Source organism: Cydia fagiglandana, chromosome 4 (assembly GCF_963556715.1).
Source record: "Cydia fagiglandana chromosome 4, ilCydFagi1.1, whole genome shotgun sequence".
Classification (NCBI taxonomy): domain Eukaryota; kingdom Metazoa; phylum Arthropoda; class Insecta; order Lepidoptera; family Tortricidae; genus Cydia; species Cydia fagiglandana.
In genome coordinates this window covers 20,951,841-21,070,932 of record NC_085935.1, presented here as the reverse complement: position 1 = coordinate 21,070,932, position 119,092 = coordinate 20,951,841, and the positions used below count along the sequence as shown (strand labels likewise).

The 119,092-nt window shown below is 38.9% G+C and overlaps 7 protein-coding genes and 1 long non-coding RNA gene across 10 annotated transcripts; 5 read left to right on the top strand and 3 right to left on the bottom strand.

The window, feature by feature from the left end:
• Positions 1 to 2,882: 2,882 nt before the first annotated feature.
• LOC134663366 (uncharacterized) lies at positions 2,883 to 15,367 on the top strand. Its single transcript, XM_063519728.1, has 14 exons — positions 2,883 to 2,887; positions 5,703 to 5,957; positions 6,251 to 7,180; positions 7,648 to 7,900; positions 8,285 to 8,532; positions 9,393 to 9,550; positions 9,975 to 10,144; positions 10,830 to 11,036; positions 11,265 to 11,364; positions 11,656 to 11,719; positions 13,917 to 14,061; positions 14,429 to 14,566; positions 14,687 to 14,883; positions 15,178 to 15,367. The coding sequence occupies exons 1-14, from the start codon at positions 2,883 to 2,885 to the stop codon at positions 15,365 to 15,367; spliced, it is 3,060 nt and encodes a 1,019-aa protein (XP_063375798.1).
• Positions 15,368 to 17,566: 2,199 nt separating this feature from the next.
• Positions 17,567 to 33,288, bottom strand: LOC134663365 (signal transducing adapter molecule 1). The gene is made up of 10 exons (XM_063519727.1): positions 33,044 to 33,288; positions 25,779 to 25,930; positions 23,917 to 24,142; positions 22,210 to 22,527; positions 21,868 to 21,975; positions 21,115 to 21,311; positions 20,781 to 20,906; positions 19,771 to 19,945; positions 19,065 to 19,161; positions 17,567 to 18,240 (listed from the first exon to the last, which is right to left on the bottom strand). The coding sequence occupies exons 1-10, from the start codon at positions 33,084 to 33,086 to the stop codon at positions 18,234 to 18,236; spliced, it is 1,449 nt and encodes a 482-aa protein (XP_063375797.1). The 5' UTR covers positions 33,087 to 33,288; the 3' UTR covers positions 17,567 to 18,233.
• LOC134664195 (uncharacterized) lies at positions 28,131 to 28,561 on the bottom strand. The gene is made up of 2 exons (XR_010098224.1): positions 28,252 to 28,561; positions 28,131 to 28,214 (listed from the first exon to the last, which is right to left on the bottom strand). It is a non-coding gene; the product is annotated as an uncharacterized LOC134664195 (long non-coding RNA).
• Positions 33,289 to 34,784: 1,496 nt separating the features above from the next.
• On the top strand, positions 34,785 to 35,762 carry LOC134664194 (uncharacterized). The gene has a single exon (XM_063520782.1). It carries the CDS (start codon positions 34,885 to 34,887, stop codon positions 35,620 to 35,622), a length of 738 nt encoding a protein of 245 aa, XP_063376852.1. The 5' UTR covers positions 34,785 to 34,884; the 3' UTR covers positions 35,623 to 35,762.
• Positions 35,763 to 41,305: 5,543 nt separating this feature from the next.
• LOC134664050 (putative uncharacterized protein DDB_G0271606) lies at positions 41,306 to 85,020 on the top strand. Of its 2 annotated transcripts, none has more exons than XM_063520621.1 (6): positions 41,306 to 41,452; positions 69,768 to 69,891; positions 80,242 to 80,448; positions 80,971 to 81,210; positions 81,676 to 81,885; positions 83,888 to 85,020. In XM_063520621.1, the coding sequence occupies exons 1-6, from the start codon at positions 41,442 to 41,444 to the stop codon at positions 84,041 to 84,043; spliced, it is 948 nt and encodes a 315-aa protein (XP_063376691.1). In that variant the 5' UTR covers positions 41,306 to 41,441; the 3' UTR covers positions 84,044 to 85,020. The 2 variants fall into 2 exon arrangements, with proteins under 2 accessions (XP_063376691.1, XP_063376690.1); XM_063520620.1 differs by having other exon boundaries at positions 83,885 to 85,020.
• A 1,617-nt stretch (positions 85,021 to 86,637) lies between these two features.
• LOC134664193 (uncharacterized) lies at positions 86,638 to 88,178 on the top strand. The gene has a single exon (XM_063520781.1). The coding sequence runs from the start codon at positions 86,785 to 86,787 to the stop codon at positions 88,147 to 88,149; it is 1,365 nt and encodes a 454-aa protein (XP_063376851.1). The 5' UTR covers positions 86,638 to 86,784; the 3' UTR covers positions 88,150 to 88,178.
• A 2,598-nt stretch (positions 88,179 to 90,776) lies between these two features.
• Positions 90,777 to 103,048, bottom strand: LOC134664048 (uncharacterized). Of its 2 annotated transcripts, XR_010098196.1 has the most exons (8): positions 102,907 to 103,048; positions 102,613 to 102,828; positions 101,986 to 102,151; positions 101,357 to 101,487; positions 100,788 to 100,902; positions 100,036 to 100,255; positions 91,384 to 91,719; positions 90,779 to 91,043 (listed from the first exon to the last, which is right to left on the bottom strand). XR_010098196.1 is itself a non-coding variant. In XM_063520618.1 (7 exons), the coding sequence occupies exons 1-7, from the start codon at positions 102,921 to 102,923 to the stop codon at positions 91,541 to 91,543; spliced, it is 1,044 nt and encodes a 347-aa protein (XP_063376688.1). In that variant the 5' UTR covers positions 102,924 to 103,048; the 3' UTR covers positions 90,777 to 91,540. The 2 variants fall into 2 exon arrangements, 1 of the variants encoding a protein (XP_063376688.1); XM_063520618.1 differs by having other exon boundaries at positions 90,777 to 91,719.
• Positions 103,049 to 103,527: 479 nt separating this feature from the next.
• Positions 103,528 to 117,536, top strand: LOC134664054 (uncharacterized). The gene is made up of 4 exons (XM_063520624.1): positions 103,528 to 103,878; positions 112,448 to 112,559; positions 114,484 to 114,662; positions 115,330 to 117,536. Exons 1-4 carry the CDS (start codon positions 103,772 to 103,774, stop codon positions 115,637 to 115,639), a joined length of 708 nt encoding a protein of 235 aa, XP_063376694.1. The 5' UTR covers positions 103,528 to 103,771; the 3' UTR covers positions 115,640 to 117,536.
• Positions 117,537 to 119,092: the final 1,556 nt, after the last annotated feature.

Here is a 119,092-nt window from a genome sequence, read left to right as displayed (position 1 = left end):
AGCCAAGTTCAATACAAAAATTATGCTTGGCTGTGGGGCTCGCCGCAAAAAGAATGGAGATCTAAATGAGTGCCACTGCCAAGTTCTATGCAAAATCCAAATATGTATTTATAGGAACAAAATAACATTATAAACAAGTATTAAACTCTATTTCTTTGCTTTATTGGATACCTATAACAATTGCTGTTATTTAAAAAAATGTGAGATCTTAAAGTAGGTTAGATTTGGCTTGGCCAGATTTTATCAGAATTACAATATATATAAAATGATTGATGTAATGAAAACTGGCCAAGTCAAATCTAACCTACTTTAAGATCTCACATTTTTTTAAATAACAGCAATTGTTATAGGTATCCAATAAAGCAAAGAAATAGAGTTTAATACTTGTTTATAATGTTATTTTGTTCCTATAAATACATATTTGGATTTTGCATAGAACTTGGCAGTGGCACTCATTTAGATCTCCATTCTTTTTGCGGCGAGCCCCACAGCCAAGCATAATTTTTGTATTGAACTTGGCTCTCCTTTTTTACATTTATGTTTTTGGTGGGATACAATAAACCCAACCTAACCGAACAACATAAATTCATCAATGTCTAAATGACAACATCGTTCAGCTCAGCCATCTAGTTAAAGGTTGCTATCAATGACGTGGCTGGTTATTATTCAGCCATTTAATTAGATACCGGCGTTTAATGACCGGGCTAGGTGACTAATTTGCTGGCTAATTTAACCAGTTGGCTGCAATATATATACGTGGTTAAGTTACGTCACTGCTTCAGGTACCTCACATTACATATTTATAGCATCCTTATCAACCTAATGTACTTTAGAGCAATGCAAATGAGTAGCTTAGCGTTTTATGGAATCCCTTCTATGTGTTATAATATAAATATCTTCATGCCTAAACTACTGTGTAGGTACCTATCCTATCCTATTTAGATATTAGCTATAAATATAGTTTGAAATCCGAGAACGACATAGTTATCACGGGGAAGTAACCATTTTATGGCGACGTTTTTTTTCATAAAATCTGATCCATTTTTATTGTGTTAATGGACTAACGGGTAATAACGGGTTTATAAGATTTTATCCTGCATTAGGTAATAATGGCAGGAAGCGATATTGTGTTGAGGAAACATATATGATATTTAAGCTAACTATTGTTAGTTCTAATAAGTGTGGGCGATGGGCCGCGTGCGTGCGTTGTGTTCCTTGTGTGTGTTATGTGCGTTATGGCAGGGCACTGGGAGTGTCGACTATTGCCAAAAACTTAGGGAATCGAAACTTGGTAAGAACTAAAGTCAAAGTGACCTTACTGCTGTAAATTAACTGTAGATTATATCATTAAATTGAAAATGATATAACATTATTGGCTCTGAACGGTCAGCATCAACTGTAACGCATGAAATAACGCGCCAAAAGTAGGTACCTACGGCGCGATTCAAACTTTAAGATATCACGCCGTTAGACATTCACTAGATATGAAATAGTAAAGATATGTGACATTCCACGGCAAAAGGTACCTTATGGCAGCTGGCGGCGCTTACGCTTATTATTAACACCGCTCCAATATTCAGTCGGGGTAATGGTACCTTTCGCCGTGGAACGTCACATATCTTTACTATATCTTATCTAGTGCATCTCTAATTCATTTCCCGAATCGCGCCGCTAGTTTGCCTAAGTGAAACTTCTTCACTGTTATACCTATGTAGAAAGATCATTTTTTTAAGCTGACCGTTTAGGACTATGAGAGCTCATAGTTTTAAACTATACATGATCGTAGCAAGACTACTATTCACACTGAATCATAGATAGACATAGACCAAAAAAAGTCTGCAGCAATTTTGATAGCATACGCAGTGCAAATACATTAATTTCATAGAAGATTTTCGTTTAAAATAACACTTACAATGCGTGTGCTATCAAAATCGTCGCAGACGTGTCTTGGTCTATTTTAAGGGTTCTGCAAGAAATTTTGGCTTTAAGTGACACAAGAAAGACGCATAAAGCTAAGAGAGACCACGCACTAGCGTCTCCCAAACAATGTCTACAGGTCTAGTCAACTCTATGGCTGCTGCTTGACGCAACGCTGGCGCAACTGCGCAGCGACACCATTTTCTAGGTATATCGTTCTAGACGCCGCGCTCGAAAGACGCTAGTATGCGTCTCTTGCTACTAAAAAATTGTTTGACCCATCAGAAACTGGACAAGGCAGCAAGATCCCCGAGCGTGCGTTGACGCTGAACGGCACTTCGCGCAAGCTCCAACTATGCGCTCGCGACTCCGTCCCGACTGCCGCGCGGGCGATTCTGCGCGCGTTGCTAGTGCATGGCCTTCGATATCGCAAGCATGAGATCGTGGAGGGAAAGTGCTCGCTGCTACAGCTGCAACGGCTTGTAGATTCAGACGACAAGTTAGTATTGCTTCATTCTGTACACAACATTGCCAACTGATCATGCTCCTATCGGCAAAGTTTAAACGGTGTAAGAGAGTGGAAGAGGCAGCGAGATTCCCGGGTGCACGTGTCGATGGACGGCAGGCCGCGACATGCCCCAGCCCTAGCCAGCCATGTCTCCGACGGCTCGATTCGGAAAATGAATTAGATTTCTACTAGACTTCAACAAGTTACGATATGGATAATTTAAAGATATTTGTAAGATAGATATGTCAAATTTGCCGTTTCCGCGATTCTGGAGGACCTCTTGAACGATTTCGACAAGTTATGACTTAGATATCCAAGTCACATCTATTCGATATCTAATGTAGATCTAGTTGATCTCTAAATTGTCTCTAAATCTTGTGATTATCTCGAAATCCGAATAGGCCTGCAAGTTAAATAAAAGAACTTCGCTTTTCGCTTGTACTAAAAATTCTTAACTATGGGGTATTATAAATGTACCTACCTAGGTAGTAGGTATTGAATATATAGGTACTCTTTCCGAATCCAATTCAAGTATCAAAAACCTATACCTACCTATTATTACCTATGTACCTACCCATACTACCTAACTTACCTATTATTTATAATTTAGATTACTGAAGTATTTTAACATGTGTATATTTATATGAGTTACTCATTTAATTAAAACCATATGTGACTTTATTTTAATTAATTTAAATGATTTTAATTAAATATGTAACAATCGCGGAAACTAATAATAGAAAACTTGTATGATGATCAGAGGCGTAACTAGGGGGGGGTTGGAGGGGGCACGTGCCCCGGGCGCCGTCCAAGGGGGGGCGCCAAAATGAGCAAAAGACCTGTACCTCTCCGCCTTGCTAAAAGGCAGCAGGGAAACTTTTGGTCAGTCATATTTACCACCACTGTGAAGTGTGAAATGCGGATGGTATTCTGGCCCACAGCGCAAAAGAAAAAGCCGATCTTTTAGGTACTTTTTTTGCCTCGAACTCGACCTTGACAGACGACGGTAGCGCCCTACCGCCCACCATCCCGCAGTGCGAATACTCTATGCAAGAAACTTCCATCAAGGCGGGAGTTGCTATGCTTTCGTTTTATAAGGCGAGCGGGCCGAGTGCTTCAGAGTTGTGTCCCGGGTTAGCGCGTCTTTTCCGTTAGGGGTCTCCTGTCGAAGTTACCATCTTATGGACTCTCCAAGAGACTACCTATGCAAATGGATCGCTAGCCCTAGTCCGGCAGGCGCATATGAGCCGTAGTAGACGGAACCTGGCCGCGTAGCCAAGATGCCAATCTCTTACGCTCTGTAGCGATCGAAACGCAACTGTCACTGTCACACTAATAAGGAAGAGTGATAGAGAGACATAATGCTTTTCGTTGTCGAAGCGATAGCGATTGTAACCTTGGCTAGGCCGGCTGCTTCAATAGCTGCTGCATATCTGTGACATGTTGTCTATCGACGACATTCATCGATATGCGGACGACAGTACTATACAAGGATGGCTAAAAAATAACTAAATTCCCGTTGCCAGGGAGGTTTTGGGCCTGAGCAACTTTTACTACGGGACTAACCCCGAAATCGCGAAAAAAAAGTTTACCCTCCCATAGAAAATGGACCAGCCAAAATGTAGGAAACAGCCAAATTTTTTTTCGCGACTTAGGGGTTGGACTAGTTAATAGTAAAAGTTGTTCAGTATAATCCAAAAACCTGCCTGGCAACGGAAATGCAGTTATTTTTTAGCCACCCTGTATACCTACAGGCTGGTCCAAACCTTGACGCCCATAATTTTTTTTAGAATCCTCGTCGTGGGTTATCAGAATATACCCCATGTACCAGATGTTAGCCGATTTTTCGTAGTTTTCGAGACTTATAACTTTTGTTAAGAAATTCTGGGGTGAAGCTTTGCTTTGCTTTTCTGCCTTCTTATAATTGTTCGTGGTATTTGCACTGATAACTGAACTGGACTGAACTGAAATAGCGATGGGGAAGTGACCCCATAAAATAATAGTAGAAATAATTACTGTGTCAGGTATCGAGGCATTCTATCCAGAGTTTCGGTGTGGGATCAGGACAATTTAATCCGATTCAATCCCACCAAGACTCAAATTTGCGCGTTTACCGCTAAGAAAACCTCATTTTTCAAGGCACAACCCTTCCCATGTCAGGGAGTATTGGGAGTAAGGTTTGCAATCCGGATCCGAAATGTATGAAATTATCCGGATCTGGATCCGGATCCACGGATCTTCTCATACTTTTCAGATCCGTCGTGCAAACCCTAATTGGGAGCCTCGATCGGTGTTGACATCTCCATCAGTGACGTCTAATAATTTCGTAGCCACCTTGCTGGGTAGGCTGCGCTCGTATCAAAAAAAATTCGGTGTGCTCAATAAAGGGAGGCCACCGCCATACTTTACTCTGGGGTAGACTGATCCCATATATTGAGTACTGCTGTCACCTTTGGACAGGAGCACCTGGATGCCACCTTGGGTCCTTCAAATCAGTCCAAAGCCGCGCTGTACCCATGAATAGATCTCCAAAAAAGAAGTTTATAAGTTTTAAAACGGTCGGCAACGCGCATGTAACACCCCTGGAGTGTAGACGTCCATAGGATGCGGTGACCGCTTACCATCAGGTGGGTCGTAAGCTTGTTGGCCACCGATGTACTAAAAAAACATAGGTACCTACACTGTATTTGTCTACATTAAAAGTAAACTTATTAAAGCAAAAAATAACCCTTTCGTTTCGTTAAGCAGGCCACTGACGAGCCTTCCAAATGGATGCCGTTACAATGGATTCATCCAAATGGACGGCATCCTAATATTAAACATTGTACGTTTTTGACATTCACGGACCGATTTTGGATTGCAGCCACGCTATTTGGACTGTTGGAAGGCTTGTCAGTGGCCACCTTACGTTCATTTCGTTTGGGGGGGGGGGGGGGCGCAAATTTGGTGTCTGCCCCGGGCGCCATATCCTCTAGCTACGCCACTGATGATGATAAGTTTGTTTATATATTAATTTGTCCCCATCTGGGGTCATCTGAAATACTCTTAATTTAACTTTTACGTTAATTGCTACTTATTTAAATGAGCACGTGGATGTCGTGAATGACAACGCGCCAAAAGTATCTTTAATAATCTACATATGTTATGAACTTATGAATTATGATGTTCTACATAAGAGAGAGATAGGTAGGTAATATCCCTATTTGTTTTAGAAAATTACGCGTCTAAAGTATTCACACGTCTAGAAAAAAAATTCAAACCTATTTTTCATTGACAGTAAATACTTCGTACTGAGCGTGGCGACAGCATGGCGGAACGAGGGCACCTCAAGAGCTCAGTGCAATGAAGGCGCCTGCGGTCTCGGGGGGTCACGCCTCGAGGTACTCGGCCGCGGCGCGGCGCCCGCCGTCAGGCGCCCACTGGCGCGTTTGGCGCCTGGAGCGCCATTCCATTGTCTACAAGACTGGGACAAGCTACGAGCTCCTGAGTGTGGCTTCATTGATGACTTCATCCCTGATAGAACACCCTGCAGGTTAAGCCCGTTGACAATAACTAATCATACAGGCCGCGTAGCCAAGACGCCCATCGCTTACGCTCCGTAGCGATCGAAACGCAACTGTCACTGTCGCGCTAATAATATGAAAGAGTGATAGAGAGACATACTGCTTTTCGTTGTCGAAGCGATAGCCATTGTAAACTTGGCTAGGCCGCCAGGAGTACCTACTGCATGCCTTCTTTTTGCCTCAATTTTGTTTTGAAATTTTTGTTATAATGACCTAAGAACTTCACGATTTATTTTCTTATAATGGATTTTTTTTCCCGTAGCAAGTGGTCGAAAATCGCGTGTTCCGGCGAATGTGTGACCGTGGCGATAGAGGAGGGCCACTATGAAGAAGACCAATGTGAATTAGCACAAGAACTAGCCGAAGTAACTGAACTACCACTGCGTCTGACTTATTCTTTAAATTATTTAATACCAGAGCGCACAAACAGCTCGTTCCTCTTATTTGACTTCGCTATTTTGACGGACAGTAATGAGCGAATATGGCCTGCGCCATCTCACCCTAACTTCACCTTGCTGGATGCCGTTTCCTTGTCATTAGGAGATGTTCGCAAACTACTGTGGTTTGCTCCTCAAGTTCTGAACCTCGCATATCGCTTCCAGCCAACAGCCTCGATGCTGCGTCGTGTTCTAGCCAATAGCATAAAACTTGGATTTGAGAGGGCGGCGTGTGAAGCTATCGTCGCATCTAACAAGACTCGTGACCTCGCCCGGTCCTGGCTCACATGCAACGACAACTTCTGCAACGTGAAACCCAAATTGATCATCTACGTGTGTGAAGCGGCAGAAAATGAGGACAAGCGCTATCAAACTATCATAAGAATAGCACGATACCACTGGGTCAACACGAGTAATCGAACTAGGTTTGGTTTGGAATACATCGAGATAAACTGTTCGACAACCGATGAAGTCAAATACGATTTGGAGAATTTGATGACAAACTACGAGTTTGTAAACTTGCGTGGTGTGGTAGCCATGGGATCGGGGGGAGCGTCGCCGTTGCCTGAGTTCGCCAGGGACAAGGTGATGGTGCCGCTGCTGCTGGTAGCGCCGCCGCCGAGCGGCGCGGAGCTGGCTAGCGCGCGCAGCACCGCGCCGTCTGCGCCGGCACTGGCGTCGGCGGTACGCGCGCTGTTGAGCGCCTGCGGCTGGCGGCGCGTGGCACTTCTAAGGGAAGAGGGTCGCTGCGATGTGTCAGTATAAAGCTTATCTACTTATGTAGTCGTTAAACCTGAAGACAAAGAAGTCATAGTTTATTCAATTTTTATTCAGGGTACATAATTCAACTGGGTGATCTTGGCCGCCTTGTTGTTGCCACTGTCAGTAGATACCGTCCATATTTCCATTTCCATCTCAAAGATTACCTAATTAGAATTAGACCTTGTCAAGTCAACACCCCCTGAATAAAAACACAGAATCGATACCTAACCCTTTTCTGTTGATGTTCGCTTTGTACATGATATTGACCATACCACCTTGGCGGGTATAGAAAACATTTGTGAACTGACAGTTGACATTTCTAAAGTAGTATGAAACTTGTCCAACTTTTCCCACGCAGTGCATGAGTGCATTGTCATCGCTTATAGTTTTGTATCCCGTCACTTTGTATTTAACCAACAGTGCTCTTTTAAACATTCTAAAGTCCATTTATTTGGCATAGATGGAAGCGGTCACTGGGAGTGGCAGAGTTGTTAAGCGAGCACGACCTCATAGTATATCCGGCAATCGTGCAAGCGAACAACGCGACGGGCGCGCTTGACGCGCTGCAAGCGCACGACGCTCGCGTGGTCGTGATAGATGCTAGTGCAGGCACGGCGAACAACGTTCTGGCAACAGCGGAAAAACGGGGACACACGATGAAAGCTGGCTATGTATGGATCGTCGTCGGCGCGGCGGGAAACTCCTACGATTCAGTACGATCTTTCTAATTATTAAAGTGTTTACTGCTAATAATTATCTCATTCCAAGTTTCTACTTCAGTTTTGAACTATGGTAGGAGGCTGTACAGGAATTTAATGTAATTCAATAACGTTCCTTCATGGATCGTAGTGTAGGTAATCACTCTCACACAAACATTTATATCAAAGATTATAAATTTTAAATATATGGTACGGAAAAATGTGTCGCTTAACTTCAAACTCGGGTAAATCCATTGGACCCTCTCAGCAAATATCTACCCTATTACGTTTTCTTAATACCAAAATCGCATAATCTGACAGATGGATTTACCCGAGTTTGAAGTTAAGTGACTCAAATAAGGTAAATACCCCGTTTTTTAACAATCGGACCTTTTCCAGGACTGGCTGCCAACGAATTCTGACTTCTCGTACTTGACCGTAAGCGGGGACTGGCGCGGCGGCAAAACGCCAAATGGACTGCTTGGCTCCTCGACACTACGCGACACTTTGGACAAGGCCTTCCCAAGATGGCCGCCACATACTTCCGCGCTCGTCGACGCTATTCTGCTGATACTTGAAGGCACCGCGCGATTGGAAGAGTGGTATCCGGAGCACAGAGATGATCCGCATCGCCCCGACGTAGCCCGGTAGAGCTTAAACTCAAATTCCTCAAATCCGTACTAAGCAGCTCTCTAATCTCGCAACGCCGTTTTTAGAGTTCCGTGCCCAAAGGGTAATAACGGAACCCTATTACTAAGACTCCACTGTCCGTCTGTCTCCACCACGTCACCAGTGGCCTATTTTATAAAGCTACAAGTTACAATTTACAAGCGGAAGTCTCTTTCTCACCCTATGTATTAGAACGAGACTTCCGCTTGTAAATTGTAAGTTGTAGCTTTATAAAATAGGCCACAGGCTGTAGTTATCATAAACCGTAACAGAAAGAGAGTTGAAATTTTCACAAATGATGTACCTACTTATTTCTGTTACGACTATAACAAGAAAATTAAAAAGTACGGAACTCTCGGTGGGTGAGTGCGCCCGCTCTTGTCCGTTTTTTTAGGGTTCCGTACCCAAAGGGTAAAACGGGACCCTATTACTAAGACTTCGCTGTCCGTCCGTCCGTCCGTCCGTCCGTCCTTCCGTCCTTCCGTCCTTCCGTCCGTCCGTCCGTCCGTCCGTCCGTCTGTCACCAGGCTGTATCTCACGAACCGTGATAGCTAGACAGTTGAAATTTTCACAGATTATGTATTTCTGTTGCCGCTATAACAACAAATACTAAAAACAGAATAAAATAAAGATTTAAATGGGGCTCCCATACAACAAACGTGATTTTTGACCAAAGTTAAGCAACGTCGGGAGGGGTCAGTACTTGGATGGGTGACCGTTTTCTTTTTGCTTTTTTTTGTTTTTTTTTTTGCATTATGGTACGGAACCCTTCGTGCGCGAGTCCGACTCGCACTTGCCCGGTTTTTTGACATAGTCTGATAGAATTATTCTGTTTCAGGAAATTCTTAGAGATTCTCGACAGCATTACAGTGGCGGGCGTGACTCGCGACATACACGCGAATTCAACTCCGCTCGTCTTCGCTCACCGCTGGACGTCAAAAGGTGTACAGTTGGTCGCTGCGTGGGATGGTGTGAAGAATATACATAGCGATAAAGGTAATCTCGACATCACACCATGTGAGGCGTGTACAATTTCCTTTCCTTGTCATGAATGGATTGTGATAGTGACCTATATGCTGTGCACAGTTGCCATTAATTATAATCTAACAGTAAATCACTTACACCTAATATGTAACATCCCACGGGCAAAGGTACCTTATGGCGGTTGGCGCTTACGCTATTACCTATTAACGCTGCTCCAATATTATTGCGGCGCTATGCGACGTAAGCGCCAGCCGCCATAAGGTACTTTTTGCCGTGGCACGTCACATATGCACACTACCTTACTACACGCAATACCTAACTACACTTTTAAAACTAATCAAATCCTCCATATTTCCTAATTAATTCTGAATTTTATTAAAAACATCTGAAGCCAAAACCAACTCTAAGGAAACTTCAACGTCATTTCCCCCACCAGAGCAGCTGTGTGGCGCCGTGCCCGACGGTCCCGGCTGCTACACCACCCGCTCCGGAGACTACTTCACCCCCCACTGCCACGACTTCGCATGGGCTATCCTAGCCTGTGCGCTGGCGTTCGGCCTCCCGTCTCTCTACGCCGCCCACGTCGCACGCCGTCGCCGTCTTCAGGTAAAGGGGCCTACTGATTAACAGTCCGCCGGACTGCGCCGGACGGTATCGGTCTGTCAGTTGTTAGGAACTGTGAAATTTTTGTTCTAACTGACAGGCCGATAAGTATCGTCCGACGGCCTGCTAGTCAGTGCTCGGCTTAACATTCCTTCGGACTGGGTATTTGATTGCGGTGCAGTACTGCTGCAATCTGCATCGCTGCAGGAAATATCAAAAATTCGAGTATTGAGATTGCCATTTAGGTACTACAGCAATGTAGCCATCAGCTTTGCTACACCACAATACAAAAAAAAAAAAACTAACTGCAGACTGAAATACTAACGCAAACCTCGATATTCTAAAAGCACAATAGTGCCAAATCTACAAGGAAAATTAGAATATCTTGAATGACAATTTGTAGCGAACTAAATAGTCTATCGATAAATGTTCGCAATAATTTATTTTCATTGAAAATTTCCGAGATATGACCGCTCGAAAAAAGGGTGGTTATTAACAACTCACCCTAAGTGCGGTGCTGACAGTTTCAGAGGAATTTCCTCCCGCGGACGCTAAGGCTATGCAATGAGCTCCCTGCCGAAGTGTTCTGGAGGCACTACAGTTTTATGTTGATACCCGGATTAATAATTTGCTAATCTGCAACGCAACACTGCAGCAGTAACGTACAATCTAAATCCGAACATTTCAGCGCCGAGACCGCGCCGTAGAAGAGCGCGTTTTGCTCCGAGGCGGCCACTCCGCCGCCGAAGCCGCCGCCGGCGCCGCTTTAGCTGAACACGCCGTCCCGCGTGATGCCTTGCAGTTGCTGGATGAGTTGGGCACTGGGCATTATGGGGTTGTACATCAAGCGGTATTGCGCTGCCCTGCAAGAGCTGCGCTTGGGGTTGCTGTCAAGGTATCCTTTTGCATTAATGTTATACACTAAAAATATTTTTAAGGAGATAAATTACTAATTCTTGCGCTCGCTAGTTTTTATTTATTAAAGCTATGAACTTTGTAGGTATTATAAATGAATACAACCTGTTGATTTAAATGCTTCCTCGTTCATACGCATCAGACTTCAAATACAACTCTGAATTATTGATAAAATGTTGATAGGTAAACATTGCTGTTTTTTTCAAAGGCGCCACGAGCAGATGCGCCAGCTGGGGCGGCCACTGAACTTCTTCGCGAGGCAGCACTTCTTGCGACATTGAAACACGACCACGTAGTGCGTTTCACAGGTAATGCACCGATAATTACCTAATGTCGTTCACGAGTGAATGATTTATATGAACTATTTTCATTGAACTCGCTCACTCTTCAACTCAGTGATGACTTAACTCGTTCAGCCGCTCATCTATCTCAGTGTTCTGACCGAAGTGAGCGAAATGAGTCATATCTTATATCACCGCAAGCGAAAGATATGAATCAATCTTTTCAACTCAGTGAAGCGTTTTGCGCATCTCTAATAGATACGTACCTACCATAGCGTGCAAACTAAAATTGTTTTTTATACAGAATCGCTTTCTCAGGTGTGTGCTGGGAGGGCGGCCCGCTAGTTCTGATGGAGCACGCGTTTTACGGCGACCTGCGGCGGTAATTCATATTAACTAGATTTTGCCCTGTGCGCGGGGCCCGAGGGCCCCGCGGTACGCGTGTTGTTTGCTGTTGGTGCTGCTGTTGGTGCTGTTGTTGTTGGTAATGTTGTTGTTGCTGTTGTAATTGTGTAGTAGTTTGTTTTCCAGAGGGAAAATTAAATGAATTTCTACTTTTGCTAAGACGAAAAGATCCGCGTGAGAGCACTTCATTCCCGCAGCTCGGCCTTCGGCCTCGCGTGCTTGGGAAATCGAAAGGGACGCTCCGGGCCTTCGGCCCTACGCGGAGCTCGGCCTTCGGCCTTCGCTGGGTTTCGAAGCTCAGCGTCGGGCCTTCGGCCCGCCGCTTCGCTTATTAAAACACTTGGAGGGTTGGTTTTGCTTTGGGGCGTAAGCGGGAAGTTGGAGCTTAAACACGACCCAATAGTAAAAGTGTCTTGACAAGCTCACGTCGGGCCTACGGCCTTCGGCCTTCGGCCCGCCGTTTCGCTTGTCTAAGACACTTTTCCTATTGGGTCGTGTTTAAGCTCCAACTTCCCCCTCTCGTGTGACGCTTCGGGCCTTCGGCCCTACGCGGAGCTCGGCCTTCGGCCTTCGCGAGCCTCGACGCTCCGCCGTCGGGCCTTCGGCCCGCCGGCTTCGCTTATCAAGACAGTTGACTTTGTAGAACGCTTGCAGGAACTGCATTCACGCAGCTCGGCCTTCGGCCTCGCGTTTTGGGAGTCGGGGTGGAGGCTCCGGGCCTTCGGCCCTCCGCCGGGGTCGGCCTTCGGCCTCCCGGCCTGAAGCTCGCCCTTCGGGCTCGCTTAACACACTTTTTGTATAGGATTTTGCTTTGTTCGTCATTCCCGCAGCTCGGCCTTCGGCCTCGCCCAAAATTACTGGGGGTGGCGCACGCTTGGACATTCGGGGTCAAGCTCCGGGCCTGACGGCCCTCCGCGAGGTCGGCCTTCGGCCTCCCAGCCTGAAGCTCGCCCTTCGGGCTCGCTTAACCTACTTGGAAATTTGACTTTGGCCCGTGTCCGCCGCCATTTTGGATTTTTCCAAAAAATTTTTTTCACATGGTAATCTTGGGCCCCTAAGCTCGCCGCATGCCAAATCTCAGCGCACTCGGACCAACTTGAAAAAATTAAAAAAAAAAAGTCGGCCATTTTGAAAATTTTTAAATGCAGTTTGTTTTGTCTCGGGGCCCTCTATGACATTTGGTCGAGCACCCCCCGCCCATCTCGCACCGTTTAAAAGTTTCCATACAAAATTAAAATGCCCATTATTTCCGCCATCTTGGATTTTTTCCAAAAATTTTTTTATTCGTAGGTATCTAGAGGCCTCTATCTCTCGCCATGCCAAATCTCAGCGCGCTCGGACCAACTTGAAAAAATTAAAAAAAAAAAGTCGGCCATTTTGAATTTTTTTTAATGCAGTTTCTTTTGCCTCGGGGCCCTCTATGACATTTGGTCGAGCACCCCCCACCTATCTCGCACCGTTTAAAAGTTGCCATACAAAACAAAAGTGGCCAGTTTTCCAACAATTAGAGCATTTTTCCAAAAATTTTTATTTCGTAGGAATCTAGGGGACTCCGAGATTCCGTGACCAAAATTTCAGCGCGCTAGGACAAACTTGAAAAAATTAAAAAAAAAAAGTCGGCCATTTTGAAAAAAAAATGGTGGCTTCAATAACTGCCAGGGTCCCTCTATGACATTTGGTCGAGCACCCCCCACCTACCTCCCACCGTTTGGCCGGGCCGTCGTACATTTTTCTGACCGGAAGCGGTAGACCAAAAGTCGGATTTTTCTGGATGTCACCAGACCGCCCTCTATACGACCGTACCAAACTCGAATACCCCACGAACCTCCTTCTGGGAGAACAATCATGTCAATCAATCAGTCGGGTTGCGGCTTTATATAATATAGACTAGTTGCCTATATTTGCTTTTATCAATTATGTTCTCTACAACGCTACAAGAGCATTGCTTGAAAAAAAATACACAAAGTCCATTTAAGCTAACTCTGCACTGACTTTAACAAGACAACAGTTGTGACTCTAACTTATAAAAAATCTTGTTCATCGTCATCATCTCAGCCATAAGACGTCCATTGCTGAACATAGGCCTCCCCCTGCCAAAATTATTGTTGTAAAGCAGAAAAAAATTATATAATTTCACTACATCCTCTATTAATCATAAATATACATGTTTAAAGGTACCTCCGCGCCCGGCGCACGCTAGCTGAGCGCGCTCGCGACGGTCTCCCTGAGCCGGAGGCGGCGCACGTAGCGGCGGCGGCGCTCACGAGACTAGCCCGTGAAGCGGCGGCGGCGTTAGGGTATCTAGCGCATCAGCGGCTGGTATGTATATTGTATACTATGAATTAGTATATATTCTTAAGAAAGAGGACATCGTTTGTATAGAAAATACTATAAGCCTATAACACACTTTTACATTTAAGAATGACTCACGCTAGTACGGTCCGGGTCCGGGTCCGGGTCGAAGCGCCCGACGCTACGTTTTTTATTGAAAGCATAAATTGATCACCGAGGTGATCAATTTATCACTTCACTTCTGAGCCGAGGCTCTATAAGAAAAAAATATTTCTATAAGAAAACGAAGTGTCGGACGCCTCGGCCCAGTCTAGAATGGGTCATCCTTTATGTTTGTCACTGCGAATTATCAACAGTTAGTTTTTAGATTCTAGCAAATTTATGTATATTGCAGGTCCATCGAGACGTTCGCGCCGCCAACTGCTTAGTGGACGTCCGTCGGTCTCTCAAGTTGGCCGATTTTGGGATGGCGCGGCGGTTAGATAAACCAGGGAAGAGAGAATATTTGTGCAAGCGACGTGCCATGTTTCCGGTGAGCACAGAAAATATTAATATAATTTTATCCCAGAATCTTGTCAGGGAGAATATGGACTCCGCCTGAGTCAAATTGGGTCAGGTCATGAGTCCTATATAATTATGTATTTTCGTTTAGGTGTTATGGATGGCGCCAGAATCCCTTTCCCGCGGCGTTTTCTCAGCGGCCAGCGATGTCTGGGCACTAGGCGTATTGTTACTAGAACTAGCCACGCTGGGCGAGCGGCCGTACGGCGCGTGGACCACGCCTCGCGTTCTACGCCATGTGCGTGAGGGCGGCGCGCCGCCGCTGCCAAAAGACGCCGCGCCTAGCACGTAAGTATCCAAGTAAAAAAAAAGACGTAATTTATGTATGTTTTGCCATTTTGTTTCGGTTTTTTTGCCACGGAACCCTAAAAAGTCGCAATATCAAAATTTCTATAAATGATGATACGTATTTCAAAAGAAGCGGCATCCGCTGGCTTTATATACTATCAAACTCAAGAGCAATGAAAATAGGGCACTTTAAAGTCAATTCCATACAACAATCAATAGGTTCTGAAAATAATCGACTTACCATTGGTTGCCTATTGAGAGTAACTTACAAGTAAACTTTACGTCATGTTTCAGCCGCGGCATAACAGCGGCCTGCTGGCACCGTTCGCCCGAGGAACGACCGACAGCAGCCGAACTAGTCGCGTACCTCGCCGATCATCCCCGCGCCATACAGCCAGCGTTAGAACCATACGCCGACGCCGATACAAACGCCGACGCCGCCCCGGATACCGATGTGTACATCGAAGAGTGGACTGTTAACTAATATACAAAGAATGTTTTGGTTATGTGCGAAGTGCGTAGTGGAGGAGATATATGCGACGATAACGCATGTGAGAAAAGTGTGAATTTTCATGGGACAACATTTGGACTACTCCGATTGGACTGTTCACTGATATACAACTAACAGCGGTTGGGCTTGTCCCTTACCTCGCTCAGCATTCGTACGGTTAACATCAAAAGTAGCGGATGGAACAACGCGCCAAAAGTATCTGGCACCCACCCTGCAATAGTTTTACAGAGATATATATCTCTACACTATGAATGGTATTTTGACTCATCCACTTGATCCACTACTATTGATGCAGATTTCTGATCGATATTTTGCCCCCGACGCCGTCTCGGATACAAACTACATCCACGTGTTGACTGTGAACTATGTTTATGTACCTACTTAATTAATTATGTAATTTTTCATAATTATCATCTACAATAATCATACAATTAGGCGGCGTAGAAGTATCTACTTTATGATGTTTATTTAAGATTGAAAATGTACTTAATGTATTTTAAGGATAATTTTATCATGCTTGTATTATTACTTGATGTTTTTGTTCAAATAATTTATAATCAAATGTATAAGTAAAACTAAAAATCTGTAACTTCGACTGACACGTTGTCTTGATTAATTTAGTCAACTATAATCATTATATTTATTAGTGAGAACCAACAATTCAGTGTTATAAATTTATATTAGTTATTTATTACCTTCGAGCAACACGGAAGGGAGGCGGCATTCGCACTATTTCCCCTCTGCCGAGGTACAAGATTAGCGCGTCAATCTAATCTAGCGCGGGTAATAAAACTAGTTGCACTTGGATTTTTCACTAGACCGAGTCCAGACGCGCGCGTGAACACTGCTGCACAAAAATGCCTGTTTGCTCGGTTTTTTATTATAAAAAGAGGTCGGGGACATCAAATTTACAAAAAGAAAGTGTTACATTTCACATGTAATATTTTTTTTTACATATACATTTAAATACAATTATTATATTTTAGTCTCAAGTAATTGTTGGATTTATCGATTTTGCTCGCTCAGTACAAATTGCGGATCGGTCGAGCGACAAATCCGACTTCTCATCTCTCAGAATACAATGACATACTTCAACGAAAATGTGTTAGTGTGCGTGTTGTGACACTAGTCACTCGTCCGTACACAAAAAGAGATCGAGGTTTGCAAGATTTGTCTTTGACGTGTGTCATTTTCTATGTATTTGTGTCGTCATTACAGATTGGATTTTGTATGTAAATGTGTGAGAAATGCGACTGTGTTCACCTTTCCCTACAACGAAAGTATACAACTTACTAACATGTTAGAACATTAAGTCGATTTTACTAACAAATAATATAGATCTGGAACCCACAGGCCTGACCAGGGACGACGGCAAAAGGCCCGACGGGATGACTTTGGATCCCTGGAAACTGGGCCGGCCCCTAGTGTGGGACGCCACGTGCGTCGACACACTGGCGCAGTCCCACCTCCCGGGAACCTCGACCAAGGCCGGGACGGCCGCCGCAACGGCCGAGCACCTCAAACGGCGCAAATATGCAGCCATTGATTCTGGTTGCATGTTTGAGCCGTTTGGGGTGGAAACCCTCGGGCCTTGGGGACCCGGGGCACACCAAATATTTAGGGAGCTGGCGAAGCGTCTTAATGATGCTACAGGTGACCAGAGGGCTGGGTACTTCCTTGCCCAGCGAATTGGCATTGCCATTCAGCGCGGCAATGCCACCAGCCTTCTGGGCACCCTACCATCCGGCGCCGAGCTAGCTCCCATTTTTTATCTGTAAATATTTGTATATAGTTGTTAGAGTTTAGTTTTAGTTTTAATTTTAATGTTTAGTTTAATTATTTTGTTAATACTTTTATTTTATGAGTTATTTAGCACTATATTCATGAAAATAAAGTATCATAAATGACATCGAAAATTTTACGAGATAAATAAGTATTTTTAATATATTTAGATCTCGATATTTTAAGTATTTGAACACCAAGAGTTGCAAAAAACTCCTATTGACGGTATAGCAGTCCAATGATGTTGGCGTATGCATGAAATATTAGATATTATTATAAATTATGTCAAATGGCGTCCATATAATTATATGACACGAAACAATAAGTTACCTGTTTTTCTCGTTGGGTGCTAGATTATACTTTTTTTATAATAAGATAAATAAAATAATATTATAATGATTAGTCTTTTATTGCATGTCCATTATTATACACAAACTTGCTTACAGACAAATTTCGATTAAAATATTTCCATCAACAACTCCCACAATTTAAATAACTCTTTAATATTTCTTACACGGGAATAAAACAGCCCTATTCGAAAGTATTTATTGATAGTTCGTGACTTCGTTTTTGTTAGGTATCTAAATGTAAAATTTCAATTCCGACTGCAAGCGACCGCAGACCGTTTCGTGTTACAATTTAGAATGCTTCGCAACGTACCGCTGCAGCAGCAGTTTGAATTGAAATCATACATTAAAATGCATAGCATATTTCCTCAACTTAAGGTGACATTCTGATAACAATTGCAACAACGTTACTACTGCAAAGCTGCTGTAGACGCCATTAGAATGTTACCTTAAGATTTGTCTAAAATTTGCTTAATATGTAGACGTTCATATAGCCGCCATACTCCAAAATCAACGATATCAAGATCCCTCATAAATAAATTCAAATAATCTCAGATAATTTTACACTAACCTAACCCTTTAAGGTTCAAACAGTGCGCAGAGGCACGGAATGCGATTTTGCGACTAACGTGCTTGGAAATAAATACGGGTACAGGATTAACAATAAGTCGGTAATAAAATAAAATCGTATTAACAACGCGGCCGCGGTCTCAGCACCTGAAAGCAACGTTAAAATAAGTATTTTAAACAGACTTTAAAGTTTCGAAGGAGCAGATTCTAAATTCGTTGGGATATTTTTATTTTTATTTCGGGAATATATTTATACTAATATGGTTGAACCGATTTCTTGTAATCTCCAATTTTTTTAACCCGAATGTGGGCGGTCGATTGGCCAACATTACCAAAACGTGTTATCTCCGAATAAACTGTTACATGAATTTGAACCATTTAAGTAAATAGAACTGTAAAATTGATTTAAAAAAAACTCGTTTTTTTTACTTATGAGGGATTCGGTAGCTAGCCGCACTGCATAAAATAAACAATGCCTATTGTTCAACAGATTAAGATTCCAGCCGAAAAATCACTTCAGAAAATGTCGACTATAGCACAGAATAAATAATCGTACTAGGCAAAGAAGACTCACTCTAACAAAACGCGTCTGTTACGATTAGGACATATATGGCCGCTAGGTGGCGCAAGCGCCCCACGCGGCTTATGGTCACCAAAATCAGGGTTTCCGCGATCGAGTTTTTCACTAGATGACATCACCATGGCGAGAGGTCTAACTGTCATAATCCACCAATCATGTTTAACAAAACATGCTTGTTTTCTTTTATTGGTGAATTTTGACAGCAGCTGTCAAAAATACCTCTCGTCACGGTGCTGCCATCTAGTGAAAATCTCAATCGCGGAAACCCTCATTGGTGTGGGACGGATGTACTTGTAGCTACTTGTTGCGACGCGACGAAATCGTGGAGTGAGCCGCGCCTGACTACAGCTGATATTATATCAATGATAGCTGATATTGTATCAATACGTACCTAGGTTGCGGCGGTTGTCCGGGAGGATGCTGCGGGCCGGGCGGCGGGAAGTAGTGCAGCTGCTGCAGGTGCGGCGGCAGCGCCGGCCCCGGCACACCTAGTAATGATATATAGATTATTTAGTCATGCATTTATTTATAGATAATACAATCAAATATTCTATTGCACACCTCATATAGTTTACAATTACGTATACAGAAATAATTAAAGCGAGCACCGCGGGATGCCACGGTGAGCCGAGCCCGTATGGCAGCCTACTAGGTCTGCGAAGCATTTGCGAAGCGCGTCGCGTAGATATCAATCCGAGGTCGCATAAAGAGTTCCGTAGCCTCAATTAGGAAACGGAGCGGATTAATCACCCGGTACACCAGAAGGAGGCACTACGACTATGTAGGGTTGAGAAATACCGTAGGATCTCGCGGAGAGCTGTACTTATACTGTACCTAGAAGGACGCATCCCGGGTGTGTGAGGTTGAGGAATGCCGGAGGTTTTGAGGGGTAGAGATTGAGCGCCTCAACCTAGTTCGCTGCGTGAGGCGTACTATGTTTATTACCTGGCGCACCAGCAGGCACCCCGGGTATGGGGGGGGGGGGGCTGCGGCATGTTGTAAGGCTTGAGGGGCTCGCGCATGAGGTGGTGGTAGAGGTTGAGCGCGTCGACGAGCTCGGCGGAGAGCTGCGTGAGGCGTACTATAATGTTTATTACCTGGCACACCAGGAGGCACCCCGGGTATATGTGGCTGCGGCATGTTGTAAGGCTTGAGGGGCTCGCGCATGAGGTGGTGGTAGAGGTTGAGCGCGTCGACGAGCTCGGCGGAGAGCTGCGTGAGGCGCGCGTGGCGGGCGTCTGCGCGCTGCAGCGCCGCGTCCACCACGCCCGCCTGCCGCAGCGCGCGAGCCTGGTAGTTGAACAAAAGCCAAAAAATATTACAAAAGAGATATTTAGTTCGAGTATGCTTCTTCTTCGTCGTTCCCTCATGACTGAGGATATTGACCAACAACTATATCCCTCCATTTATCGCGAACAAGGGCTATGTGGGCTGCCCTCTGCATGGAACCACATGCTTGTTTAATGGAATCCGACCATCTTGCAGGGGCTCTTCCTCTAGCGCGCTTGCCTTCAACTTGCCCCAGTATGATGTCACGTTCGAGGCTGTGGTGTGGCTTCGAGTATGCAATGGGTTCAAATTCACTGATGTTGAACTCAATCCTTTAGACTTCAAATCAGGGCTAACTTCGGCAGTAGAAAAGGAGGAAAATTTAAAAAACCTAGCATCGAAGGTCTATGGATCGTTTCGTAGCATTACATAACCTGCCCCAAATAATAATGCCATACCTTATCCTAACCATGGTGGCATAGTAGGGTAAGCACCTTCAACCGTAGTAGATTTCTAACAGAAATAAGTGTCAATAACTAGTTTAAGTGCCTATAATTGGATTTACCTGTGCTGCTTCATCTATTTCCGGCTCTTCATCTTCAATAGGACCGAAGAAGGCCGCGTATCAAACGCTTATTCTCGTCTGAAGGACTCTTTATAATGCATTGCTTTTGCAGTAATAAATCTCTAAGTATTTACAATATCTTTAGTTACCCCAAAGTATAACGCCTTATCTCAACATGAGGCATACGTAACCATGGTAGCATAGTAGGGCTGGAGCCTTCAACCATGATGTTTTAAACAGAAATAAGTGTCAATAACTAGTTTAAGTGCCAACCATTGGATTTACCTCATGCCTAGCGAGATCCTCTTCCCCTGGGGCGGGTGCTTCGGGGCTAGCCTCATGTAACGCGAGCAACGCCGCGTCTAACGCCGCTTTATCTATCTCTGGTTTTTCCTCTTCCTCTTAAATAGCACCGAAGGAAACCGCGAATTGGACGCTTATTGCCGTCTAAACAACTCTTTCTAACGCATCGCTTTTGGAGTAATATATCTCAACATAAGTTACCCCAAAGTATAATGCCTTAACATGAAGCATACGTAACCATGGTAACATAGTAGGGCTGGAGCCTTCAACCATGACGTTTTTAACAGAGATAAGTGTCAATAACTAGTTTAAGTGGATTTACCTCATGCCTAGCGAGATCCTCTTCCCCTGGGGCGGGTGCTTCGGGGCTAGCCTCATGTAACGCGAGCAACGCCGCGTCTAACGCCGCTTCATCTATTTCCGGTTCCTCCTCTTCTTCTTGAATAGGGCCGGAGGAGGCCGCGAATTGGACGCTCTTGCCGCCTGAACGCGACTCGATCTCTGTGGATAAGCCATTTAGATAAGGGTGGTGTTTAATATCTTGGTCCAATGTGTATTTGCGTCTCACATTTAGACCGGGCAAAGTGGAGAAGACTGAGCAGGAAAGCGGACCTTGGCGCTAAGCCGGGAAAACGCTAGGTTGAAGAAGAAGAGAGAGTGAGACGCAATGCACATTGAATAAAGAAATTGGACAGGAGGAATACCATCTTTAGTTCTGACTCATGGCATTAAGGTAACAGCCAATGCATACAGTATGAAATTGAGACGCGTTGCGGTTACCGCAAGTATGTACATATTTACTAAAAATCTTGCCTTTTGACCAGTTTGTTTCTAGGGAGTTGCCTAGGAAGCGTTTCATCTTTAGTTTGTAATGTAGGTGATTGAAGCGTTTTCAAATAGTTTATTAGACAGATGAACCGAGTAATTCCGCCGAATATTCCTTTCGGTAAGATCTGAACCGAACATTTGGCCGAATATTCGTATTCGGCAAACTATACCATATACGGCCCATTTACGATAGGTATGCAGTGCTCTAGGTGTCTTAGAATATACTAACTCGGGGCAGGCTCGAGATCGGCGCTGACAAAGTTGGCAGGGAAGAGCCCCTCGCCGCGCTCGTTGCTCCCTTTCCACCAGTTGGGGTCGCTCGCGTCCGTCACCCACACTAAAACAAATTTATAGTTACATTAGGTACTTATAATTTTAGAATATATTTTTAGAAAGCAAAATTATTCAATCACATTCTGGCCTCCGGATGTGTGGACGAAAATTAAGTTTTAAAATGCGGCCCGGAAAGTAGATCGGACAGAAAAGCTTTTTTTCGCCCCATCCGAAACGGAGACGCCTCGCTCGCGTTTCGCGCTCGCTCGGTTAATAAAGCTATAGGAACGGTACTGACGTATCTCTCCGGCCAAAAACGTCAGCTCATTATCCTCGGCGGCCTCGAAGTCGTAGAGCGCGCGCACTTTCCTGGGCGCGGGCACGGCGGGCGCGGGCGCCGGCGCGGGCGCGGCGTCCTCCACGCGCGGGTACAGCGCGCCGCCGCCGGCGCCGCCGGTGCCGCCGCCGCCGGGGACGCCGCCGCCCGCGCCGGCGCCGCTCTCGCGGAGGGACAGCTCGATGGCGCGCGCGAGGTCGTCGTGCTCGCGCGCCGCGGCGGCGGACGTGGCCGCCTGGGCGGGGGCGGCGGTGGGCTCGTTGGTTTCGAAGTCGTGGCCTATAATGGAAAAACGACTTTTAAACGATCTCAATTCTTAATAGTTATTTGTTTTACGAGGGGGCGAAGTTGTTGTTTAACCGCTCGTGCTAATATCGATACCCGAGCGAGCGAAAGATTCCAAAATTGAACCGCGAGCGGGGCGAGTAGAAAGAAAAATGGAATCTTGAGCGTTGCGAGGGTTTCAAAGCACGAGGGTTAAACAAAATTTGCCCCCGAGTGAAACACAAAATTTTTCACCACACCGACCCGAGGCAAATATTAAATGTCAAATACCAAACAAAATCGAACCAGATCCGATCCAAATGAATGTTATTAAATATTTATCATCCATAATCATCATTTAAAAGTCAATTCTACCAGAAAACAACTCAAAATTTGCATTTGATTATTTTGCCTTGCATGTGAATAAAATGCAACTTTGCTATCAGTTCTTGAAGTGCAAAGTAAGCCTTTCCGAGCTGGTGTAGTGAAATAGTACATTATTGTCGAGGCTCGGAAGTAGCTACTTGCAGGCTGAGGATTCGTTTTAAACGGACGACCTTGGGAGTCCGTTTAATTGAATCCGAAGCCAGCAAGTAGCCTTCCAGCCGAGTCATATATAGTGCTTTTCTCAAAAATGGTGCAAGAAATATAAATATCATAGAAATATTTTACAAAAGCAAAGTTGTTACGTATATATTTTCACAAAAGAAAGCCCTTGCCGCCTTTTATTTTTTTTAATAAAAAAATAGAAGTGTATTTTTCTGCCGAAAATACGCCAATCTATTTGAGACAACTAAATAGTCGCGGTACTAATCATCTGTTTGGCTGTTTAATGGGCCTGTGCCTTCAATTGATATGGCCATTTCAACTTTTAAAAAGTTTGGAACTCGACAAATAATGGAATTTGTATGCAACATTGCAGTCCCAAAATCGAGACTGCAATGTTTTTAACTTTTTAATTTTTGACTGACCATAAACTACGCGCTTCGCGACCTATTTTTTAGACGGCAAAGCCGACTTTGCCGTCCATTTTTGAGAAAATGATATTGTACTATACCCAGCTGCATAAGGGCATGGCCACTTTAAGAACTTCATAGACACATTATGAAATTCTTAAAGTAGCCTCGCGCTTATGCAGCTGGGTATACTGCAATAATCATTACCATATATACATTTAAGGTATCAAGTCGAGCTAAAATCGCCTATAAACTCATTCTCCGCCCATTTTTAAAGAAATGCCCCTAGACACCAGCTGCAAGTGCAGACTTATGAAATACATTTTCTTAAGGTATAATAGATTAATTTGGTCCATTATCACTTTCAGTACCAAGCGCCCCATTTTAATACAAAATGAATACACCTAGCGTGTTCTTAGCAGTGAATGTGAATCATTGAATCATTTACCTTCAACGCGTAACTTCAAATACAGCGAAGGCACCAAATCGAGTTGCGGATCGCCTTTGAACTCATTTTCCGCCCATTTCTTTAACAAGCCTCGCAGTCGGCGCGCCACAGGGGGCTGAGCTCGCGCAAGCAGACGGCGGAACTCGTGAAGAAAGTCGCGAGAGGCGACCTCTAGGAGGAAGTTGCGGCCGCAGTTGGAGACGCAGGCGTCAAGGAGAGTTGCGGCCTGGAAGGAATATATGTCACTGTAAAAGCCCGAAGTACGGCAAAACCTAGGATTAACGGTAAAACCTAGGTTTTACCGATGCCGATCGGTAAAAGCCCGAAGCGAAGCGAAGCGCTGGTGGCCTAGCGGTGAGAGCGTGCGACTTGCAATCTGGAGGTCGCGGGTTCAAACCCCGGCTCATACCAATGAGTTTTTCGGAACTTATGTACGAAATATCATTTGATATTTACCAGTCGCTTTTCGGTGAAGGAAAACATCGTGAGGAAACCGGACTAATCCCAATAAGGCCTAGTTTACCCTCTGGGTTGGAAGGTCAGATGGCAGTCGCTTTCGTAAAAACTAGTGCCTACGTCAAATCATGGGATTAGTTGTCAAGCGGACCCCAGGCTCTCATGAGCCGTGGCGAAATGCCGGGATAACGCGAGGAAGAAGAAGATCGGTAAAAGCCCGAAATGTTAAATCTTACTGATATGGTAAATCCTAGGTCTTACCACGGCGACCGGTAAAGTTTGAACGGGTTAACAAAAAATAGTATGAACACCGCTAAATGACGCGGGCGCGTGCGGCCGATTTTACCTACCAATTTCACCCGCGAGCGTGCACCCGCGCCATCTATCGGACGCTCTAATACTTAAAAAAAATTTAAACCTATTATATAATAGTAGCTATAATTATGTGTGTATGATGGGCTTTAGGAGGGTACCCTCAACGTCCCATATGTCCACAGGAGAGATGTTACTATATTTAATGGCCCAAGTGGCCTTACCATACTTTCAGCTGAAGTCCATCCGGAGCCCGCACGGCCGCAGATCTCTAGGATTATGGCCTATTAATATAGCTTCATCGGCTCAACAATGGAAGCATACCTTCAGTTGTACATGAGGGTCGGTGTGGACCAATCGGCGCGTGACGGTGCGCAGGCAGTCCCTCGCCGCGGTCGCCCCGGCGCCCGCGCGGTCACAGATCTCTAGGATTAAGGCCCATAGCTATAGCTTCATCAGCTCAATAATGTAAGCATACCTTCAGTTGTACATGAGGGTCGGTGTGGGTGAATCGACGCGTGACGGCGCGCAGGCAGTCCCTCGCCGCGGTCGCCCCGGCGCCCGCGCGGTCACAGATCTCTAGGATTAAGGCCCATAGCTATAGCTTCATCAGCTCAATAATGGAAGCATACCTTCAGTTGTACATGAGGGTCGGTGTTGGCCAATCGACGCGTGACGGCGCGCAGGCAGTCCCTCGCCGCGGACGCCCCGGCGCCCGCGCGGTCACAGATCTCTAGGATTAAGGCCTATAGCTATAGCTTCATCAGCTCAATAATGGAAGCATACCTTCAGTTGTACATGAGGGTCGGTGTGGGCCAATCGGCGCGTGACGGCGCGCAGGCAGTCCCTCGCCGCGGTCGCCCCAGCGCCCGCGCGGTCACAGATCTCTAGGATTAAGGCCCATAGCTATAGCTTCATCAGCTCAATAATGGAAGCATACCTTCAGTTGTACATGAGGGTCGGTGTGGGCCAATCGGCGCGTGACGGCGCGCAGGCAGTCCCTCGCCGCGGTCGCCCCGGCGCCCGCGCGGTCACAGATCTCTAGGATTAAGGCCCATAGCTATAGCTTCATCAGCTCAATAATGGAAGCATACCTTCAGTTGTACATGAGGGTCGGTGTGGGCCAATCGGCGCGTGACGGCGCGCAGGCAGTCCCTCGCTGCGGTCGCCCCGGCGCCCGCGCGGTCACAGATCTCTAGGATTAAGGCCCAGTCTTCGCTAGAGTTGTTCTCGTTTGTCGCCTTTTCTGTATACATGTATGTAAGACTTTGAGTTTATATCCATACATACTCTATTGTATTGGTCTATCAATACAATACAATGTTATTATAATACTCTTTATTGCAAAACATATTCTCCTACATACACTGTTAACAGGTAGAAGTATACCAGGAACCAATACCTAGGGACTCCGTGCACACTGAAGCAGGCAGTTAGCAACCTGAAAACGCTGCTACAGTTCGTTTTTTTTAGCATTAGAAATAAGGTAAACAATCTTGATGTGTCTTTTAATTGAAAAACACATTTTAAAAATAAGTGACGGCAAATATGTAACAATTATGAATCTAATACAATCATTTATATTCTTCTGCTTTCATAAGTAATAGTTTTTGATTATTAAAAAGTGTAGCCGCCGTGCAGGTCAGGATCTCGACGACTCAAATAAAAAGCTTCGATTTGAAGTAAACTATTATAATTTCAATAGGTACTGGTTTTACAAGGGTTCCTTGACTAAACGGTTAAATGTAAAAGTGGTGTGGTGATTGTATGGAGGCTGATGAAAGAGTGATTTGGCTAATTTTGAAAGTACAAAATGGTGGTTTAGATTTGGGTGCCTCTAATTGGCCGCGATACATAATATGTGGAGCGCTCCTATTGGTGCTTTAGAAAAAGCTTCCAAATACTAGCCGAGCCCGACGGCTGCGTTTAGTTACTGTATTATACAAATAAAGGTTGCGTTCGCAACAAAAAGCGTTTTTCAATTAAAAGACATGTCAAGATCGCTTACCTTCTTGCAAGTTCTTTCTAATGCTAAAAAAAACGAACTATAGGTTTCATGGACGAGCTGGGGTGCCTAGAGTAGTACTACCTCGTCTTTACGCAAAATGTCACGCACAATGGTTGTCGACTTGCGGAAAATGCCCAGTATAATTAATTAATTCTTTATTGCACACCTCATCAGTGATTTATAGATACTGAATATATCTTTCTATGTACCAATATTAAAACCTACTGCATATGGAAATAATTGATTATAAGCTTTTACTTTATGAGTCATCAGTATATCAGTTTCTCTACTACGTAGTAGAGGTGATCCATGTCTACTGCAAGCAGATATGATTCATTATTTAGGTAGGTAACTAAATATTTATGATAAGATAATTCATTTTGATAAGTGCTACTTATATTAGGATATTGAACTTTCCAATTTCAAATAAAACTGTTAATGACACAGTCAAAGGTTCAGCATTTCATCAGGTGACAACAAAAACTCATTAATTACTACCACAAATTTAGAGCCATAGTGAACCCTATTAGTAAGAAAACAAGCTTGATTTTAGTCTAATATCTTTTTTGCAATTTGTGATTTTTGGTTGCCACCTGACAATTTTACCCAAGTGGTTGGTAAAGAATTTGTCTCATAGGTTTAGTTTTGACACAAAATCTAGTTTAAGTATTAAACTTTTACTAACTTAACATATTATAAACAGCAACACTCTTAACTGTCCATCGGTGGACCTTATTACAAAAGGCATAAGGCCCACCAATGGACAGTGAAGATTGCAGTTATGAGAGTGGATGATGGTACCAACCAGCCGCACACAGCCAAGCCTTTAACTAGATTGTAGTTGCCCATAATAACTTTTTACCAAGCAACTTAGGAGTAAGAACCATATTATGGTTGCGGAGGCTAGTATGTCCACTTTTTAAGTCACAAATTGAGCAAACCATTTCCTTTCTTTCATGCAATATTCGTAAGATATAGGTAATTATAGTAGATTTTCTTTTGCAAACCAAAATTATTTAGAAGATATACTGCACATTAAGATACGTCAGAATTCCTTGTTTTGGCAATCATATTTTACCTTTGAAAACTAACTACCTAGGGTAATTCGCCAGTAACTGGCCACCTGTTAGTAACTGGCCACCCTAAACTAAAAATTAATTATATTTTTTTTTTATTGGGAAACAAACAGCTTTCAATCTTACACAATATAAATTAATATTAATAATACACAAGCCAAAACAGTTTCCACTGGTAAATTAAAACAGAAATGCTCAAAGGGAATACCTTAATGAAATACAAAGAATACAAATAAAGAGTATTATCCAAAGCAATCAAGTAAACCGAAAGTTATTGAACTGATTTTTTAGCTGGCTAGTTAATTAGCTACCTACACCCTATACTTATGTAAGTGTGTTCTTATTTAAAAGGTTATAGTTTATTTTTCATTGAGGTGACAAATTTACCCAGCTTCATGTTGAACACATCAAAATTGGAATATTTAGAGTTATACGTAGAGCATGCTCTAACAAGATATGAGTTTTTGAAGTACCTAGTACGACAGAATGGAATGGCAAATAAAGCTTTGGATCTAGTTCGGGAATTAGGACATCTATATGAAATATTGCTAATAAGATATTGCGACTCGATTAGATGGTTTAGTAATTTAAACAGAAAAATTTGATCTTTTTGCTCCCTGCGCAGCTGGAGACTTACCATGTTATCACTATCAAACAATTTGAATCTATATTTCAACCATTTAATAAATTTATTTTGGATTTTTTCAATGGCATTAATATGCACTGCATATTGAGGACTCCAAACGACCGAAGCGAATTCTAAATGCGATCTGACAAAGGCATTATAAAGTAAAATAATGGTTTATACTAAAATTAATTCTGTTTATAGGTGAATAGAATTCACTTTTAGTTTCGGGTGGCCAGTTATTGGCCGGTGGCCAGTTACTGGCGAATTACTCTACTTACAATTTATATAAAATGTTTTACTAAGATTATACAGCTCTCTAGCTGAGTAAAATCATGTAAAAAAGCAATAACAATAGAAGTGTAAAAGAAAATGGAGTTAAGAACATTATGCTAATACCTGCATGAAGTTTAACTGTTATTCATGCCCAAACTAGTCACCACTGTTACTATTCTTTGTTGGTCCTACAGATATCTGTTAATATGTACTTTGTAACCTTTATATGAAATTAGCCCTAATCAACCATAGTTGAGTAGAAAGAGAATGGGCATGTGGAGGAGGTTTGAACTCACAACATTCCACATTTTGTGATCTTTTGAGGGTTAATGTTTTAACATTTATTTAGGCACAACCAATACATACTTGTAGTTCTTACAGCTACTATAATCTAACCCAAATAAAATTCATAAGCCATTACAGTTGCCACCACATAATAGCTCAGATAAGAAAGATGAATAAGGTATGATTAAATACAACAACAGTCATTTTAGGTCAAGAACTTAATTAATAAGTACTTAGCCTTATCTTTATATTGTACACATTAGGCAGTGAATTAATGTGTTATGTTCAAAGAAAATTGAGATTGTTAATTTGTAAAAACGTACTTCAAGCATTTTGATTTATTTTATTTATTTATTTAAGCCTTTATTTTTCCTTTAATAGTATTTGATTATGAATTTTTGTTTATTTTACTATATTAAGGACCCCTTTCGGGTATAGGCCTCCTCCAAATCTTTCCACCTTTTTCTGTCTTTTGCCGTGATCAGCCAATTTTCTCCGGCTGTGGCTATGATGTCCCTGGACCATCTTGTTATGGGTTTTCCCGCCTTCCTTTTGCCATGGGGTCCTGGCCACTTTGTGACTTTGTTGGTCCATCTGTCATCAGTCAATCTTCCTATGTGGCCGGCCCATCTCCATTTCTGTTTCAGCGAAAACTCGAGTGCATCTATGATGTTTGTTTTGGATCGGATGTATTTGCTGTTGATCTTATCCTTTAGTTTTATGCTGAGAATGCTCCTTTCCATTGCTCTCTGGCATGTTCTTATCTTTAATTTGTTCTTGTTTGTGTGCACCCAAGTTTGAGAACCGTACAGTACGTGAGGCATGGTAGGATACATGTGTCCATTACTGTTTTCTTATGTTTGAGACTGTAGTTTCCTTTTAGAAGCTCTTTAAAACTCCAATACTTCCTCCAGCTGATATGGATTCTGCGGTCTTTCTCCTGGCTGTTGCTGTCTGTGTCAAAGGATATTCTCTTGCCTAAGTATATATAGTGATCTACAAATTCGAGTTCTTTGCCTTGTATGTGTATTTTTGTAGGGGGTCTGTTAGTCATAATTTTGGTTTTTGTGTGGTTCATTTCCAAACCGACTTTACAGCTTTCCTCGTTTAGCTCATTAAGCATTATTTGTAGAGTGTTGGAATTTTCTGAAAATATAGCTATGTCGTCCGCGAATCGTAGATGACTTAAGCGTTTATCAAATACTTTAATTCCTTTTGTATCCCAGTCTAGCTGGCAGAATATGTTTTGCAGCACCGCTATGAATAACTTTGGTGACATTGGGTCCCCTTGTCGGACTCCTCTGCCTATTTTGAATTCTTTTCCTCTTGTTTCGAGTTTAACTCTGCTAGTACTGTTTTCATATATATTCCTTAAAGTATTGATGTATTTGGAGTTTATCTTACAGTCATTGAGGGCCTTCCAGATTGCGTTGTGGGAGATGCTGTCGAATGCCTTGGTGTAGTCTATAAAGGCTACATAAAGAGGTTTGTTATATTCCCTGTATCGTTCTATGATTTGTTCCATGGTGTGGATATGGTCTGTTGTTGAGAAGCCTGCCCGGAACCCAGCTTGTTCCACTGGTTGGAGGTTGTCGATTTGTCTTGTTATTTTATTTAAGAGCAGAGACGAGAAAAGCTTGTAGCTGCATGCTAGCAGGCTTATGGGCCGGTAGTTGCTTATATTTTTTGGGTCGCCTTTTTTGTATAGTATTGTGATGTCTGATGTATGCCATTGCTTGGGAGTTTCCTCAGATTGTAAATCATGTTAAACAGTTTGGTCAGTGGTGTTACAAGCAGTTTGGCTCCCATTTTTAGAAGTTCATTGCTGATGCCGTCGGGGCCAGGGCTTTTGTCTTTTTTTAGGTTCTTAATATGTTTTAAGACTTCATTTTTCTCAATTAGTTGTATGGTATTGTTTGCGTTTTCTGATTGGGTTTCTGTATCTTCAGAGTTGATGAACTGGATGATATCATCGTCATTCCTTTTTTTATAAAGGTGTTGGTAGAAATTGGTTGCAGTTTTTAATATATCAGCCCGTGTGACCATTTTCTTATCTTCTTCATTGAGTTGTTGAATCCAGTTTTTCTGTGAGTTAAGTTCTTTTAGACCTTTTTTTATGCTTCTATGCGACTTAATATATTTTTCTATAATTTTCTTTCTATGGTTTTCATAGTCTTTACGGATAGTTTTATTTGTGACTTTAAATAAGCTGCTTAGTTGTGCTTTTTCTTGGCTCGATCTATGTGGTTTTCTTAGTAGTTCCGTTCGTCTCTTGATGAGGTCTCTAGTCTCCATTTGTAATATTGAGTAAGGTTGGATTTTAGTAGGTTCTATTATTGCTGCGTCAATGATGCTTTTTTCCAGTTGGTTGTAGTAGTCTTGAATAGTTTTCGCAGGGTCCTTTGTCACTTGTGATAGGTTTTCATCAAGTTTGAGTAAATAGTTTTTAATGTCCTCTTCGCTTTTAGGTACTCTGGGGAGTGTTTTGAAGTTTTTTCTGGATTTATTGCTGTTTTTGTTTACATATGTTCCTCTTACCATTTTGTGGTCAGATGGGAAGGATGTGTTCAAAAACTCTATGTTTGTGAAATTACTTGGTTTATTTGAGAGTATAAAATCAATCTCGTTTCTTGTTTGTTGGTTGGGTGCAATCCACGTCCATCTCCTATTGTTTTTCATAGTAAACATTGTATTAATTATTTTCATTTGTTGTTCCATAGCGAATTGCATCAGTCGCTCGCCCCTATGGTTTCGATTTCCTGTACCGTATTTTCCAGCAACTAACGTTTCAGTGGGTTTTGGAATGCCGATTTTTGCGTTGAAATCGCCAAGTATGATCTGGGTTTTGTTTGATGTTTCTTGGGCTTCTCTGACTACTTTATAGAAGTCTTCTATTTCACTGTCACTTGATTCTGATGTTGGAGCATGAACTTGTATTATTGATATGTCCTCTTTGTCTAATGTCAAGTTTAGGACTGCAACTCGGTCAGATAAGCCTGTGAATCCAGTTATATGCTTTTTGAGGTATTTTTTCAACAGGAATCCAACTCCCAGGTGTCCTTGTCTTTCTCCGCTCCAGCAAAGAATGTGATCTTCATCTTCTTGTATTGAGCTTCCTTGGCGTCGCACTTCGGCAAGGCCAATAATATCGTACTTAATGGTTTTGAGTGCATGTTTTAAGTCTATTAGTAGACTCTCTTGGCTTGAAAGAGACCTGATGTTATATGTGCAAATGTATAATCCTGTTTTTGACTTTTGGTGGTATACCTTTGGAGGGTTTTGATCTGACATCCCACGGGGATCAGCCGGGTTGGGATCTTTTTTTGGTGTATATGTTTTAGTTTTAGTTGTATGCTTAGTTGGGATCTTCCGGTTCGCAGAGAGTATTTTTAGCATTTTGATTAGGAATCATGAAATACATACATACATATAATCACACCTATTTCCCGGAGGGGTAGGCAGAGACCACGGATTTCCACTTGCTACGATCCTGACATACCTCTTTCGCTTCCTTCACATTCATAACATTCCTCATGAAATACATATATAAACATGAAATATTTACAAAACAAAACAATATTTTTTCATTAATTTATATACGTTATAAATTAATGAAAAAATATTGTTTTGTCAAAAGGTTCAGTCCATTGTGCCAGATTAGAACTCAAAAACACATTGGATTACTTTTAATTCAGTTTCTTATGGTGTCAGTATACAATGTTCATATCAGGATATTAAAGTTGTAATATAATAATTGCATAATAATTTTGATTAGCACTGCAACAGCTCTTGAAGAAACAGTAAGCATTAGCTGAACATGGACTATATTACTAATATCCCAGTCTTAATGTCTACTGGAACAATGTCATGATAAAGTAAATTGAACCTAGACTAGATAGGTACTAACTGCTTCACTTGATTTAAAGGCAGCGATGCAGAAATACGAAGGCCAACTATGCAGTTGCCAGGTCCTGCCTCCCGCTGAGAAACGTAATCTAACCAGCTTGTTGTGCAAGCGGCCACAGCGCCCCGCGTCACGCCGGGCGCCGCCTAGCCAATCTGATTACTGATAATTAACAAAACACGTACCGACATCTTGGTCGAAAGGCGATGAGTTCCCGAATATCCCCATTGCTTTCTTGTTCACTGTCGAGCCACGTTCACATCAAGTCGTGCTTGATCACTCCGCGCGAATCATTTAAATCGAACCAAACTGAATGTAGGACGGCTGATGGTGATCAACAGAATTTAGGAGAAAACAACAAAACAATGAATCGCTTCAGTGACAACACTATTCATTGACATTACTGATAATGACAAACACGTACGACTTTGACAAATGACGTCATTTGCTGGTGTTGCCAGAAGAAATAAATAAGACTGCGTTCAGCGATTTTATTTACCGGAAGCGTTTCAATTTATAATTATAATATATATAGTGCGTCAAGCAAATCTTGTCAGTAGCAATGTAAAGCAAACTAAAGTAGGGCAACACTCAAAGAGTAGTATTGCGCTAAGAAAAGCAGCAATGTACAATGTACATCGAACCAAAACTTCTTTTTCCGCTGAATCCGCTGAGCGCGCTCTGTTACGTAAGTACGTCAATTCAAATTGTCATTCGCTGATTCTCTATAATTGAAAATGTTTGAAATTGTTATTAAATGGTATGGACGGACAATTTAAAAGCGGTGTGTGACGTTGATAAAAATCATTAACTAATTTGAAAATCTCAAAATCAAAATAAGAAGTGGACTATGCCGTTAAACAAGAATGTAATGAATAAAATCATTGCTTCAGCAGGTAGATGTCCTACTGGATTTTAATATTTTATTAGATTTCTCAGTTGGCACTGTAGGCTGCACCTTAGCTTTGATTAAGCACAATCTTATTTAACATATTGGTATTTAATGGTGATACAGCAGAAATATCTCTTTAAATAGAATCGATTCAGATTGTAAACAAAGATGATGGCTGTCATTCGCGATCCACATTCCACAGATAAAACACAGATGACACGCGATTTTCGAATTATTCGAACACAGTGTTGCTAACCCGGGATTTTTAAAATTTGCCGCCGTTTGCTACTGACAAGATTTGCTTGACCCAGTATAGTTAAACAACTTTGTCAGTAGAAGAAAAAGGCACGAAATTAAATTTTTCTATGGGACGCATCTACATTTATTTTAATTTGCCGCTTCTACTGATGGAAATAGCTTGACCGACTACTTTTTAGGGTTCCGTACCTCAAAAGGAAAAAAGCGGAACCCTTATAGGATCACTCGTGCGTCTGTCTGTCTGTCCGTCTGTCACAGCCTATTTTCTCGGAAACTAACTGGACCAACTAAGTTGAAATTTGGTACACATATGTAAATTAATGACCCAAAGATGAACATGTTTTTTTATAATTTTTTAAAATACATAGGTTCGAATTCGAAGTTATTTAAGAAAATACTTATCCAAAAAATGACCATTCCCCCCCATTTATCTCCGAAACTACTGGGTCTAAAATTTGGAAAAAAATACACAAAATAGTTCTTTTCCTATAGACTTAGAGGATATAACCAACGGAGATGACAGGAAAAACCTATTATAAAATGTGCAGTCAAGCGTGAGTCGGACTTATGTACGGAACCCTATAGTTCGTTTTTTTTGGCATTAGAAAGAACTCTACAGAAGCGAGCGTGCAGTTTTAACGCGAGTCCGACTCGCACTTGGCCGGTTTTTTTCGTGTTCATTTCTGCTGTTCCACTTGTGCTCCACACTCGCGCACGAGTGTGGAGAGGGCTTATCACTACGCGGATATCCGTCATGCAGAATGACAGCGCGAAGTACAAACGTCAGCCACCTAGCAAAATTTGACTGTAAAAATTAAAAATATCCACCTATAAATCCTTGTAAAATTGTTCAAAGCTGTTCATTTCATTTTTAATATGGAAATGGAAATAGAAATAGAACCTCAAGATCAAAATATTAGAAAAATCGAAGATGTCATAGACTTGCAGAAAGCTAAAGGAAGTTACAATCCTCGGCAAGTGGCATTTGCTTTACCATCAGAATCAGAGAGCACGGTATCTGCAAATGTAGCGAAGAGTTTAGAAACTGGGCTGTCAGATACGAAGTCTAAAAGTAGCAGTAAGAAGCAATTCAAAAAGGCTACTCGTCAAAAGGGGCAGGTGCCTGATGTAGTGTCTTGGCCTAGTGATTCCGACATAACTGTACTGAGGATGAAGCTCATGGACGCGACCAATTTGAAGAGGAATGTGTCTAATATAGTAACAGGGGATGGTCTCCATCAACCAGATAGCTCCTCAATGGTTAACTTGGCAACACTGATACTTCAATCTCAAACTCCTTCAAAGCACAGCGTCTTGGAAGAGTACTTAGTGCCCCTAACTTCTTGGGAAGAGAAGAATGCTGAAGCTAAAGTCTCCTTCGATGAAAAAGAAACAAATGAAGAAATAACAGTTTTCCGCACTGTTACGCAAGAAGCACTTTCTTTTATGAAAAAGAAGTACCTCTCTTCTGAAGCTCTCAGCTCAAGGGACAGCGCTTATTTCGTGAATAGACCGAAAAAGTGCAGAATCGCTAGATTTTTCCGTCTCTACTTTTGTCCTTGTTGCTCATGCCTTTACGAAATAGAGAGGATGCGGCAATCATCAGAAGCCTGAAGTAAGAAGACATGGTATCTCCTATGGCTCCGCAGCGAACAGTTAGTAAGTTCCTTTTGTACATAATTTTACTGTTGTATATTTTTTTGTTGACTTTACTTTTGTGTTGGCTTCACAAAATGAAACGTATCAAACAAACGCAACAACGTTTTTTTATTACATTCGTTTTCTGAGTAGCTTTCCTTTATGACAGCCAGAAAGACACGGAATTAAAGCTGAATTTATATGCTGGGTCAACTCTACGAGGTGGTTGATGAGACGGTTGTCGGTTAGAGGCAGCAAGCATTATAGCGATATCATTTCACCATCTAGCTCGCAGACTCACCGAAATTTAACTAAAATGTGAATCGGGCTTTACGTTATCGTCTTCAGAGGGCCTACATCGAAAATCACCATCGGAAACCGAAGGCCCTCAGTGTCCACGCTAGCAACAGCTTCGGCCACGTTTTAATGTAGGGTCAAGCCAGTTGAGATGCATATATTCGTGTGTTAATAAGCTCAAGCACCCTCGGCTTGATCTTACTTGGAAATGCACGGTCACAGTAGAACTTCGAGCAACACCGGCTTCCTGCATGTCGAAAGGGATATCTTAAGCCCAAAGCGATATCTTATCGTATAAATAATTCTGCCATTTTTTGCGAGGGGAAACGTGCACGCAGTCGTCCGCCGTCTCCCTTCCCGATGTTGCTCGATGCAGTAGAAACACCACACGAAATGTGGCCAACAAAACATACTTATTTGAACGCCTGTAAGATCACAATAGCAACAAAAATGTATTTGGTCGTATGGCTTTTCTACCGGAACAACTTAGCCTTGAATCTTAACTAATCGTTCTTTTTTAATTTCCGCTTGACTTGATAACATCACCATTTTTATTTTTTCTCTCTTCTTATCGCCAAAGTGCCTACCTATTTAGTTTACGTAAGCTTGAAAGCTTAAGCGCAGTCCATAAGAGTTTTTCGGTCGTTTCACGTGGCTACAGCCCACTACCACCTAAAAATTGAAGTTTCCAAAAACCTGATCCTCATCATTGAGCCAATCCCGGCAAGCTTACAGAAATACGGTACGCAGGAAGTAAGTGTGTGAAAAATTACAATTTACTAATCCTTTAGAGACAAGATAATTTTAGAGCAAGTTTTAAATTGTTTCTCATGATAGCTGGTTAATATGCACCTATATTAGCAGTAGTAACTAATTTGCTGGAATTTTCCTCTCTAAATGTGTTGTTTTTATCCCGTACTTATTTTCAAGATGGTCCATGTGGATGACGTTTAGTGTGGTCAAGGGCGTCAAGGTCGTTAATGTAATCAGTCGCGTTAACTAACACAATCAAGGACCTCGCACGGCTAGACCGGACGCCCTTGTGGGTAGTCTGCATTCTCGTCATTGTTCGTGGGTGATTCATTTCGCCTTAATGGAGGCTGAAATGTTCGTATTGCGATAGTGCATCGTTGCCAATTGATATTAGACCTAGCTTTCTAGGAATAGAGGTATTAAGGTTTAATTTTGAGTTTGTCCGACGAGTTAAATGTTTGAATATCTACAGTCAACTATATATAGAGCTAAATGACCGCCTATTTAACTGAGACCACTTTTTAAGTGAGACGGTGATTGCTGTCCAATTTGTACTTTAAGTGGGACACAAATATACAGTGTATACCTATGTGAGAACTGTCGACAATACGTAACCAGGGTTTGTTTTTTTAGCATTAGAAAGAACTTGGAAGAAGGTAAGCGATCATGACATGTCGTTTAATTGAAAAACGCTTTTTAATATCAATAACTATTACTTATGAAAGCAGAAGAATAAAAATGATCGTATTAGATTCATAATTGTTACATATTTGCCGTAACTTATTTTTAAAATGTGTTTTTCAATTAAAAGACACATCAAAATTGTTTACCTTATTTCTAATGCTAAAAAAAACGAACTTTATAATCGCGAAAGTCGAAGTTCGCGAATTGCGGGCATTTTTCTCTGTCACTCTTATTACGCCTTCATTGGAGTAAAAGAGAAAGATCCCCGCAATTTGCGAATTTCGGTTTTCGCGGTAGCCCCTCAGACACAATCTATTTATATATATGCAATAATTAATTCTGGAATAAACTTTATCCTTTAACCGATTGTGAGTACCTATATAAGTAGGGAGATTTCATTAGAGTGTTTCTTTATATTTGTTAACTCTCCTTCCTTCCGGTTGCTATGAAAGTTGTCAATTATTTTCATTATTAGTTACACTTGTTATGTAATAAGATATTCAAATTAAAAACATCACAATGGTACAATTGATACAATTTTTTCCATTGATTCCATCAAAGCAACAGGCGTAAACCGTTCTTTTATAAAATATTTATCCAAATATAGTAAGTTGAAATTGCTTTTTGATCAAATAAATTGGCCGATCAATTGCCTTATACGCGCACCGTCATGGTATCAATTCGAGGTATTGTGCGCAGGTTACCTAAGTGCCTGACTTAGTGTTAAAAGACTCGAAAAGTTGAGCAAATATTAGCTAATTTTCTTTGAAACTTGGAAGCATTGTAATTTGTCGTATAATTCGATTGTCTGGTTTTCTGGTTTAGGACGTATTTGAGACAGTGTTGGTCCATAGGCGTACGCACAGTGGGGCAAGTGGGGCAACTTGCCCCACCCTGGTCTGTGGTCTGACGAGAAGCTAAAAATTTTTAGGAACAATTAAGGCACGTAACCATAGTAGAGGTGACAAGAATAAAGGTCAGTGTTAACATTTACCAGTTGAAGAATCAAAAGAATTTAGGAAATACCGATGGTAGTCTAATAAAATTTTGATGACAGCAAGACTTATTAGACAGGTCTATTGTGGGGCAGGGCACTAGAGCTTTTTGGAGGTTTTTAAGAAGCAACCATCCGGAGGAAAGAAGGATATTCGTTCTTGTGCCATAACATTAAAAAACCACCATCTGTGCATTGTCAGGTGATCAGCGAGCAGGCGCCCATTTAAGTAGAACTATATCCATATATCCACAGGAATATGTAATATCTTCAGGGAGTTTCAAAACAAGAAAATTAATTCTACGTAAAAATAAATTATCTTATTAAATATTAGGTATACCTACACTACCTATACGTAACTTTGTTCACTCGAGTCATTAACTTTGGACTTATGGATTAAGTCATTTCGATATAATATATGTATAAACTTTTTAAAAGCAGTAATTGTACTAATTACCTGTACCTATCTGCAAGAACTTACGTGTTATACAATGCCAATACTGGGCTACTAACATAGATAACCATTTACCATATTCGGCGACTCAGGACTCGGCAAGCACGGTATGCGACCGATGTGTAACCAGGGCCCAGTTTTATAAAGTTACAAGTTACAAGTTTACAGGCGTTTACTGGCAACACTTGCTCCGTTTTTTACAATTTGCGTTTTATAAAAGTACTGTGTTACAATTTTACAGGTTACAGGTACAAGTGCCTGTAGCTCAACCATAGACGAAAATACGGGAGTTTTATAGTTTTAAACTCATAATCGAACAAGCGTTTTATAAAAATATTGTAAATTACAAGTGTAGATTAGTACACTTGTAACAAAAACTTACATACGTCTTGAGTCCTGTAACAGCACAACAGCAGTTACTTGTAGACTCGTTTTCTGAGAGATTTTAAACTTTACTCTTTATTGTTAAGCACCAACGCCAACGATTGTGCCAGGGCATGCATACTTTTCCATGCACTGACCTTATCAGTTTTTGTTAATGTATCTGAAATATATAGTAAATAGGAAATAAAGTGACAATATGTTTGATATTGATTTTATTGACGATTCGTTTTATTTTATCTATTAGGAAATGGAAAAGGATTATTGCCGATATTTGTCGTTGATTTATTAGCATTCGTCTCTTTATTTAAGTATAGTGCATTCACATTATGGTAAAGTGTACTATTCATAATTTTCGATACACACCGTATTTATCTATTTATCTTTGAGCCGCTACCGAAACGATACATTTTAATGTAAGAATGTGAAAGAGTACTTATTTACATGTTATTTACTTATTACGTAAATATTTCATTAAATCTAACTTAATCTGAATCTGAAAACGGCCCAAAAAGTATATCCTTGGCATGGAACGCCGCTCTCAACCACTCGATTTTTCCTTCATTTCTGGCCATTTTTCCAGTAATTAATATTTTACAGCAAACAAAAACATAATTTAGTAGAGAACCGAGTATCTATGACACACGTATTTTTTTTAAATAGTGATGTCCTTCACACCTGTAGATTTCACATGTAATCGAGATTGACCGTGGTTCTTTACAACTGTAATTATTTATGTGTATTTATAAAACACCTGTAGCCGTTCACAGTGCATTACAGGTGCCTGTAGCCTGTACTCTTGTAACCTGTAACTTGTAACTTTATAAAACTGGGCCCTGGGAGCCTACCGCGAACCACGTTCGACGTGTTGCCTCCCTGTCACACTTACGTACAAATTTACAAGTGTGACAAAGATACAACACTTCGAACGTGGTTCGCGGTAGGCACTCAGATGGCCTACCGCGAACCACGTTCGACATGTTGCCTCTCTATCGCACTTGTAAATAAGTGTGACAGGGAGGCAACACGTCGAACGTGGTTCGCGGTAGGCCCTCTGGTAGGCTTTCCTCGTCACTGAGTTATGCTTAGGGCTAATTTACAGAAGTTGCTTCTAGATAGAGTTAAGTATAGTATAAGTACCTAATATGTATACATAAATATCCGTTTTTGTTTCCACGTTTAAACAACCGTAAAACAAAAATTGAAAATTTTTAAATGAGAATATTGTAGGTACCTAAGTATGCATTTTTTGAGTCTCGTTCCTACACTTCTGTAGGTAATACTTTATGTAATACCTACATACATAATGATAGGGTATTAGAAGTAATGTTGTTTCATAACGTTTTAAATAGGCTTCCTACAGTGGAAACACTGGTAGGTAATCTTGAAATAGGTCAAATGCCAATTGATATTTTCCAGTTGCTTTTCGGTAAAGGAAAACCTATAGAGGAAATCGGACTAAATCAGTGGCGGATGACTTGAATAGAGGGACTCAAATGCTTGTGGGAAAGGGTGAAGGCCCTTTTCCATATGGGTTGGAAGGTTAAATGCTACGTCGTAAAAACACTGACAGATTAGGTCTTTCTTCAAGTTGCAACCGGAAAATCGGTAAGATGAGGATGAGGTTTGAACATCCGTTATCACAACCTTCGGAAGAGCTCTATCCAGGGCCATCATTTGCACAAAAGATCACAAAATTATGGGTTGATAAAAATTTGGTACACAAATGGCTAATAGCAAAGTGAAGCAGGTAAAGTAAATACTTATTGAAAATTATTAAGGCCCACTTGCACCATCCCACTAACCCGGGGTTAAGCGGTTTAACCGTCAACCCAGTGTCAGGTTTAACCGATTAACCCCGGGTTAGTGGAATGGTGCAAGTGGGCCTAACAGTCGTAATGCCTCGTAATAACGTTTTTCGCCCAATCATCTACGTACACAATTGGCGCGAAAACTTTCGTTTTCTAAGTTCAAACCGTCAATCGATTCGCAGGCGAATCAAAGTCATCTGTTGATTTAACTGTTTTATTTGTGTTTTACCGAATTAGTTCGATTCGATCGACTCGCCCCACGTTGAAAATGCACTTATAAAGGCTGGAGAAAGCACTGCGCTCGCAGTCTCCGTCTAACCGCCACGCGTACCGTGTTCCCGCGCTTTTTTGACGTTTATTTTTTTAATTTAGACTTTTTAATCAGTGTTGCAATTCCACGGATTCGTTTCACCACATTAAAATGGATATAAGGTAATATTTAATTCTGATTGTTCTATTTAAGGAGGCGTGTTTTCCGAGGGTACCTACTAATTGTATACATGGGATTTTCTATTGTTGTAAGATGTCAATTTAATTTCACTATATTGAATGAAGAAGTTATGGTTGATGGTGTCAATAAAATCAATAAAAACATTAACACCTAATTAGCTACACCAAGATAATACCTAAATAAATTTTGTGCAGTAATTAACTAAAAAGTTAATTATAGATAAATAGTGTTTATTAAAAATGTCGTACCTACTCAACTTACATGGAAATAATAGGAACTTAAGGATTTAAATCGTATGAATCTGAGTTATTTTATCTGATAAGTAGATATGACAAAATGAAGAAAAACGAATACCTACCTTTCTTTTAGAAGTGGGTTCATATGACCCAGGGCCCCCAACAATAGAAAATAAAACGAAACTCATATCTATTTACCTAATTATATTTAATTTCAATCAAAAGTTTTAATTACCTGTAAAGCTTGTAGGTAACATTTATTTCTCTAAACTTTATTGCACAAAAGAATAAACCTCACAGTGCCTACATAAGGTGGACTTCATACCATAAAGCATTATCTACCAGTGAGCAAAGAGTTTAATACTTAAACATATTAAGAAATTATTAAAAAAAAAAAACATTTATTTACTGAATGTTGATATGAAATTATTTAGTTTTGTGACAGCATATTAAATTTACCTACCATAAAATCAACACGCTAAAGTTACATTAGTTGCATAACACATAATCAGTCATTAATTTACATCTAAATAATCATCGTTTAAATAATCGAGAAAGCGATTGTTAGACTCGTCATCGAGCTTTCAGACTCGTCTTTTGCGATTCCGTTAATATATTAAGTAGGTAATATAATGTAATATGTCGATATATCATTCACTTTCTCTGGTAGCGAGAGTTATGCGATCGCGCGAACCTGTTGTTTTTGCATTCATCATGATGCTTTATTTTTATGCACATTTTTTTCTGATAAAAGTAATAAATCACCACCTTCATTTTTCTGCCGTGTTTCAATTTCGAATGAGGATGTATCTCTGTATATCTTTGGCTTCTTCTATCAAAATATAGGATAGGTGATCTACCTTAATATTGTTTATTGACAGTTTCGTTGTAATTTAAAACGTTTTTCTAAAAAAGCAATGAAAAATCGGGTCACAAAAGTGGTTGGAGGGGAAATACATCCACAGTTCCAATAGGAGTGTGATGTAATTTCAAGTTTCATCCTTTCTGTCGGATAAGACTCATGGAACCATGAATTGATTTATAAACCCGAACTCCACCTATTGAACTTCAGTGACCACTATAGTTCGTTTTTTATAGCATTAGAAAGAACTCCACAGAAGCACGCGTGCAGTTTTCGTCACGCTCTTTAATTGTTAATAATTATTGAATTATCTAATGTAGCATGGTCAATACATATAATTTTGTAACCTGTAAACCTACGAAAATGTACCCGGCTGGTTACATAATACTTAGGGATGTATAAAATAAAGAAAACACAAGAATCCACTTGATAGTCTATTTATTTCTTCTCCTACATACCCTAAAATTACAACTTCTAGGTCAGATTGCTAACGGTAGAGCTGTTGGTTCAATAATATCTGTATTCTTACACTTAGGATAAACCACCAACAAACTAGTTGTTTAATAAAATTTTATTCTGATAATTATAATACGAAAGTTACACCTGAGCATTAAATTTGGCAAGTAACACTGTCCATTAGCTCACAGTAAACCTTGGTTATGATATTAAAGTTATTCATTAAAAATGTGACAAAAGCAAAAGGTTACCGATCTACGACAATAATAAAAATTGGACTTCAAGTAAACTATGAGCGTACTAAGGGCTACCTAAGGGCTACCTAAGGGCCAACACATACCTGCGGCCACAGACGATGTTAATTCCTCAAAGTTAACTCCTCTGCATTCCGCCAGACGAACGAGACTGACGATCTAAAATATAATAAATATCATGAGATTTAGCTTGTGCACAACTGCTGACAGACATCTAAACACTGAACCGAATCGTAACACTTACAGAAAAGTCTGCAGCGGTCAAGAATAGGATTTGGGTCGGAACTTGTGACAATGGCCATGAAAGGCGTCCCGATCTTGAGAAGACCCGTCTCTTACATCAGCTTGCCACGCTCATGGGCACACACCTCTCTCCTCAGCAACATTTGCCTCGATCTATTAAACCCCAGTATCCAATAATATATATCAATATTTATTTCTGGAACTATATACAGCGACAATGGATTTCCACGCTGAGTTTTATATTAATATATTCTAATTTTTGTAACAAACAATATTATGTTCTGACACTAATCAATGCCGTCTTTTCTTCTTATTCTATTTTCCTTCCATTTCAAATTTAGTGCTCTTTACAATACGAACAGCACGTTGCCAGTCATATCGTGCTACCCTTTAAACATGTAGGTTTAATTAACTAACGACACAATATCAAGAAAAAAGGTGAAATACAAATATTTATATTTGTACCTAAACTATAATTAAATTAAATCCTGTTCAATATTTCTAAAAAGAAATTAACACTAACAGAAATAACAAAACAACGAAGTTCCACCTAAACCACTAGCTGGCGCTATGTGACAATTTACTTCAAATTATTACCGCTAAAAGTGCCGGATTTGGAACCACAAGCTTACTTCTGCGAAGTTCTTTCTAATGCTAAAAAAACGGACTATAGTTTTGAGGTGTTTACATTTACGATTAGCATAGTGTACCTAATAGATACCTATTACATAAATGAAGGCTCTACATACAATCTACATATCTTCATAGGTGGATCAGAGAGTCTTTCGCTGTCTTTTTGGAATCTTTTCGCTTCTGATTTGTGTACCTATCTGAATTGCTCCAACTAAATGTAGCGGTAGTTATCTACCTACCTAAAAAATCTATTTAACTATCATAGGATGCAAAGTGGAATTCCAACAGGCGAATTAAAACCAAAATATGGATTTCCGCAAAGTAACGCCTGAATCTATTCACTATTCCGACAGGCGAATTCGAATGTACACTAATATCCGAATGACATCTCTAATGTCATTCAGTAACCGTGCATTTGCTCGAACGTTTCCGTACATATTGGCGCAGGCGAGACGAGACGAATGATAACTAAATGACATGATTCAAATGTCATTCTGATGTCAGTCTACGTTCGAATTGGCCTGTACATCTCGTAACCATAAACTAGCATGCCATCAAAATGGAAAGTGACCTGGCCGGTGAGTCAGCAAAACTTGTGTATACGGTGTAGTGCGGGATAGTTTGTATACACTGTAGTAATTACAGCGATTACTTGCGCAGTTTCCCGCTGCGCCAGAGCATGCTTAAAATATGTATACAATTTTGTACCTTACATCAAAGACATACGCCCCAAAATGTGAATAGATGTACAGGCGTAACTAGGTAATTGAAAAGCTCGGGAAGCGTTATATAATCCGTGATTCTGTTACAATTTGGACTTCCTTCGTTCCTTAATTGAGGATGTCATGGTTAATTGATAAAATTTTCCTCGTTTAGTAGGCTTAGTAGAAGTGTGTCGAATGCCTCTCTATCGCTCTTACAGTATATTTGAGATAGAGTGGGTGATAGCGCAATTCTGATTTTCGTTTTTCACGGTACCTATAGATTACTTTTGACCGAATAAGCAAAATCGTTGTAAACTTTGGCCACGTTGCAGCAACTTGGCAGAAACAATGCAATGACACATACCTATCCCATAAGAGCGCGCCATATTTGACGTAGCACTTGGTATGGAAACAGCGTGGTTGGTTAACGATTTTGTATTACCTGTTCATAATTTCATGCTATTGCATTTAAAACTGAAAACGCAAAGCAATTGTTGAATGTTTCCGGTTCCTGTAATTCAGGATCAATGGATTCTGTAATTCAGGATCCTTGAATTGGTTCAGGATACATTGAAGCTGTCAATAGCGCGGAAACATTATCCGTGTTTCCCTCTTAAAGTTTTCCGGCAATCAAGGATTCCTTGTACCTACCAAGGCTTACGACTATCTTTAACTAATACCTACATACAACTTACGCTAATTGGGTACTTACCTACACTATTTTCTGAAAACTCCCATAAGCTACGTTGCACCGACTTTACTTGAAACTAACTTTACAAGTGAGGTATTGTCATTGTAAACGTATTTTCATAGAATTTTGACATTAATAATGACATTATCACATTTTATCATGGAAAATATCATGCAGGGTTATTATGGTCCACCTCTAGCTCTACTTATGCGTTAGATGTTATCGGACATGGTCGCTACCGTTGATAAATATAAACGTTTTTAATGCACAAAGTAAATAAAATAAACATCGAACTAAAGGCGATTTTATGAGCCAAAAGTATCTGCCATTCTGGAATAATTTTCAAAATAGGGATATACGAGTATCTTCACAGTTCCCTTTCAAAAGTACTTATCTGTGGTATCTGCCACCGTCTAATTGTTCTTCTCTTCATGTAAAAGTCTACTACTTTAAACTGTTTAGGCTGTTCGTTGCCTGCCAACATCTATTTTATATAAATAGATTTCAGACTTCAATTAAAATACAAATTACGAATTCAATTTCATACTTCGATTACATTAATCGCGTTTGTCATTGACCTTGATTAAATTGGAATGTGTGCAATTGTTTTATCAGTTCCCAGCGTGCGCGGATTTGCTTGCGTGTGCGCACGCAACCGGCCGCCATTTTTTTAGGAAACCGCCGTTTTTCGAACGTATGCGGACGTATTTAACTTGGTAATAGGAACTCGTTAATAAATTAACGTTTTAGTTTATATGACAAATTAATAACGCTTTGCTAATTATTGTGTCAGTTTTATTAAAGTTAATTTCTTGTCATCGTAACTCAAAAACTATGACTTTTATTTTATTTGAGTTAAAAAGCTGCGGGCGCAGCACGGTTCCATTTTTATCGACTATCACTATGCGCGTCCCTTTCGCACTTACATACTTGTTAGAACGTGACAGGCATGATGACAAGGGATAAAAACGCGACCGTGCTAGGCCGCCTGGTAATAGATTCAGCATAATCGTGTCTACATAATATTTGCAATATAATCTACCCACAAGTACTTAGACAGACACATAAATTAACATACAATTGTATTAAATTACATGCATGCATACAGATTTGTTACACATAACACTTGTAACAGATATACCCGACGAATAAAACACATATTAGTCTTAATTAACGGCTTTCTCTTAATCTTCCTGCATTATCTTTCATACATAAAGATAATTGTAACAAGTTTATATCGCAATTATCGCATAACATGCTATTAGATTAGACCATCAATATTTAGTTTTGTTTCGACGCCATCGAAAAGGACTAATACCAGTATGATAATTACTAGCGGCTCTGGGAGCTGTAGCCTCGTTGGAAGCTTAAAAAAATTAAAAATTCAGCTGTATCATCCTCGTATGTTAAAAAAAATCGAATATAAATTTCTTACTTCGTTGTTATAAGTCATTATTACAGCCGTCTCACTTAAAATGGTCTTCTTAAGTGCACTGTGGGTCTACACTGTAGTGTAGTGTAGAGTACTGGCGCTTAATTACTTTAAGACATTTTCCGCGTAGGTATAGTTTTTCCAAAGCACGACTCGACAGAAAAATCTTTCTAACTACCGAATCTGAAATAAAACCATTGAAACGGATTATATCGTGTATATTGAGTTCATACTACGTCCCGAAACCACCGACCGAACATACCGAATTTTTACATTTTTACAAACTGTACAAATTAATTTAAGAAAGAGCCAATGGGATCCTCACTCAGCAAGATACAAGTGTAAAATATAATATACCAATCACATTACATAAAATTTATGATTACCATGAAATTAAATCCACATTCAGCAGATTTTATCTGATACTGATAGGTACTTATTACTTATAATCAAGAATAACATTATGTTAAAATCTATTAGGTTAGGTCAGCGGCGTAGCTAGCATGGGTGGCACCCGGTGCGGAAATTGTGGGTGTCACCCCAAAAATCAATCAAAATTGTAAAATATATTTAAAAAGAGTAATTGTAATTTATGTTAAATAGCTTAGTGGCACTACTGTTGTTCACGGTCGGGTGTCACCCCTGAATGGGTGACACCCGGGGCGGCCCCCCCCCGCCGCCCCCCCCCCTAGCTACGCCACTGGGTTAGGTTAAACCACGATACAACGATATATGACTTCCCAAACGGTTAAAGTAGGTAGCCAATTATTAACATACCAAAGGTATTATTTCACATACTCAATGAGGAAAGCCAAAGCCCCAGACGTATTGCACAAGTGCACACACGAAATTATCCTTTATTATTATAGCCGTAAGTGTCATGTGTCGTGTAATTAGGCGAGTTAGCATAGCTAATGGCGGGTCGCACGTGTTGCTGTATTGTTTAAGGAGTTGGTTAATGCTTAAGCTGTTGTTACCTACAGGCTTACAAACATAGTACAGTTTACAGTCAAGTGTAAAATGGGTGCACTCAGTATACTCAAAATATGTCCAGCATATAGGTCAGAGAATTTAGAACTATGGGACATTATTTTTGAATAAGTTTTATGCACCCATATTTTGTACACTTGACTACACTATAATCATAGATAAACCTTCTCATTTACGCTCGCGTGCTTGTAGGTAGGGTGAGAGAGATAGTGATATCAAATGTATGAATAACCCCGGTCGTCAGTTTGCGTCTACTACAGAAGTAGGTAGTCGAAACACCTCAAAGTTTTGGTGTAGATACCTTGTACAGTCGCCATCAAGTATATCGGAGCAGCCGAGGTGCTCACAAATATCTGAACATGCCTCTATTGTCAAGGCGTTAGAGTGCGTGTTCAGATATTATTGAACACCTCGGCCGCTCCGATATATCAGATGGCGCTTGTACTACCTGTACCTGTTACTATGTAAAGACGTACAGATACGTTTATAAAAACTTTTTACAAAAAAAAGAAAACCGACTTCAAAAAGGATGAAATAAAATATTATCCTTTTTAAGTCTATGCGTTACCAACTGATATGTTTGAAGTCGGTGCCAAGCCAACTTTTGAAGCATACCATGATTTTGGTGCGATTCGATAAGGATGTACGTTGGATTGCCTTACACGACGACAATGAACGTACTTTCTGTAGGTACAGTCGACGTTAAAAATATGTTTAGGTACACTTTTCGTCTTATTACAAAGGAGTAAGGTGCAAAAGTGTAAACATATCTTTGACGTCGACTGTACTAAGAACACACCTCAGGACACACGATCAAACCTTCTTGGCACAGTCCGTACCATGTTTGTCGGCACGCAAGCGTGGGATTGGGACTGAGTTATTTCCCGTTCCTTATTCAGAGGACTACATTTCAAAATATAAAACAATTCAAGGAATTTACGTTCTTGCCAAATTTCACCTAAAGCGGTTCAGTTGTTTAGCCATGAAAAGGCGACAAAGAGGCAGACAGAATTACTTACACATTTATAATAGTTATTAGTACAGTTCTAATGGGATTTATAGTCATAAAGCTGATTATTTTTGACGGGTATTGTTACTACTTGGCTTGGCACCGACTTCAAACATATCAGTTGGTAACGCATAGACTTAAAAAGGATAATATTTTATTTCATCCTTTTTGAAGTCGGTTTTCTTTTTTTTGTAAAAAGTTTTTATTTTTCAATTTTTAGTTTTAATGCATTGTTAAGAGCAGGACGCATGAATTAAAAACAACATCATGATTAAAATTAAATGCGGGTACCTACTTTAATAAATATGTAATCAGGAATTTTCTCGAGTCCGTCTGGGAAATTATAATTCCTGTCACTACACTAAATCCATCCTCCGCCCCGTCACTGACCCAATCCCTCAACCCCCCGATCACTCTACCTCACAGCGCATCAACCCCTGATCCATGAACCCCTCGACCCTGAACCAGCAGCCCTTCAACCGCCATTCCCCGACCCCTTAACCCCCGACGCCTTAACTCCTAACCCTAACCCCCGATCAGTAGCCTTACCAGCTTACCAAGAGTTTGACATTGATTTATTCGCTAGCGTGTGTGTAACTTACTTTCTTTGTATCTCGCTCGTACTGGCATATTAGTGCAAGCGAGATGCATAAAAAGTAAGTTACAAAGACGTTAGCGTCGCTAACTTAGCGAATATGTCAATGTCAAACTCGTGGTAGGGCTACACTTGCACTACATCAAATTGGCGGTTTTCGGAAGCAAATGCTCGAGTTACTTTAGAGAACACCGAAATCACTTTACACGTGCCTTTAAAAACTGAGGAGTTCCCTCAATTCCTCATGGATTCCATCATCAGACCAGAACCAAAAATAATTTGGAAACACCTTGGAGGTAACTCCTTCCAAACAAAAAAAGAATTACTCAAATCGGATCACAGGTGCCGGAGTAATCGCTGAACATACATTTCAAAAAATCATCATCATTATCATCAAAACAATCATCATCATCAGGTCTACTTCATCAAAGTGGTGGTTTTCGGGAGAAAATGCTCGAGTTGCTTAAGAAAACACCCAAATCACCATGCATGTGCCTTTAAAAATTGAGGAGTTCCCTCAATTCCTCATGGATTCCATCATCAGAACAGAACCAAATTAAAATGGGACCAACTCGGAGGTAGCTCCTTTCAAACAAAAAAAGAATTACTCAAATCGGACTACGGATGTCGGAGTAATCGGTGAACGTACATAGAAAAAAAAAAAAAAAAATAGCCACAACCGAATACAGAACCTCCTCCTTCTATGAAATGGAAGTCGGTTAAAAATCAGAAATCATTCTCATCTTGAATAAAAATAACGCATTACAATTTTCTCTTTCGATAAAAAAGGAATTGTAACCATCTGTAAACATAACCACCTACAGAAGTGTTATAAAAACATCATATACAAATCATCCGACACCGCCTTTTATTTGGATGACTGGTCAAAAGAATTGAAACGAAATATGCAGAATATTATTCCTTCTGATATTTTTCTTTCCAACCGAGGGCCGATTCTGGTTTTGAAATTTGACATGGGTTAGGTCTCGTTTTGGTACGACCTCGATCGTATTGGTGATAGTTCGTCTAACACACCACTTTCTACATTTCGCATGCACTAATCAGCGTGATAGAGTTGAGAGTGTGCAAAATGTTATTTATTTATACGTCATTATTTCATAGAAGTTTGACGTTTAAAAGAACATTGTCACTGCGTCGGCTATGAAAATCGCTGCAGACTTTCCTTATTTTAACTCAAGCTATGTTCAAGGTGGTATCAAAACGAGATCAAGACCGTAACAAAATGTGAAATCAGAATCAGCCTCCCGAATGTGGGTGGTCTCCAAACTAAGTACAATGAAATGCACTTTATCACGGTGTTTTCAATCTTGTCCTTTTATTCAAAGGTTCAATAACTTAGTACTTATTTTATTTTTCAAAAAACGTCGTGTGTCTGGTGAGGACATTGAACTAAAAAAACCGGGCAAGTGCGAGTCTGACTCGCGCACGAAGGGTTCCGTACCAGAAAAAAAAAAACAAAAAAAAGCAAAAAAAAACGGTCACCCATCCAAGTACTGACCCCTCTCGACGTTGCTTAACTTTGGTCAAAAATCACGTTTGTTGTATGGGAGCCCCATTTAAATCTTTATTTTATTCTGTTTTTAATATTTGTTGTTATAGCGGCAACAGAAATACATCATCTGTGAAAATTTCAACTGTCTAGCTATCACGGTTCGTGAGATACAGCCTGGTGACAGACGGACGGACGGACGGACGGACGGACAGCGAAGTCTTAGTAATAGGGTCCCGTTTTACCCTTTGGGTACGGAACCCTAAAAACTGGTTAAAAATTAAAGTCAGAATCGAGTTACAAAGCGCTGTACTAAGGGGTATTTTTTTTATATTGTACGCTATAATAGACAGGTCATGTAACTGAGAATTATTAAGACCCTGTAGATTAGAGTACGATTGTTACCTACATACATATTTTGTCTACTATACCTACTGTACTGTAACGCACCCGGATTCATTCACTCACCCGGATTAATTCATTCACATCTTTTCGTGTCTAGTGGGACGATGAAATTTTTAACCCAGTTTATTTTATAAATTATGAATTTTTACACAGAATGTGAGTCTAAAGCACCTATTACCAGAGCCCGGCAGGGGTGAGCCATTTTGACGTCACTTATGTCAAGTGTAGATATTAATATAGATACACTTTAGAAACAAATATTAAAATAAAACATTATTAATTATAATTAAACTAAAATGACAATGCCTTATGTACAAATAAAATTTAATAGTAGCATTTGGATGCATATACATATTATTTGAAGAGGTTTACTAAAAAAGCTTGCTGTAAAATTCATTTATTTTAATGGCGATGTAAAGATCGTAGCGGAAAGGCAGCCTAAATAAAATAATTTCTTTAGTTATTAAATTACACCACATATACCATCGAATGAAAAGACATGTCCATGTTGTGCAAACTCTGAAAACAGCTCACCCCTGCCGAGCTCTGCCTATTACACAATAACGTGAATTTAATTAAACAAAAACTGACTCGAAAATCCTGTCGAGAATGTAAAATCAAGATAAGACCTTTTAATTGACGTGATACAATTACTGCACTTGTTTCCCCCGTACATAAGAGCTTACTTAATTTCGGGCAATACCGGTAATGTCATGTCACTCGGAACATGCTCGGAGCACCGGTTATGCGCATGCGTTACGACTGATTAATCATTATGTGTAATCGTTATGCCGTTAGCGCTGCGCATGCGATTAAACCGCCAAATTTACTGTCGAATGTCGCTCAAAAGCATAATGCAGTTATGTAGGTTGGAAAACTGGCGTTTTTACCAAATTGTGAGATAATAATTGCGATTGTTATCGAAGATCGAAGTGCATAACGACATTATGCAGTACTGCAATCGTTTTATTTTCAGGCATGATAACTGAAACCTACTCGAATTTGAACTTCACTAATTCATCTCACTAGAAGTTAAGTCAAAATTAAAGTTGAGTTCGAATACTTAATCTCACAATTTCACATTCACATTCTGTAAAAAACATGTTCAAGTCATACCGTCATCGGCATCTCAAATAATTCTCTTTAAAAAAAACTGTGTAGTCTAAGTAGACGCGAACGTAGGTACATTTAGTTAATTGTTTTGTGACTGAAACTAATTTCTAACTACCAAGAATATCCTTCTGTGAAGGACAGGACAATTCGATCGTTTCCCTGTCGGAAGTCGGAACTGCTCAATGTTGGCGGATAAAACAATGTTGGAAAATCGATATCCATTGTTAATTGTTGTTATCTAACAAAGATATCCGAAACATATTATTATTTCCGATTATCTAACGTCGTTTTTCCTGCAGCAGTTATTGATCCAGGTGGTTCAATAAGCAGCATAATTACATATCTCCTAAATACCTAAGTTACATCTCAAGCCGTTATTAATAGTTTGGCCCTATCATTTGTGATTGGTAGAAAGAGACAAAATTTAACATAAGTTTACTAAGTTTTAGGTATAAATAAGGGGGTAGAGTGAACAATTATAATCACTATTATGATATCATCATCAATAATACCGTTATTTATTAAACACGCCAATAGTGAAGAGCTACTTATGGAACTAGCTGCTTGTAATATTTAAAGGTTTAGCAAAAATATTAAACATAATTAACGTATGAAAATATTTAATTTATCTTCTAGTTAATATATAAATGTTGAGAAAATTTCCAGATAAAATACCGAACAGCCGAACATTTATCAGATTTTTGCAACACAGTCAGAGCCAGGATTTAAGCTTAACTAAATTATGTAAATTTACCTCTCCGTAAATAAAAAAGTCATTGTTGTGCCCCTATGTCTTTATTTAAGCCTCATAGCTTACCTCTGTCCTTGAATTAGAATACTATCCGATATATCTGCCCATTCATTGTATTGCTCACTGATTACTTTTATTCTAATGAATGAAAGCAAACCCGTTCAGTACCCCAAGGTTCATTGCCTAACGTCGATCCAGCTCGTGCGGATCCGAGGTACGGATCTATTGTGAATCAAATTGGATCATTGCAAAACTAGTGTCAAGGTGTCAACTGCTCATTAGCTATTAGATTTGATCTGAGAACGTAGGTCAGGCGTATAAATTAACCCTTTATGCATAATTGACGGATAAAGTGGTCGTAGCTATAGTGTAGTGTTTATTTGAGCCAGTAATACTGATGAGCCGTGAGAAAATTTCGAAGCTTCTCATATTTTTAATTACGATCGAAATATTCCGTTTCCAATATGAAAGTTTTCTTTTCTATGAAATTTCTGAAAACTTTATTAACTTTTTTGAAACTTTACGTAACTTCGACATCTTTTATACAACGGTTACCGTCAGTTTGGCATTGACATACACGCTATCGAGAACGTAATTTACTTTCTATGCATTTCGCTCGTACTGACATATTAGTGCGAAAGAGATATATAGAAAGTAAATTACGTTCAAGATAGCGTTTATGTCAATGCCAAACTGATGGTAGCCGTATAGGTAGAGTCTGTTACCGCACAGACTACATTGCAACTTGCAAGGTCAAACTAAAATATTTCTATTATTTTGACACAAAGGTATCAAACTTAACAACTTGTAAAAGTGTTATATTGCCACGTATAAGCTAAAAATATTTCGCTTCAGTGAGATGATGTCGAAATTTAAAACTGTGCTAAAAGATAAAAAGGATACTGCAAATGTCGCTAAGTAAATCGACCATCATTTACGTAAACAATTGTTTAGATACTTTAGATAGGTACGGTCAAGGAAATCAATTCAGAGGAGCTACCGCGAAAACCCAAATTCACAAATTGCGGGGATCTTTCTCTTTTACGCCAATGAAGGCGTCATAAGAGTGACAGAGAAAGATGCCCGCAATTTGAGAACTTCGATTTTCGCGGTTATAGCCCTGTACCTACCTACCATTTCGTACATTGTCACAGTGACCATAGTATGAGGTCCCTAGCGACTTTCTTATTGATTGTAACTGGGACAAGGTACGAAATGGTATTGAAATTATTATTTTTTGTGTACTTTTAAGTTCCCAAATACCATATTCCTGAAATATTTTATGGTATAATTTTTACCAACTGCCGCAGACAAGTTATTTTACACTTTGAGAGTACCAAAACTTGTTAATATTTACATATGTATTAAAATAATTTATTGTATAAAATTAGTTGCTATTTTAAAATTAAAGTTACAAGAATAGTGTTGAACCTTTATTTATTTATTTATTTAATCTTTATTGCACATAAGAAAACACACTGTACAAAAGGCGAACTTAATGACATAAGGCATTCCCTTCCCTCCCTTTAACCTTTCATCTACTTATAACAAAAGCAAATCGTTATGTACTCAAAGATAAACCTGATTAATTAAAATTATATCTAAATTAAACGATAATCTTAAACTAAATTAGCTCTTAAACCATTAACTAAAGGAACTACTTAAATTAATGAAAATAAATTGTTTTGTGATTCGCTACGCTACCGCTGTGACACAGACAATTTTGTTTCGTGTTGCTCGATTTTAAACCATAAGTATTATTAATAAAGTAGAAATTAAAATGATCGATTATTGGGTTAACATAGACAAGTCTGTTTAGCCAACAAAGGTCGAGATTAGGGTCAACGACCTTTTGACAGCTGAATGCTATATTTATTTATGTACAGACTGTACAGTTATGTAACGTACCTAAAGTAGGTCAATTCGATTTGTTTTAAATGGACGCGTGACATGGCACTTTCTCAAAAAGTGGCAAAGTTAATGACAATCTGACAAGTTATGACATTTGAATAGAATTACTTACGTTGTAAATATGTAAACACCACACCCATAATAACGACGCTTACCTACTCCTCCGTTAGTTTTTAGAGTTCGACCAAGCTAACTCTGCGTGGTATTTGCAATGATAATTTATTAATTGTCATCATAAATTTCAAACGCTAGCCGGTGTGAAGCGTAGACATTCATGCAGAGACCTTTTTGTAACGCATAAAATAATGACACACTACTCATTATATTTATTCGAAATTATTATGTACGTTAGAAATAACTTATCTTTGTTTAAACGCGTTGAGGTATCTGGTATAAACATTAGAACTACAGGGGGCCGATTTTTGAATTTCGATCGTTCGATTTCGCCACTCGAAAATCGGTGGAAAACGGCCAAATGCTAATTTTTGAAATACGAGCGATAGAAATTGGGAATCTAGTGGTATTGACCACTCGTTTTCATTCTATTAATAGAATTTAAATGCATAGTAGTGGAGATATTATTGACCGAAATACTCGAAATCAAGCGGTCGAATTTCAAAAATCGGCCCCCAGGTCGATTACGAACAGTTCCACGTCGCATGGCACTAGCAGCAAAGAACCCGCGTGTTATCGGTCCGACTTATTATGAGCGATTACCTGCAGAAATAAGGACAGAAACATCTGATACAAAATTCAAGCGTCGATTGAGAAACTTTTTACTGGACAACCCATTATATTCAATAAGTGAATTTTTTGACATAACTGTATAATTTATATTCGCATACCTATTCTTGACATTGTCTTTGTTTATTATTGTTATTATTTGACGATCCTTCTCAGGTGAAATTTTTCATATTATGTATTATTAATGAAATTAATTAATTTGGATTATTTTGCTATTATTTAAATTTATTTCTGACGATCACAATACAGATTCTTATAAATTGACATTAATGTAATTTGTACTGTAATCATATGTTGTGAAATAAATAAATCAAATCAAATCAAATCAAAAATCTATGAAAGTATGAAGTTCGTAAAGACACATCCTCACTTTGTTTTGTTCATGTCGATGCACCGTTAACTTAGACGGACTCTATCGCTGTAGTAATGACATCAACGCGCGAGCAAAACTCTTAGAATTAAGTGTAGTTAATAATTAAATATACATACTATGTATTACATAGGTATATTTATGTACTCAATGTAAATGAATATTATATCAAAATGCAATTTGTAAAATTTGTCATAAATATGTTAATATCTTATTATTATTTAATGGTTACTATATTACGATACGCCATTGTGCGGTATTTTGCTTCCGATCCGATAGCACGCAGCAAAGTAGTAATTACATGTAATTACATAATATTTAGATGACTTGTGCAAAAATGTAGGCAACTCTCTAATTATTTGTATACTGTCATGTTTGTCATGTAACATGCATTTTGTATACATAAGTTTAGCGTCATATAACTAGCCGGGCTAGCACATGATTGGCGGGACAGTATCTCGCCGCGAGATAGACTACCCGTCCATCTTTAATTAATACAGTTAGAAAAAGACGGGTAGTCTATCTCGCGGCGAGACACTGTCGCGCCGATCATGTGCTTGGCCTACAGCGAGCGTACAATTTATGCCGATGACAGACAAATAACGTCAAGCTGCATACGACATATTTCAGGTTTTAGGTTTATTTATCGTTACAAAAAATAGGATTAATCATTAATCGCTATTATCTAATCAACCTCTTTTGTTTAAGTAGACATATATTGACACTTAGACATAAGATGGAAAGTAAAAAACATTATTATCTGACATTGTCATACCGTCATTGTCATACCTAGGGAAGACGAAACTGAGTGATAATACTTAATAATTATATTACACAATAATACATTTTGTTTCTAACTCATTAAGTACCTACTTATTTTTTATTTCAGTAACTAATTTAAACACTATTACGTTCGTGACAATGGAACGTTGCTAGACTTTATCTGTCATACGTATTTAAAAACATCCTGTGTGTGTCACCTATGAACCCGTTAGTTTACAATGTAACGTAGGTTAGGTTAGTTTGTAATCTACCGTCAGTTTATAATTCAACTAGCGATATTATAAACTGACGACTTGACGAGTGCTTACAATTTCACGGTGACATATACATCATTATGACGAAACCAGCATGAATGTTCGCTCCCTGCATATAACCACATGTTGTACCTACCAAAACATTATCAAAAGAGGGGACGTTAGACCAGCGGTTGAACAAAAATTGGTTTTTATAACATTCAAGTTTTTTCTTTTTTGATATATATGCTTGCTTAAAAATGTCCCATGCCATAAGCATCACTTTTCCATCTTTAGCATTATCATGTAAGTTTTAGGGCAAAAGTCCGGTCCCACTAACGGTCTACATGGAAATTTACGACGTTTACATACAGTACATTAGTTGATTACATACAGGATGAATTGTATTCAGTGCTCAAATTGAAGTTAGATACTTACCAAGACCATTATAATGTACAAGTTTTTAATCATCAAATTTTGGGTCTCTATTGTTTCCCAAATAGTTTTAAGTCATAATGTATTGTTTGTCCGAATTTTCGTTAGTCATAATTGGTTTTTCTCAGAAACGCGTAACTTTTCAGGATTTCCATAATACAAACCTAACCTAACCTAACCTATCTATAGAATATCCTTACGAAAATCCTGAAAAGTTAACGGCTTCAGTTTTATGACTAACGATAATATGACAAACAATACATTATGACTTAAAACTTTATGGGAAACAAAGGGACCCCTCAAATTTTTAATCATATACCTAACTAGTTAATATGTTAAATATCGACTCAATACCTACATGTTCCGTGAACATATTATGTCTTACCTGCGAGATCAAAACCATATGTGGTCGCCAGTCACTGACCACGTGCATAGGTGTGTCGTGTCGGGTACACACCAACCAGAAGGGCCTAAAAGGTCTAATTTTAATAAAAAATAAGTACAACTAAATAGCAGAGGAACTAAACGACCTGTCAGCGACGCACTCCACCAAGCTACAGAACGGGATGGAGACAACTAGTTGACGGAATCAAACGGAGTTACGATCCTCAGCAATGAGGAACCAAGTGAAGAGAGAGAAGTACAAATAAAACCGTAAAGAAAACTTTTAAGCGTTTTTGCTTTAGTATGGCTGTATTTACTGACGGATGTACTCGTACAATGACCACACGGGATTGTTACGCCGTTTAGGGTTCTTGCTAAATTGGAAATTCTATAGCGTAAGTATTGAACAACCAATTTAGCTAGGACCCTAAATGGCGCAACAGTCGCGGAGCGAGATGGTACAAATAAAAATTAACTACAAACGCACAATTTCGGAGGGAGAACAATTTGGTATCGACACTTGCACCATTCCTCTAATCTGAGGTTAATCGGTTAAAACTTGGAATTACCAGTACAATTTGACACTGGGTTAACGGTTTAACCGCTTAACCCCGGGTTATTAAGATGGTGCAAGTGGGACTTAAAGAGAATCCACACTAACGTCTCCTGCTGAGAGTCCCAAGCGTCGGGCGTCTAGTCGACTCGACGTCAAGGCCCCAGTACTTACACAATGGGCCATCGCCGGCCATTCCAAGGGACGCATTTATGCGTTAGAGGGAGCAAGTGATATTGCTATCTCATTCTACCGCATGGCTGCGTCCCTTGGAGTGGCCGGCAATGGCCCATTGTGTACTGGGGCCTTAACGTTGTCGTTGGCACAACTGTGCAACGAAATCATTTAGCTCAAAAGACGCTGTGTTGGGTTTCTTTTTAACCAACTGGTCGGTACACACCCAGTCATTATCACATGTGGAGCATGTCAAATACCATTAGGCGCATACTTCACGTGGTCAGATACCAACCGGATCCGAGCGTGCCAGATAGCGATACGCAATCAATTTGAGCCGCATTTAGGCGTAATTGCGGGCAGTTTGGTGTGACCTTGGTGTTTTTTCATGTCATGTAATGTGTAATAACTTGTCTCAATTAATAAGTATATCATCAACACACATTAATTACTTATCGTACCGCAGACCGCAGCCCGGGGTTTTAGGTGCGGGAATGATTTCGTGTGTAACTTTATTTATAGGAAGGCCACCCTGTACACAAAATTACTGAACGATCTAAATATTATTACGTATAGCCCTCTATGGATATTAATCTAGACTAACCAAGAAGTGTATGCAAGCTAATTCCGTGCTTAAAACGGCTTTCTAAACTATCTCGATCCCGAATGCGTAAAACACTAAAGTAACCCCGCTCAATGATGGCAATTTACATATACACTGGCGATCAATATTGCATGGACATGTTTCAAGCATAATATTAAGGCATTACGGTCGACATCTATCCAATGCACTCATGAACGCCACTGTACATTTGCACTAATATCTCTGGGAGATAATCGAGAGTGTTACAGTACCTACCATAAAGTTACGTGTAACTTTTATTTTATTGTACTACGTCGGTGGCAAACAGGTATACCCGCCTGATGGTCAACAGTCACTATAGCCTATGGACGCCTGCAACTCTAGGGGAGTTACATGAGCGATACCGACCATTTAAATCGCTTATAGTTTTGTTTGACCAATTCATTTCACAGCGTACTTAATATACGAAACAATTATTGTAAGGTTTACCGCAAAACACAGAATGAAAGAACTTACCTGCCACGTAGTAAACAGTCGTTAGCACCAGCTTGTAGATCCAACGGATTATCGTCTCTATCTCTATTATTTGATTGCAAATCAAATAATAAATAAATAAAGGGCCTTTACTCTGATTTAGAGTAAATATCAGATAGTCGGGTACACGGTACAGGCCACGTAGCCAACATGCCAGTCGCTTAAGTACGCTCCGTAGCGATCGAAACGCAACTGTCACTGTCGCACTAATATGGAAGAGTGATAGAGAGACGACAAATCACAAAGCGTTTCGTTGTCGTAGCGATTGCGATTGTCACCTCAATTGGCTAGGCCTGCTGGTCAGAAGTGGCTAGCAATAAAGATGATTAAACCTCCAAATAACAGTAGCCTCATATTCCACAACAATTACTTGAAAACCTACTGTTCGTACAGTAGTACTGCGGCAAAACCTGTCTCCATAAGCCGCGGTTACACAACCGTCGAAAGTGAAATCTGAGATAATGTCGCGTCCACACGCGAGCTCCTGTTTGCACGTGCACCGTGCGAATGCTCTTATTATTTACATACCGTATGCCGGCCGGGGTTACTTTGATCAAACTCTAAAATTGATCAAAGTAACCCCGGTTCACGGTACGATGGCTCTGTATGGATTAAGCAGGTATTGTAGTTTTCTTTATTTATTATTGAATTAGCGACCCGCCCGGCTTTGCACGGGTTACGTAAAACCTAAACAAAATACACCTAACCCTTCCTCAATAATTACTTTATTGATAGGGGAAAACCGCATGAAAATCCGTTCAGTAGTTTTTGAGTTTATCGCGAAAATAATACAGACAGATAGATGCGGCCGGGGACTTTGTTTTATAAGGTGTAGTAATAGACAAACAAGTTATACAGTCTAAAGCCCCCTCCACACTCGTGCGCGAATCGCGGCGCGAAGCCGCGAACGCGAGTGTGGTGTCGATTTTCGCAGACAGCGAAATCGACTCCACACTCGCGTTCGCGGCTTCCCGCGATTCACGCGCATAGTCTGGAGGGGGCTTAATATACAAGACCCATCGTGGGAAAAACCTTGGAGAGGTTTGTCTGCCGATGGAGAGTTCAAAAATATCCCACCTTCCTTTGTTGACTTTCACCCCGTATATTAGCGTGACCTATGTTTCATCTCCGCGAGGTAAACACATAGATCACACTGAACAACTTGAGTTATAGAAACAACCCAAAGAAATTGCATAGGTACTTACATGAGATCTCGAGCCATTTTTGGGACGGATATTTTTGATTTTGTGATTTCGGGGTTGATCTCGTAGTAAAAATAATTTACTACTTAAACATTTAGTGACAAACATAAGCTTAGTTAAGGGTTAAAAACACCCTTTATTTTGGTTAGAAATTTTTAATCTTAATATCATGGCGGACCGACTCTACACAGGGCCGTCTTAAACTAAGCCGGGGCCCCAGGGCACATAAGAATTTGGGGCCCTTTTGGAAAGTAAAGAAAGCGAATTAAAGTAAAAAAACTACTATGATCCTCTATTCCTGTCGTGCCGTATCAGGTGGCCAACCATCTTGCCCCTTCTGTTAGCTACTGTGTCTAACAGGCATTCTCTTCTCTCCTGCCATGCTCACGACCTGAAACGGCACGGCAAATTCTTTTTAAAGATCCTGGAGGGCAAGATTGAGGGGAAAAGACGCAGAGGAAGGCCCAGGCTCACATATCTCAGCCAAATAAAAGAAAGAGTTTCTGTCGAGTCGTACGAGGGAGTTAAAAGGCTGGCCCAGCAAAAAGAAGAGTGGCGATTACTCTACCGACAAGAGCAGCTCTTAAATACTGATGAATTGATGATGATCCTCTATTTATTACGAGTTATCAAATATACTGTTACTGTTCTGTCCTGTCCTGTGGCACGGGTCCCGAGTGCCCTTATGGTAAAGACGGTACTGACTCTACATTACTCTACAACGTGTCTAGTTATTCAAAGCGATGTGCTCTTGAGCCATTGTATAGGTAACTTAGCTTACAGGTGTAAAGTTGTAAACCTAGTTGCAACACATTCATTGCGGTAGAAGAGATTTTCTCGCAATGCCGACGAACGCGAGACTTGAAACGTAAACTTAGTAGGTACTAGCAATGCACGCACGAGAACTTTCCAAAGTTGCGAAACTTTCCACATGAGAAATTCTCGGTAACTTCTGAGAATGTTCTCGAGAACGAGAAATTATTTATTTATCGTAGTTTATACCATGAATATTCACAAAAGTTTAGGTGTAGTCCTTACCCCCAGAAAATTCCGACTTTTGGTCGTCCGCTTCCGGTCAGAAAAATGTATGACGGCCCGGCCAAACGGTCAGACTTAGGTGGGGGGTGCTCGACCAAATGTCATAGAGGGACCCTGGCAGTTTTTGACGCCGCCATTTTTTTTTCAATATGGCCGACTTTTTTTTAAACTTTTTTAATTTTGTCCTAGCGCGCTGAAATTTTAGTCACGGAATCTCGGGGTCCCCTAGATACCCATTAAAATTTTTTTTTGGAAAAATGCAACAATTGCGGGAAAACTGGCCACTTTTATTTTGTATGGCAACTTTTAAACGGTGCGTGATAGCCACCTATCGATGCTAGACCAAATGTCATAGAGGGCCCCGAGACAAAACAAACTGCATTAAAAAAAATCAAAATAACCTACTTTTTTTTTCAAGTTGGTCCGAGCGCGCTGAGATTTGGCATGGCGGGAGATAGAGGCCTCTAGATTCTAATGAAAAAAAAACATCTTGGAAAAAATTGTCGACAGTCGAAATGTTCTCTGAAATACAGTGAGAATTTAAGCAACTTATTGGTAAACTTATCACATCAACAAAATAGCTAACTGTAATAGACAATAATATATGCATAATAACATTTAGTTTTAAGTTATGCCTATTTAAACTTTATTTCAAGTATATTCTCTTGTTTAAACAATAATTTCCATGTTGCAGGAATGTCCTGAGAACATTCTCGAGAACGTTTCCGCTTTTTGGGAATGTTCTGCAATTTGTACATTGCTAGTAGGTACCTACGTAAATAAACAGTCGACCTGTGGGTATAGATGGGGAAGTTAGAAAATCCTAATTAAATATTATGCATTATTAACACGAGCTAACTTTCTTTTTGGGTACGATATTGCATTTCATATAATTGTCATGTTGAATTATAATTGGAAAGGAGCGTTCATTAATTACCTAGGTGAGGGCTTCAAGCCGAATCGCACCAAATCTCACAAAAATCCTCAAAGCACCTCACGTAATTTATGGGCGCCAAAGCGGCTCTCCATTTGCATTAAAAAACACCCCATCACAAGTATGTACAGTAATCAGTACGGCCGTACGTACTGTACCTATGGCTACCATCATTTGCATTGACATATACGCTATCGTGAACGTAATTTACTTTCTATGCATCTCGCTCGTACTGACATATTAGTGCGAAAGAGATATATAGAAAGTAAATCACGTTCACGATAGCGTTTATGTCAATGCCAAACTGATGGTAGCCATACAGGTGCCGTAGGCCCGTAGACAAGGTGACAAATCTTATATCGGCAAACGCCAGTCGAAAAGCAAAATAATGTTCCTGTATGACAGATGCAATGAAAAGTGACGTGTTCATTCCATATATTATATTGTTTGGCGCATAGACATAATATATATATAGACGGTGTCTCAGCGAGCTGTCACTGTTGCCACTTTTGTTTAGTGTACGATTAACAATGAGGCCCACGTTGCTGTAGCCATGTCGATAAACTATCGACATTTCTTGCAATTTTAATTTTACTTCAAAGGCTTAACGATACCTAAAATGACCAAAAACGCTTTTATTCTTTATTGTGGTTATCAGATCACAATTTTATAGTCACGCCCCAGCAGGGAACCAAGGGAAAGTTCAGATATTTAATTAAAATACATAAATACCTCCTAAAATAGGTGTTCCGCAATAATTGAATTATATTATTATATTAATAATATATTCATTATCCATTAGCATTTCAATTATGTTTATGTTTAACGAAGATATTGAAGCTTCAATTAATCGCTATTTCGTTCCGCTGTGTAGCGTTTATCGATATATAACATGATTAAAATCGACTTTTAACATCCCTAAAAGAGCACACATATACGCTTTTACGCACACATACACAGGCTGGGCGCATCAAGAAAGGCAACACTTGATTTGAAGTCCACCTTGTCAACAGTATGGTTGTCCTTTTTTGACAAATGGCATTTTAAAAGAGCGAGGAGAGAGAAATGATACTAGTTGCTGCGCCGTCAAATAGAACAATAAACGTAGGGGCCTTGGTTTGGCGTTTACGTTTCGGCCACAACATTACGCGACTGGCGAGGGCGGCAGCGACAGCCATATGTGGGAACGAAAGGTCCGATCGCTGTGTCTCGCTCCAACCTAAGGTTACCGCTGCCGCCGTCGCAAGTCGAGCAATGTTGTGGTCGAGCTGTTAGTTTGTTTTGCGTTTCGTTTGGCGTTTTCTACTAACGATTGTCAGCTTGGCTAGGCCAGAAACACCGGCGCGTGACAAGCTGCGCCGGCGCGTCACGCCGACCGTTTCATTGTCAAGAGCCCGGGCAATGTCAGCCAGTAATTAATCGTTGCGAAACTTCGCGCCAGACTGATGAAACGTCCGTCTTTTAGCTTTCGGCTGATACGCACTTTACGATTTTTCAACTAAGCGGATACATTTTTTCGGGTGGCGACCAAGGTGGCCCGCGCTAAAGCCAAGAAAATGAGTGCAATAGGTACCGTAGTTGTTGACAATATTTTGTGATGTGCAGCAAACTGCAATTGAATGGATTTATTCATAAAGTATCATGGATAACTTCATCTCATGATCATCATCATCTGGATGGGTTTCCGGAAATAATATCCGGAGTGATCGTCTGAGCCCGCGACCCGAATCAGTTTGACTCACCCACGAAAAAACCGAATGGGGCAATGAGCACCCGCGGGATATTTTTTTTGTGAACCCTGTTGCCCACAAAGCCAACAAAGGATATACGGCTCGATTCTGAAAATGTATTAGATCTCTACTAGACCTCAACAAGTTACGATATGGATAATTTAAAGATATTTGTAAGATGGATATGTCAAATTTGACGTTTCCGCGATTCTGGAGGTCCTCTTGAACGATTTCGACAAGATAGATATGTCAAATTTGACGTTTCCGCGATTCTGGAGGTCCTCTTGAACGATTTCGACAAGTTATGACTTACAGTTGCCTCCAGAAACTCGCGAACTAAATTGACAGGTCAATGTGCACAAATGATACCACAGTTTGGCCAGTGTTGTTCATATCGATATTTTCAAAAAAGTTTGAATTAGAGAATGTCGGTATTTCCAAAATTGTGCAATTTTATAGAACCTACTAGAGACAAAGATATTGAATAAACATATTGTAATTAAATAAATATTTTATTATATTTATTTTGTTTTATTTGTTAGGAAAACTTACAGCTAGAGTAACAATTAAGTTGTAGGTGATAACATAGAAAAAGTGATTTTGGCTCAAAATACAACAAAGGCCGGCCCAGACGGGGAAATATTTCGTATAATGTGATTAATTTCTCATTTAATTCGAGTGGTGTGGACGCAAAAATTAAATCGCCTCGGTATGGCTTCGATTGTGAAGCCCAGTCCCTAAACTGGACGTTTAAGTTGACAATTAGGTCAAGATCAAGCAAATCTTGTCAGTAGACAAAGGCGCGAAATTCAAATTTACTTTGAGACGATATCCCATCGCGCCTTCATTTTTCAAATTTGCCGCCTTTTTTACTGACAAGATCTGCTTGACCAAGTATAAATAATTATGGATCAATCTTATCTACCGGCCACATGTATAAAAATAAATCACCAATTTTAGATTTTAGAGCGCTGGTGGCCTAGCGGTAAGAGCGTGCGACTTGCAATCCGGAGGTCGCGGGTTCAAACCCCGGCTCGTACCAATGAGTTTTTCGGAACTTATGTACGAAATATCATTTGATATTTACCAGTCGCTTTTCGGTGAAGGAAAACATCGTGAGGAAACCTGCATACATCTGCGAAGAAATTCAAAGGTGTATGTGAAGTCCCCAATCCGCATTGGGCTAGCGTGGGGACTATAGCCCAAGCCCTCTCGCGCTCGAGAGGAGGCCTGTGCCCAGCCGTTGGGACGTATATAGGCTGAGATGATGATGATGATGAATTTTAGATTTATGGCGACAACCGAGCTCTTGAAATAAAGAACGGCAAGTTGTTGCACACTAACATGACACTGAAATTTGTCAGTTTCTCATCCGCACCTCCTGATTTGATTGGTAACGACACAATCTTACAATCGAATTAACCACTTTTCTCGTCACATTCATATTGATCGAAATCGTTTGTGACCCCTTTATAATTATGACATGGGTAGTAAGTGCAATATTTTACTTATCGATATCATTTTATCGACATATACCCGTGGCTATTTTTTCTTTGCTATTCCTGGTATCATTTTATTTGTCAAACTCATGTCAATTTAGTTCGCGAGTTTATGGAGGCGACGATATCCAAGTCACATCTAGTCGATATCTACCTAATGTAAATCTAGTTGATCTCTATATCGTTTCTAGATCTTGTGATTATCTCGTTTCCCGAATACGAATACGAGCTTGTTGAGCAATTTACAACATGGCTAATAGCTAGTCACCTAAGCTAACTCGATGTAGTTTTACTAAGTACGACCAATACGACTTAACTTTTGCTTTTACATTGTACAAAAGATCGTAGGCAGCTCCGTGGGTATTGTGAAGCCTTGGCTCGCCGAAGGATTAAGAAACTAACGGAACAGATTGTTTGCTAATTACATTTTAAATCATGTTAGCGATGCTGTGAACACTTTTTGTGTCATTGCCTCATTATAGGTACTATTATAGGAGCAATGCTTAGACGTTAGGAGTAGGCAAATAAGTTGGATAGGTACTTAAGAGCTTTATGGGGAAAGCCTTGAAATACAAAGAGTAGGTATCTAGGTACCTAGCTACAAAATTAACAAAAGATGGGAAGATACGGAAGAAGATTTGACGACCTGTCTAGCCTAGAGGGTATTGACCCAGCCTATGAAGCCAATGGTCCGGTCTAGGGTTCAAAATTTCAATTCCTGGTAAGTCTCTAACCTACAACACAAGCCATCGCTTATTGAGCTTACAGTGGGATTAAGTCAATTTGTGTGATAATATAATTTAGTATTTATTTATTTAAGATACCTACAAAAGTTGTCAACAGAAAAGAATTAAAAAATCTAAATTCCGACCATTCCATGTCTGGAAAAGATCGCTCTTTGGCTGTAAATCCGTCTATAAATATCAGTTGTTTTGTTATTTGAGCTATGTAGTAAAATTAAGAGTAATGCTTGATTGCACTCACGAATCCACCCGATTGTTCGTATCAAAACAATCTATGAACTATCTACAAGTACATGTTTTCTTCAAACACTTGACATTTACTAATAAACATTGCTTCGACGAAACTGTGTAAAAAACATCGTGTCTGCCGCGAAAATTGTTGTGACATTTGTGACACACCGTCTCGCAATGTTGTCTCTTGTGAAGTTAACCTTTACTTTGTTTTCTATTTTTACCGGTAGCTGTCAGATTTTTAGCTGCCGCCATCAAATAGATCTTTTTATTGAGGAAAATATGCTCTATCCACGGACCTAATGGCTCTGTCTTATATTTTCTTACTCTACAACACCACATATTAGGTACTTAGTTAATATTGTTGGGGAATTCACCTAAATTGGTTGAATTTTGTATGATTTGACACCAATCACTAGGCACTCAGTGAATCACGAATAGGTATACCTATTAAGTACTTAGGTAATACATATTTCATTTCTTATAATTTTATTTGCGTGTAGACTATTGACAATCATCTTAATTGCCTCTATTACAAGCGGTCAATATCTTTCATCATCCTGAAAGAACACAAAATCTACTCTCTGCACAATTTAAGTAAATATTAAGAATCAAATAATGAGCTAGAAAAGTGCGTAAGGTTAACCATAAAATAAATTCACCATGAAGCCTAATTATATAAAACGTAGACGTCATTTTTAGGATAGTTTTTTACCGTAACTATGCTTTAGAATTTAATACAATTCATAATCATAACAAAAGAATTATTGTTTGCTGAACCGTGATGTCTTTAAGTATTCCTTTTGAATCATTTCGCAGGTCGATTTGATAACTCCATTCCATTCATCGATTAAAAATAAACTATATAATATCGAAGTGTGCCAACCAGATTATTTCAATCTTTGGTCACGGGCCAGATATCAGACGATATTACTGTTAAAAACCTGCGCAACGGACAGCCAATACGCAAGTTTCTATTTCACGAGTCAATGGTTTTGACGGAGAAAGCACTAGGTAGAATGTTCACTTTAGAAATTATTTCTACTAGAACACCTATTGAGAGTGTTAGCAAAAAAAGCCAGCTTATGTAAGAAATTGTTATCAATAAATAAACCAATTTGCAGCTTTCTTCGACTTAATTATGACTCTATAAATACTTGTATGCCGCGCCCTGGAGCGTTGGCGCAACGAAGTAACGCCTCACATTGCTTCTATACTGTTCCAAAACAGCACATATCCCTTCGAACACCAAATAAGTAAAAGGCCTTCTTGATACACATGAATTTTGCCGGAGGCACTAGTCCATGCTCTTGGGTAATTGATAAAAACAGGATTTTCGCCTTTAATGGGATACAGATAAAGTTGTCCCCTGATTTTCCCAACGGCAATGGTAATTTGGCAGCTGTCACCTGCTGACCTACAAATTCGTTTCTTCATGTATGGACACCGAGTGCGTAATTCCCTACCGTTGACATTTCGGTTGATTATTTTGTTGTTAAGTAACCGCTTTTTATGAGATCGTAATGGTTGTATTTGGGTATGGTTGTTTAATATACCGGGTCTGTACTGCAAAAGGGCATGGCAGATGACATCATACGTGTTTACGTGTAGGGTGTTTTGGTAAGGACGTAAAGAACTCAAGATCTTCATACAAAGAGGTCATAAACATACTTAAACATTTAATTACCTACTTACTTACAAAAAACTTCAAGTTACATACTTACTTATTTTTTAGGGTGAATTATATTCAATTTACGAATGTATTCAATTTTGGTATCTATCGCGATTTTATACCAAACATTTTATAATATGCTATAACACAACCGAGGCCATTCACAGGGTAAAACGGAATACAAAAATTCTTTCTTCTACCTTTAAAATATTAGGAATCTTAATCCTAATTTCTGGTTGTCACCTATAACGGAAAACACCCGTCCCGGCGTAGTTTTTGCCTGCATTCAAATTTTGGGTAGGTAGGTTTTTCTCTTACAGGGACCTAAAGAATCTGGCCGAGGACCGCGAAAACTGGCCTGTTGCTACCATTATTTACACTGTAAATCTGTTATTGTATTTTTCTTTGTGGTGCAATAAAGAGTATTTACTTTACTTTACTTTACTGGCGCATACGCATAAGAGCCATGCTCTTAAATTATGATGATGATGATTTGTAAATTAAATACAAGTAGTTATCCAGGTTCATTACTTTCGGAAAAAAAGGAATGAAAACTACATCCATCACTCTAGTGCTTAATTTATACATACCCGCCATTTGTGTATAAGTATCCGATGTCCTGAAGTATGTTTGCTGAAAGATAACTTCCTTGGTTGCAGATGGTGTTTATTCCTGGCGCTGGTGGCGCTGGCGGCGCGCGCGCACCCCGCCGAGGAGGAGGATCGCGTGCCCGACATGGGCATTGAGGATGAAGAGGAAGATGAGGTCGCTCTGGACCAGGAGGTATGTTAGTCCTTGGAACGTAATAGTCTTCATAGATTCCGTTGACTTGTTATTGTTAAAGTTATGATAAATATTACAACCCTGAAACGACTGACAGTCATCATCATCATTTCAGCCTATATACGTCCCACTGCTGAGCACAGGCCTCCTCTCATGCGCGAGAGGGCTTGGGCTATAGTCCCCACGCTAGCCCAATGCGGATTGACTGACAGTGCATCTCGCTATTTCTCGCTCTAAAAAGTTCCGTCTAGATATACTCGTATATCCAAATTCCATCATCAAATGGGACTGTTAAGACCCTTAACAATAAAAAAATTTCTAATCCATAACTACGAACCCCCATCAAGAGTGTAAGAAAGAGCGTATTTCCCATCTAAAAAGTCGGCAACGCCCAACCCCTCTGTGACCTTGCGGGTGTCCATAGGCGACGGTAATCGCTTACCATCAGACGATTCAACTGCTGGTTTGCCGCCTATATCATAAAATAATCGGTACAGCCGTCTTTGAGAAATCGGGAAAAAATCCTACTAAAAAACACAAAAAATATTCTCCTTTTCATCGCGTGGCTGAAGCAATCAATGCTTCTGACGAACCTGAATTTTAAGGGTAGACCTAAGTAATTGTATAAAGCAATATCTTTCTGTAAATCGACGTATCATGGAGCTCATTTAGCTTATTATCTCTTCAATGCAACTAATATCCTCAATTAAGTCCAACACGAACACATCCCCTACCGGAAGTCCCGTCACCGTTTCCAGCGTTACATATATAGTGCGTCAAGCAAATCTTGTCAGTAGCAATGTAAAGCAAACTAAAGTAGGGCAACACTCAAAGAGTAGTATTGCGCTAAGAAAAGCAGCAATGTACAATGTACATCGAACCTAAATTTTTTTTTCCGCTGAGCGCGCCTTGTCACGTACGTCAATTCAAATTGTCACTCGCGGATTCTCTATTGAAAATGTTTGAAATTGTTATTAAGGCGCGGTGTGTAGTAAAATGCGCTTTTTTGTAACCATATTTACAGACTTTTACAAGGATTTTAAGCATGATTTTCTAGTATGTATAACTTTAGTCCTTGAACTACGTTATTGCTTGTCAGAAACACAACGGCTCATTATTTTCTCGATAGAATCTTAAGTTGAAAACATGCTTAAAGCTGTCTTTTGATCCATATTTTAGAAGTACTACGACGAAAATGGATATGAAACTTACCTCATTCGATAGCTTTTAAGTAAATCTTCGTTATTACTGGTCCTTTTATCGATACGTTAATCTTTTCATTCATAATTTTATGAATTCAACTTTTGCCTACTAAATTACACCCTACGCGGCAATACCTTGCGCCCATTCCCCGCGCCAGTACGCCCGTGGCCACTGCCAGCGTCGGACCTATGCTAGTTTACTGGACGTTTCATAAAATGGGTAACCACTGTATAAATATGCAAATATGTGTTACACACAATGTTTTTCAACATACTTACGAAGAAAAGCAAAATAATTCTTAATTATTGTGACATTTCAGACATTCGCCCGTCATATTGTCAATTTATAACAAGTTGGGAAGCAAAGGCACACACCCATCTAACCAATCCGGAATTCAGTCACGATTGATAAATTGTGTAAACATATTTTATTAAAGGCTATTAAATTAATCAAATTGAATCATTTTTAAACATATGTGTACGGGATTCAAATACCTATGTGGGAGTGTTTAGTGTATGGTGGTAACCATTTCACCGCTTTTAGTTTCCGAGTTACCTACATGCGTTTTAAGGGAAGTGGTCGACAAATGCCTAAAAAAGGTAGAAGTACTAGTGCTCGACGCTGCACTAGTATTTGACAAGGTATAGTGTGTAGCTTTCAAATAGAGCTCGACGGCTAATCCTATTGTCTATTGTTAAGTAAAACCAACCGCTCGTGCCACGTGCCACAACCACCTGCATAAAAAATACGTACTTCGGTTACTGAGTGCCGGCAAGTCGAACGCTACAGAACCAGTTTAAAATGTGTCATCGAGATGCGTAACAAAGGCGCGTTATCGGAGAGCGCACCTACACTGGTTTTTTGAGCGTTGGCCTAGTCCGCGCTCAGGCACAAAACAGATAGGAACAGAAGTCAATCACATGTATGTACTTTACTTTTCATACCTACGCTCGCTCGGCGGTCGCTCTAGGGTTGCGATTGTTGCGAACTATGACTTATGCACAAAAAACTATTGTGGTAGTGGCATTCGTATCTATCGTATCGTATCTCGTATCTAGTTGTTTGATTTCTTGTTGAGGATGAAACGGGAAGAATGGAAATATAAATTAGTAATAACATTAATAACTCAAATAGGTATTTTAATTTTAATGTCATTGTTATATTACAAACAGAAAATATCCTGCGATGATTTCGAGATAGGCGAAATGCACGATTATTATAATTTAAAGTATAATAAATACGCATTCTCATGTACAATGTAATAAATTCCCATTCGTATTCTCGCTGAAACCACTGGTAGCTTAAAAAACGACACTTCACCGTTTAATGTTGAATTTTAACAACCGTCCACTGTACAGTTATAATAACTTTTTGTTTTCTTTCTCCATTATTGCACAAGAATGTTCACAGACGCGTGTCTCAAGCGGATGGCACTCGCGCTCGCAGTGGTCCCAACCGGTCCGAGATATCGTGTCCGTGAGCAGTGTCTATGTGTGCGTTGCTCGAGCGCGCTTTGTATGTAGATTGATTTCTGTACTATCTGTTTTGTGGCTCAGGTGCCAAATAAAATAATTAAGACCCTTTTTTGCAGGTAAGTAGCACGTGCGGTTTTACTTAGGGGCTATTCATAAATTACGTCATTTCAAATGGACAGCCCCTTAACAATAGACAATAGGATTAGCCGTTGAGCTCTATTTGAAAGCTACACACTATAATTTATGTCAAAGTAATATAGGTTAAATTTGAACGGCGACGATCTTTCTGTAGTCAAATTTAGTTCTTGTCACTTTGACATAAAGTGCCCGTGTCGAATACTAGTGCAGCGTTGAGCACTAGTACTTCTACCTTATTTCCGCCAAGTCCGTACCGTGCGATATGGGAAATTTATTCCAAAAAATACTGTTTTTATATACCACACTGGTGGCAAGCAAGCATACGACCCACATTCACCATAGGCTATGGACGCCTGCAGCTACGGGGATGTGACACATCATGCCAAATGTGGATTGATTTTATATAAAATTAAAGTCCTAATATATAAAATAAGCTTTCATATGTAATAGTTACTGATTTTTAAAAAGCGCTTTTTAATTAAAAGACATGTCAAGATCGGTTACCTTCTTTCAAGTACTTTCTAATGCTTAAAATAAACGAACTACAGTATTCTTCCTTATTTACAATACCTACTTGCCCGAAATTGACTTCTAGAATTAGACCAATTCTGCGACGATTTTGATTGCACACGCAGTGCAAGTGTTAATCATAATTTCATAAAGGTTTGTCGTTCAAAATAACACTTGCACTGCGTGTGCAATCAAAATCCTTGCAGAATTTTCTTGGTCTAACTCTATTATATTTTTAAGGTAAGTAAGTACCAATTTCTGTCTCATAATAATTGGGTGTAATTTGATTAGGTTCTTAGTTTGTCGGGGTATACTCTCATATTGTATATAATTTCATTAAATACTCATTAAAATACGAATTTGTTAATAAACCTTATTCGATATTAATTGCCGGAAAAAATCCCGGAACTGACAAATCAGAATATTCAGAATACCGATGGCGCCAGAATAAGGATGTAGACGTGCTGCGCGGGAATGGTGCGGCGGGGCGCGCGGGGCGCCCGCCCGCCTGTTCTACCACGCGTCTGCTTCACCCCCTCGGAAACGTAAAACTCAACTATAAGAGCGCCTTAATACGTATGGACGGATAATTTAAAAGCGGTGTGTGATGTTGGTAAAAATGATTAACTAATTTGAAGATCTCAAAATAAAATTGTAAGTGGACTATGCCGTTAAACAAGAATGTATGAATAAAATCATTGCTTCAGCAGGTAGATGTCATACTGGATTTTCATATTTTATTAGATTTCTCAGTTGGCACTGTAGGCATTGTAGGCACCTTAGCTTTAATTAAGCACAGTCTTGTTTAATATATTGGTATTTAATGGTGACACAGCAGAAATATCTCTTGAAATAGAATCGATTCAGAATGTAAACATTGTAAACCATTTGTAAACAAACAAGATGATGGCTGTCATTCACGATCCACATTCCACAGATAAAACATAGATGACACGCGATTTTCGAATTATTCGAACACAGTGTTGCTAACCCGCGATTTTTCAAATTTGCCGCCGTTTGCTACTGACAAGATTTGCTTGACCCAGTATAACTCCACAGATAGGATCTGCCACTGTATCCATCACTACACATCTTAGATCTTAAACGTATAAATTGATAAACGTTTGCTTCAGTTTTAAACTCTAACACGATTGAATTTAAGTCCAGAATGGCTGGAACTATCTCGATGGTCTACTCTTTTGTTTTTAAAAAGCAATATATTGCGCCATGGCATGGCGAAGACAGGTGTGTTCAAGCTTTCAGATTTGAACCGATATCGATACAGTTTCGCGAAAATAGTCCTTGTATTATCGATATAAGGATTAATTTTGCCTGATATGTGACAAAGACGGGGTGGGTTTGCTTTCGATTGGTGTTCATCGGATAATACTTATTCGAAACCAATTAAACGCTAATAGGTTGTTTGTTACGTGTATTGGAAGATATGGTAATTTTTGCGATATTTGATAGCACTGAGGTACTTGAGGTAGACTGGGTAGAACACAACTTCAAAATTATCCATGCCCCCAATTGCAAAGAAGATCAAAGTGAGAATACTTACCAATAAAAAACATGACATTAATATCTACATGTCTATGGTTGCAAAACTTGCAATGCGAGATACCAGGATGATAGAGCAACAGCAGTTCTAATCATGCAACTATCTCATCACATGCATTTGATTTGATCTTTACATTTAGTGTGTTTAAAGAATTTGATTTGTGTGCTATTTCGTACCTTGTCGCAGTGACAATAAACACGGGATCCCTAGCGGCTTTCATAGTTGTATTTATTGTGACAAGGTGGTGTACAAATCAAAGTTCTTGACTTTACAGTGAGCAAATTAGCTTGATTGATTGATTTGGTATGAAAGAAAACTTCTATGCAAAGACACCAATACCAAGATTACTTTACTTGCACTCTCCAGTCAGACAAGTTCAAGAAACTCGTGCGGTATCCGTTTACAATTTACATGGACGTGTTCAATGTTTAATACCAGCATTAAAGAAAAGAAAATTATCTGTTTTCCCGGCAAATAGGTAGATCGTGACCAAAAACACCGGTGCAATTTTTTTTTCTTTCGGTGCAACGGCCTGCCACCAGTGAAAGTCGAGAGTTACTCATTATTTTTTAATCATCCTTTTTCAATCGATTTCTGAACGCGAAAGTGACGCCATGTTGACAATTTTTGGCGGGAAAGCGGACATTGTGCGTGCTAGAGCGTAGTGTTATGGGTCGGTAAGCAAAATTTACCATAATAGTGACCACAATGTTTTCTTTTTAAGTTTCTGATACGAAGCAAAGCAATTTGAGAATTAGATGGAAATTGTCCTAACTGAACGCCATTATTATCCTCGAGTTGTGCGAGAAGCAATTGAAATCAAGAAACACCCCAGGGAATTTTAATAGGGAGGATGGTTTCAACTTATCGCAAACTTGGGAACCAGTGATACAGAAGTTAAAACCAAAGGATCTATCTTCGGATGTGTGCGTGGATATTGTGAGTGTTGCGTGTCGGACTATTGGCAATAATTAACATTATGTGTAGCGGGTGGTTGGAAAATGTGATATTAACCCCAAACTTTTCCATACACTTTTCGTCGGGTCGGGTAGTTGCACAAATCTCTGTTTTGACATTTTGCTGGGACATCAGTTAGCCGCGACCACGACCAGTGAAACCTGCCGGCCTAGCCAAGGTGACAATCGCTATCGCTTCGCCATCGAATCGCTTTGTGTCTCTCTATCACTCTTCTATATTAGCGCGACAGTGACAGTTGCGTTTCGATCGATAGGGAGCGTAAGCTATTGGCATGTTGGCTACGCAGCCTGTGTCGAAACGTCGCGTCGGTAAGTAAAGGCAATTTAATAAATTTCGCGTTAGACCCGTCTATATGTAAAGTCTTTATGTAAGTCTATATGTAAGTTAATATGTGTTAAAGGAAATTATTTTGACTTTCTTTAAAAACAGGGCAAATAAATATAGTCCGTTTAAGCTAACTCGGCACCGAGTGGCAACGACTTGGCAAAGGAAAAGTGTGGCGGCATATTTTCTTTAAAAAATCATGTTTGCGATATCTGAGATAACTCACAAATTTAACATAGACATTTTAAACCACCTAGACGGCTTAGATGCTTATATTCTGAATGTTTAGTATCATACCTTAAAACAGGATACGCGCGGCAAGTTAATAAAAGATTTACGCCGGCGTATAGCCCCCTCCACACTCGTGCGCGAATCGCGGCGCGAAGCCGCGAACGCAAGTGTGGCGTCGATTTTCGCAGACAGCGAAATCGACTCCACACTCGCGTTCGCGGCTTCGCCCGCGATTCACGCACATAGTCTGGAGGGGGCTTATGATCCAGTTCTTACATAAGTTTGCGCAAACGCGTGAGAAAAGCGACGCGCCGCTGCGTTTCGTAATATACCCGTTGTTTACTTATGCTTGTAGCAAAATTATTAGGGTTTTACTATATTGACACTTTGTATTAATTGATAAAACTGTTTATTGCAATTTTTATGAGGTGTTTATTGACCTGTCGTCAGTTATTGCCTTGGAGGCTCGGAGTCTCGGAGGGTATAACCCAACCGAGACGCCTTGTCTGTAACTTGACTTTGGCTAACCTGTTCGAGAATAATCATAAACAAACCTCTTTGCAATCTACAACCAATGTGGTCGACTAACCAAATCAAGAAGAAAGAAGAGGAGAAAACAGCCAAAACAAGAGGAGAGAGAAGTTTAATAAATTGTCAATTCAATAGAAGCGTCGTACTATCCAGAACTACTGAACCCTAAAAATGTTATAATGATCATGATCAAACTCCAAAGAAAGATGTGAAAATGATCGAGCTACTCCCTCTTCACTTAGGTAAGGCTATTACGGGTCAAAACTTTCGGGAAATTTTTGACCCGTAATACCCGTACGGGAAAACTCACGTTTTTTTCTGTGGACAATATGAAAGTTTGGGTACATTTTACTGAGGCTTAAGGCTTCATACCCGCTCTTAAGAAGTAGAAGGTTGAAAGATGTCTAGGTGGGTCCGTGTATAAAAGTTTTTGTATAGTATATCGTAATAATAGTGAATTAAGAAGAACGAGGGAGTAGGAAGAGCATCGTAAAAAACGCGAACTTATTAACAACTGGTAGTCGATAAATTGACCTTAATGTAACCGTTACATAACGGAATTTGATTATATTGTTATGCTTAATCAACACTTGATGTATTGAGTATAGATTGTAAAAAGATACTATTACAATTGAGAGCAAATAATGTATGGTGAACCGATACGTTTAAAAAGTGACTTAAACAGAGCAGTTATTTGGGGCACTAAGATGTTATATAAAGCTGTTAATGTTGTAATGAGTTAATAAAATAATGTAACATATCAAATTCCTTATAGGTACAATCGCCCATACTGTTAACTGTACATCGGTGGACCTTATGCCTTTTGTACTAAGGTCCACCGATGTACAGTTAGGAGTGTTGCTGTTTGTACAGTAGGTACAGACCTACGGGTGTATTAAATACCTTCTGTTAGATACCTACTTAATTTCATAAGTTGAGCCAAACAATGTGAGATTCAGTCGTAACTTTCGGGGATTGTTTTTTATACCTATATGTATCGCGTATGATGAAATTCAATCCTGCTTACAATGAATGAGTTATACCAATGTAAGGGTTAGCTAACCACTCTTTTGAAGTAGCTACAATTGTGGCGATGGATGGATTGTGTGAAAGAGGATATGAGAAAGAAAGGAGTGAGTGCTGAGGACACGAAAGACAGAGGAGAATGGAAGAGAAAAACATGTAGTGCCGACCCTACATGACGTGGGATAACACATCCCCACATGGCAGGGGAAAGAAGAAGACAATTGTGGCAGCTTTACTTCTATTTTAGAGCGACAAAATCAACATGCCTGACTCACTGGATGCAAAATAAAGATCTCTATCTCTATTTGCAACCGATGTGTCCTTTACTCCAGTGCTGCTAACTCTTCTGGGCGCCTAGCCAACATGTCGATCGAACATCGACAAACGCCAAACGAAAAGAAAATATATCGCGATGACAGATGCTACGGAAAGTCACGTGACTATTTCCATACATTACTTAAGTTTCATTTGTCGTTTTCTATCAACGATTGGCATATCAACTTATTAAATTAAATTAAAAAAAATTAAAAATATTTTATTTCGGACAAAATATCCATATTCTATACAACATAAATAAATTACAAAAACACAAACAATAGATTTCCAGAATTTCACAATTTCACATTTCACTTATGCTCCCTGAAGAGTTAGCCGACCCCTGTATCAGGGGTGCGAAACTCCTGACTGCCACAAACTCGGCTCCGCTCGGCTCAGCATTGCTCCGAGCAATTATTAGGGTTGACACAACTTGACGTCCTTTTGCGTGAACGACCACAGATAAGATAATGGCTTGAATTTTGACAACCCTAAATAGCCGAAAGGGATAGTGCCATATATTAGAAAGGAACAGCATGATTCGACCCTGAACTGCTGTCAAACTTCGGTTTTGTAGGAAGTTTCCTTTCTGTACGGCAGTACTATTATTCTGTGTCTGTATTAGTTGCCACATTTAGCGTAAGTATGCGTTGGAAGACACGAACATAATTGATGCCTTTGTGGATAGGAAGAGGGAATCACGTGCCGGACGACATATCGCGTTACAAACGACAAACTTGTGATATAATTACGTCGTCTCGCACGACCGCGCACGTATTATGTATCAGCTTGTAACATTGCGGACCTATTACTCATTGGCGGTAATTATTATAGGAATTATATAACACGAGTGTTGCGGAGGTATTGAGGAACCTTTGATTGGAAGTTATGGCTTTACGTGTCATTAAAATTTCATTATATTTCACGATCAAGTTGTGTTAAAAACAATTTTCATTATATTTCGCGATCAAGTTAAAAGCAGAGAAAGGCAGAAGCAGTAGGTAAGTGGGTTTGTAAGTGCAGTTGAGGAACTCTACCAACTTTTAAGGGGCCTCAATTTTGCTAAGTACCTAGTTGCAAATATTAGACTAACTTTTAGACCTGTCTGCACGTAAATTCTGTCTAAGAGTAGTTTTTATTTTCTGACCTTTCTTTTCCTGAACATTAGAGCACATAACCTACTCACAAATTTGAGAACCTAATTTGATATAAGCACCGCATGCAAAATTCCACAAAAGGCACTTCGTTTTTTTACTTACCTGCTTAAAATAAAAATATTAAGATCTGAGCGTAATACAAAAATAACGTAGACCACTTACCTTATAATTGTATGATAACAATCGTAAATGAAAGTTAAAAATTCCTAATATTTAGTCGCCCAGTTTTGTGCAATAGCAGGAAATATATTAGCCATTGGCTCACACGATTACAAGAATTTTAAAATTACCTATAAAAATGCCTTTTAAACGTTTCGAAAGGAATTGCAATTGGTATTAATTCATTTTATTAACGCAATATAAGTACCTATCACGCTTGGCATTTGTAATCGTAACTTAACAATCAATCGCCAAGTTTTTAATTTTTATAGCTTTAATTAAATATTTAGTGCCCATGTCAGTTTCCGACAAGAAATTAAAAAGTAGGTAATGGCAGGCGTGGCTCACTCCGCGATTTTGTCGCTTTGCTAATACAGGTAGCTAAAAGTACACCCGTTCCACACCAATTTTGGGGAAAGCCATAAGCCGCGCGTGGCGCAGTCGCCACCTCGCGGCCATAAGTATCTGTGCTGATCGTAACAGACGCGTTTTGTTAGAGAGTGAGTCTTCTGTACCTAGTACTATTATTTATTCTGTGGTAATGAAGGGCTTTCCACTTATTCAAATCAAAGAATATAATATGATTCAAATATATAGATCATGACGCCTGGCTATTTATGTATATAGCAAATTCCAAGGCACATTTTCTAGTGAAATCTCTATTGCCCTACGCCAGAGTTTATAGATTAAACATAAAACCTAAAAGTACATGTCTATTAACCAACACCTCTGTCCTTTCCAGGAAACACGGAATCTCCGGCCACGAGCCTACTCGCCCGGCGCCTTCTCAAACACCGTTCCTACCGGCTTTAGACCGACGCCGTCTTTAGCTGAACTGGCTGGATACCAGCAGAGACAACAGCCTCAAGAGCAGGAGACGTACATTCTTCAGCGGCAGCAGCAGTATCAGCAGGAGGAAAGGCAGCAAAGGCCCGCGCCTCAGCGAAAGGTAATTTGACTAATGGTTTTCCACGTCAATATAGATTTTCTATCGGAAGACTTGACTTACGCCAGAATCAGGACCCACGCCTTCACTATCTTAGATAGCTGAACACAAGCAAATATATCGTGAGATCCTATATCGTTATTTCTTTACCTAAGTGGACTTTTCCACATTTATTATACAGTATGTGTCTGACCATGGGGCTTTAAATCCAGGGCTTGATTTTACTTGCTAAACTGAGCTACTTTTACTATGGGACCAACCCTAAAATCGGGAAAAAAATTTTGGCTTTTCCATATAAAACGTCGACATCTGATCAGCTAAAATGTATGAAAAAGTAAAAAAAAAATCGTGATTTCGGGGTTGGTGCTATAATAAAAGTAGCTCAGTTTAGCGAGTAGAATCGAGTCCTGGATTTAAAGCCCGATGGTCAGTAACACCCTGTATACGGGACAGCAATATAACGCGTGCGATAGGCGGAATGGCGGGGCATTGTTTGGCTTTTTAACTAATTTTTTTTTTCTCTAGCACCCGCAACAAGAGCAACGGCAGAAGCTCCAGCAGCAGCAAGAAGTAGAAGAGGAACTGGAAGAAGAGAAGGAAGAGCCCGACCGTCTCCAAGGCCTACTCCAGCAATCCAAGTTCGACTGCGGCAACAAGCAGTCCGGGTACTACGCTGATCAGGAGCTCAACTGCGAGGTGTTCCACTACTGCCAGGACTCCGTCAAGCACTCCTGGATCTGCCCTGACGGATTCACCTTCCATCAAGTAAGATATTACATTTATTCCTAGAGGGAATGCCAGGAACTGAAACTCCAAACAACAACAACAACTGAACAAGAACAACAAGAACTCAAGGAAAACCTAAATGGATACGAAACACGACCCAGAGGAAACTGGAAGGAAATCAAATAATTCTGGATTTGCCCTATAGGTTGTCATTTAGGTACAGTCAGCAGCAAAAGTTGCTAAGCGGGCCAAGTGTTCAAAATGATCTTGACGCGACTTTATTGTTAAGAGAATAAGAGCGCGTCGAGGTAATTTTGAACACCTCGCCCGCTTAGCAACTTCTGCTGCTGACTGTACCTATACTAACATCAGCACTCTTGTAGCGTAGCAGCTGACATGGAAACGCGTGGTTTGACTCTAGACAGAGACGACATGAGAAATCTAAGAATTTCAAGTATCCATCCCTTTCTACATCCAAACCCTCTAACCTCACCGTGTTTCCAGGTCCACCTGATCTGCATGCCGCCAACCCACGACAACATCTGCCAGAAGTCAGCCAAGTACCACTTCGTGAACGAGTACCTATATAAGCCCATCAACGAAGAGGAGGTGCAGCGCAAGCCCAACGTGTCCCTGAAGTACTCCGACCGGTATTACCCCGCTGAGGTGTACAGGGACGACCGGTATGAAGGCGAAGAGGAGTCTGAGGAGGAGGTAACATTTTGATCTTTATTATGAGGGCTATCAGAAGGATTTGAGGGTAAATGGTTCTGAATGGATTCAGAGGGCCTGACGCGATCATCGGAAATCGAAATTTTTAACACGTTCGCGGACGCTCAGTCACACCAGTTGGACACCTAAATTTTGTATGGAAATATTGGGACTGTTATAGCATTCCTGTCACTACAAATATATCTTTTAGGTTTGTATATGACGCGTAATGCTATGCAAGGCGAATGCTATGCAATCCGCGTCAATATGAAGTATATTTTTTATACGCTATGTGACAACAAATGCTATACAATTCGGATGCATAAGCATGTCTGTCACATGACGTAGTCAAGATGGGATTTTATATGACATCGCATGTTATAGCATTCATACATCGTGCTCGATGGACTTGATGGCTGAGACTTCTGTCTTCCTAAGGGCGCGATTTTTTCTCTAAAGACTCATTTGCTGACCTCTTCAAACAATTTTCTTCTTCTTTTTTGTTCCCTCTTTGCTTATCATTGTAATATTGAGTCCATCTCATACATGCCCCATGCCAAGCACGTTCGCTGTTCATTCGACCTCAAATTATGTGATACTACCTACAAATTATGCGTTGGAGACCGGCTCTAATCTAAAGGCCCAGCCATGGGTCTCATAGCATGTTGTAGAGAGCCGAGTTGCAATGTTGAGCTCTCTTAAAATGAGAGGTTTGTTCTTCTAGCTGTCCAAGGTATACGCAGCATTTTACGCCAACACTACTTCTCAAAAGTGTCAATATGTACCGCATTACACTTTTTCAGTTCCCTGTAACGCACCGCCGCGGCGTTAAGTTCTGGACGTAAAGCGTCCACCACTTTTCCTGCCAAGCGATGATTCACCCAACTTTATATTCTTTTTCGGATGCATCTGCACCAAATACAAGGCATGAAATATACACAGAATGATACCAAAAATGCGTGTCATAAGGTGCTTACCTTGTGGGAGGTGATCATCGAGCGCCAACAGGCTATAATTCACAATTATATGACCAAAACTATGACTAGTAACGTAATTATTTCAATAATAGGTATACACATTCATGCCTCACTTTTTCACATTAATCATTATCAAAATTTTACTGTAGTGTAATTAACAGCAACTAAACACGTTTGTTTATTAAAACACAATGAAAAACTTAAAGAAATTGTAAGAAAAACATTAATTACGATTTTATAAAAATACGTCAAAATCGCTATCGCGCACGAAATTGACCCAAATTACATGTGTCCACTCCCAGACGCACCTGCCGGGCTACTAAGGGAGCTGCCATACAAAGACGAATGCTATAGCATCCGCGTCACAGAAAGGGGGGCCAATTTGGAGACGTCACAGGATAATTTTTAACTTCGATAAAACTATGTAATATGGCAGTACGCATTATTTGACTCTGGTGACTGGTAGAGAGGAAAAGTTGATGAATAATATTATACTGTGGTTAAGCGGATTGATAAGCATTTCAACGAAGAAATTTAAAAAGAATAACGGATGCAATAGCAGGCGCGTCACCAGGAGGAGTACAAAAACGGATGTTATGCAATCCGCGTCCGCGAACGTGTTAATCTGCCTCTCTATCGTTAGTATATGCAAGAGATAGAGAGGCGCATAAGTAAATTTCGATTTTAGGTTTTCGTGGTAGACCATCAGACCCTGTGCTTGCGGCTCAATTAAGCAATTGAAAATAAGAAGAACCAGAAAAAATATAATTATCTTGATATAACTAAGCGACTTTTTCCTAAATATGTTTTTCTTTCTCTTAACCGCAATCCCTCTCAGTTTACTCACTTATTTACTTAATCCTAATCTGTGATGACTGATGATGCCTTTGTTTTGAGAAAGCGGCGGCTCGAAAATACCATAACTAAGCAACTGTAAAAACGCTCAGAAATAGGAGGAAAAACGACAAGGTCTAATGGCATCAGACTTACCTATCAAGCATTTCATAAGTTCACTGTTGTTTAAGGAGGAGGCCCCCCGCCGCCACGCCCCACAACAGCTGCAGCAGCTGCAAGCGCATCCACAACAGCGGCCGCAGCAGTCCCAAGTGTTCCGGTCCGCTGACGAGGTCAACATCCCGCTAGTCCAGAGGCGCCCGCAGCGCCCCTACGACTTCGACTTCTAAACCGCCTCCTGGCAGAACTTAGCTGTTAAAGTAGGTAAGGATATAAGGCATACGTCTATCCTTTTTCAGGACAGTGATACACAAAGCTACAAAAGTAAATGGCTATCTATTGACTCTGATAAATTCAGATCTTAGAATTTATCAGAGCCGAATAGCCAATACGCCACTATCAAAATTCGATGTGGTTCAATAGGTCATAGGCTTAAACCATCTGACCCATCACACTGTAATGATGCCAAAAGCCAGTTGTTATAGGTACTTGACTGTGCCACTCTCACAGATGAATAAATTTAAGTACCTTAGTACAGAAAACCACAGCAATAATAACACTACTAGTTACTTAGGTATTTACGTAGGTAGGTAGTGTTGTGTTCGTGGGGAGTAGAGTTTCCACAGCTCGTAAAGATGCTCGTGGAAACATAAGTTTTGGTTATCGAGTTGTAAAAAGTTTTAAAATGTCCTTAGCTACTAAAGTTATAGTTTCGTTGGTCAGACTAAATACCTTTTATCGCTGACCAAGCATTCTTCCGTCTCACTCTTACTTTAAATTTTTACGCTTTGCGTCAGCAATAAAGGGTACTTAACTGTAGTATATAGTATAACACTCGCGAACTCCATAGAAAAAAATGCGTTGGAAGGTACAATGTTATGTACTTTCAGTTGTAGAAACTATTATAACCTGATTTCATTGGTTAAGACTGGATTTCACCCAATGGGATGGGAGTATTTTGTGTTCGCAATGTGTATTTAAACTTTAAGTATCGTCTTAGCCACATCATAAATGAATACATACTTCACTCTATCAATGTATCCATCATTTTATACAGCGAAATCGTCAGTTGATATTGATACGTCACTGCTAGGGTTAAATCTTATTTATGTTTCTGTACGATAAAGTATTTGTTCGTAATAAGTTACAAATTAGGTTTAAGCTAGTCTTTATGTAAGGTTTAAAAAAATAAAAACATGTTTTATAATAACGTCTTTTTTATTCCACATCCCCAAGAGTACAAGAGTTCAAAGAGAAGATAAGGTGGTCGCTGTACGTGCTTTAAGGACGCAGCTATAAGTTAAAGCGAGTAAGAGTTATTTTGACCGCACTAAGGTCGCGGTACGGTGCGGTAGTCTATTATTTCTAACTAGAGGCTACCGCGAAAACAGAAATTCGCGAATTGCCGGAATCTTTCTCTTTTACTTCAATGAAGGCGTAATTAGAGTGACAGAGAAAAATGCCCGCAATTTGCGAACTTCGATTTTCGCGGTTAAAGCCTACTTTAAAATCACAAACGTACAGTAAAGGGCCAAAAAGAATGCACATCGAGCTTTAGAAAGAGGCAATCGGCTAATTTCGACTTCGTATAGCGATATCTGTGTCGCACACACCATGACGTTTGTTTTGTCAGTCATGGTTCAAATGCGAGAGAGTGCAGTCGCCTATCTAAGTCAATATATATATAGAGCTGCTAAAACCCCTATAAAATTAAATTTGTACTATGGCATCTATAGGGAAAAAAGGTAAGCCGTTACTCTACCAGTCACGCGAAATTATCCACAATGTTTATAAATATTTTTTATCTGAAGCCAACCAATTTAAAAAACATGAGGATGTTAATGTAAGTAATTATTTAGGTTCAACAGAGATTTGTCATTACAATATTACACTTTTTGTCGATCTTATATAAAATATATATTTATGAAGATTATTTTTCCCTGACAAGAACATAGCAATAATTAAAAAAGTTACATCGTGTTTTACAGCTCTATATATTTCACGTGAAATCAAAACAAAACAACAATAAAGTACTTAGTTCTAAATTCAAATTCTGATAAACGAATAACCTAATAATTGATGTACATGGAAATGAGCATTCGTTTGTATTCGGAAATGCGATGATTGCCGATGTGCATTCTTTTTGGCCCTTTACTGTACATCGACAAACGCCACACAAACGCCAAACGAAAAGAAAAAATGAATCGGAATGATATAGCTCGTCAAGCAGATCTTGTCAGTAAAAAACGCGCGAAATTCAAATTTTCTATGGGACGATATCCTTTCGCACCTACGTTTTTCAAATTTGCCGCCTTTTTCTACTGACAAGATCTGCTTGACCAACTATATATGCTACGCAAAGTCGCATGATCGATAGGCGTTTTCTTTGATATTTGTGTTCTATTAACGACTGTCACCTTGGCTAGGGCTCACTGACTTAATAAACTAAAGTTATTTATTCTATGTCTATGCACAGAATAAAATAATAGTACTACCGTACAGAAAGGAAACTTCCTACAAAACCGAAGTTTGACAGCGGTTCAGGGTCGAATCATGCTATCCCTTTCTAATATATGTCACTATCCCTTTCGGCTATTTAGGGTCGTCAAAATTCAAGTGATTATCTTATCTGTGGTCGTGCACGCAGAAGGAAGTCAAGTGGTGCCAACCCTAATAATTGCTCGGAGCAATGCTGAGCCGAGCGGAGCCGAGTTTGACCGATCTCAGGAGTTTCGCACCCCTGGTCTATGCGTGAAATGGGACGTGTTCGGCTGACGCTGACAGTGACAGCTGACAGATCATTTATCAAAAATGTTTACACGATTTGATTATCTCGATTACCGGCTATTTTATTTAGTTCTATATCATGCTTTCAGTGTATGGTAATGGTAATATTATCCACCGTATCAATAAGACGTGAAATATTCTAATCATATTTACAACAAGACCCATTTAGTGCAAGTTTATTAAAATGGCGCAATTATCCATAAGTGAAGTGGAAAGGTTGAACAATGTTGAATACAAACAATACCACGAGTCGTTTATGCAGAACAATCATGGATCCTCAGCGCTTCATACATGTTTTAGTATATTCTTCACCATCCAGTGCTCTCTATATTGCTGTATTGCACATCGGCGGGCCGGCTGGCAACAATATTTGTTTGAGTTTTCCGTCATAGTTTTACCACTTATCGCTGTACATACTGTACTTGCAGATTATCTCCTACATTTAAACCTTATTGTATTCTTTCTGTTGGTACTTGAATATGTAAAGAACTATTCTAAAATTTATATTGTAAAGTCATTCAGAAAGTTAAATAGTTTTGGTACACAATATTTACATTTAGTGAGTATCATCAGAGCTTTGACATATCTTATAACTGTTTTCTGTATTTTGGCTGTTGATTTTAAGTGTTTCCCTAGATATTTAGCAAAGACTGAGCGCTTTGGTTACAGTTTGATGGATACTGGCGTAGGATTATTTGTGTTAATAAGTGGTATAGTGCATAAAGATTTGAAAAAAGATAATCTAAAAAGTATTGTTTATGGAAATGCTGTTTTAATTTCGGTATTATTATTACTAGGTGTTGTAAGATTTTGGTCGGTAAAACAATTGGATTATCAAGAACATGTGACGGAATATGGAGTCCATTGGAATTTCTTTTTTACTTTAGCCGTTTGTAAATTTCTATCAACATTTCTTTTGTTTTGCTCAAACAGAGCATTACTGTTCAGTGTTCTGACAATATTTGTACATGAAGTATTATTATGGTATAGGTTACAAGATTGGGTGTTTAGTGATGAACCCCGTAGTTCCTTGCTATCTGCCAATCGCGAGGGCATATCATCATGCCTCGGTTATGTCTCAATGTATTTATTCGCTGCACACTTAAAGACTGAGCTTAACAATAAGACTATCACAAGATTAAAGTTACTAATTAAAATGGTTTTAGGGTCTATTTTCCTTTGGGCTATATCCCAAATTATTCATTTATACCGGCCTGCGTCTAGAACTCTAGCAAATGCAGGTTACTGTTTATATCTAGAGGCAGTTTTCTTAAGTATTAGCACTTTTATGTATATAATTGAAGTGTTGTTCCAAGATCCGGAAAATAAAATGTACTTTGATTTGCCGGAGATTTTACGTATTGTAAATTGGAACGGATTGATATATTTTCTTGTAGGTAACTTAGCAACAGGAATAATTAATTTAAGTATGAGAACACTTCTTGTGTCCACAATTAGTGGAATTATTATTTTTGTACTGTATATGGCATTTTCGCTAATAATTACTAGATGTATTCAATCATTATTTAATCAATTGAAGAATTTATGAGGCATAAAATAAATGAAATGTAAATTAAAGTTTTTTTTATTTATCAATAGAAAAATATGGATTTAGCATAATAAAATATTTATATAGATAGACATATACATGATAAAAACTTCTACACACATACCTACTTTATAAAAATATGTTTACCCTAAATGGTTATAAAAAATGTTGTTTACTATTTGACACTGACTGCATCAGGTAGTAGTTCATAAAAATAACTTTAATGAATTCATGAATGCCTGGTTGTCAATATGAATATAATCTTCACATGAAAATATAATATACTTATGTCCTTACTTAAATTATTTCAGACCACACTGGGAATGACATGATGATTGATGATGGGTCATCCATTAATTACGTCACACGAATTTCTAGGTTTTTTGACCCCTCCCCCCCTCCTTGTCACACTTGGCAAACCCCTCCCCCCTAGTGTGACGTCACATTTTTTCTACGAAATCGCCAAATCGAATTAAGTAAGTATTATTAATATTTTATCAAAATATTTTTGACGATATAAATATTAGTAATTTTATAACCCAAAACTGCTTAGGAAAGAAAATTAAACGAATAAAAACGATTATCGTTTTAAAAACTTGTTATTTAAATGTAAGTACAGCGAATAAAATAATTTAAATAAATTTTCGGTTACTGATGAAGTTAAAGTGACGTCACAAAGTTTGTGTCTCCCCCCTCCCCCAGGTCACAATATGTCACATTTTCTTGACCCCCTCCCTCCCCCTAAACGTGTGACGTAATTAATGGATGATCCCCGACTGATGAGTATATCATTGTACTGTACAATATTATGTCTCACCACATTAATAATAAATATAATAATGGTTAAATTTTTGGCCGAATCAGTCTTGAAAATGAATCTATTACATTTGATCAAGATTACAAGACTAAGTTTTGAGGTATACTATACATATGTAGTTGGCTTGAGGAATACAAATGTTCTTCTCTATTCTATACTATGAATTCGGGTAGCGAGCTATTTACAGTTAAACTAAATATAAATCTAGACACGCGGCAGCGTGTCAAGCCAAGTTCAAGCAAAGGAACTGGCTAGCCAGCGCCGAGTGTAATATTACACGAACCACTTGGTGCCACTTTTGACCCTTCTATAACTCAAAACATCTTTGACGTAAACACATAAAACTACGTGTGTTTAATTATATCCATAAGGATATCTAGAAGCCCAAATTTCATGAAGCTAGCTCAAACGGTTATAAAGGTATGAAGGTCAAAAAGTCGTAAATTTTAAGACTGACTTATGACTTATAGTACCTAAACCTAACCTACTTCCAGATGACCTAGAAGGATGAAATTTGGAATCCAGCTTGGTTATTGTGTGTAACCGTAGGAAAAAATCTAAAATTAAAATAAAGTTAAAAAATAGGGGGGGTCCCCATACAAAAAAACCACTTTTTATTGGGACTGACATATAAGTACCTAAACCTAACCTACTTCCAGATGACCTAGAAGGATGAAATTTGGAATCCAGCTCGGTTATTGTGTGTAACCGTAGGAAAAAATCTAAAAATAAAATAAAGTTTAAAAATAGGGGGGGTCCCCATACAAAAAAACCATTTTTTATTGGGACTGATATAAGTACCTAAACCTAACCTACTTCCAGATGACCTAGAAGGATGAAATTTGGAATCCAGCTCGGTTATTGTGTGTAAGCGTAGGAAAAAATCTAAAAATAAAAAAAAGTTAAAAAATAGGGGGGTCCCCATACAAAAAAATATTGTTTTATTGTAGCGTTGGAACCGTTACAAGCAGATATTTGAAACTACCCCAATATATGTATTATTATATTTGCTATATTAAAATAAAGTTTAGTCAAAACATAAGTGGTGGCCCCATACAAAAAACTTTTAATACGCTCTAAACAACCGGCCAACGGTGTGTCGCCGGCGGCGCGCGGTACCACATAATTATACAAAGAACAGAAGTAAAAACCATACAGCGGAAACACGAGAAAAAACATTAAATCTCAATACCTGCCTAGTTTTCTTTACAAAAAGTATTGATATCCCACCAAAAACATAAATGTAAAAAAGGAGAGCCAAGTTCAATACAAAAATTATGCTTGGCTGTGGGGCTCGCCGCAAAAAGAATGGAGATCTAAATGAGTGCCACTGCCAAGTTCTATGCAAAATCCAAATATGTATTTATAGGAACAAAATAACATTATAAACAAGTATTAAACTCTATTTCTTTGCTTTATTGGATACCTATAACAATTGCTGTTATTTAAAAAAATGTGAGATCTTAAAGTAGGTTAGATTTGGCTTGGCCAGGTTTTATCAGAATTACAATATATATAAAATGATTGATATAATGAAAACTGGCCAAGTCAAATCTAACCTACTTTAAGGTCTCACATTTTTTTAAATAACAGCAATTGTTATAGGTATCCAATAAAGCAAAGAAATAGAGTTTAATACTTGTTTATAATGTTATTTTGTTCCTATAAATACATATTTGGATTTTGCATAGAACTTGGCAGTGGCACTCATTTAGATCTCCATTCTTTTTGCGGCGAGCCCCACAGCCAAGCATAATTTTTGTATTGAACTTGGCTCTCCTTTTTTACATTTATGTTTTTGGTGGGATATAATTTATCTTTAACACTACAGTATAACAATAACTATGGATGGGGCAAGCTCTCAATATTAAAATTCGTATTGTCTTAAATAAATTAACACAACAAGTATCATATCTTACTAACGTTGTTCCGGCTTTTTACCACGGCTCACGGAGCCTGGGGTTCGCTTGACAATGAATCCCAAAAGTATAAGAAATTATTAACAATATAAATTATAAAAAAAAACTCTGTCATCTACAATTTTACATGCTCAATTTAATTTCTATCATGTTAGAAACTAAAAAACCGGGCAAGTGCGAATCGGACTCGCGCACGAAGGGTTCCGTACCATAAAGCAAAAAAAAACGGAAAAAAATGCAAAAAGAAAACGGTCACCCATCCAAGCCACGCCCGACGTTGCTTAACTTTGGTCAAAAATCACGTTTGCTGTATGGGAGCCACACTTAAATCTTTATTTTATTCTGTTTTTAGTATTTGTTGTTATAGCGGCAACAGAAATACATCATCTGTGAAAATTTCAACTGTCTAGCTATCACGGTTCGTGAGATACAGCCTGGTGACAGACGGACAGCGAAGTCTTAGTAATAGGGTCCCGTTTTACCCTTTGGGTACGGAACCCTAAAAAAGGTAAATGTGATGCGAATAACAGGTCACACCGGAATTTTGTTACCTTACCCAACTGCGGGAACCTTAATTTTCCATCATATCCTTAATAATTACATATAAGTATATTCGTTTGTCCATGGAGGTAGGTTAACACGGTACATGACACCGCTAAAGCTTGCTATACATGGGTAAACTTATACTCCTACAATACCACTGGCAGAACAGTTTTACTATGCAAGCCGCTGTGTAAGCAATGCCCAGTACCAGGAGAACAAGATATCCGAAGAGGTAGATGAAACGCTGCGGCGACCAGAACACGGTGTAGCGCAAGCGGGTGTTGTTGTAATCTGAAAATGTTACAATTTTTTTATTTATAATTATGTATATTACAATTAGAAACGCTTTGACATTCACTGGGGTAATTCGCCAGTAACTGGCGGCCCTAAACTAAATATGAACTCTATTCGCCTATAAACAGAATTCATTTTAGTTTAAGTTTCAATACCTGGCCACCTTATACTAAAATGAATTATATTTATAGGTGAATAGAATTCATTTTTGGGGTGGCTGCTAACTCGCCGTTAAAGGTACAAAGTTAAGTTAAAACTTATGTTTATATTTAGAGTAGAGTCGCAAAATGTATGGGGCCCAATAGATTCTACGACTCTTCTCTTTCCGCACAGACCCTAGTGACTGTTCAACAACACCTCTCCATTATAGGTAAATTAAAGAGGGTCAAAAAGAGAAAATTAATTAATTGCCTGTTAATTGGTGTAAGCAATTAAGGCGCTCTTATATTCGAGTTTTACGTTTTCAAGGGGGTGAAGCAGACGTAGCGATAGAATAGGCAGGGGGGCACCCCGCGCGCCCCGCCGCACGATTCCCGCACAACACGTCTACTTCCTTATTCTGTCGCCATCCGTATTCTGGTTTGTTAGTTCCGAAATTTTTTCGGAAATTTATGTTGAATAAGGTTTATATATTGACGAAATAAATAAAATTGAGATTGTTTATATGCTAATTCGTATTTTGATGAGTATTTAATGAAATTTACAATGGTGTTAAGTCACAGAATAAGTAATAGTATTATCATACAGAACGGACACGCACCGCCCCGCCCCGACTCGGATTACCTCGCCCCGCGACTGAGTTCTGACGGACTCCTGACGTACGCTCAGTTCGGCTAGCGACGCCGCGACGCGATGACGCAACGTTCAAAATGCCGGTGTATTGTGCGATGTACGGGTAGTACGGATACCTAATTATTGTAGAAATGAATAATAATATAGTTTTCCAAAGAGACGAAATATGTATTAGTAAATAAGGCTATACTTTTGCGTAAAAATAATAATATCATATGAATTAAAACCCGTTCGTTGAATTTGTGAATGTTAAGCCAACATTTAATATTTAAAGTACCTAAGGTAACTATAAATAAATAAATAAATAAAAATATTTTTATTGACAAAAACAAGTTACAGGTAGGTGTTGAAGTCCCTGACTTCTGAGCTAGGTAAAGACCTGTGTTACAGAAGTCAGTGTCCTCTCCCAGACAATAGAGACAGAATGAAGATTATCAAATCTTATTATTAACTACTAAATTTATGTTTTTAATTTTATATTTAAAGAAATTAATTATATTTATTTATAGGGCTTGTTTTGATACCAGAAAACAATGCCATTCTAGTAAGATTACATAGCAATTACATTATATATATATATATATTTATTTATTGTGTGTGTGTGTGTGTGTGTGTGTATGTGTGTGTATATGAGTATATTAATGTAGGATGCTTTCAGTTTGATCATAATCTAATGACAGCAACCAAGACTTAAGTTTTCTCTTACACTCATATTTAGTTAGGGGATAGATATTTAGAGTTTTGTTAATTTTATTATATATAAAGATGCTCATAAAACCCTGTTGCCGTCTGGCAGTAGCCAGTCTGCATTTATATGGCACACATACATTTGTCATTGTTCGCTTACTTGTATTTTTATTTTGATCATAGGGGGTAAGCTTATGCTGTTTTAACGTTAACAGTAATAAATATAGTTGTCTGACAGATAGCAATTGACATTGTTTATATAATAGAGTCGTTGGATATCTATATGGTCTACATGTCATGACCTTCAACAGGGATCTCTGAGCTCTTTCTAATTTTATCATATGGGTTTTACAAGCGCCACCCCATACAACATTGCAATAACCAATGACTGGCTGCGCCAAAGCAACATACACAGTTTTTAATAAATCTAGTTCAGATACAGATCTTAATTTCTTAAAAATATAAACTAGTTTTCTTATTCGTGTTGAGGTTAGTTCTAAATGTGGCTGCCAACTCAGTCTATCATCAAGCAGTACTCCTAGATACTTAATGCAATCAGATTTAGCAATGACAGTACAAGTACAATCAGTTCCTGTCTGAAAACTACATGTGTGAACCTTAAGTTCTCTATTTTGCATAAATGATTTATTTAAAGAAAATTGTAAATATGTGGTCTTACTTAAGTTTAGGGTAAGTAGATTTCTTTGTAACCAGCTACTGATTTTATGGAGTCCTATCTCAGCATTACTATACACTTCCTCCCATGTATCTCCATGGAAAATTATAGAGGTGTCATCAGCATAAGTGAAGATTTTACCTTTTGTAAGCGATAATTGACACAGGTCATTTATGTAAATCAGAAACAAACTGGGTCCCAGTATACTGCCCTGGGGCACACCATAAATGACAGGGGCATCCTTACTAACAGTGTTTCCTATTTTAACTTGTTGTGTACGATTGACCAGGAAGTCACTGAAAATCATGTGAGCCCTTTCCCTTATGCCAATACACTCCAGCTTGCGGATAAGCTCTGGAATCGAGACAGTGTCAAATGCCTTGGCAAGATCAAGGAAAACGCCCAGGCATTTTTTTTTTGTATCTAGTAGGGTAGTAACGTGATCTGTCAAAGCACTGACGGCGTCTTCCGTGCTCTTGCCTGGCCTGAATCCAAATTGACAATTTGCTAAAATTTTGTGGTGTTCCAAGTATTTGACAAGTCGGTTATTTAGAGCTTTTTCAAGGATTTTTGACAATGATGACAAAACTGAGATTGGCCTGTAGTTAGCAACATTGTCTTTGCTTCCTCCTTTATGAACAGGTGTAATTAAGGATCTTTTAAGTGCCACAGGGAAGACCCCCTGTTTAAAACACATTTTAATAAGTTTTGTGAGAGGATTAACAATTACATTTTTTGCAAGTTTAAGCAGTTTTGCTGGTATAAGATCCCAACCAGTAGCACAGTCAGTTTTAAGACTAAGTATTAAGGATTCTATTTCAGCTTCCTCCGGTGGCAATAAAACTATGGATTGTAAAGCTCTTGGCATTGCAACACTGTGTCTAGTTAAATTTGCACTATTATTTGTTATTGCTTCTACTCAGACCTAGCTAACTAGACCTTCTACACAGATATTTTTCGTAAATGTTTTATTTTTAGTTTAACACTCTTTTCACAAAAAAGAACTTGTTGGTCGCGGGACATTCGCGTTTGATTTTTAATTTAATTTTAAGAATTTAAGAAATAATTTACATAATAATTTCTTAAAATGTTATATAAAATAATCAATAGGCATCAACAATAAGGTACATTTAATAATGGCGTGTTGAAAGTCCAAGTACGTGCAGGACTATAAACTGACAAAGCCAATTCAACAATTGGAGCGAAATAAAACATAAACCTATATTTTGTTAAACATAAACCTATATTTTGTTTTTTTACGTACCTATTTCGGTCGAATTATGCAACGCAGCGGGCCGCTCGTCGTGTCCTTCGGCCGGCCTCGGCAAACCTCGGCTTCGCCTTCCCCGCGCGCCGCACGAGTCAGCCCTAAGCCACTTACTCACACAATGACGCGTGTACAGACGTGCCGTGCACACATATAAACGCAAATGATTTTCGATGTATGGCGTGTCCGCCCTGTGGTTAAGTATAGATAATTATATGTAGAGTATTCCACAGTAAAATAATAAAAATCAATCATTTCTAATCACATTTCATTCCACGTTGTTTTATAATTCATGTAGTCTTGTGTGATATAATAAGCTTTAGAAATCGATACTTTTGGGTTCAATTGGCGTAAAGGACATTTTGGCGAAAATGAGTTATATATACAGTTTTATTAAAAATTCCAAGCGCTTTCGTTCTGTATAGTTAAAATTTCAATATATCTTTAAAAGTTGTCAATTTTATACTATGATTTTGGAAAAACACCTTAGCTCAGGGGGCGTAAATGACCAGTTTTAAATTACATAGTATAGTAAAAATAATTGTTATAAATTGTATTGATAGACATAAATAAATATATATAGATGGTAGGACAGCAGTGATTCTGCTGAAGTAATATAAACAAATAAAAAAAATTATTTTGTGGCAAAAATTTTCTGTAAGTACATTACGCCCTTTTTCTAATAAGACAACCATAAAAAAAGAGGCGTAAGGGACGCGCTTCTTAAAAACAGTCGTGTTTTTTGGCGTAACGGACACGCTGTTTTCGTAAATAAGTATTGTATTATAAGTTCAAGCAATCAGTTCAAAAGAACTCAAAAAGTTAAGAATAAGCCATAAATACAGACATCCGTTTATTGAAACAAACAAAAAGGTATGATTTTTTTTTCTCAAAACCAAACCGTTTTTGGCTCTCCTAAAAATCGCGTTTTGTCCGTTAAACCCTTTGAGCCTACAGTAGTCGATGTGTACCGTAGTTGGTAACGAATACACCCTGAATTTAGAATAAAAACGTCTGAGTATGTCACTTACGACCCCCTACCAAACAAGACTCACTAAATTATCAAAAATGTCATGGTCGTAAAGGACATTCATAGTGTTTTTGACCAATTTTAAAGGACATTAACTTCTTTCGTATTGAATTTATAGATATGATCGCTAATTTAGGTTAAAGAGACTAACATTTTGAATACTTTTCCAATACACATAATATTTCAATATTTACAAAAATATAGCTCTATAAATAAAAAAAATATATCAACATTAAACAAAACATCGCAGTTATTCGCGTCTCCTGAAAAGTAGCATTTTGTCCTTTACGCCAATCGAACCCAAAGGTATCTTCAGTCTTGTCTTGACCGGGCGCGTGCAATATTACACTGGACTGCCGAGATAAGCGAGTGTTCAATAACTAATTTGCGTACGATTTCCTATTCCTAAATGATCGATTTAAAAGTAATGTTAAAAATAGGCTCATATTAATTGTTATATTGTTTTATTGTATAGTGGACATAATATTGTCTATCGTTCGGACAATATTTTATTGAACTTGCCGAGTTTTTTAGTATGAATGTACTCGGAGCTATCTATGAATGTTTATGTAACCTGAGAGATTTAACTAGTCTTCAAGCGTGGTTTTATTTAGATAGATTAACCACATTGTAGGACAAAAGTTCGATAGTATCGATACCATTGATAAAATATGCTGCTGTCGATCGTCCTATAAGTTATCAAACACAGTCCTTAATAGGGTTTGCAATCCGGATCCGAAGTGTATGAAATTATCCGGATCTGGATCCGGATCCGCGGATCTTCCCATATATTTCGGATCCGTCGTGCAAACTCTAGTCCTTAATAATCCCCTATCCTCCTAAGGTCCAAGGTCCTACCTATACCATTTATTCAGTTCGATGAAATTTAAATCATAATAATATTCAATTGGAACAGTCGTTCAATTTTTTTTTGTAATAATGGATATTCTTGTATAAGATATATGTGAAAGCTTTTTAGTACTAGAATTTTTAATCAATAGCCTTACCACGACTTTGACACTGACATATTCGCTAACGTCTGCGTAACTTACTTTCTATACATCATCGAGTATCTTCTTTTAAAAGGTTATGAAACAATTAAGTAAACGAATTAATTTAAACCGATTTGGTCATTAAATATTAATTACTTCTTCGTCCAGATACGTTTCAAACTTTTTAAAGTGCTTGAAACGAAGCTTTTTTGTTTTATATCAACGAGTTAGTGTAGTTGAGCTCATGCAATGACAGAAATAATTAAATTACACACAAACAACCACTTCCACTGCTCAGGGACGAATAATAACAGGCATAACATATCCCTGCGCCCGATCAAGCTGCATCTCCGATGAGAATCGGGTAAGCGAGGCGATGGGCAGTCGCTGATACACCTGTCTTGTTCTCTTAATCAACAAAAAATGCGAATCCGAAAGGTACAGAGTGTATTATGTACAGGCCTGTATGTTGTCGCAGGGCTATAAGAGATTCCACTGCGAGTAAAATAACGATAGTTGCTGAAAAAACCTGAGCTGAGGTTTCTAAGCTAAAGGGCAAACATTACATTTTAGTAATAAAGGGCCCATAAAACTATTTAATAATTTGGTATTATAGACCTTTACGCCCTTGAATAAAGATAACTGCGGAAAAACTCTTAGCGTAAATGCTTTCAAATTTAAGGACATTATAGTAATAAAGGTCCCAGGAAACTTTTTATTTGATATTATACACCGCTACGTCCATGCTATTTGTTTTGAATTTAGAGTTCAGAAACTAATTTGTGGTAGTAAAAGACACATTATCAAAACATAATATTAAGACACATTAATATTAGAAAAGTCCTGTACAACCTGGTTCGCTTCATATACTTATGGTAAAATCATTTTTAGGGCGGGTTGTAAATAGGCAAGTAAAATAATATCAATACTAAAATATGTCCTTTATGACCATCTTGACCATACGATATGAAAAATCATCAAGAAAAATGACGGGCTTAAAGGACAACAAAAGACATAATGTGAGTCATTTACAACGATAACATCTATGAACATGTAATTTATAACTGTTCATTTACGGTCCCTGAGCTAAGGTGTTTTTGCAAAATCATAGTAAAAAATTGGGTTGTAAAGGCAACTTTTTAAAATATATCGAAATTTTAACTATGCAGGACGAAAGCGCTTGGAATTCTGAATAAAACTGCATATATAACTAATTTTCGCCAAAATGTCCTTTACGCCAATTGAACCCAAAGGTATCGATAGGTATTATGAATGTCACAAATTTTCCTAAAATTAACAATATTTTTATGTACCTATATACAGAATATTCTGAGGTATAATAATATTATATTATATTATTATACAGAATATTCTAATAAATGTATTGAGAGTACGCTGTTATTATGTAAATTTAATGAAATTTATCTCTAAGTAAGTCTCTATGGTTCATTTTATATATTGCTTGAATAGCCCTCTTCTGCAGAACAAAAATGGTATTTAGAGTTAGACGAAGAAAAGTCTGCAGCGGATTTGATAGCCCACGTATTGTAAGTGTTATTTTAAATGTCAAACTTCTATGAAATTATGAGTGTAAATAATACTTGCACTGCGTGGGCTATCAAAATCGCCTAAAAACTTTTCTTAGTTTAACTCTAGTAACTATTCGGTCGTATCAATGTTACATAGTATCTGAACGGTTGCTCCAAGGTTGCTCCTTCTGTCTTATGATGACATAATGCTATGGCAGTTATGAAAATATATACTGATCGAGTTGTTTACACATAGGTTAGCAAACGTTTTGCTCACTGCAAAAGCTGCAGAACTCAGTATATTTGAAAGAGCAGAAATATGGGGACCCCACTTGAGTTTAGAATCTAGAGTTATACCATGAAAAACTGTAAGTACTATCAACTAATCGTAATATGGAGCGCTTCAAAAATTGGCGAGCGTCCGACCTCCAACGCGTCCCGCTTGGGACTGAGCGGTGAGATGGCAGCGGGGGCGCGAGTAAATAGTGCCGTGATTTCGTAAATTTCGAGTTTAAAGTTATATGTGTTACGAAATTAACAAGATTAAACCCGACGGACATTACATCATTACAGACGTTTATTTTGATGTGATTTTCAATACATAAAGTAGTATAATATTTAAATGAAATGAGTTTTAAGGTGGAAAATAAGGGTATGTTTGGATTTTTTTTCTATCGAGCGAAGTTTGTCCAATTATGTAACGAGTACCCGACGTACTTAGGTAAAGGTCTCAAAAACAACATATATTTTTTTCACGTGTTTAATCTTTGCCGTTTCTTAATAAAATGGCATTAAAATTACGTTTCTAAGAGCTTACCTCGCCTTAAGCGTTTGTCTGTCTTATCCAGGCGCTATACTTAATTTAACTGCTGGAACTAATCCACGCAGACGAATTCGCGGGCAAAAGCTAGTAACTAATAAGAACTCAACTTCTAATACGGGGTCATCCATTAATTACGTCACACGAATTTCTAGGTTTTTTGACCCCTCCCCCCCTCCTTGTCACACTTGGTCACATTTGGCAAACCCCTCCCCCCCTAGTGTGACGTCACATTTTTTCTACGAAATCGTCAAATCGAATTAAGTAAGTACCTAAGTATTATTAATATTTTATCAAAATATTTTTGACGATATAAATATTAGTAATTTTATAACCCAAAACGTTATTTAAATGTACAGCGAATAAAATAATTTAAATAAATTTTCGGTTACTGATGAAGTTAAAGTGACGTCACAAAGTTTGTGTCTCCCCCCTCCCCCATGTCACAATATGTCACATTTTCTTGACCCCCTCCCTCCCCCTAAACGTGTGATGTAATTAATGGATGACCCCTACATACCTAAAACCGCCGCACCATATCCAATCTTGCTCGTCCCCATCCTATACGAACAGGTCGGGACATATATCTCATACACATCCCCCCCAAACCCAATGTCCAGTATTTCGTTTCCGTAGAACTGATGCATCTTGCTTTGTTCGAATCTTTGCGTTTGCGTCGTGTATTTAGATTCGTGGTCGTGTGCGCAGAAGTATACGTCTAAGTGGACGTGCTTGCTTACCTGAGGAAGTGTAAATCATTTTAAACGTAGATATATGTATAAGTATCTCGTATTTTGAAGCGGCTACAGGTAGGTCAGGTTTTTTCGGGAGGCATGATTAGATGTGTGTATTTGTAGTAAAATAAGGAAATTGAGTAATAGGTAAGTTTAATTACTAGCTAATCAATACAGATTGAGTCCCAAATTAAGCAAAATTTTTACTAAAAATTTCCAAAAATGAAGTAGCTCTACTAGCATACAGTAGTCCTTCCTTACTCAGCCCTTAAGCTTTCAAAATATCCAGGACTAGCTGTTTATCAAAATCGGCTCAGTAGTTTAGGGTGGTATTCCACCTGTCCAATTTATTTGTACAATGTGTATTATGCCTCGCAGTTTGCTTATTAAGAGAGTGAGACGCAATGATATCGGACAGATGGAATACCCACCCTTAGCATAAGATTTATTCGGGTAATTCCTACTACTACAGAATGTCGGCTAATTCCAAAAATCACTCATAATTCCATTATTTAGAGTTAATTTTTCGTTAATTTACCTCTGCAATAAAGGCATGCCGTATTAGCAGTGGATAGTGCGAGACAGCTATCTTGAAATTATCGTCTGTCTCGTTCTCGGGCAGTTTGGGGAACGCATGCGTGATGGCGTTTATCCTGCCAATCAAATAATTATTTTAAAAGGCAGAAAGCTCATTACAATGCGTATTGGGCGAACAGCTAACAAATCCAACATACAGAGGAATGGCACAGTTTCCAATTCGCACGTCGCTCTGACGTGCGAGCGGGATATCGCTATACGAGTAATAGGCGCATAGCTTTGCCTCGCTCAAACTTCGGAGCGACGTGCGAATCGGACGCAGTATGCCATGCCCCACAACCATACTCTAGATCAGCGGTCGGCAACCAGCGGGCCGCATGCGGCCCGCGAGCGTCCCTAGCTATTTTGTATGTAGTACTGACGATCGACAATGTCTGCTAAAGTCACAAATATTACCAAAGTGCGGCCCGCGTCATCTTCGTTAACTACTATGTGGGGGGCTGCTAAAAGGTTGCCAACCGCTGCTCTAGATGTAAGAATTTTAAGTTTCAAAATAAATAATCAAAGTACCTGTAGAATGATATGTCTTTAACCGCCACTATAGGTGGCTGAGCAAACACCTTATGGAACAACTTCACCTTATCCCACTTGATCGGCTCATTCTCTCCTCCAATGTCATTGTCTCCTGGTACCCAGATTTGCTGTAAGGAAACAATTTAATTGCTAGGTAATTATTTAATTCTAGTTTTAATATTGTATTATTATGGTTATTCTTTTAAGATTAAGATCAATAAATTATAGACTTACTAAAAAAAAAGTTGCTAGTTTAGAACAGAACATGGTTTCAGTTTAACACTTTCGGTGCCAAGCACCCCATTTCCAATACAAAATGAACATGAATACATGTTCTTGTCAGTTCATATGTTAAGGGTTGAAAACCTGATATACTCCTAATAGTCCTAATAAAATTTCTAAAATGTGAACTCCTTTTTCAATGTATATTTTTAAATATTTCTTTTAAAAGTACTTTGACAAAACCTCAGTTTAGTGAGGTGGGACATAGCTAGAAGGTGCATGACTATACTATTTATTTACTTATATTCTCAAACTTTCATTATTCCAATTTACACTTGTAAAAGCCTGTTGCCTGTGATTTGTCATATTTAAGTATATATTGAAGGTAGAATTTTCAATCTTACATGTACAGGATAAGGTATATTATCAAATATATCAGATAGCCTTTTGATATAGTGCGAATATTGTTCTGTGTCAGCTATGGATCCTTCATCCATAAGGTCTCCGAGATACACCAAAACTTCTGGTTCAAAATGACGGACAACTCTTGAAAATGTCATCTGTACAAATCTGAAACATGATAAGATATTATTAACCTTTTTCTAGGCCACATCGAATTTGAACCTTAAATTGGAATACTAAAGTTGAAATTCTATTGGCGCATATGTGGTTGATAATAAGTCATACTATGCCTGTAAAATGTTATGATATCACTGTATGCACGGAGGAGTTAGTCTCTTAAGATCAAAAGGATCCTGTAGAAAATTGCAGGAATTTTAGACCAGAAATTTTAATAAGCAGAAAGCACAACAGATTGGGAATGGTTGCAGTATAAAGTCACCTCTAAATCGGAAGCTTAGGAGCCTGACATAGCAAAAAGAAGATAGCGCTGGGCCTATAGTCTATTCAAACCATTGGGTTCTTGATTTGCGCTCCATAAGGCAGGAGTGTACGCTTTGGTCACCATATGCAACTTGTACTTATAGGCTAATCCACCTTTAATATTGTTAACTAGTAGATCTACTACTCACCTGTCACTATCCCAGTTAAAAAGGTAGCTCAAAGGCGGCGGCACCGCTAATTCACCCTGTATCTGTGGATCGGCGATGAAAAGTATCTTCGTACAAGTTTTGTCTCCTACTTGGCATTGTAAATTCTGCCATTGGAGTGCTTGGATATAGTACACGATCACTTCACCATATAAAATTGCCCCTAACGCGATCCCCAAGCAGTATTTAACTGCTGTACTGAAATAAAAACAACATACGGTAATTGTTTATCAGTATACTATTTATGGGTAATTTAATTAAAAATAAGTGCCTTACTTTCTTCTAATGTACATTGATTTTGGATTTTAATGTCCGTTTTCTAAAAAATATTTATTAAATGACTCTGTATGTTGATAAATTATAGTATATTCTAATTAATTTTCATACACAAATTACAAATTTGAAGTAATAAAGTAGAGCCAATAACTCCACAGGTTCTAACGTTTCGCTCACATGCTTTGTTTTGTAATGTCAAGTTAATTTGTTTAGGACTTTTTTAAATTAAAATATTAATTATATCCGATAGTATTCACAATTTATTAATAAAATATATTAGTGAGTTAGGTGTTTTTAATTAAAGTTAAAGAAACATATGCTACACTACAAGTAATTGTAATTAATGTTGAATAATCGATTCTGTCGAGTAACAAAACGTAATTTTGACATTTCAGTTTGGTCGCGTTCAATAATAAAATTTAAATTTTAAATCTTGACAAAAATATACATAAAATTTAATTTGTTCAATTAACTTAATCGAATACATCAATTTCCCTTATTTCTCCGCTCCCATGTATAAAGAAATGAATAAACAAATATTGATTAATGCCTTTCCAATTACACATATAGTTTTCTTTGCATTATGTTAATTTTTTTGAATGTACCGACGACAAAAACATTTGAACGCTTCTCTTTGCGGCGAATTGACAGGTCAGCTTCAAGCCACTTTTTAGCTTCTCGAGTAGAGTATTTAGTTTTATTTTGTGTTATCATTTAATTTGATTATTAAAATGTATATGTTTATAGACGCAATAGAGCTATTAGATGAATTATAAGTGCACTTACAGTGTTACATAAACTAGCGCTCGGCGGTCCCGATGCATACAACTACATAATACGTCAGTGAATAAATGGTGGCTAGATAATGGATGTGGATGCGCCGAACATATTGAAGCGGTGCAGCAGCGCACCGTTGATCAATGAGGTGGCATCGACGGCTGCGACATCGCCCACGACAACTACAACGCCTAGGTAAAGCTTCGCCTTCTATAGCGGTATGTGGCGGGCCACTGCCTATTTTTGACAGCTACTGAGGTCGGCCGTGGGTGCCGCGCCGTATCGAGCGCTCGCACGGGCGCGGCGGTGACTGCGTCGTGTTGTTTATATCATTTAGCAAACAGTCATCAGTTTGCAGTATCATATTGCAGCAACATGCATGATGATTGCAGCTAGTTGGCTGTCATTGGGGGCACAGGAAGCATTTATTATTTAGAGGTAAGTGCATTGCTTCAGTATCTTACATGTTTCATGCAGTATTTAGTTAGATTAGCTTTCCATTTTCAAGCTGTAATACTTCTAACCATTACTAATATGCTTTATTGAGTAGAACAAGTGTTAAATAGTAGCCCCACCTATTTTTGTTTTGATACTTTGATGTCAAATTGAAGTGTTATCATACACTCCCTTCAACTCTCTTATCTTGTCATTTATTTCTCTCTATATCACCCTAAAGGTTTTACTAAACAACAAGGTAAATACATATAGGAAGCAGGCATAAACTGTAGGGGGCAGCATAGCAGCCCATTGTTTATAGGCACAAAGTGTGAATGTCAAGTTTAAGTTTCCAATTTAGGCCACAAGATGGGAGAATCTACAATGCATAAGAAAGCATGCATGTACTGTAGGAGGCATCACCTGCTTCGGCATGAGGTGTCAATGTCAAGTTTATGTTTCCAATTTAAGCAATAAGATGGCAGACCATCCAATGTGCTTAGTCCCAATAGTAAATAAAATTGATTGTATTGTTTTATGTAATATGAGTAGCAAGCTGCTATGATAAGCGTGTTGTTAGTAAAAACACTGACCTTACCTTTATGAAAGGAAAAGTAGTTCAATAAAAGTGATAAGAAATTAGTTGTTACCGGTGACTTGTAACTTTAACACTTTCAGAGCCGGGCGGTACAAAATGAACACACATTCTTGGCAATGAATGTGTTAACTAGAATCAACCAATTATGTGTTCCCTGTGTGTGTGACAGTGGCACATCCTGGCTGCTATGGGACACATTATTTATGAATAGTTGACAAATTTCAAATGTATGAAAATTCTACATTATTGTCATGTTTAGTGTGATGCATTTAGATATGACCTGAACAAGTGAACATCCACTCTAGCCTAGTGGGTAGTGACCCTGCCTATGAAGCAGATGGTCCTGGGTTCAAATCCCGGGCATTTATTTGTGTAATGAATGAGCGCAGATTTCCTGAGTCATGGGTGTTTTTAATGTATTTAATTATTATGTACCTATATTGTTGTCTGAGTAGGTACTCACAACACAAGCCTTCTTGAGCTCACTGAGGGGCTTAGTCAATTTTTGTAGGAATTTTAAATATTTAAGGACAGATTTAATATTTATTTATGATTAAACAGTAAGTACAGACTACAGACAGACACATTTTATGTTTGACTCTCGGACAGTAATTTTTTTTTAAATCAATAATTGTGTAGTATATTTTATTTTTGTTTTGAATCAATACAAGTGCTTTTAGTGCTGAATGTATAAAGAAAACATGAAACACATAACTATTGTGTGTGTTCTCTATAAACTTATAAAGAATTTCCTTGCAATGGTACTGCTCATTATCTTAACGAACCCGGTATAAAAACAAGCCCTGATATAATGCAAGTTATCTGCTCCATGAACAGATTACAATGGCATTTGCCTCCTGTCTCAAGTGACAAGCCTGCCAACACAGGATTATTGATATCTTGTATGCAATGTTATCTGATGCCGCTGGTACTGTGAAAAGTTATCCAAATAATGAAGAAACTTTTAAAGTTAATTACAAATAAATAAATAAATTTGCTAAAACAAGAGTTCGTATAATATCCATCATTATTATAATTATAGTATGTATTGTTAGTTTTAATTTAGTATTATTTCTGCTGAGTATAAAGATATTTCGATTGTATAAATATGTGGTAGTTTATATATATTTTATTTATTTATGTAGTTTATATTTATATGTATAGTTTGCTTTTTTTTTAATTTACTCAATAGGTATATTTCTCTCTCTGCACCAATTGTAGATATCTCTGTTTGGCCCTATGGTTGACTGGTAGAGAATGCCATTTGGCATTAAGTCCGCCATTTGTACATTGTTGTATATATTTTGTGCAATAAAGTTTAAATAAATAAATAAATATATGATTTATAAGGTATTGCTTTGAAAGGCCTAGTTTATGACACAGTCCTCAGAATATTAAGGCTATCATTACAATTGGTCATTCTACTAATATGTTATAATTGTCAACATTCGTATGTTTGGGTGTTTCTCCATCTCCAACAATGAAATTTCAACACCAAAAGTTTAAATAAATATATGGATTAGGGTGGAGCGAAATTGTTTTTTTTGGATTTTGGTTTTCTAATAGTGACAAAAAGTTGCCTTTAGGGTTTAAGATAAGAAGTTATTATGACGACTTTACTATCAAAAGGGAGTAAGTGCCTCCGCAAGGTCAATGAACTTTTGTATGAAAAATGTTTGTCCTGTATATAGCACCAATAGTACAGTCATTATAGATTTTGACCCGTGAATAATTAGTTCTTGGATTTTTTTTTCGTAGGTCCCTCGGGGGAGTCACTGGGAGTGTAAATTCAAAAAGTAGGCTTAATCAGGCTCCTGCGTATATTCAAAAAATGTTTTTTTTCCAAAAAAACGGTTTTTCTTCAATAACTCGGCCATTTTTGATTTTACAGTAAAACCGTAAGGACAAAAATTGTAGAAAATTTGATTCTCTACAAGTTAGTTCAGTCATTATATCCAAAAAACCAACCCTTCCTGTGAATAATCAGTTCATGGATTTTTTTTTGTACGTCCATCGGGGGAATCACTGGGAGTGTAAATTCAAAAAGTAGACTGAATCAGGGTCCTGTGTATATTCCAAAAACGGTTTTTCTTGAATAACTCGGTCATTTTTGATTTTACAGTAAAACCGTGAGGACAAAAATTTTAGAAAATTTGATTCTCTACAAGTTTGGTCCTCACAATTTTTCTTCTAGGATCGATAGTTTGGAAATAAAATTTGAAAAAAGCGACAAATTCAAAATATTTTCAACATCTCGTTTATTTTCAACTTTACGACATAAATGAAGAGGACTAAACTTGTAGAGAATCAAATTCTGAACAATTTTGGTTCCCACCTTCTTTCCCCCAAAATCGATATTTTAGAAATTAAACCTGAAAAACGCGACAAATTCAAAATATTATCATTATCTCCTATGTTCCACGCTTTACGGCATAAATGAAGGGAAACAAAGTTGTAGAGAATCAAATTCTGAATAATTTTTGTCCTCACGGTTTTAATGTAAAATAAAAAATGACCGAGTTATTCAAGAAAAACCGTTTTTCGAATATACACAGGACCCTGATTCAGTCTACTTTTTGAATTTACACTCCCAGTGATTCCCCCGAGGGACGTACGAAAAAAAAATCCAAGAACTGATTATTCATGGGAAGCGTCGGTTTTTTGGATATAATGACTGGACTAACTTGTAGAGAATCAAATTTCCTACAGTTTTTGTCCTTACGGTTTTACTGTAAAATCAAAAATGGCCGAGTTATTGAAGAAAACCCGTTTTTTTGGAAAAAAAACCATTTTTTGAATATACGCAGGAGCCTGATTAAGCCTACTTTTTGAATTTACACTCCCAGTGACCCCCCCGAGGGACCTACGAAAAAAAAATCCAAGAACTAATTATTCACGGGTAGGGTCGGTTTTTTGGATATAATGACTGTACTACAACTTTGTTTAAGGATTATTTGGATTTAAAATGACAAATTTAGCTTTTTTACTTATTAATTATTCTTTTTTATTTAAAGTTATTATTTTAGGTGAATAAACAGTTCAATCAGGCATTCACTTCTATAGTAATTATTGATTAAACCAGTAGTCAAATATGGGCAGTATACACTGCATTGACGTTTATTTGAAATATAGTCAAATTGACCCAGTAGAGGTCAAAATGTATGTTTTATGTCTTCATTACATCAGCGATGCAAGTGAATCCATGTTATTGCAAAATATAAATACCAATTTGACGAAACTGCGAATTCCAGTTTTCTATCTGATGATTAAGTGGAGGAGGGATACATATCGCTTTGGCCTTAAATATTGATTATAATATTATAAATACACAATTATATTTTTTTAAATATTATATTTCTGAATTATTTATCAAAGTTGATTATTTATGTTTCAGAAGACACTTAGTTTGTCGTTGTATATACTTTTATTGTAATTAATCACGTTTAATATCTTGTCGTCCTGAAGTGGGTTCAAATATATTGCAGAACTTTTTATAAAGTAAAAATAAAAGAAAAAACTCTTTTAACACCTAAATGTATTCCAATCTACATATTTATCTAAAGTAAGAACCTTTTAAAAACAGAGGAAAACAATATTTAACACATACATATGAAAGTAAAAGTTGTTTGCACTCAGGTAGTGTTGGTAGTTTCTTCTTAGGTATTTGAAACCATTTATTATAGTTTATTTAACTGAAAAATAGATAATATCGAAGAAGGAAAACATATTTTTATGATATAAGGACTGTTCAGTTTACTAAGCGGACACTCTTACACCTCTTTTAATCGGCGAATTTAAAATCAATTGACGTACAGCTCATAACAATATAATTAACAATCCCTTATTTATCAATTGCTACATATTTGTTCCCATAATAGTCAAATATTTTTCCCGAAGGACCGAACAAATTTGGAACATAGCAAGTTAGTTCTGCAATAAGGATGCACAGGCTAGTATTCACTGCGAAAAATCGTAAATATGTACAAATTTTCCAAGTTAAACGTGAATAAAATAATTAAAACATTTGCAGAGCATCATATGCTTGAAGATTTTACAAAATCCCGGCACAGAAGCAGCCCGGCCAATCCAGAAACAAAAGTATTGTCATGCGGCTGTTAAAATCAATAAATTACTTATCGGTTCGCGAAATTCCTAAGACAGCAGGCGTTAGAGTAGGCACAGATTAAAATATAAGAACTATGTACAATAAATGGACCCATAGGAAGAAAAAAATGGACAAAAGAATTACAGAGCAGCGAAAGCAATCGAGAAAAAGAAGCGTCAAACTGTACTACATTTTACATTAAGATAAATTTCGTAGCATTTTAATGGACAACGGAAAATGCGTAAAATGTTGCTGTAGTACGTTACCAATGGCCCTGATGCTACCATACCGTTGTAGAAGATCATATATTCGACGAGGAGAGTAACATCAAAATTGACCAATTCATGAAGAAAGTCCTTGTCTGGCAGGCAATTGGTTCCTGTGGCCTTAAAAAGTTTGTTCTATTTTGCGACATGAACTTTGGTTGCGACATTTACAGAAAATAATGCATCTAATAACGAGTACTTTCCGTCTATCAGACGCATAATGTCACCTCTTCATTTCGGCCTGATTTGGCAAGTGCCCACTATGCTGGTCAGAAAGTGAAGCTACTGAATTTGAAAAACATTGATTTCGTTCAAAAACAAGTCAACTCATCTAATTGCCCGGAGCTCCACTCCATCGAGTGGCACTAGACCAATGTGAAGATGCACTTAAAAAAGGGTAGATGAGAAGCTAAAACATTGAAAGAATTCAAACGAATGTTGTTTACAACTTGTCAAAAAGTGTCAAAAATTGATGTGCAGGCACTTGAACGGCGCAACCGTGTAAAAGTACGAAAATCTTACCGATGTTATTATATTATACTATATTTACATTAAAATGTTTTGCGTTGGTTTCCGTTTTTATTATATTTATCTAAATAAAGCGATTCCAGAATTAGAAAAATGTAATTTATACTTTTTTGTGTGTCCGCTTAATAAAATGAACAGTCCTTACAATAATCAATACATACATATCATGTTTTATTTTTTTATTTCGGTTATTTTCACTTTAGCGATGTTGATGCTGCCCGTAATGGATTTTCAAGGCCCATTTCATCAAGCAATATTTTTTTTTAAATTGATACTTACTTTTTTTTTTTTTATTATGCATGGGTTTACTCATGGCCACAGACTAGCCGAGGCGTAGACGTGGCCTACGATGGAGCGAGCTCGCCCAGAAGGTGCCTGTTCACTCTTGATTTGAAGGTTGCCGGGTTATAAGAGCACGGAAATATAGACGCCGGCAAGGAATTCCACTCCTTGGCAGTGCGCATAAGGAAAGTAGAAGCAAAGCGCTTCGTGCGAATTGGCGGAATATCTACCAAGTAAGGATGGAAACCGGCCGTGCGTCTAAAAGTCCGATGGTAAAATGGGGACGGTGGAATGAACTTATATTTTTATTAAATATTTGTTTACTTAGGTGCTTACAATAACTGTATAATTAAATATTTAGGCAGGAAATAAAGCTTTATATCATTTTTGATGGTTACACACGTGTCATGTTTTTCCACTTCTTTAAATATTTTGAAGGTGATGCGGAGGCACAAGATGACGTCATAAAAAAATATAAAAAATCACACAATATACTCTCACAATAAGACAACTTTTCCGCACTATTAGAATTGAATCTACGAAAAAAAAATTTTTTCCATACAAGCGCGCTCCACCCTAATATGGATGCGGTAAAAAGTGGTTGCAAATTGTTGACATTCCACTTTCAAATAAGGCCTGATTCGAATTCAATCTGCCAAATTGAAAACCCTATTAATGGTACTGAAGCTAGCTGAATCAAGATTTGTTTTTCCATAATTTATTGAAAATTTGTTTAAAAATTGTTATTTATAAGTAAATTCATCATTTTCCATTTCTTCCCGCTCCTGTCGTTAGTTTTGTTGTATGCCCTCCATCATACATCCGACAGTGTTTTTTGACAGTTTCTTAGTTTGAGTCCTATCAAGAACAATGTTTATTTTGAAATATTATATTGCATATAGTTTTTGTTGTTTTAACGAACTAATTCCTTGGACACTCCACTCCATACCGTTCAATAGGTCAATACTGTGGGACTTTGTTGAATCAAGTTTTTTGGTCCGATTTCGAGGGTACTGGCTTAAGCATGCTGATTGCCTCATAAACATCGTGGATCATCTCCAAATATTATCAAAGTAATATTGGAAATCCGCATTATTAAACTAAAGCTGCGAACCGTTTCTTTTAGTGATGTTGGTGTCGATTTCTCTGTCGAAAAGTAACCAATGCCCGGTAACTGACACCACATCGACGAAATTCCTGATACGCCAGATATTTGAAGATATGTCTAGATCCTCATTGTTTCATGGATATTGCAATGAAATTACCTTTCAGTATTGGTATAATATTAGGTAACAGGTTATGTTGGAAATTAGTTATGTGCAAGTTTCTTCCATACTTATCAAGTTTTTGACAGCAATTTGGCGCCTAATTAAAAAGACGGCGGCGTTTATTTGATTTTTTTGATCATCTTAGAATTGATAAAAAAAAAAATTTTTTGGTATAATAATTTTGTGATTCTGATAATTATAATGTCGTAGTGTATATATAAAGTAAGCTAGAAAATATCCAAGAAAAATCACTCTGAATTTGTCAAATTTGTTTCGAATCAGGCCTTAGGATGTCGTGAGTTCAAATCTTGGTTTTTACCAATAACTTTTCCGCATTCGTTATCCTTGTTGAGACGCCTCTTCCTTTTTTCTTAACCCAAGTGTACCTACTACCTATCTATACTGCAATTAACAGTGCAATTTTATACACTTGGCGCCACGCCACGCACGCAACACTTCACTACTAAGCAAAGGTCGAAGTTTACTAGCAAAAACACGGCTGATATGCCATTTTGTATCTATTAATGTTAATCAAACTCGCGAGCTCTTATGGTGATGGCGTAAAGGCTATAATAGCTTGTTTATTTGCATTTAGAATGTCGAAACGTTTTGGTACTTTTATGTGATCAGAATGGATATAAAATGTACGAGATGCGTGGATGCAGTTTTTTATTCTCTTCGACAAGCGTTTTTTTGTGTATTCCGTCACTTAGGACTTTGCTCTGCAGACTTTGGTCGGTAGCGGTATTTGGCAAAAAAGTAAATATTTTTGTTGTAAAACTAAACAATCTTTCTTGTAAAAATCGGCTCAAATCATAACCATTCCTTATTTACCACAACATTGGTAAACAGGCATCTGAAGTGACCATCGCGACTTATGGACGATCACTCTTTTCCAACCCTTCATATAATGGCTATGTGCGAAATGCGTATTGGTAACAATACAAACTACGACAAAATACTGTGGAAAAACTTGTTAGCTAAATAATGTGTTCCATCCTCGCCAGGATGGTGTTACAGTCATGCTCAGAACGCATACAAGGACAAATGCAAGCCCCCTACATTCAACACTAAGGGCCATTCCACACTGCTGTTCGACGCAACGTTGGCGCAATTTCCCATAGCGCTGACTAGATGCCGCCGCTCAATACACTAGTGTGCGGTGGCTCTCAACATCTTTGGAAACTTTTGGCTTGGCCGTGTCAGTCCTACAAAAATTAAGATGGATCTCTCAAAACTATACTTAGTTTTCGTACAACATAGGTGTTGTTATTTTTTTCAGGAGTACGTCGATCTTCAGTAGCTTCAGCATGTTTTCCAACAACAACCTGAATCTGCGCACGCGGCGGCACAGCGGCAGTTTCAGCCCTTTAGCCACGCCACATAGCCCCAATGTAAGTTCATCACCTTACCGTTTCTTCTTTACAATTCTAGAAACTAGAGTCTACAAAAGTGATCGCCATCTGACCTTCCTACCCGACACTCATAAAGTACTCATAGATATAAATGGCTTAGGTGGCCCTACTCGGTATACAGTTGAACGGCAGACATAAGATCATTAGTTATGCTGATGATCTGGGGCTATTGGCTCAAAAAAAGGAAGCTGGAGGCCATGGCTAGAATTGCGGAGCAGGAAGGGGAGAAGATAGGTCTCAGAGAAGAACTCCTTGTCTTTTGCCATGTTTAAATTTCTATGCATATTTAAAACAATGCTTAGGTAGATAGAATAGTAGATAGCAGACAACGCACAGCCTATACCTTTGCGGTAGGGACTTCTAAATATATGTTTCCCAATAATTGTAGTGTCACCAGGAAAAGGAAAGTTTTTTTTTTATTCGACTCCCAAGGATATTAAAATGAAGTTGAAAGTAGGTATTTAATGACTTCTACGAGGACGCCGCGGACAAAGAAGCTAGAAAGGTTTTAGAATTCATACAAATCGTTATAAAATTAAAATAGATCTCTAGTTATTACGAATTCGGTCACTATTATTATTTATAACGTGGTCTCGATACTGACCCAAATTGCCAGTTTCGGAAATAAATGGAGTCGCACAAAACTGTCGTCTGTTGAGCTGACCTGATGACCTCAATTTAACACATGCCTTCTTGGAATTTCGTTAGTTTTATTTTTATTATTCTGTAAAATGTGAATATATGACGAAAGTTTGTATGAATTTGTAATAAATTTGTTTCGAACAGCAATTTAGTTCTGTAATCATAAAACCATCATTAGAATAGAATACTCTTTAATGGCACACCTCAGTAAAAATATATAAAAGAAATAAAAACCGGGCAAGTGCGAGTCGGACTCGCGCACGAAGGGTTCCGTACCATAATGCAAATAAGGCAAAAAAAGAACGGTCACCCATCCAAGTACTAACCCCGCCCGACGTTGCTTAACTTCGGTCAAAAATCACGTTTGTTATATGGGAGCCCCACTTAAATCTTTATTTTATTCTGTTTTTAGTATCTGTTGTTATAGCGGCAACAGAAATACTTACATCATCTGTGAAAATTTCAACTGTCTAGCTATCACGGTTCGTGAGATACAGCCTGGTGACAGACGGACGGACGGACGGACGGACAGCAGAGTCTTAGTAATAGGGTCCCGTTTTACCCTTTGGGTCTCTTCTTCTTAGTCGGTACACTCTTGCCAGAGTGGTCGTGGTCATCATTGTAAATCTCGATGAGTGATGATCTTGCTAATACGGCGCCATTCGTCGCCACCCTTTGGGTACGGAACCCTAAAAACCAACGGATTAAATGTATTACGAGAGGCAGACAACAGACGGTTTTCAATCAATATGGATATTTTTATTAATAAATTAACAGTATTAAGGTCAAAGTGTATAGTATAACGTATGTTTACATTTGGTTAATAGTGCTATGCAAACAGTCGACACAAAAATAGCCATATTGGTAAACTGCAAGTTAATGTTGTTTGCAAAAGTGCACACCTCCATACATTTCATGCATGCATTAATAAAGTCCTGTATAGACCGACCGCCTGCGCGGTACGGGGGCGACGGGGTTGGACGACTAAGGGTGGCGGGGAAGGTGCGAGCGAGTGTACGCCTGCCGCCCGCACCTTCCCCGCCCTATACCTTGCAGTGGCGGCGCGTCCATAAAAGCCGATTCCCACCGGCTTACCTGTTTTTGGACGTTTGAGCAGAGTTGTAAAGGAAATATATGTAAACCAAATTAGCCCTGGCTTGCCTATGGGTATTATGTTTGACGCGCCGCCACTGATACCATGCCTCCCTTGCTTGCCGGCTGCCGCCTTGCGGTCTATAGTAATACTTATATGTTATTTTAGAATTGCTGGGGCCCTCGCGCGCCGCGCGTCAACCAACTACGCCTTGAGGAGTGCGCCGACGTCAGCAACACGCGGGAGGTCGCTCACGAGAGAGAGGTCCACTCCGCCATGCAACTTGGCCAGTCTTGTGAGGACCTCACACTGCCAGGGCTGTCCAACTCACCCACTAGAGTCACCAGGTGTGTATACTGATGTTAAGATATCTGAGGCGGTTGATCAAACGTCAGTCAGCCAAGGAGTGCCGTCAGCAACACGCGAGAGGTCGCACACGAGAGAGAGGTCTACTCCGCCATGCAACTTGGCCAGTCTTGTGAGGACCTCACGTTGCCAGGGCTGTCCAACTCACCCACTAGAGTCACCAGGTAATGTAGTTGTTGAAAGGTCAGTCAGCCAAAAAGTGTATTAACCAAAGGTCCATAAGAAACCTATACATTATAATCAATTAATCACACTGGTTTTGAGAATGAAGTGGATCGTAAAAACGTAAACAGATATTTTAGGTTATATAAAAATTAAGGAATGTTTGCGGTCCAGGAAGTTTTTCTAATTCAATTTATGCGACCCAAGCCCAAGAAAAGCGCCAAATTTCATACAATTGGGGCTGTGAAAAAGAAGCAGAGGCCTGGCTGCGGCCGTCAGTTCAACAAACTTATAACAAAAATAATCTTTTTGTGGGACTCGGTCGATTTGTGTAATATTGTCTCATAATCATTACGTGGGCCATTCTGAAAGTTTCTGGTATATGAGACGACTTATTGTTTCTAAATGGCCAGTTCCTGGTCCAATTTTCAGTATGCCCTAAGTATTTAGCTTAGACATGTTTAATAAATACTCACATTTCCTCAGGTTACCTCAAGTGGTATCCCCGTCCCCTACGCGCAAGTACATGACGCGCCGGAGCCTCTCGCCCATCGCCATCCGCGCCTCCAGCTTCAGCCCCGTCACGCTGCGCAAGCGCCGCGGCGACGAGCCCGACTCCCCCCTCCCCAAGCGCATGTGCGACCGCCTCACCCCCTCCACGCCCGGCACGCCCGGCACGCCAGGCACGCCCGGCACACCCGGCACGCCAGATTCAGACTCGCTGGAGTGCACGTTCCGGCCGGTGTCGCCGCGCGCACCCATGGGCGAGAATCATAAGAGTGAGAACACTAGCTAATAGATCGTGGCGGCCTGGTGTACGGAATGCGAGACTCGCCCGGCGTGTTTCCAGACGTTGAAAGTTGAAAAACAAAACGTAATTTAATTACTAATATATTGGAATGTTTGCGTTTAAAGAACGTAGGCCTATTTCCTGAAAAGTAAATATAATCGTTTAAAGACTAGCATTTTATCTAGCAAGTCATGTATTCTATTGCTAATGTATTGGAGACATGCTGGGTTTTATGCATCATATTCAATGCAAACGTACGAACCGATTATAAAAAATACATGATGTAATGTTGATTGTGAATTTTATTGGTACGGTCGTCACCAGATATGTCGAAGCGGCCGAGGTGTTCAAAAATATCTTGACAATAGAGGCGTGTCCAGATATTATTAAGCACCTTGACTGCTCCAATATATCTGATGGCGACTGTACCATAACATCTCTGATTTGAAATATTTTAATTATAATTACAATTAAAAAAGGTTTCTGATCGGTTCGTACTTGCATGGATATTTGCATAAATTAGTCAAATTTCGTAAATTCAGGCGGTGGTAGTGTAAGGTGTAATATGTATAGGGTTCTACGTGTTATCCAATGTTTGTAGGCTAGGAGTATCCTAGGGAGACTGCGTCATTGTGGGGGCATAGACAAATTGATTTCTTTACGTTTCAGTTTGATTTGGTTTGTGGGTTTTCTACGTAGTTACTTCTGGTACGGGCTATTTAAAAACTAAAGTTTGAGTCGAGGAATTTTATTTTCAGTTCCTTTTCGTACCTTGTCACAGTGACAAAAGTAAGTATGAGGTCCAACTTTCATATTGATTGTCACCGTGACAAGATACGAATATTAAATTCTTTGAATGTACCATGTTAAGACCCTTTAGCGAGTTTATAATTTTGAAAAACTCGTGATTTTCTGTTATAAGTATAGTTCGTTTTTTTTAGCATTAGAAATAAGGTGTAAGGGAAAATCTTGATGTGTCTTTTAATTGAGAAACACATTTTAAAAATAAGTTACGGCAAATATGTAACAATTATGAATCTAATACGATCATTTATATTCTTCTGCTTTCATAAATGATAGTTACTGATTTTTAATAAGCGTATTTCAAATAAAAGACATGCCGAAATCGCTTACCTTCTTCCAAGTTCTTTCTAATGCTAAAAAAACGAACTATAGAATGGAATCCTACATTTATTAAGAAATATTTCGTTTTTAATTAATCTACTCTAAATTGTTTTTCTTCTTTGCCTAGATGTGTAAGCCCCCACGATGGCGTAGTCCCCCAATAATTATCTAGGAAATGTAAACGTAGCTTTTAGGAAAAACGGGAGCCCTAAATAGCCAAAGCATCCAAAACTTTACTGTATATAGTTAGCCGCGTTGCTATATTGAACGCTCTGTATATAATTTATTGTAAGTCTTAGCTGTTATGTTCAAGTATTTCGAAGTCCGTAGGTCGATTCGAATAGTTTTTGTTTATTTCCATACAGGGATCAGAGGGACCGCGAACCACGTTCGACGTGTTGCCTCTCTGTCGCTCTTGTAAATACGTACGTAAGTGTTACAGGGAGGCAACACGGGAAACGTGGTTCGCGGTAGGCCCTCGGGAGAATCAAATTGAATGTCGATTTCAGCGGGATCTAAGATCTTATCTCCACAACATCTTAAATGGTGAAACTCTTGTACTATTTAAATGTATTTAGTAAGAACTTTGCCCATCATGGAAAACTTACGATAAAAACCAGATTTTTCATACCTTTCTATTGAGAAATTTTCTTCGGTTATATAATAACCGAAGAAAATTTCTCATGTTTTACTACGAATTTGTTATAGTACGAATTATTCGCGCAAGTAGCCCTCGCCATTGTTGCACACACAATGTACGATGTCATGCGACGTGTGCAAGTGCATTAAAACTACCTTTCTAGTTAAATTTAAACGTTTCTAGAGTTAGACCAAGAAAAGTCTGCAACGATTTTAATAGCATGCGCATTGTGTTATATATACGTCATAATTTCATAGAAGTTTGACGTTTCAAATGTGCGTTGCAGACTTTTCTTGGTCTAACTCTAGAACTTAGGTATTTAGACCTGCTGAAACGTCATTCTTAGGTTAAAACTCACTTCTCACCGGTAGCGTTAGTATCTTAGTTCAGTTCGTCTTGCGTTGTGTACGTCACATAAAACCATATCTATAGTAATTTGTATAATAACCATAGCGTAGAAATAACGATTTAAATAGCCATTTTGCACCAGTGATTAGAGTCAGACCAAGAAAAGTCTGCAAATGTTTTGAGAGCACACGCAGTGCAAGTGTTATTTATACGTCATAATTTCATAGAAGTTAGACGTTTAAAATAACACCTGCACTGCGTGTGCTGTCTAAATCTCTGCAGACTTTTCTTGGTCGCCCACGCTGTTAACTGGCAGTTCGTGAACCTTATTACAAAAGGCATAAGGTCCACCGATGGACAGTTAAGAGTGTTGCTGTTTGTACAGTCGCCATCAGATATATCGGATCCGCCAAGGCGCCCTCAAATATCTGAACACGTCTCTATTGTCAAGGCGTTAAAGTGCGTGTTCAGATATTGTGAGCACCTCGGCTGCTCCGATATATCTAATGGCGACTGTACTATGAGAAAACGATTCAACCTACTTGTGTTTTGTAGAAGGTGCATATAAGTACTAGTGAAACTTATCGAACGATCTATATCGTTGTAAAAATTACCAGTCTCACCATAATATTGAAATTGTGTCGTCCCAGATTGGAATTCGATTCAAATCTAGCACCTTGGAGGATATTAATCAATAATCATTTATTTCGAACAAAAGTCCATATAACCAACCCAAATGGAGACGCCTTGTCTGTACAAAACAGTCTGCCGATTTTTGCGGGGGAGGGGCACGTCAAACGTATACGTAACCACAGGGCGGACACGCCATACATCGAAAATCATTTGCGTTTATGTGTGTGCACGGCACGTCTGTACACGCGTCATTGTGTGAGTAAGTGGCTAAGGGTTGACTCGTGCGGCGCGCGGGGAAGGCGAAGCCGAGGTTTGCCGAGGTCGGCCGAAGGACACGACGAGCGGCCCGCTGCGTTGCATAATTCGACCGAAATACGTAAAAAAACAAAATATAGGTTTATGTTTTATTTCGCTCCAATTGTTGAATTGGCTTTGTCAGTTTATAGTCCTGCACGTACTTGGACTTTCAACACGCCATTATTAAATGTACCTTATTGTTGATGCCTATTGATTATTTTATATAACATACACAATTAATTCTTAAATTCTTAAAATTAAATTAAAAATCAAACGCGAATGTCCCGCGACCAACAAGTTCTTTTTTGTGAAAAGAGTGTTAAACTAAAAATAAAACATTTCCGAGGAATATCTGTGTAGAAGGTCTAGTTACCTTAGGTACTTTAAATATTAAATGTTGGCTTAACATTCACAAA

Bases quoted from the DNA above. Each gene is read 5' to 3' on its own strand.
- LOC134663366 (XM_063519728.1), top strand. The intron at 7,901-8,284 runs GTACGATCTTTC...GACCTTTTCCAG, and splicing joins CGGGAAACTCCTACGATTCA to GACTGGCTGCCAACGAATTC. The intron at 14,567-14,686 runs GTGAGCACAGAA...ATTTTCGTTTAG, and splicing joins AGCGACGTGCCATGTTTCCG to GTGTTATGGATGGCGCCAGA.
- LOC134663365 (XM_063519727.1), bottom strand. From the start codon at position 33,086: ATGGGGATATTCGGGAACTCATCGCCTTTCGACCAAGATGTCG. The intron at 25,931-33,043 runs GTACGTGTTTTG...ACATGTATACAG, and splicing joins GCCTTTCGACCAAGATGTCG to AAAAGGCGACAAACGAGAAC. The intron at 21,312-21,867 runs GTTAGTATATTC...GCTTATCCACAG, and splicing joins CGATCTCGAGCCTGCCCCGA to AGATCGAGTCGCGTTCAGGC.
- LOC134664194 (XM_063520782.1), top strand. From the start codon at position 34,885: ATGGAAATGGAAATAGAAATAGAACCTCAAGATCAAAATATTAGAAAA.
- LOC134664050 (XM_063520620.1), top strand. The intron at 69,892-80,241 runs GTATGTTAGTCC...TGTCCTTTCCAG, and splicing joins AGGTCGCTCTGGACCAGGAG to GAAACACGGAATCTCCGGCC. The intron at 80,449-80,970 runs GTAATTTGACTA...TTTTTTCTCTAG, and splicing joins GGCCCGCGCCTCAGCGAAAG to CACCCGCAACAAGAGCAACG.
- LOC134664193 (XM_063520781.1), top strand. From the start codon at position 86,785: ATGGCGCAATTATCCATAAGTGAAGTGGAAAGGTTGAACAATGTTGAA.
- LOC134664048 (XM_063520618.1), bottom strand. The intron at 100,256-100,787 runs GTAAATTAACGA...ACACTTCCTCAG, and splicing joins GGCATGCCTTTATTGCAGAG to GTAAGCAAGCACGTCCACTT. The intron at 91,720-100,035 runs GTATGTAGGGGT...TAACATTTTCAG, and splicing joins ATATGGTGCGGCGGTTTTAG to ATTACAACAACACCCGCTTG.
- LOC134664054 (XM_063520624.1), top strand. From the start codon at position 103,772: ATGGATGTGGATGCGCCGAACATATTGAAGCGGTGCAGCAGCGCACCG. The intron at 103,879-112,447 runs GTAAAGCTTCGC...TATTTTTTTCAG, and splicing joins ACGACAACTACAACGCCTAG to GAGTACGTCGATCTTCAGTA. The intron at 114,663-115,329 runs GTGTGTATACTG...ACATTTCCTCAG, and splicing joins TCACCCACTAGAGTCACCAG to GTTACCTCAAGTGGTATCCC.